Source organism: Blennius ocellaris (genome assembly GCF_963422515.1).
Source record: "Blennius ocellaris genome assembly, chromosome: 19".
Taxonomy (NCBI): domain Eukaryota; kingdom Metazoa; phylum Chordata; class Actinopteri; order Blenniiformes; family Blenniidae; genus Blennius; species Blennius ocellaris.
In genome coordinates this window covers 3391881-3524380 of record NC_137668.1, presented here as the reverse complement: position 1 = coordinate 3524380, position 132500 = coordinate 3391881, and the positions used below count along the sequence as shown (strand labels likewise).

The 132500-nt window shown below is 44.9% G+C and overlaps 4 protein-coding genes across 5 annotated transcripts in view; 2 read left to right on the top strand and 2 right to left on the bottom strand.

Annotated features, from left to right (window-relative positions):
• Window positions 1–16311, bottom strand: part of LOC308144168 (NACHT, LRR and PYD domains-containing protein 12-like) — a 28594-nt gene extending 12283 nt beyond the window's left edge. Inside the window, exons 1-8 of the mRNA XM_080515226.1 lie at window positions 16209–16311; window positions 15936–16027; window positions 15656–15770; window positions 14873–15075; window positions 12988–14776; window positions 8732–8905; window positions 8412–8594; window positions 497–679 (exon numbers count right to left, since the gene is read on the bottom strand). Of these exons, the coding sequence (XP_080371352.1) occupies window positions 497–679; window positions 8412–8594; window positions 8732–8905; window positions 12988–14776; window positions 14873–15075; window positions 15656–15759 (2636 nt within the window). The 5' untranslated portion in view covers window positions 15760–15770; window positions 15936–16027; window positions 16209–16311. The remainder of the gene's footprint in view (window positions 1–496; window positions 680–8411; window positions 8595–8731; window positions 8906–12987; window positions 14777–14872; window positions 15076–15655; window positions 15771–15935; window positions 16028–16208) is intronic.
• A 15377-nt stretch (window positions 16312–31688) lies between these two features.
• Window positions 31689–38215, top strand: LOC308143856 (tubulin beta-5 chain). Its single transcript, XM_080514793.1, has 5 exons — window positions 31689–31791; window positions 33517–33627; window positions 34582–34697; window positions 35749–35877; window positions 35967–38215. The coding sequence occupies exons 2-5, from the start codon at window positions 33567–33569 to the stop codon at window positions 36783–36785; spliced, it is 1125 nt and encodes a 374-aa protein (XP_080370919.1). The 5' UTR covers window positions 31689–31791; window positions 33517–33566; the 3' UTR covers window positions 36786–38215.
• A 23113-nt stretch (window positions 38216–61328) lies between these two features.
• On the bottom strand, window positions 61329–76217 carry trdmt1 (tRNA aspartic acid methyltransferase 1). The gene is made up of 11 exons (XM_080515047.1): window positions 76103–76217; window positions 74064–74173; window positions 73497–73573; window positions 71479–71550; window positions 71078–71143; window positions 69311–69380; window positions 68954–69037; window positions 66739–67028; window positions 63801–63858; window positions 62346–62475; window positions 61329–61533 (listed from the first exon to the last, which is right to left on the bottom strand). Exons 1-11 carry the CDS (start codon window positions 76164–76166, stop codon window positions 61433–61435), a joined length of 1122 nt encoding a protein of 373 aa, XP_080371173.1. The 5' UTR covers window positions 76167–76217; the 3' UTR covers window positions 61329–61432.
• An 842-nt stretch (window positions 76218–77059) lies between these two features.
• On the top strand, window positions 77060–119241 carry rsu1 (Ras suppressor protein 1). 2 transcript variants are annotated; one of them, XM_080514772.1, is made up of 9 exons: window positions 77060–77121; window positions 77684–77855; window positions 78453–78503; window positions 92174–92294; window positions 96185–96303; window positions 96397–96479; window positions 97738–97852; window positions 98596–98728; window positions 117261–119241. In XM_080514772.1, the coding sequence occupies exons 2-9, from the start codon at window positions 77747–77749 to the stop codon at window positions 117361–117363; spliced, it is 834 nt and encodes a 277-aa protein (XP_080370898.1). In that variant the 5' UTR covers window positions 77060–77121; window positions 77684–77746; the 3' UTR covers window positions 117364–119241. The 2 variants fall into 2 exon arrangements, with proteins under 2 accessions (XP_080370898.1, XP_080370897.1); XM_080514771.1 differs by lacking the exon at window positions 77060–77121 and having other exon boundaries at window positions 77613–77855.
• Window positions 119242–132500: the final 13259 nt, after the last annotated feature.

The following is a 132500-nucleotide window of genomic DNA, read 5'->3' as shown; positions in this document are numbered from 1 at the left end:
GGCTCTGGTGTTGTTTACAACGTACCAAAATGGCGGCTCAGTTTCCCTTGGGTTGCTGAGGCGACCGCAGATGCTCTCTAAGGTCACGTGAAGAACGGTCCGTTTCGGACTGGAGTTCGAGCTGGATGTCGGAACATCCAGTTCGAACTCTGGTGCGGAGGTGGTTTAGCGCGGGAGGCCAAGTCAACAGCCAAGGACATCAAGCCAACAAGTCAAGAGTTTGCAGTGTGACAGTTTGGCGCTCCAGCAGGGAGATCAGTGACACCCACAGTCAGAGGTTACCAGAGAATTATCCACGGCAGCACTTTGCTTCTTCTACCAAGCTCTGAAGTGTGGAGCTCCACACGGCTCTGCCACAGTCACAGGACTGAAGACAGAGAAGAAGTCTCAGTTTCTCATGGAGATCCTCAGTGTGGATCATCTCATATCAGCCTGATGTCTGACCTTTAGTGGAACACAACTTTCACCGCACACAAACTCAAACACGGAGTCTCACCCCAGAGTCTCCAGACGGCAGAGTGGACTCTCCAGAAAACCACCCAGCTGCTCAACTCCTGAATCCTGCAGATGGTTCCAACCCAGGTCCAGATGTTTCAGATGTTTCTGGAGGGAGGGGTTGGACTTCAGAGCTGAGGCCACAGCAGAACAGCTGATCTCTGACAAACCGCAGCTCCTCAACCTGAATAAAGAGAGAAAGAAGTGAGATTAGAGGACAAAGTGTGATGTTGAAGTCATTGAGAGTGAAGAAGGTTCAGACTGGACGAGTTTAGAAATGTAAAGTCCAAACAACTGAAGACAACAGGAGGAGAAGAGTGTCATCAACATGCTGATCACTAACATGCTGCAGAGCTCAGTCTATCTCTGTCCATTCTAACATCTGGATCAGATCCCACATGTTGGACTACACACTGTTCACTCTCTCTCTCTCTCTCTCTCACTGTGGTGAGCTGTGTGGAGGAGCCACGCCAACGAAGGTCCTTCACTTTTTGCGCTCGTGGTTCTAAAAACCCTGATCTTCCACAAATAGACGCTGATTAAACACAGATAGACTGCTGAGCTATTCCGGGTGGGTCACAAGCTGACGGGTCGGAACGGAGCTGCTGCCCGTCTCTCTTGCTCTCTCTCTCTCCTTCACTTCATCTCCTGATTTTTGTTTCACCAAAAATATTAAATTGAGTGACATGGTCACAAAAACCTTGTAAGAAGCCATTTAACCAGAGGCCTGTACTACAAAGCAGGAATTAAATTCATGGATTAACCCGGTATAAAACCACCGCTTCCCGACCAATCCCATCTCTTGGAGAATGACCTGCCCAATCTCAGAAAATCACACTTACTTTGGTTGAAGGATGTTTTTGTACTTATTATTATTATTATTACTATTACCGTATTTTCCGCACTATAAGGCGCACCGCACTATAAGGCGCATGGAATAGACCAGGGGTCAGCAACCTTTATAGCTCAAAGCCATTAGGTTATGTTTTCCACTGATTCTAACACCCAGAGAGGTGCACACACTTTATTTTGATAGTCCTACCTGCAGCCCAGGACGACACTACACACAAAACCTTCTTCACTGCTGGTTGACAACTTACAACTACCGGTAATAAACTAAACTACATGAACTAAGCAACAAAAACACAACACAACACAATTATTACCGACACCACAAACCAAATAGAACCCCCAATAATTGCATTTAAAACACCACAAACAGCTGCAATGAATTATGGGAGCGACAAATTCATGTTTTGTGTTGTTGGAGGTTATTGTGGGTTGTTGTTGGGCTTGGTGTTGTGTTGATTGTGTTTATGTGTTTTTGTTCCCCAGTTTAGGGAGTCATTATTTCATCTAGTTTATTTTGGTTTGTTAGAATGTTGGTGTGCAACCATGAGTGATGAATGTGTTGTGTGGAGTGTCGTCCGCTCTGAAGATCCGGTTGTCAAAATAAAAGCTTCTGGTTGTTCAGCTGTCAAATAGCATCTTGAGTAGAGCAATTCTTCCATATATAAGGAGCACCGGGTTATAAGGCGCACTGGCAGCTTTTGAGAAAATTTGAGGTATTAGGTGCCTTATAGTGCGGAAAATACGGTACTATTATATTACTTGCTCCTGACTTGTTTCCAAGTCTGTTTAACTCCACTCGGGTTGCATCTATAATAGGTCAATAATAATGATCACACATGACAGAACGACAAAAACATGAATTTATGGAACGTACTACAACTTGTTCTGTCACAGTGAGGATGTAATATTCCAAAATGCATTGACATGCTGGGCCTCAAAAGAACTCAATGGAAAATATTAAATAAAGGAAGAGCGCTGAGGAAACGCTTGAATGATCAGAGTGCCTTTCGTTTATATAGTCCGATGAATTAATATTGTAATCTAACAATGTTATGCATCAACAGAGGAGGGAATATTCTTGCCGGACTTTTCTGACGCACCAGTGGTGCTTTTGGCCTGGAAAACGGGTTAAATTCTGCATGTTTTCTGGAGAATGACAGTATTATAGGAGTCTGCTCCTCCATTCCATGATCTGCTCCACGGGGTTTCTCCATGTTTGTGATTGTCAGATGATGCGAACTCCACCTCGCACTCATGGAGATTGGAAAAGCCTGGGTTGGATTACCAAGTTCATAACTTTCGGTTACTTGCAAAACCCCGGTTCTCTGATTTGCATGAGTGAGTGTCTCACATGGGGAACGCCTTCAGCGTGACCTCATCAGAAGCTCCAATTGCATTCTGCCAGTCACTATTGGCTGGAATCAAGCGTGTCAGTGTCCAGGGGCAGAGCCCCTCCCCCTATAAGAGTACTTGACGGGACTTCCGGTGGCGCGCTGCATGGTTTGATGGCCTGAGAGCAGAGCTCCGGTACTAGCCTTAAATTTCCCCTAATTCAAGAACTTGTTACCATTCAATTCGACAAAAATTGATGCAATAATGGACGGGGACAAAAACAAGAAAGGAGGATACGGGTTGCGAAATACGGTTGAACGGGAAATCGACAAAGAAGCCGCTGCTGGCGAAGCTTCCACAAGGTGGAGGACACGGAAAAAGCGAAACTTTGGACTCGATTAGTAAAGTGGTGAGTGAAGCCGTGGCCACAGGGATGGCAGCACTCCAGGTTGAACTGAAAAAAGACTTTAGTGATTTCCGCTCGTGTTTTCGGGAGGATATCAAAAAACAGATGGACGAGTTCACGTTGGAAATAAACCGGGAAATACAAGACGTAACAAATCAGATAGAAGGAGCGGTGAAGCGTGTGGGAGAGATGGAGGAAAACATGGCGGACGTTCCTCAAGTTCTCAGTTAAAGAGAAAATTCTCCGCACCGCATGGAAGAAGGAGGTACGTATCCAAAACAAACGGGTGTACTTTGACCATGACTACGCCACACATGTGCAGAACAAGAGGAAGGAATACATTCCCGTTAAGAAGGCGCTTAAGGAGAACGGAATACGGTTCCAGACCCCGTTAACGAGGATGCGCGTCTTCTTTGAAACGGGCACCGTCCTGTACAATAACGCGGCGCAAGCAGCGGAGGATCTGCGGAAACGAGGATTCAACGTGAGTGGGGCAGCTGGCGGGACCAGGAGCAAGGATGTATCGGAGGAAGCGCTGGCCCGACTCCTACCGTGGGAGACGACCGAGACCCGGAGTGGTGCGGACAAGGACCGGTTCCAGCGACAGATCCCAAAGAAGCTACAGGAGTATCGCAGGACGGAGCCGGCAGCTGCCGCAGGGGATCAGTGTCCGTTTTATTCTCAACTTCCCATTTTTGGATTATAATAGACTATTGGTATTGAACCCTATCCAGTCTTTTTTTTATTTAATGAACAATGAAGGCTGCTGCCTATGGACAACAGAGAGCCACAAGACATTTTTTTCTTTTTTCTGCAACCGAGGGGCCCCACCTAATGCATGAATGCATATAACTCACAAAGTGATAAACATCTCATAAGCAAATTATACCTTGGTATAATATCACTGAAGAAGGATAACACAGACCACATAAAGCAGCGATGGGAAAAGGAACTGGACATGTGGCTGAATGCCTGGAAGACACAGTCATCTACCACCAATTCTCTAACCTGGAGAGACTTCTGTTGGAAGAACCTGATTCGTTTCTTTAGAACTCCTAAACAGAAGTCCAAACAAACTGGCTCTCAGTCAACTTGCTGGAGGGAATGTGGAGAAGTGATGGCGGATCGTGCCCATGTTTTCTGGACCTGTCCCTCTATTCAGACCTTCTGGAAGGACGTAGGAACAATAATTACAAATATACTGGGTTTTAGTTTCAGCTCATCCATTACATCTCTTTATTTTGGTCATATTCCTGATGGACTGAATAAAGACGATATTTACCTCTTAAAGATTTTGCTGGCTGCAAGCAAAAAGGCCATTACAAAATGCTGGCTCCAAAAAAACGGTCCTACTGCTGGCCTTTTTGTCAATATTGTTAAACACCTGCGTCTCCTAGAACAGATGACCCACTCTCTACGACTCCAAAAAGAATTGGGAAAAAAACGGTGGGAAAAATGGTGTATTTATTTAGCCAATGAGACAGATATTTAACTTTACTTTGTGACATTACATTGTGAAGATGCTAAATTTGCCTTGATTCACTTTCATCCCATGACCTTATATGTTCGTTTTGTATTGTGTTTATTTCATAAATAAAAAGTAAAAAAAAAAAAAGAGTACTTGACACTGTGCTGTCCGTTACTCAAAAAAGAGCACACCTCTTCTCGCTACGAATGAGCAAGGAGGGTGGTGTGGTCATGTGGTCACGAGGGTTATGCAAGAAACATAAAGTTCTCTTTCATAGCATTGGTTTCATGTCTCACATTGGCAAACCCCGACTCCAGGATTGCTGTGCAGATGTTACCCTGGGGTCAACTGGCTTAAAACAAGCCTCACCGGGACTCAAATAATGTAGGGGCTGTAACATCAAGCCTGTAGAACCTGGCAAAGGTGTGTAAAGACGCCCAGCTTGCTGCAGCACAAATGTCGTCTATGGAGATCCCTCTGGAAAGGGTCCATGAAGTAATGAGACGCCTGGTTGAATGTGCACGTAGCCCCTCTGGTGACCGCAGCCCCTTGGAGCTATAACTAAAGCCACAGCTCCAACAATCCAGTGGGAAAGCAGTTCTTCGCCCAACACAAAAGAAGCTGCTCACTTTTCCTATAGCTTTTTGTTCTGTCCACATAGATGCTGAAGGCCCACACCAGGCACAACATATGTAACTCAGTCTGCTCTTCTAAGGAGAAAGGTGGGGGATTAAGTGAGAAGGTAAATCTGGGAACATGACCTCAACACCTTAGGCATAAATGCTGGATTAGGTTGTAAGGTCACTCTTAGGTTCCCTGAGGAGAACTTCATACATGTCTGGTGTACGGATAAAGCATGACTCTCCCCCGCACGTTGAGCTGGAGCCAGAGACAACAGAAAAGCTGTCTTAATGGTCACCATTTTCAAGTCTACCTGTTCCAGTGGTTCAAAAGGTGGACCAGAGAGGGCATCAAGCACTTTGGGAAAGTCCCAGGATGGTGCTAGCGACTTACGGACTGGGAGCTTTTGGCAAGTACCCCTCATAAACTCACAAAACAGGGGAAGTTAACCCACAGTCTTCCCCTCAAAGCCCATGTGGTAAGCCAAGATTTCTGCCAAATAAACCTTTATGGTAGAGAAAGCTTTTATCTACCATGTCTTGTAGGAAAGACAAGATCCCCGCCACTGAGCACTGGAAGGGAATTTGTCGTAACTCTGAACATCAATTTTCAAAAATTGAAAATTGGCTCTTATACAGGGTACTTGTTGAAGATGCCCGAGCATTCTGGATGGTGTCAGCAACATTCAGAAGAAGATCCACAGTCCACAGGCTGAACCATTCATGGGCCAAGGCCACAGGGCCAGCCTCTCTGGATGGGGATGAAATATTTCTCCCAGGTCCCTGCGTATTGGCAGAGGTAATGTATCCTGGTAAAGGAGCTGGGTTATTTCTGCCAACCAGTGCATTGCTGGCCAGTGAGGGGCTAAGAGGATCACTGTGAGACCCTCCGTCCTCGCCTTGTTGAGGGACGGAGAAATCAAAAGTATTGGGGGGGGGGGGGGGATGCGTACAGGAAGACCACTGGTGAGCCAGTGCATCCACCCCCAGAGGTGCATTCTGGTCTTGGAAGGGGAAAAACTTCACCAGACAGTGAGTGCACTCAGACGTCCACAAAAGGCTGTTGATAATGTTCCCAGATCAGGTTCACTACATCTGGGTGAACAGCCAGCAACTCCAGATAATTTATGTGGGATGAGCGCGTGTGGGGATCCCAGGTCCCACTCACTGCTCTCTGGGGGTGCAACATTCCAGGAATTTTCAAAGTTGGAAACTTTCTATGGGAATTTATGGGAATTAACAAGAATTGATGGGAATAAAACAGGACAGCTGTGGCATTTTATTCAGGTGGCCACGTGCATCGTCAGCTCATGACAATTCAGTTCATTTATAGATACTTTATTTCACTTTGAACATTTTTAAAATTCACCTGCTTAACTTCCCATGGAAAGTTTCTGGAATGTTTCCGGAAATGTACCGCCCCTTTGCAACCCTACTGATCTCTCTTCAATCTTCTGGGAGTTTTGCTACTGCCAGTTGGCTTGTGCAGCGGGAGTATCGCTACTCTAAAATGTGCGTTAGCTGTGAAGCTAGTGTTATTAGCTTCAAGCTAGAGTATTGCTACTGGGGATGAGCCGGATACTCGTTTCAGGTGAGTAGCTGGTACGGATAAAGCATTTTTGACGAGTATGAGCATGATACGAGTAAAAGTCATCAATATCCATGCTCGTGCTGAAGGAAAATCCTCATTTGGCAACAGACTGTCTTCACGCTCTCTGATTGGCCAGTCACACACAGAGCCCGCCCCTTTTTGGTTTGTATGATATTTAAAGTTACTTGGTGAACTTGTTTTGTACCGTACGTGGTGCGTCAGTCACTGCCTCCACTATGGTCAGTTGTTTTTTTTACCGTCTGCTTGCTCTTGGTTTGGCTGGTGGTGTAAAGTCAGTTGGAATATATTATTATTAATAAACATATCATTTCCACTGGATGTTTACATGAACCACCAGGTTCACACACATCATTAAAAAACAAGCAGTCTTACAGACCACTTACATACATATAGTTGAACACACAAAGTACCCTATATTGTTTGTTGTATATGGCTGTTCATAAAATAAATATACAATACATTTTCATAAATTTGTGTTCAAATAAATAGAAATTAAGCTTTATATACTATATGTAGTTTTTTATATATAAAACATTGACTTTCAATTCTGAGGCTGTTCTGTAAATAGTTTTCAAATAAACAATAAATAAAGCAATTTCTGATCAATCCAGATCAATTCCGGACAAAATAATGTGCTGATTTAAGCCCCGCCCAGTTTCACTGGAACCACGCCCACCTCCGGTCAGGCCCCGCCCACTCCAAGTACAGATACGGATACAGATCATTTAGATGGTTGAACAGACACAGATAGTGGTGTACTCACTCATCCCTACTTGCTATCCTGGGGGGAAGTATGGCTACTTCGGTGGTGTATTGCTACCACGGTTTGGCTAGCTGTTGACAATATTGCTATTTTCAGCAGTGCCAAGCCCTCTTACAGGGGGAGGGGCTCAACCCAGAAAACAGAGAGAAGTCCTGGGTACGTTAAGCCCACTTTGTGCAGGAGGGCCTCACTCCCAGGTGACTGGCACGGCGCTGCAGAGCCGTCATGAGATCAGCCAGGCTCACACTCTACTGGACCGTTGTGGGAAAGAGGGAGTTGAGCTGTAAAGCAAAGCTCCATGTTCTCCGGTGGCTCCAACTCCCTACCCTCACTGTGGTTGTGAATTCTGGGTCATCGCCGAAAGAATGAGCTCTCAGGTACAAGGGGCTGAAAGGAGTTTCCTCCGCAGGGTGGCGGTGGTCTCCGCTGCAGAGCTGGAGGAAGCTGCAGGGGACAGAGACGCCTCTGCTCTCTGTACTGCCACTGCAACCCCACACAGTCAGCAGGAAAGGAAATACTGTAGATGGATGGATGGTCTGGAGGCCGAGTTTGACCAACATGTGGTGGGCTCTTGGCTTTGAACTTTAAATGTTGGTTTTAGTCCCTAAAAGGTAGTTGGAAAATCCTCAATTCCACTGAATTGAAATGATATGGTGAAATTGGTTTGTTTGGACTGTGTCTCCAGTAGATAAAGGCAGGATGATGTTTTACTAATCTGTATTACATGTTTTCAACTAACAGAACACTCAACATCTGTAAACTAAATAAATAACACATAAGAGTGGAGCTGCTCAGTGTCCTCTGTTACCATCCCTGCTGGTTCCGTTTCAGCAGCATTGACGCAGAAACACTCAGACACTCACCTCAGAGTCTCCAGACGGCAGAGTGGACTCGCCAGAAAACCACACAGCTCCGCAACGCCAGAATCCTCCAGTCGAACACAAGTCAGGTTCAGGTGCTTGAGATGTTTCTGGAGGGAGAGGTTGGACTTCAGAGCTGAACCCACCAAAGAAGAGCCAAGCCCTGCCATTCTGCAGGAATCCAAGCTGAATGAAGAGAGAAGAAGTGAGATTAGAGGAAATGGGTTGAGCTTTCAATCATTGTGAAGAAAGTTCAGGCTGGAAGAGTTCAGAAATGTAAAGTCCACACAAAGTTTGCCAGGAGCTTCAGACAGTGAACTGACCACAGGGTCTCCAGTTTACAGTTTGGACTCTCCAGTCCAGCTCGGAGAAGGTCCGCTGATGGAGAATTCAAGCAGGTGTGAGTCAGATCCAGATGTTTGACATGTGAGGGGTCAGACTTCAGAGCTGAGGCGATCAGTCCAACATGATAGCAGCCGAGGAGAATCTTTGTAAGTCTGTAGTGAGAGACAGGACAGGACATGATGAGAGACGACTCTTTGTTGGACATCAGGGCCCGTTGGTCAAAACATTTAACCGGCCGTTAACTTTAACAGCACTGCTATCTTGTTGTTCAACACTGGGTTAACTTTAACCAGGTGTTATCTTGTTGTTCCACACTGGGTTAACTTTAACCAGGCGTTATCTTGTTGTTCAACACTGGGTTAACTTTAACAGCACTGCTATCTTGTTGTTCAACACGGGGTTAACTTTAACCAGGTGTTATCTTGTTGTTCCACACTGGGTTAACTTTAACCAGGCGTTATCTTGTTGTTCAACACAGGGTTAACTTTAACCAGGTGTTATCTTGTTGTTCAACACAGGGTTAACTTTAACCAGGCGTTATCTTGTTGTTCAACACAGGGTTAACTTTAACCAGGTGTTATCTTGTTGTTCAACACAGGGTTAACTTTAACCAGGCGTTATCTTGTTGTTCAACACTGGGTTAACTTTAACCAGGTGTTATCTTGTTGTTCAACACTGGGTTAACTTTAACCAGGCGTTATCTTGTTGTTCAACACTGGGTTAACTTTAACCAGGCGTTATCTTGTTGTTCAACACGGGGTTAACTTTAACCAGGTGTTATCTTGTTGTTCAACACAGGGTTAACTTTAACCAGGCGTTATCTTGTTGTTCAACACGGGGTTAACTTTAACCAGGCGTTATCTTGTTGTTCAACACGGGGTTAACTTTAACCAGGTGTTATCTTGTTGTTCAACACGGGGTTAACTTTAACCAGGCGTTCTCTTGTTGTTCAACACGGGGTTAACTTTAACCAGGTGTTATCTTGTTGCTCAACACGGGGTTAACTTTAACCAGGTGTTATCTTGTTGCTCAACACGGGGTTAACTTTAACCAGGTGTTATCTTGTTGTTCAACACTGGGTTAACTTTAACCAGGTGTTATCTTGTTGTTCAACACGGGGTTAACTTAAACCAGGTGTTATCTTGTTGTTCAACACTGGGTTAACTTTAACCAGGTGTTATCTTGTTGTTCAACACGGGGTTAACTTAAACCAGGTGTTCTCTTGTTGTTCAACACGGGGTTAACTTTAACCAGGCGTTATCTTGTTGTTCAACACGGGGTTAACTTTAACCAGGCGTTATCTTGTTGTTCAACACGGGGTTAACTTTAACCAGGCGTTATCTTGTTGTTCAACACGGGGTTAACTTTAACCAGGTGTTATCTTGTTGTTCAACACTGGGTTAACTTTAACCAGGTGTTATCTTGTTGTTCAACACTGGGTTAACTTTAACCAGGTGTTATCTTGTTGTTCAACACGGGGTTAACTTAAACCAGGTGTTCTCTTGTTGTTCAACACGGGGTTAACTTTAACCAGGCGTTATCTTGTTGTTCAACACGGGGTTAACTTTAACCAGGCGTTATCTTGTTGTTCAACACGGGGTTAACTTTAACCAGGTGTTATCTTGTTGTTCAACACGGGGTTAACTTTAACCAGGCGTTGTCTTGTTGTTCAACACTGGGTTAACTTTAACAGCACTGTTATCTTGTTGTTCAACACGGGGTTAACTTTAACCAGGTGTTATCTTGCTGTTCAACACGGGGTTAACTTTAACCAGGCGTTGTCTTGTTGTTCAACACTGGGTTAACTTTAACAGCACCGTTATCTTGTTGTTCAACACGGGGTTAACTTTAACAGCACTGTTATCTTGTTGTTCAACACGGGGTTAACTTTAACCAGGCGTTATCTTGTTGTTCAACACGGGGTTAACTTTAACCAGGTGTTATCTTGTTGTTCAACACGGGGTTAACTTTAACCAGGCGTTATCTTGTTGTTCAACACGGGGTTAACTTTAACCAGGCGTTATCTTGATGTTCAACACGGGGTTAACTTTAACCAGGCGTTATCTTGTTGTTCAACACGGGGTTAACTTTAACCAGGTGTTATCTTGTTGTTCAACACGGGGTTAACTTTAACCAGGCGTTATCTTGTTGTTCAACACGGGGTTAACTTTAACCAGGTGTTATCTTGACATTAAAGTTAAACTTAACGCACCTCCGGACCTTCGCTAACTATTTAATGTGTGGTTAACTCTCACCATGGCTACCTAGTTAACAGTGGTTAACTCTCACCATGGGTCCCAAGTTAACAGTGATTAACTTTCACCATGGCTCCCTAGTTAACAGTGATTAACTCTCACCGTGGCTCCCTAGTTAACAGTGATTAATTCTCACCATGGCTACCTAGTAAACAGTGGTTAACTCTCACCATGGCTACCTAGTAAACAGTGGTTAACTCTCACCATGGCTACCTAGTTAACAGTGATTAATTCTCACCATGGCTACCTAGTAAACAGTGGTTAACTCTCACCATGGCTACCTAGTTAACAGTGGTTAACTCTCACCATGGCTACCTAGTAAACAGTGATTAACTTTCACCATGGCTACCTAGTTAACAGTGATTAATTCTCACCATGGCTACCTAGTAAACAGTGGTTAACTCTCACCATGGCTACCTAGTTAACAGTGGTTAACTCTCACCATGGCTACCTAGTAAACAGTGATTAACTTTCACCATGGGTCCCAAGTTAACAGTGATTAACTTTCACCATGGCTACCTAGTAAACAGTGGTTAACTCTCACCATGGCTACCTAGTTAACAGTGATTAATTCTCACCATGGCTACCTAGTAAACAGTGGTTAACTCTCACCATGGCTACCTAGTTAACAGTGGTTAACTCTCACCATGGCTACCTAGTAAACAGTGATTAACTTTCACCATGGCTACCTAGTTAACAGTGATTAATTCTCACCATGGCTACCTAGTAAACAGTGGTTAACTCTCACCATGGCTACCTAGTTAACAGTGGTTAACTCTCACCATGGCTACCTAGTAAACAGTGATTAACTTTCACCATGGGTCCCAAGTTAACAGTGATTAACTTTCACCATGGCTCCCTAGTTAACAGTGATTAACTCTCACCGTGGCTCCCTAGTTAACAGTGATTAATTCTCACCATGGCTACCTAGTAAACAGTGGTTAACTCTCACCATGGCTACCTAGTAAACAGTGGTTAACTCTCACCATGGCTACCTAGTTAACAGTGATTAATTCTCACCATGGCTACCTAGTAAACAGTGGTTAACTCTCACCATGGCTACCTAGTTAACAGTGGTTAACTCTCACCATGGCTACCTAGTAAACAGTGATTAACTTTCACCATGGCTACCTAGTTAACAGTGATTAATTCTCACCATGGCTACCTAGTAAACAGTGGTTAACTCTCACCATGGCTACCTAGTTAACAGTGGTTAACTCTCACCATGGCGTTCACTAGCAGAGCTGTGTTCATGATGCCAGTTCAACGAAGGAAGGATAAGATCTAACCAGCGGTTAGGGCTTAACCAGTGGTTAAAATAACCCAGTTTAGAACAACCGGGCCCAGAGCTTCAGTTCTTCTCTGGGCTTGACTTTAACTTCATGTGGACATGAAGGAGAGAACATGGAGTTCCACATGTGGTTTTGTTGTGTGTTAAATTATATTTTGAATACAACTCAGAGGTCAAACAAACTCTTGCCTGTACCATGAGCTATGTAAACAAATTCAATAATAATATTCATTAAATCTATTTCAGTGCCTTCTTTGAGTCGTTTGTCCTAATCTGTTCACATCAGTGGGATATCTTGAAGGTTTGTTGACGTTTTTTACTGGAAACACAGACAAATGATCAGTCATAATTATATTTGACCAGAATGAGAAGAAAACTTCACAGAAATCTTTCTTCACCTTATTCAGAGTTTTCTTGATCTGGTTTGAAAAATGCTCAAATCAAGACTTTAATCAAACTGATTAAATGTATTCATTTTCTTGTTTCTTCTAATACTCAGACCTCAGGTCGTGATGTCAACCGTCATTGAGTTGATCTGAATCATTAATACGATCAGTGCATCGCAGCCTGACCCACAACGCTGACGTTCTTCATGACAGGTCACTGAGGAACTTCTCCACCAAGGAAGTACAGGAACTCATTTCTACAAACACCACAGACATTTGCTCCTGATGACATGCAGACTCACCGAGCCGTCCTGCAGTTCCTCACAGCTGCGATCAGCCCCAACGCTTCCTCCCTCGTTATGTTGAACTTGTTCGTGTCCAACTCCTCCAGGACCTGGTCTGACATCTGCATCATGGAGCCCAGAGCTGACCAGTGGGTCACAAAGAGTTCCTTGTCTGGTCTGTCCTGTGAGCCCAGGAACGCTTGGACCTCGTGATGTACCGAGAGGTCCTTCATCTCCATCAGACGGTGGAAGATGTTGCTGCTTGTGTCGGGAGGCAGTTCATCACGGTTCATCTCCTTCAGGTTCTTGAGGACTCTCTGGATGGTTGCTGGACTGAACCTTGTCCGACGCAACAGACTGAATAAGAGTCTCCGGTTGGACTTCAGAAAGAGGCCATGAAGGAAACGGACAAACAAGGACAGATGGCCGTTCTGACTTCTGAGGGGTTTCTGCAGGACTACCTTCAGGAAGTCGTCTAGAGAGGGGAAAACGTGATCCTCTCCAACGGAGGTCTTCAGGGCCTCGGTCTTCTTGTTGGTGAAACACTGGAACAAGTCGACTGCAGCCAGAAACTCCTGAACGCTCAGATGGATGAAGCTGTAGACGTTTTTCTGGAAGATCACAGACTCTCCTTTGGAGATCTGGGTACAGAGTTCATAGTACAGCAAGGCCTCAGTCACATCCAGACCACATTTCTCCAGGTCTTCTTGGTGGAACATGATGTTTCCTTTCTCCAGATACTCAGAGGCCAGTCTGGCCAGCTTCAGAAGAACGTCTCCGTCAGCCTCCGTCAGCTCCTCTGGACCCGTCTCATCTCCTTGGTGGAACTTGAGCTTCTTCCTGTGTGTCTGAACCAGCAGGAAGTGGGAGTACATGCCAGTCAGGGTCTGGGGTAGCTCTCCTCTCGGCTCCGGGGTCAACATGTGCTCCAGAACCGTGGCAGTGATCCAGCAGAAGGCTGGGATTCCACACATGATGTGGAGGCTCCTGGAGGTCTGGATGTGGGAGAGGATTCTGCTGCTCAGCCCCTCATCACTCAGCCTCCTCCTGAAGTACTCCTCCTTCTGGGCGTCAGTGAAGCCTCTCACTTCTGTCAGTCTGTCCACACATGACGGAGGGATCTGATTGGCCGCCGCCGGTCGGGAAGTGATCCAGACCCGAGCCGAGGGCAGCAGATTCCCCCGGATGAGGTTTGTGAGCAGCAGACTGACCGGAGACTGGTGTGAGACGTCGTCCACCGGCCGGGACCGTCTGAAGTCCAGAGGAAGTCTGCTGTCATCCAGACCGTCAAAGACGAAGAGCAGCCTGCAGACCGCCAGCTCCTCTGTCGTCACCTTCTGCAAGGCTGGATGGAAAACCCGGATCAGCGCAAGAAGACTGTACATCTGGTCTCGGATCGGGTTCAGCTCCCTGAAGGAGAACACCACCAGCAACCCCACGTCCTGGTTCTCCAGGCCCTCGGCCCAGTCCAGACTGAACTTGTGCACCGAGAAGGTCTTTCCACTGCCGGCCACGCCTCTGGTCACAACCACTCGGATGTGTCTGTGCTGCTCAGCCGAGGCCCTGAAGAGGTCCTGACACCTGATGGACGTGTCCTGGAGGCTCTGCTTCCTGGACCCCGTCTCCAGCTGGTTCAGCTCCGGTTCCCTCTGGAGCTCCTCACTGTGTCCCTCTGTGATGTGGAGCTCAGTGAAGACACTGTTGAGGAGGGTTCCTCCTCCGGCTTCATCACTTCCTTCAACCACACGTTCACATCTGCTCCTCACACTCTGCTTGTGTTCCTCTAGAACCTTCTGCAGACCAGCACCTGCTCAGAGACCACAACAATCAGATCAGTCAACAAGAACACAACAAGTCCAGCGAGGACAGACGAGTCCCTCAGCGGACACGTGTCCACTCTTACTGTGTGCAGGTACTCTTCTGGATCTTTCTGCACACAGAGAACAGCAGGAGCGTCCTGAGGAACAACCCCGGTTCCAGTGTGAGATGTTGCACCGCCTGCAGACCTGGTGTCCACAGCTCCACCACACTGGGTCCTCCAGGACGTCCCCACACAAGGCGCAGCAGGACGGCAGCTGCTCCTCCTCATCGCTCCTCTTCTTCTTTCTGTGGACACCAAGCAACATGTCCTCTGAGCAAAGCAACACACAGCAAAGACACAAGTCAGGATGGCAACCTTTTACATTTGAACTGATGGCCGTTCTTAACTGTACTTTTGTGTGGTTATGTGGTAATGAATGTTAGTTTCTTTAGTAATAAAATCGCAAACATTTTCAATTTAACATCTGAATTTATCAATATGTAAAATTTTACAAATCTATCAAAACAATATCCAGTTGCTTGTATTGTCACATGGCAGGTGTGTGTGTGTGTGTGTGTGTGGGGGGGGGGGGGGGGGGGTAATGCTGCACAAATTAAAACATACTCCTGTTGAGGATCCATGGAGGGAAAATAATTTTTAAAACAAAGGACAATGTCTTCAGGCTTGAGAAAAACCCTGTGCTTAACCAGGAGCTTCCTCGGATTAGAAGTTTTGCCACCATGGGACTTTTTATCTTCTAACCATTTTAAACAGCCTTTTTAGTTTTCCAATATTTTTTTTTTTTCTTCAGTTTTTGGAGTTTAAAGTGAGCAAAACGTGTCTCGCTCTCATGTTGAGGAAATGGGAGGAAACAGAGCTTCTTACTTTGTGTCTGAAGGTCCAGGTTCAGCACTGGATTGTGGTGGACGCCCTCTGGACAGGTCCCTCTTCGTGGACAGACAGTCTGCCCTGTCCTCCTCATTCCTCATCTTCAGCTAGTCTGGGAGAAAAACCACATGCAGACTGTCAGCTCACGTTCTGTCACATTCTCAAAGCGACTCTTCATTCCAGAAAAATGAGTGTTGATGGATAATGTATCGATGCTAAAATGGAATATTTCCTGTGAAGGATTAAGTCCCAACTTTTCTCTCTGTGTCCACATTACCTGTCAAGGCTTTTCTTCCTGGATCCAGTAACGACAGAGATCAGACTGGAGGTGAGACAACCGATTAGTTGAAGGAGCTCACAGTCTGAGTGCTGCAGGAAAGCAAAGAGAAACGTGCTATTAGGACTCCATCATGGAATCATCTCCCACATCCAGCGGCCATCAACAAACACCAGCCGTGGACCGTTAGCCTCGCAGCGACGACCCAGCCTCAGCGCGCAGCACGACGCAAAAATACACGAAACCTCGTCAACTTCTCCATTCCAACCCGACCTTGTCGTCTTGAGCCAACAGGGACTCCGTCAGCCACGCACCTACTCGCACAGAGGCTCCCGAAAAAAGTTGATCCATGCCCGGTCTGGAAACTCCATTCCCGCCTCCTGATCAATGCCCGGCACCAGGTTTGTGACTCGATACTACGTCATCAGAGTGCGACGCTTTGGTCGCAATGGAAACCACAACACTACAGTCCCCTGAAGGGAGACAAGAGATGTCAGCAAGAGATGTCAGTGGAGAATCCAAGTTGGCCGACAATTTCAAGCGTGTCTGTCAGACAGGAAGTGCTCATTCAAAATAAAATGGAACAAACTGGAATGCCGAAATGCTCGTGGAAAATTCCGAATGCGTTAATTATCAACAACGCAACATTAAAAGTTACTTTCTTGAATGTAGTACAGTGCCTTTGTATCTCTATAGCACGTGCCGCCATACTATTTTTGCCAATAAATGATTGTATATGATACTATTTCTGAATGTACAATATAGGATCATTTATGGCCACAAATGATCAATATAATATACAATTGTTATGACTGTGGTCATATTTTCTGCATGTCGCAATTTTATGTTGCTCAGCAGCTCCTAGGCTGGTCTAACAATCAGTAATAATATCTTCCATGCAGTATTTTTGATATGAGAAAAATGCAGCAGAGCTCGTGACTTGAACAGTTTATTATTACGATGTGAAAAATCATAAGTCTATATTCCAGTATTTTAGAATTTAATCTTTTATAAATTACATTGTTTATTTCAAACTGCACAAAATCAATATTATAAAATCGATATCTCACCAAAGAAAGAAATATAACTTATCAAATCTCACCCCCTCCATAAATACTAGAATGTTGTTTTTATTGTATAAAGGTGGGTGATATGTACACTATCTCACAACAGTGAGTACACTCCTCACACTGTATATATTTAATTAATCTTTTGATGGGACCCTGAAGAGACGACACATTTCTTCAGTGTCACATTGAAAGATATAAATGTTGGTAAAAATGTGAGCGATGTACTGATTTTATTAAGATACCTTATGATATATATGACTCAAGTATGTTTATATTATAAATCAGCTTGAGGCCAGTCAGTTAAAAATGATCTTTTTCTTAAAATGACTTATTTTATAAGCCAACATGTCAAAACTATTGTTGTAAAGTTTTCTACCATGAGATAATATGATGTACTTTCACTGTTATCATTTAAACTGTAAACACTATTACTTTAATGTATATTACTCCATTTTCCATTGTATCTTTTCTTTTGTCTTATTCTGTTCGTGGCCATTATTCATTAATTATTGTGCTGTTTTGGTTCTTGTTCTGCTGGATCAGAGATTTACACCTGGAGGAATGTCAATAAATATACTACCTTCACTCTGAGACGTCCACAGTACAGTTGAAGTGAAATATGAAGTACTCCATAAAGCAGCCAGACAAAGGAGAAAACACACAAAGTCTAAACTATTTTATTGTTCTTTATTCAGTCACGTGTGACATTCGAAAAATCCTTGACAATGTTTTGTCAACGATTTCTTTACAAAATGTTCACTTCTCCAATATTATAGAAAACAAATTTAAATGGTTCAAAAAGTGATTCATTTTCTGACTCGTCCAGGATTAAATCTTTACATGAGACTTTGTACTGCAGACCAGCCTCGGCCTGTTCCTGTTCCTCCATGTCCAGTACTGAAGACCCTGTTCCTCCATGTCCAGTACTGGAGACCCTGTTCCTCCATGTCCAGTACTGAAGACCCTGTTCCTCCATGTCCAGTACTGAAGACCCTGTTCCTCCATGTCCAGTACTGAAGGACCTGTTCCTGTTCCTCCATGTCCAGTACTGAAGACCCTGTTCCTCCATGTCCACTACTGAAGACCCTGTTCCTCCATGTCCAGTACTGAAGACCCTGTTCCTCCATGTCCAGTACTGAAGACCCTGTTCCTCCATGTCCAGTACTGAAGACCCTGTTCCTCCATGTCCAGTACTGAAGGACCTGTTCCTCCATGTCCAGTACTGAAGACTCTGTTCCTCCATGTCCAGTACTGAAGACCCTGTTCCTCCATGTCCAGCACTGAAGGTCCTGTTCCTCCATGTCCAGTACTGAAGGACCTGTTCCTCCATATCCAGTACTGAAGGACCTGTTCCTCCATGTCCAGTACTGAAGGTCCTGTTCCTCCATGTCCAGTACTGAAGGACCTGTTCCTCCATGTCCAGTACTGAAGGACCTGTTCCTCCATGTCCAGTACTGAAGACCCTGTTCCTCCATGTCCAGTACTGAAGGTCCTGCTCCTCCATGTCCAGTACTGAAGACCCTGTTCCTCCATGTCCAGTACTGAAGGACCTGTTCCTCCATGTCCAGTACTGAAGACCCTGTTCCTCCATGTCCAGTACTGAAGACCCTGTTCCTCCATGTCCAGTACTGAAGACCCTGTTCCTCCATGTCCAGTACTGAAGGACCTGTTCCTCCATGTCCAGTACTGAAGGTCCTGTTCCTCCATGTCCAGTACTGAAGGACCTGTTCCTCCATGTCCAGTACTGAAGACCCTATTCATCCATGTCCAGTACTGAAGACCCTGTTCCTCCATGTCCAGTACTGAAGGGTCTGTTCCTGTTCCTCCATGTCCAGTACTGAAGGTCCTGTTCCTCCATGTCCAGTACTGAAGGTCCTTTTCCTCCATGTCCAGTACTAAAGGTCCTGTTCCTCCATGTCCAGTACTGAAGACCCTGTTCCTCCATGTCCAGTACTGAAGACCCTATTCCTCCATGTCCAGTACTGAAGACCCTGTTCCTCCATGTCCAGTACTGAAGGGTCTGTTCCTGTTCCTCCATGTCCAGTACTGAAGGTCCTTTTCCTCCATGTCCAGTACTGAAGGTCCTGTTCCTCCATGTCCAGTACTGAAGGTCCTTTTCCTCCATGTCCAGTACTGAAGACCCTGCTCCTCCATGTCCAGTACTGAAGGACCTGTTCCTGCTCCTCCATGTCCAGTACTGAAGGGTCTGTTCCTCCATGTCCAGTACTGAAGACCCTGTTCCTGCTCCTCCATGTCCAGTACTGAAGACCCTGTTCCTGCTCCTCCATGTCCAGTACTGAAGGGCCTGTTCCTCCATGTCCAGTACTGAAGGACCTGTTCCTCCATGTCCAGTACTGAAGGGCCTGTTCCTCCATGTCCAGTACTGAAGGGCCTGTTCCTCCATGTCCAGTACTGAAGGACCTGTTCCTCCATGTCCAGTACTGAAGACCCTGTTCCTCCATGTCCAGTACTGAAGGACCTGTTCCTCCATGTCCAGTACTGAAGGTCCTGTTCCTCCATGTCCAGTACTGAAGACCCTGTTCCTCCATGTCCAGTACTGAAGACCCTGTTCCTCCATGTCCAGTACTGAAGGACCTGTTCCTCCATGTCCAGTACTGAAGGACCTGTTCCTCCATGTCCAGTACTGAAGACCCTATTCCTCCATGTCCAGTACTGAAGACCCTGTTCCTCCATGTCCAGTACTGAAGGGTCTGTTCCTGTTCCTCCATGTCCAGTACTGAAGGTCCTGTTCCTCCATGTCCAGTACTGAAGGTCCTTTTCCTCCATGTCCAGTACTGAAGGTCCTGTTCCTCCATGTCCAGTACTGAAGACCCTATTCCTCCATGTCCAGTACTGAAGACCCTGTTCCTCCATGTCCAGTACTGAAGGGTCTGTTCCTGTTCCTCCATGTCCAGTACTGAAGGTCCTGTTCCTCCATGTCCAGTACTGAAGGTCCTTTTCCTCCATGTCCAGTACTGAAGGTCCTGTTCCTCCATGTCCAGTACTGAAGGTCCTTTTCCTCCATGTCCAGTACTGAAGACCCTGCTCCTCCATGTCCAGTACTGAAGGACCTGTTCCTGCTCCTCCATGTCCAGTACTGAAGGGTCTGTTCCTCCATGTCCAGTACTGAAGACCCTGTTCCTCCATGTCCAGTACTGAAGACCCTGTTCCTCCATGTCCAGTACTGAAGGGTCTGTTCCTGTTCCTCCATGTCCAGTACTGAAGGTCCTGTTCCTCCATGTCCAGTACTGAAGGTCCTTTTCCTCCATGTCCAGTACTGAAGGTCCTGTTCCTCCATGTCCAGTACTGAAGACCCTGTTCCTCCATGTCCAGCACTGAAGACCCTATTCCTCCATGTCCAGTACTGAAGACCCTGTCCCTCCATGTCCAGTACTGAAGGGTCTGTTCCTGTTCCTCCATGTCCAGTACTGAAGGTCCTGTTCCTCCATGTCCAGTACTGAAGACCCTGTTCCTCCATGTCCAGTACTGAAGGGCCTGTTCCTCCATGTCCAGTACTGTAGGACCTGTTCCTCCATGTCCAGTACTGAAGGACCTGTTCCTGCTCCTCCATGTCCAGTACTGAAGGGCCTGTTCCTGCTCCTCCATGTCCTGTACTGAAGGGCCTGTTCCTCCATGTCCAGTACTGAAGGTCCTGTTCCTCCATGTCCAGTACTGAAGGGCCTGTTCTTCCATGTCCAGTACTGAAGGGCCTGTTCCTCCATGTCCAGTACTGAAGGGCCTGTTCTTCCATGTCCAGTACTGAAGGACCTGTTCCTCCATGTCCAGTACTGAAGGGCCTGTTCCTCCATGTCCAGTACTGAAGGACCTGTTCCTCCATGTCCAGTACTGAAGGACCTGTTCCTCCATGTCCAGTACTGAAGGGCCTGTTCCTCCATGTCCAGTACTGAAGGGCCTGTTCCTCCATGTCCAGTACTGAAGGGCCTGTTCCTCCATGTCCAGTACTGAAGGACCTGTTCCTCCATGTCCAGTACTGAAGACCCTGTTCCTCCATGTCCAGTACTGAAGACCCTGTTCCTCCATGTCCAGTACTGAAGGACCTGTTCCTCCATGTCCAGTACTGAAGGGCCTGTTCTTCCATGTCCAGTACTGAAGGACCTGTTCCTCCATGTCCAGTACTGAAGGGCCTGTTCCTCCATGTCCAGTACTGAAGGACCTGTTCCTCCATGTCCAGTACTGAAGGGCCTGTTCCTCCATGTCCAGTACTGAAGGACCTGTTCCTCCATGTCCAGTACTGAAGGACCTGTTCCTCCATGTCCAGTACTGAAGACCCTGTTCCTCCATGTCCAGTACTGAAGGACCTGTTCCTCCATGTCCAGTACTGAAGACCCTGTTCCTCCATGTCCAGTACTGAAGGGCGTGTTCCTCCATGTCCAGTACTGAAGGGCCTGTTCCTGTTCCTCCATGTCCAGTACTGAAGGGCCTGTTCCTGTTCCTCCATGTCCAGTACTGAAGGACCTGTTCCTCCATGTCCAGTACTGAAGGACCTGTTCCTCCATGTCCAGTACTGAAGACCCTGTTCCTCCATGTCCAGTACTGAAGGACCTGTTCCTCCATGTCCAGTACTGAAGGGCCTGTTCTTCCATGTCCAGTACTGAAGGACCTGTTCCTCCATGTCCAGTACTGAAGGGCCTGTTCCTCCATGTCCAGTACTGAAGGACCTGTTCCTCCATGTCCAGTACTGAAGGACCTGTTCCTCCATGTCCAGTACTGAAGGGCCTGTTCCTCCATGTCCAGTACTGAAGGGCCTGTTCCTCCATGTCCAGTACTGAAGGGCCTGTTCCTCCATGTCCAGTACTGAAGGGTCTGTTCTTCCATGTCCAGTACTGAAGGACCTGTTCCTCCATGTCCAGTACTGAAGGACCTGTTCCTACATGTCCAGTACTGAAGGTCCTGTTCCTCCATGTCCAGTACTGAAGGGCCTGTTCCTCCATGTCCAGTACTGAAGGACCTGTTCCTCCATGTCCAGTACTGAAGGACCTGTTCCTCCATGTCCAGTACTGAAGACCCTGTTCCTCCATGTCCAGTACTGAAGGACCTGTTCCTCCATGTCCAGTACTGAAGGTTCTGTTCCTCCATGTCCAGTACTGTAGGACCTGTTCCTCCATGTCCAGTACTGAAGACCCTGTTCCTCCATGTCCAGTACTGAAGGGCCTGTTCCTCCATGTCCAGTACTGAAGGGCCTGTTCCTGTTCCTCCATGTCCAGTACTGAAGGGCCTGTTCCTGTTCCTCCATGTCCAGTACTGAAGGACCTGTTCCTCCATGTCCAGTACTGAAGGACCTGTTCCTCCATGTCCAGTACTGAAGACCCTGTTCCTCCATGTCCAGTACTGAAGACCCTGTTCCTCCATGTCCAGTACTGAAGGACCTGTTCCTCCATGTCCAGTACTGAAGGACCTGTTCCTCCATGTCCAGTACTGAAGGGCCTGTTCCTCCATGTCCAGTACTGTAGGACCTGTTCCTCCATGTCCAGTACTGAAGGACCTGTTCCTGCTCCTCCATGTCCAGTACTGAAGGGCCTGTTCCTGCTCCTCCATGTCCTGTACTGAAGGGCCTGTTCCTCCATGTCCAGTACTGAAGGTCCTGTTCCTCCATGTCCAGTACTGAAGGGCCTGTTCTTCCATGTCCAGTACTGAAGGGCCTGTTCTTCCATGTCCAGTACTGAAGGACCTGTTCCTCCATGTCCAGTACTGAAGGGCCTGTTCCTCCATGTCCAGTACTGAAGGACCTGTTCCTCCATGTCCAGTACTGAAGGACCTGTTCCTCCATGTCCAGTACTGAAGGGCCTGTTCCTCCATGTCCAGTACTGAAGGGCCTGTTCCTCCATGTCCAGTACTGAAGGGCCTGTTCCTCCATGTCCAGTACTGAAGGACCTGTTCCTCCATGTCCAGTACTGAAGACCCTGTTCCTCCATGTCCAGTACTGAAGACCCTGTTCCTCCATGTCCAGTACTGAAGGACCTGTTCCTCCATGTCCAGTACTGAAGGGCCTGTTCTTCCATGTCCAGTACTGAAGGACCTGTTCCTCCATGTCCAGTACTGAAGGGCCTGTTCCTCCATGTCCAGTACTGAAGGACCTGTTCCTCCATGTCCAGTACTGAAGGGCCTGTTCCTCCATGTCCAGTACTGAAGGACCTGTTCCTCCATGTCCAGTACTGAAGGACCTGTTCCTCCATGTCCAGTACTGAAGACCCTGTTCCTCCATGTCCAGTACTGAAGGACCTGTTCCTCCATGTCCAGTACTGAAGACCCTGTTCCTCCATGTCCAGTACTGAAGGGCGTGTTCCTCCATGTCCAGTACTGAAGGGCCTGTTCCTGTTCCTCCATGTCCAGTACTGAAGGGCCTGTTCCTGTTCCTCCATGTCCAGTACTGAAGGACCTGTTCCTCCATGTCCAGTACTGAAGGACCTGTTCCTCCATGTCCAGTACTGAAGACCCTGTTCCTCCATGTCCAGTACTGAAGGACCTGTTCCTCCATGTCCAGTACTGAAGGGCCTGTTCTTCCATGTCCAGTACTGAAGGACCTGTTCCTCCATGTCCAGTACTGAAGGGCCTGTTCCTCCATGTCCAGTACTGAAGGACCTGTTCCTCCATGTCCAGTACTGAAGGACCTGTTCCTCCATGTCCAGTACTGAAGGGCCTGTTTCTCCATGTCCAGTACTGAAGGGCCTGTTCCTCCATGTCCAGTACTGAAGGGCCTGTTCCTCCATGTCCAGTACTGAAGGGTCTGTTCTTCCATGTCCAGTACTGAAGGACCTGTTCCTCCATGTCCAGTACTGAAGGACCTGTTCCTACATGTCCAGTACTGAAGGTCCTGTTCCTCCATGTCCAGTACTGAAGGGCCTGTTCCTCCATGTCCAGTACTGAAGGACCTGTTCCTCCATGTCCAGTACTGAAGGACCTGTTCCTCCATGTCCAGTACTGAAGACCCTGTTCCTCCATGTCCAGTACTGAAGGACCTGTTCCTCCATGTCCAGTACTGAAGGTTCTGTTCCTCCATGTCCAGTACTGTAGGACCTGTTCCTCCATGTCCAGTACTGAAGACCCTGTTCCTCCATGTCCAGTACTGAAGGGCCTGTTCCTCCATGTCCAGTACTGAAGGGCCTGTTCCTGTTCCTCCATGTCCAGTACTGAAGGGCCTGTTCCTGTTCCTCCATGTCCAGTACTGAAGGACCTGTTCCTCCATGTCCAGTACTGAAGGACCTGTTCCTCCATGTCCAGTACTGAAGACCCTGTTCCTCCATGTCCAGTACTGAAGACCCTGTTCCTCCATGTCCAGTACTGAAGGACCTGTTCCTCCATGTCCAGTACTGAAGGACCTGTTCCTCCATGTCAAGTACTGAAGGGCCTGTTCCTCCATGTCCAGTACTGAAGACCCTGTTCCTCCATGTCCAGTACTGAAGACCCTGTTCCTCCATGTCCAGTACTGAAGGACCTGTTCCTCCATGTCCAGTACTGAAGACCCTGTTCCTCCATGTCTAGTACTGAAGGGCCTGTTCCTCCATGTCCAGTACTGAAGGACCTGTTCCTCCATGTCCAGTACTGAAGGACCTGTTCCTCCATGTCCAGTACTGAAGACCCTGTTCCTCCATGTCTAGTACTGAAGGGCCTGTTCCTCCATGTCCAGTACTGAAGGACCTGTTCCTCCATGTCCAGTACTGAAGGGCCTGTTCCTCCATGTCCAGTACTGAAGGACCTGTTCCTCCATGTCCAGTACTGAAGGACCTGTTCCTCCATGTCTAGTACTGAAGGGCCTGTTCCTCCATGTCTAGTACTGAAGGGCCTGTTCCTCCATGTCAAGTACTGAAGGACCTGTTCCTCCATGTCCAGTACTGAAGACCCTGTTCCTCCATGTCCAGTACTGAAGGACCTGTTCCTCCATGTCCAGTACTGAAGGTCCTGTTCCTCCATGTCCAGTACTGAAGGACCTGTTCCTCCATGTCCAGTACTGAAGGTCCTGTTCCTCCATGTCCAGTACTGAAGGCCCGGTCTGTCTCTGCATCGTGTCAGTGGTTTCAGTTCAAACGCGATGCATCAGCGGTCGGCGTTCTGTTCAGCACTGCTGCATTGGGGGGACAGACCGCGGACACGATGCAACAAGACGCTCGGAACATCCTCTGTGTTCCGGCGCAGAGCTGCAGGAGCGCGATCAGCGCCGGAGTGGCTGCTCCTGCATTTGAGCAGAACGCTAAAGGCTCCCGTGTCCCGGAGCAGCTGGACCACAGCCAGCCTTTGCAACACTGATTTTGCTGCAGACCCGTGTGCCACACACCCGTCATCCAGTCTTGACCTGATCACAGCTGTGTATATATGCTTGAGTGCTGCTGTGTTCACCCCCCCATTTCCCCCCTGTGAGACACCTCATCACATGTAGAACCTTTCTACATTTCCCCACGAGTTGCTGTACACGCTCTCTCCATGTATCTCACCACACTCCTAAACACCTAAATGTATCTACCCTCTCAATATTGTTCCCATATAGTTTCACCTCTTTCCCTACTGTGCCTCTCCCATTTTAAATATCACTTTTTTCCACGGAGAATTTAAATCCCCATTTCATCCCCCGCTCTGCTGTCAGCCCCGACTCCTTGCTGGAGATTAGAGATCACGTTCTATTTTCCACTATATGCCGACTTGATAGTTCAACACCTATTTTAATCTGGACGATTCTGTTCTTCAAGAAATCCTTTACCCAATGAAACATATTCCCTCCCACACCCATCTGATGTAATTTGATCATCAGTCCATCTCTCCACATCACATCGTATGCCTTTTCTACATCTAGACAGTTGTTACCGTCTCCTTATTTACCTGTGCCTTTCTGACGTCATCCTCCAGACACAACACTGGATCCATCACACACCTTCCACAAAAAGGCTTCAGATAAGTTTAACCAACTAATATAAATATTTCACTTGTCGTTTCGTCCTTTTCGTGGTGTGTACTGTCCCTATGTCCTTGATAGTTTCTTTTTATGTGATGTTATCCTTAAGTTTCAATTCAAACTGTCCATATGTAACTTAAAATGACCAGAAAACACTAATTCCCCCCAAAAAACTTGAAAAGGCAAATATATAATTTCTCTCTGAATCAATACAAATGACAAAAACAGGAAGAAGTGCAAAGAATGACATTATAGCAAAAAAGAAAACAAATGGATACAACTAAACATTAAATGACATAAGCCATAATAAGATTCTTTTTTTTTGTACAGCACTTTTCAAGACACTCAAAAACACTTTACATGGTCACTTTATAAACTCATCAAACATAAAAATAAAGAAACATCATAAAACACACATAAAACCAAAATTTAAAATGCAAAATCGAACCAAGAAGCAGCTTAAACTGAAACTGAAATATATAAACAAAGTATCTATAATCGACCAAACGTAAACAGAAAATTATAAACTTGAAGAAATTGAAACTGAAGAAATGCTAAAGCCCTTGATCAGAGAGCGGCAGTGGCTCAATAGAGAAGTCGGGTTGGGGTTGGAAGTTTGCAGGTTTGAATCTCACTGCAGGTCATGACTGTGGGTCCCTGACCATGACCTTTGACCTCCAGCTGCTCCCTGGATGCCCTGCTGTGACTGCCCACTGTTCCTACTATGTGTGCTTCAGGTTAACTATGGATAGGATGGCTTAGATGCAGACAAGTAATTCCCAATGGGATCAATAAAGTATGCTTCCTTCTATACGAAGTCAGCAACTGAGACATGCAAAATAACCAAGAAAAAGACCAAAAACGACCAGAATAAATGAAGAACATTACAAAAAGATGTAGAATAACAACATAACAAAACAAAAAGGTCGCAAAACAAAACAAACTGCCAGAAAAAGATAAAACACGGGGAAGAAATTCCAGAATCCCCCCCCAAAGAAAATGGGATGAAAATTTAGAAGATGAGAGAAATGAGAACAATCTCCATAAAAAGATTACAAATTATGGTGAGACGACCACAAAAAGATGGAAAATAAGTTTTTTTGTTTTTTTTTAAGGGACTCAAACAAATAGAAAGTAAACAAAAACATACAAAAGTACCAAAAGGTCAAAATATCACAGAAAATAGAATGGGCAAGAAATCACCTCAAAAATGACAAAAAGCAACCAGAAAACAATCAAACTGGTTGTACAAACTATACAATTTTGCCAAAAAAGAAATACAACACACAAGTTGATGAAATGGCACAAGGGGGAAAAAAACTACACAAATTAGTCAGTGCGGCCACAAGAAGACCACAAAAGATGATAAACTGACACAGAAAGAACCACAGAGTGACACTTAAAATACACAAATGAGGTACAATTAACACAAACACACCACACAATCTAATGAAATCACAACAATTACACAACACTACAATAAATCTCCACAAAATGACACAAAACAACCAGAAAAACTTCAAATTGGCTCTAGAAGTATACAAAACGATGTACACAAATGTACCACGACAGACATACTGATATCACACAGGTTAATAAATGGTATAATGAGCACAAACAATGCAAAAATGACCCCAATGTGGCAGTAAAAAGTCCACAAAATATGATAAAGTGACAGAGAAAGAGCCACATAATGACATGAACGCTACACAAGTGAGCCACAATCAACACAAGTGCCCCACAAAGAATAATAAAACCATAGCAGAAGAATAAATAATGGACAAGACGTCAACACAGAAGACACAAAACAGCCATAAAAAGATGAAATAGGCTGTAGAAACTTAGAAAATGACAAATAAACTACAGAAATGTAACACAGAAGACAACAAACAGACACAGAATGGCTGTAAACAACACAAAACAACCATAAAATGGTAACAATTATATAAACAAAGAAAAAAACAACAAAAAAATTCTGCAATGTGAGCAAAGGATGATGACAAAATATTATAAATGACATGGAAATAACAATGTAGAGAAAAAAGACTCCTCTTCATCCACAACCTTTAACTGACAAATAAACACAAGAACACAAGAAAAGATCAATAATAATAAATGTGAATAAAAGAGTGAGGTTGTGGGAGCAGCTGCTTGGTTTTGCGCAGGATGAAGCTGCAGTGACAGATTCCTGCTTTTACGGCTCACAGTGTGGTGTAAAGTGACTCCACCACACAGCAGCTGACCCCTGCTTCATCATCATCATCATCATCCTCCTCCTCTTCGTCATCCACTTCATCCTCCTCTTCATCACCAGGCCCCAGGAATGTCCGACACATGAGGGACCCAAAAAAAAAAGTTCCCTGCAAGAGTTCTTCCTCATTCCAGAGAGCAACAAGTGTCACAGACTGACCACAGATATTTATAGACTGACTCAGTCTGAAATACTGAAGATACAACATGAGTACAAACGTACAATAAAATGTACAAAAGCCAGAACATGACAACAAGAATAACAACACAAACACACCAAAGTTACAAAAAACTACACAAAACCTACAACACCAATGAAAATGTCCAACACGACCAGAATACAAAGTAGTACAATACGAAATAGAATAGAATTCAAAGTGAGACACTTTATTTGCTGTCTCATCAAAGTGGACTTCAGGGAGTGGCCACGGGAGCGCGCATGGCAGTAGAAGAGAGCAGTGTGTCGGTGTGCGCGCTCCCGTAACGGACGTCCAGCAGAGCAGCGCAGCGGAAACTCCGAGCCTCCGGACCTCTTCTACAACTACTTCCAAAACCTCTTTAAAACCACTTTAAACCTCTTTAACTGCACAACCCGAGCGGCAGGATGCGGGAGATCGTTCACATCCAGGCGGGACAGTGCGGGAATCAGATTGGAACCAAGGTACAAACTATTTATTCTTCTTTTTCCTGTTATTCACATTTATTTAAATTTGCTTTATCATTATCAATGAAATCTACCTCCATTTTACCTTCTTCTTCTTTTTCTTCTTCTTCTTCTTCTTCTTCTTCTTCTTCTTCTTCTTCTTCTTCTTCTTCTTCTTCTTCTTCTTCTTCTTCTTCTTCTTCTTCTTCTTATTATTATTATTATTATTATTATTGTTATTATTGGCCCGTTTCAATTATTTGTATCCCACTAACAAACTCATAGTGTTTAAAGCTGGAATATTTTCTCAAAAAGATCTTAAGTTGATGCAAATATGTGAATATTCAGGTTAAATGAGCCTCAAACGTCACACAAATGATTCACAATTTGCATTTCTTTTGAGAATTTTTGTGGATTTTAATGCCGATTGTTATTATAAAGATGATTTTGTTAAAGTTCATTTGCAGGGGAGAAGCTGCACTGATGTTTTGTTCTTGAAAATAGGTAAACAAAATGGATCTAATCCTCAGTAAACAAGGTGTGTGTAGATAATGTGGGAGTAAAAGACTCCTTGAGGCCCATGAAGCCACTAGACAACACATATACATTTGATTTCTCTTGGTAATGTGCACAGATTGAATGGATGAGAAGCAGAAGCCCTCCAGGAGGATTCCCAACACATTTTAAATTGTCTGGTTTTAGTCTGAACAATCAGAGACTCAGACAAGCTGTTAAAACACACATCTTTGAGTTTCTTGTTAATTTAGTGGAGTAAAGGATATTTATATGTCAGATATATGCACTCAAAGAGGAAGAAAAAGATAGATTTTTTTAAAAAGTGGACATAGAAACACAGACAAAACAAATACAACTGTAATATAATGTAATGTAATATTATATTATACTAATATAAAACTGCAAAAACACAAAAAGACACTAAATAATCATTAAGAAACACATTGTCAGTCAAAAGAGTGTAATCAAAATGTGAGGAAAAGACAAAACAGCCATGGAAATATCAAAGTTTTAACAATTACATTCTCAATGGAACTACGTGGAAAAAAGAGATTCAAGAGTGACATAAAATCACGACAATTATGTAAAGAAACACAAACAAATTAACTGCAGAAACACAAAGTGATCCTCAGCAGACAAAAACATTCACAAACAAACAGAAAAAACACAGAAATACAAATAAAGTCACTGCAGAGATGTGAAATGACAACAAGCCGTGACAACAGAGAAACTACGGAAAATCCTCACAAAGCGACATGAAACAACCATATTTAACCACGAAACTGAAATAAAACACAAAAGCGACACAAATAGCCACGAAGAAACACAAAACAACAACAAAGAGCTGCGAAATGAGCATAAAGAGACACAAACACATCTGGAAATGACAACAAATCAGCACAAATAGAGAAAAATAACTCACAAAAAAAAAACAGGGGCCACATGAGTCCCACGTATATAGATGCTAAATTAAAACTGTGATATATTATGGCCACTAAATGACCACTAAACTTCATAGGAGATATAAAATGACACAAAGTGATCAGATTTCATAAAAACACAAATGAAATACCAAAAATGATTGAAAAGAAACGGATTTACTGTCAGAATCTTCTGATTTCAGCTCATTAAAATGTCCCAACGTGACACTGAATAAAACTTCGTCTCTGTGAAACAGAAAGTAACTGAGTACCTCAAACTGGGCCTGAGTATAAAAGTACTGGATTACTTCTTCCCACGAGGGGAAGTGAACTTTGTGAGCCACCCGGAGAGCATTCAAAGAATCTCAAGACACACACACACACACACACACACACACACACACACACACACACACACACACACACACACACACACACACACACACACACACACACACACACACACACACACACACACACACACACACACACACACACACAGGAACAATCACACAGCTGTTGGTGAAACATGAGCGCAAAGAGGAGAAACTCTTTAGTGGCTTGACGCTTTCAAAGTAAAAGCAGAAGTAAAACGTGAGATTCACATTGTGACGCAACATTTGTGCAAAAGTTGTGAAGAACACAATGACTATAGCACTTTAATAAGAGGAAACTCATTGATCATCATCACAGATTATTTATTTATTCATTCATTCATTTATTTATTTATTTGTTTGTTTACTCATTTATTTACTTTATTTATTATTTAATATGAAAGCATTCATGTCTTTCTGCAGTGGTTTTTGTTGCTGTTTATTTTTAATCACTGTTTTATGTTTGAAATAAATAAACTAATTCAGTTCACTTCAAAATGCTAAAAGAAAAATTGCACAAAGATACAAAATGAGCAGAATGCAGTCAAATGTGGGAAAAAACACAAAATAGCAGCAAAACATTTTTTAAAAAGATTTAAAAATAGAACACAGAGATGTAAAATTTATTGAGTATTATTATTATTATTATTATTTATTGAGTTATTGAGTAATAGACACAGAAATGAAAACAGGGATGCAAAATGAATTAAAAGAAGAGATGTATGTAAACATAAAGGCATAACGGGATTCAAAATGAGCATCAAAAGATACTAAATATACACAAACTGTTGTAAAAATGAGAAGAAAAAACACAAAACTCTTGAGTTTCTGTTCCAGATTTCAGTCTGTTCATTCAGCAGCTTTGATCCGCCGCGACCAAACACAAACACAAAGTGAAAGTGCGTCACTGAAACACACGACTCAGTAAATCTGCCAGAATCAAACCTGCTAACTTTTCACCCACTTTGCCACAGCGACCGGTTCTTTACAACCACGGGCTGAATCGCTCACAGCTCCCGTTGTGCAGGTCCTTGAACGCACCGCGGCCCTCACGCTCTTCTGCTCTCCTCAGTTCTGGGAGGTGATCAGTGACGAGCACGGCATCGACCCCGCGGGAAGCTACGTGGGCGACTCCAGCCTGCAGCTGGACCGAGTCAACGTCTACTACAATGAAGCTTCCTGTGAGTGTGTGTGTGTGTGTGTGTGTGTGTGTGTCCTCTGAGTCACTGCGTGATGACTGTGGCCTCTATCACAAAATAACCAGAAGATGACACACAAAAAACACAAAAATACATTAAAAACACACAAATGATCCTCAAGTGACCATGAAATGTACGAACCTCACCCGAACCAATTTGACTAAGACGGACCAACGAACCCACATGGAAAGAACCTATATAAACATATATGTTTTAATATAGGTTTTTAATATCTGTGACATATATAAAATTGGCCATTTTCCTATATTATGTGTACATAAATGCACATATATGTACACATATACGTGCATACAGGCACCTATATAGGTACATATATGCACGTATATATGTGTGCATATATGCACGTATATGTTCTTCATCCGTAATTGTTTTTTAGTTAGATTTTAGTTATTGCCTTGATATGACAGCTGCCAAAGTGAGATATGGGCTATATATATGTGGAAATATAGAAGCAGTACAGGAGACCTATATGGCCTGTATATTCACATATATGCACCTCAATTTTGCCTATATGTGGCATATATATGCATAGATGCAGCATATATGTGCATATAAACTGTTTGTAGGTTTCATATATGCGCATATATCCTTGTATAGGTTCTTTCCATGTGGGAATGACCCAAAGATCAAATATACAAAATCTGACCACAAAATGTCAAAATGTAACTCAAATTTACACAGTATGATTAGAAATGTATAGAAAATACACTAAATGACCCAAATCACCACAAATATACACACACTGTCCACAAAATGTCTCAATTGAATTCAAATTTAGAGAATATGATCTGAAATTTACAGAAATAACACACAAATTGGCCTTGATTGGCTCTAAAATGCTCCGAGCTTTTCTCAAATATACACAATCTGACCACATGTTTACACCGAATTACTCCAAACATACACAAAAACACAAAAAACAAAAAGAGCAAAAGGATAAAAATGACCATAAATATATTCAAACTGATTTGAAAGAGACACAGTCAACACAAACATACCATGCCAAGAGGGCCATTGTGCACAGGGGGGCTCCAAATCTGTTAAATGACAAAAAATATCCACAAATACCTCAAAACTGAGACTGAAAAGAGACGCAACATGACCAGGAATATTAAATAAATGACCTAAAAGACTGACAATCCAAAACTGCTCCAAATAAGCAGAAAGACAGACAAAATAATCATAAAAGGACATTTACTCGACAAAAAAAATGTGGATAATAACTACAAATATGTACAAAAAGTAAACAAACAAACAAATTTACCTGAAAAATAATATATTCATAAAGACACAGAATTAGCAAAATAAACACAAAAAGATAGAGAAGAAAGAAATCGACAGAGAACAGTCATAAATTCAACAAAAGACCACAGATATACACAGAAATCACCACAGATTTGTTGATAATAATGAGAAAAGGAACTCAGAACGACACATAAAGGTCAGAAAAGAGATGATTGACACATGGAAGAAAAAAAAGATGAACAGAGATATAAAAAAGGGACCTTGAATGAAACACCACAAAGTACCAACAGATTTGCTCCAAATAAACAGAAAGATGAGAAAATCTACACTTTTCTTTATAAGATGTTGAAATAACTCAAAACTAAAAGAATCATCTGCAAACGGTAGAAGGAAAAAGAAAAGCAAACACCCATGAAGTTCCGTCTGCCCCTGTTGGTGCAGCACATAAATATGTCCCCCGGGCGGTGCTGGTGGACCTGGAACCAGGAACCATGGACAGCGTTCGCTCTGGAGCCTTCGGACAACTCTTCAGACCCGACAACTTCATCTTCGGTAACGTCCGCCTGCTTTTCTTCAACGCTGGAGTGTTTTGTGGGACCGTGGCCAGCGTTCGCTCTCTTGTAGCTCCGTGTTTGTTCCCCACTTCCCCGACCCCAATATGTGCTCCTAGTACCTCGGCAAAGCCTGAGGACGTAGAGAACCTCGCTACCGTCTGATTGTAAATTACAGCTAAAATCAGCTCGGTGTAGCCTCTGGAGGAAACTTTGCTTTCTGATTGTTCGCCGACTGAGCATGTGCAGATCAACGACCTACTACAGTGGGCTGAGATTCCACTGTTACCATAGAGACAGAGTCAGAGCCTGTTTAAAAAATATTGCAGTTTGCTCTGTTTCCATGGAGTTGGGAGTTTTCCAAAAGTTGCGTTTTGCACCGTTACCGTGGCGACAGAGTCAGTGCATTTTCACAAAGTTTCGTTTACCACCATTACCATGGCGATAGAGTCACAGTGTTTTCAAAAAGTTATGTTTTCAGTGGCTGTTATGGAAGCGAATGTGGCTCAAAAATAGAAACACTTTTTCATTTTCACATTAAACTGCATTTATTTTACTCGTAAATTAAAATCAGTGATCAATCATCAAAACTGCTTTTTCATTTTCGTCTTCAACTTCAGCTCAGATGAAGTTTTACCAAAAGCCGTGACAAAAATGTTTCTGAAACAACTGATTTAATAACAAACGAGAATGGAGGTGAAGTTTTCCTGCGAGAGTCTCGGGAGGTTTGGTGACGGAGGACAGACGTGGAGCAGCGCGAGCACTTTCAGTAAACAGAGAAGACTCTGGCATTTGTTTTATAAACTGATGTCTGAGCAGGACGAGAAGCAGCGCACACACACACACACACACACACACACACACACACACACACACACACACACACACACACACACACACACACACACACACACACACACAGCCACTGGTTTACGTGTCCCGGATGGTTTTCCAGGTCAGACAGGTGCCGGGAACAACTGGGCCAAAGGTCACTACACGGAGGGGGCGGAGCTTGTGGACTCGGTCCTGGACGTGGTGAGGAAGGAGTGCGAACACTGCGACTGTCTCCAGGTGAATCACTTCATTTGACTTCTTCACCAACATCGGTCTGTATATTTCATCACGAGCACAAGATTTACTTTAGTAGTAAATCTTGTGCTTTAGTAGTTTGGATTGAATTTCCTCAGCAACGACGAGATGGATTGACTAAAATATATACAAAATAAATGAACAAAATGGAGATAAATATACACCAAAAAATCCGAAACGGACAAAAAACACTTTAAGGTGAAACACATTGCTTTTAGATATTTACAAGAATACAAAGAGACACACAACGGCTTTCAGTTTACACAAATAATAGTAAAGAGACATGAAGCAACTACAAAAATATCTAAAGGAGGAACGAAAAAATTCTAAATATAAACAAATGATAAAAAACCGGCATACATGACTATAAATATACCTAAAAACATTAGAAAAGAGACAAATATAGTTAACGGAGAACTTTAAATATATACAAAAGATTGAAAACTGACAACAAAGATTTTTAAAAATATAGACAAAAAATGAAAACAGACCAAAAGAAATTACTACAAATACTGTTTACACAAAAGATAAAAAAGGGAGACACAGTTATTATTATTATTATACAGAAAACAATCAATACGAATCACAAAATGATGATAGATATAATCAAATAAACCTGAAGAACACATAATCATGACAAATATAAACAAAACGGTTTAAACGAGAAACATAATGATGATAGAAATACTTGAATTAACTTCAAGGAAACTGAAAAAAAGATGAGTAAACGATAGAAAATGACTACAATACACACAAACAGAGAGAAAATGCATTGAAAATACAGAGATAAGCCTCAAACAGACCCAACAAATGACAAAGTGAGGACAGTTTGACCACACTGGGTCTTTGATTGATTAAAAAAAGACAATATGGCAAAATAAATGACCTCAATTTGACTCAACATCTAAAAAAAAAAAAGACCAAAAGAATTATGAAATGACATTATATAACTGGGTCCATTCTAAACGACAACAAAGAAACAAAAACAAATGGATAAGGTACAAAGTAATAAGGAAAGCGTGTGGTACTGCAGGGGTTCCAGCTGACTCACTCTCTGGGAGGAGGAACCGGATCCGGGATGGGAACCCTGCTGATCAGCAAGATCCGGGAAGAGTACCCCGACCGGATCATGAACACCTTCAGCGTCATGCCTTCACCCAAGGTACCGTTCAGAGGGTTGACGGATCAACGGATGGATGGACGTTGTCCTTCCATTCGTGGTCACGCCCGTTTCCTGTGTCCGTCCCCCAGGTGTCGGACACGGTGGTGGAGCCCTACAACGCCACGCTGTCCGTCCACCAGTTGGTGGAGAACACGGACGAGACCTACTGTATCGACAACGAGGCCCTCTACGACATCTGCTTCCGCACCCTCAAGCTGACCACGCCCACCTACGGCGACCTCAACCACCTGGTGTCGGCCACCATGAGCGGCGTCACCACCTCGCTGCGCTTCCCCGGGCAGCTCAACGCAGACTTGCGCAAGCTAGCCGTTAACATGGTGCCTTTCCCGCGGCTGCACTTCTTCATGCCGGGGTTCGCTCCTCTGACGGCGAGGGGCAGCCAGCAGTACCGGGCGCTCACCGTGCCAGAGCTCACGCAGCAGATGTTCGACGCCAGGAACATGATGGCGGCGTGCGACCCTCGCCACGGGCGCTACCTCACCGTCGCCACGGTCTTCCGTGGGCCCATGTCGATGAAGGAGGTGGACGAACAGATGTTGAACGTGCAGAACAAGAACAGCAGCTACTTCGTGGAGTGGATCCCCAACAACGTTAAAGTGGCGGTGTGCGACATCGCCCCGAGGGGGCTCAAGATGGCCGCCACCTTCATCGGCAACAGCACGGCCATCCAGGAGCTGTTCAAGCGAATCTCAGAGCAGTTCTCGGCCATGTTCCGGCGGAAGGCCTTCCTGCACTGGTTCACCGGCGAGGGCATGGACGAGATGGAGTTCACCGAGGCGGAGAGCAACATGAACGACCTGGTGTCCGAGTACCAGCAGTACCAGGAGGCCACCGCCAACGATGGCGACGAGAACTTCGAGGACGAGGAAGATGAGATCAACGATTGAGGAGGCCGACTGGAGTATCTCCAAGAACTGACGAAGGGATCCGCGTAAATCTAACTGATCGGACACATCATGACAAAACCTATAGATGAGAGTAAGTGGAAAGTGGGAAATCGGTGGGAATTGGAAGGTGAAGCAAGTTGTACACTGGAAGATGACAGAATGGTATCAGAAATACTTGGAATATGAGTAGCCACATCACATTAGCGTAGCCTGCCTAATTAGCTAGTTTCCCCCCCTCCAGATTTCCAATAATGCTCCTTTATGCTTCATGAACAAATGAAATCAGATAATCTGCTCTTCAAACGCTACAGTCTTCACTACATTTACACTTCCATACCAGCAGTGCATTGTAAAAACAATTTGTCTTTCAGTCCACTGGGGGGCGGTGTTCTAAATCAATATACCTTCCTGAGAAGACCTGACAAGTTCTTCGTAACGATAACTACGATGGTTGAGGCGGGAGGCAGAATCGATGTTGATACGGAGAAGCTAAACACGTCCAGGCGTCTTGAAAAACTTGAACCATTTGTTTACATTTCTGATTTCAACCCTGCCGCCCCCTGTGGTTACCACAGGTACTGCTCTGTTCACGTGGTTTTGGTTTCCTAGGCCTCTTTTACACAATGTTTCAAGGGAAAAGGCATCATTTTAGCATTTTCATTTCACAGTCCACATTTTGGAAACGATGTTACATGTTTACACGGAATCGGCAGAAATGCCAACAACAATGTGGTTTTACTGTTGGGCCACTCGTGGGTGTTATTTTTATGTAATAAAACCAGAGAGCAGTACCTGTAAACACTGAAGTGCCTTTAAACGGACTTTCTTCGTCGTTCTCGTCAACGGGGAAATATAAGTATACAAGATCAGATATACTAATAATAATAATAATGATATATAATAATAATAACAATATATAATAAAGTGATCCAGACGATGGTGTAGTAAATGCTCAAGGTAATAGTGGAGTAACAGCCCACATTAGTTCTTATGAAGGACTCCCTCTCGCTCATGCACACAACTATTTACTACGATCGTGGTGTGCAGCAGCAGTTTGAGAAAAGTGGTGTTTTTACCTTCATTTCCATAGAGACTGAGTCAGACAGTTTTCAGTTTTCGAAAAGTTCCACTTTGGGGGCAGTTTTCATAAAGTTTCACATTTAGTGTCTCCGGGCATCTTTGTTGTTTAAACAGACCCACAGAACGCAACAGAAGACAGTATTGTATAAATGGGGCCTTAAACAGGTTTTAAATAAGGATTTATCGAAGCTCGAGGCTTCTAATGTTTGGGGATTGGAACGGATTTCTTCTTACAGATTTTTAGAAACTTTGGTTGTAATAATAAAAAGTTGCCTCAAGAAGGATTCATGATTCTGAAAGTCAAGCTTTTATTTTTTTTAATTTTAATTATGGCTTGGTTTTCTTTGTTTTTTTTACACCTTTACTCGTAAATGTTTCTAATTTGACGATAGAAACTTTTATCTGTGTTTTTTTTTTTTTTTTTTTTTTGCTTTCTGCTTTGGTTTTAGTTTTTTACGCATTAATGGAACTAACTCATCACACTGTTGCTTTGAAGCTATGAACGTGTCAGAAAGATGGAAATAAAACCTTTGGTCAAATAAAGAATTGTTTCCTACCTTTATTTTGTCTCATTACTGCGCCTTAATTTGAAATCTGACCAATGAAACACAATATATTTGTGTGGACTTTGCTAATTCGGTTGGCTCTTTCCTCTGTGTCTTTATGAACAAGCACCGGTGCACATTTGTGGTTTTATGTCAAGCAGATTTCTCTGCTTCACAATACCTTGATCATGAACTTTGGTAGATTTCTGATTGATGCAAATCTCAACAAAACTTTATACATATGTTCTCGTTTATTCACATATTTTTCATTAAAATCCATATCTTTGCTATAAATGCTTCCCCCCTGAAATTGATCCTATAACCACAGCTGAACGACTCACAATAAACTAGCACTTAATCATAGTTAGTACTTCCTTCAAAACTAGTTTACTGCTAATTAAAATTAGTTCTAATTCTGCTAATGGAAGTTTATTTAGAAAACTGAGATGTATTCAAGGATATTACAGAACGTGGATTATCTTATTGGTCTTTATTATTATTCTCTTCAAAATGTATTTGTAGAAAACAAAAAACTCAATATAGAAAAATCAAACTAAACTTGAATTTAAATCTTCCAAAAAGTGAAAGATTCCACATGAACTGCAATAATTGAAGTGAGAAACTATTAATGACTAATCTATTGCAAATTGGTGCTAATTACAGTTACTTGTTGCTTTAAAAAATATATTGGAGTTACTTAACTAGCAACGAGTAACTAATTACTTGGTAAAGTTCATTTTGGGTCTGTCTAATGGATGATTCACTCATTGAGATCATCTATAGTTATATCAGTTAGTGGGGGAAGATGCTCTATAATCTGATGTTAGAGGAGGAAGATGCTTTATAATCTGATGTTAGAGGAGGAAGATGCTCTATAATCTGATGTTAGAGGAGGAAGATGCTCTATAATCTGATGTTAGAGGAGGAAGATGCTCTATAATCTGATGTTAGAGGAGGAAGATGCTCTATAATCTGATGTTAGAGGAGGAAGATGCTCTATAATCTGATGTTAGAGGAGGAAGATGCTTTATAATCTGATGTTAGAGGGGGAAGATGCTCTATAATCTGGATGTTAGAGGAGGAACATGCTGTATAATCTGGTGTTAGTAGAGGAAGATGCTCTATAATCTGGATGTTAGAGGAGGAAGATGCTCTATAATCTTATGTTAGAGGGGGAAGATGCTCTATAATCTGGATGTTAGAGGCGGAAGATGCTCTATAATCTGGATGTTAGTGGAGGAAGATGCTCTATAATCTGGCTGTTAGAGGAGGAAGATGCTTTATAATCTGGTGTTAGTAGAGGAAGATGCTCTATAATCTGGATGTTAGAGGAGGAAGATGCTCTGTGATCTGATGTTAGAGGAGGAAGATGCTCTATAATCTGGATGTTAAAGGAGAAATATGCTTTATAATCTGTTGTTAGAGGGGGAAGATGCTCAATAATTTGTTGTTAGAGGGGGAAGAAGCTCTATAATCGGATGTTAGAGGGGGAAGATGCTCTATGATCTGGATGTTAGTGGTGGAAGATGCGCTATGATCTGGATGTTAGTGGAGGAACATGCTTCATAATCTGGTGTTAGTAGAGGAAGATGCTCTATAATCTGGATGTTAGAGGAGGAAGATGCTCTATAATCTGATGTTAGAGGGGGAAGATGCTCTATAATCTGGATGTTAGAGGAGGACGATGCTCTATAATCTGGATGTTAGTGGAGGAAGATGCTCTATAATCTGGCTGTTAGAGGAGGAAGATGCTTTATAATCTGGTGTTAGTAGAGGAAGATGCTCTATAATCTGGATGTTAGAGGAGGAAGATGCTCTGTGATCTGATGTTAGAGGAGGAAGATGCTCTATAATCTGGATGTTAAAGGAGAAATATGCTTTATAATCTGTTGTTAGAGGGGGAAGATGCTCAATAATTTGTTGTTAGAGGGGGAAGAAGCTCTATAATCGGATGTTAGAGGGGGAAGATGCTCTATGATCTGGGTGTTAGTGGTGGAAGATGCTTTATAATCTGATGTTAGAGGGGGAAGATGCTCTATAATCTGGATGTTAGAGGAGGAACATGCTGTATAATCTGGTGTTAGTAGAGGAAGATGCTCTATAATCTGGATGTTAGAGGAGGAAGATGCTCTATAATCTGATGTTAGAGGGGGAAGATGCTCTATAATCTGGATGTTAGAGGCGGAAGATGCTCTATAATCTGGATGTTAGTGGAGGAAGATGCTCTATAATCTGGCTGTTAGAGGAGGAAGATGCTTTATAATCTGGTGTTAGTAGAGGAAGATGCTCTATAATCTGGATGTTAGAGGAGGAAGATGCTCTGTGATCTGATGTTAGAGGAGGAAGATGCTCTATAATCTGGATGTTAAAGGAGAAATATGCTTTATAATCTGTTGTTAGAGGGGGAAGATGCTCAATAATTTGTTGTTAGAGGGGGAAGAAGCTCTATAATCGGATGTTAGAGGGGGAAGATGCTCTATGATCTGGATGTTAGTGGTGGAAGATGCGCTATGATCTGGATGTTAGTGGAGGAACATGCTTCATAATCTGGTGTTAGTAGAGGAAGATGCTCTATAATCTGGATGTTAGAGGAGGAAGATGCTCTATAATCTGATGTTAGAGGGGGAAGATGCTCTATAATCTGGATGTTAGAGGAGGAAGATGCTCTATAATCTGGATGTTAGTGGAGGAAGATGCTCTATAATCTGGCTGTTAGAGGAGGAAGATGCTTTATAATCTGGTGTTAGTAGAGGAAGATGCTCTATAATCTGGATGTTAGAGGAGGAAGATGCTCTGTGATCTGATGTTAGAGGAGGAAGATGCTCTATAATCTGGATGTTAAAGGAGAAATATGCTTTATAATCTGTTGTTAGAGGGGGAAGATGCTCAATAATTTGTTGTTAGAGGGGGAAGAAGCTCTATAATCGGATGTTAGAGGGGGAAGATGCTCTATGATCTGGGTGTTAGTGGTGGAAGATGCTCTATGATCTGGATGTTAGAGGAGGCAGATGCTCTATAATCTGATGTCAATAGAGGAAGATGCTCTATAATCTGATGTTAGAGGAGGAAGATGCTATCGAATCTGGACGTTAGAGGAGGAAGATGCTCTATAATCTGATGTTAGAGGAGGAAGATGCTATCGAATCTGGATGTTAGAGGAGGAAGATGCTCTATAATCTGATGTTAGAGGAGGAAGATGTTCTATAATCTGATGCTAGTGGAGGAAGATGCTCTATAATCTGGACGTTAGAGGAGGAAGATGCTCTATAATCTGATGTTAGAGGAGGAAGATGTTCTATAATCTGATGTTAGAGGAGGAAGATGCTCTATAATCTGATGTTAGTGGAGGAAGATGCTCTATAATCTGGATGTTAGTGGAGGAAGATGCTCTATAATCTGATGTTAGAGGAGGAAGAAGCTCTATAATGTGGATGTTAGAGGAGGAAGATGCTCTATAATCTGATGTTAGAGGGGGAAGATGCTCTATAATCAGATGTTAGCGGAGGAAGATGCTCTATAATCTGATGTTAGTGGAGGAAGATGCTCTATAATCTGGTGTTAGCGGAGGAAGATGCTCTATAATCTGATGTTAGTGGAGGAAGATGCTCTATAATCTGATGTTAGTGGGGGAAGATGCTATCGAATCTGGACGTTAGAGGAGGAAGATGCTCTATAATCTGATGTTAGAGGAGGAAGAAGCTCTATAATGTGGATGTTGGAGGAGGAAGATGCTCTATAATCTGATGTTAGTGGAGGAAGATGCTACCGAATCTGGACGTTAGAGGAGGAAGATGCTCTATAATCTGATGTTCGAGGAGGAAGATGCTCTATAATCTGATGTTAGCGGAGGAAGATGCTCTATAATCTGATGTTCGAGGAGGAAGATGTTCTATAATCTGATGTTAGCGGAGGAAGATGCTCTATAATCTGATGTTAGTGGAGGAAGATGCTCTATAATCTGATGTTAGCGGAGGAAGATGCTCTATAATCTGATGTTCGAGGAGGAAGATGCTCTATAATCTGATGTTAGAGGAGGAAGATGCTCTATAATCTGATGTTAGCGGAGGAAGATGCTCTATAATCTGATGTTAGTGGAGGAAGATGCTATCGAATCTGGACGTTAGAGGAGGAAGATGCTCTATAATCTGATGTTAGAGGAGGAAGATGCTTTATAATCTGATGTTAGTGAAGGAAGATACTCTATAATCTGATGTTAGCGGAGGAAGATGCTCTATGATCTGGATGTTAGTGGAGGAACATGCTTCATAATCTGGTGTTAGTAGAGGAAGATGCTCTATAATCTGGATGTTAGAGGAGGAAGATGCTCTATAATCTGATGTTAGAGGGGGGAGATGCTCTATAATCTGGATGTTAGAGGAGGAAGATGCTCTATAATCTGGATGTTAGTGGAGGAAGATGCTCTATAATCTGGCTGTTAGAGGAGGAAGATGCTTTATAATCTGGTGTTAGTAGAGGAAGATGCTCTATAATCTGGATGTTAGAGGAGGAAGATGCTCTGTGATCTGATGTTAGAGGAGGAAGATGCTCTATAATCTGGATGTTAAAGGAGAAATATGCTTTATAATCTGTTGTTAGAGGGGGAAGATGCTCAATAATTTGTAGTTAGAGGGGGAAGAAGCTCTATAATCGGATGTTAGAGGGGGAAGATGCTCTATGATCTGGGTGTTAGTGGTGGAAGATGCTCTATGATCTGGATGTTAGAGGAGGCAGATGCTCTATAATCTGATGTCAATAGAGGAAGATGCTCTATAATCTGATGTTAGAGGAGGAAGATGCTATCGAATCTGGACGTTAGAGGAGGAAGGTGCTCTATAATCTGATGTTAGTGGAGGAAGATGCTCTATAATCTGGATGTTAGAGGAGGAAGATGCTCTATAATCTGATGTTAGAGGAGGAAGATGTTCTATAATCTGATGCTAGTGGAGGAAGATGCTCTATAATCTGGACGTTAGAGGAGGAAGATGCTCTATAATCTGATGTTAGAGGAGGAAGATGTTCTATAATCTGATGTTAGAGGAGGAAGATGCTCTATAATCTGATGTTAGTGGAGGAAGATGCTCTATAATCTGATGTTAGAGGAGGAAGAAGCTCTATAATGTGGATGTTAGAGGAGGAAGATGCTCTATAATCTGATGTTAGAGGGGGAAGATGCTCTATAATCTGATGTTAGAGGGGGAAGATGCTCTATAATCTGATGTTAGCGGAGGAAGATGCTCTATAATCTGATGTTAGTGGAGGAATATGCTCTATAATCTGGTGTTAGCGGAGGAAGATGCTCTATAATCTGATGTTAGTGGAGGAAGATGCTCTATAATCTGATGTTAGTGGGGGAAGATGCTATCGAATCTGGACGTTAGAGGAGGAAGATGCTCTACAATCTGATGTTAGAGGAGGAAGATGCTTTATAATCTGATGTTAGTGGAGGAAGATACTCTATAATCTGATGTTAGCGGAGGAAGATGCTCTATAATCTGATGTTAGTGGAGGAAGATGCTATCGAATCTGGACGTTAGAGGAGGAAGATGCTCTACAATCTGATGTTCGAGGAGGAAGATGTTCTATAATCTGATGTTAGCGGAGGAAGATGCTCTATAATCTGATGTTAGTGGAGGAAGATGCTATCGAATCTGGACGTTAGAGGAGGAAGATGCTCTACAATCTGATGTTCGAGGAGGAAGATGCTCTATAATCTGATGTTCGAGGAGGAAGATGTTCTATAATCTGATGTTAGCGGAGGAAGATGCTCTATAATCTGATGTTAGTGGAGGAAGATGCTCTATAATCTGATGTTAGCGGAGGAAGATGCTCTATAATCTGATGTTCGAGGAGGAAGATGCTCTATAATCTGATGTTAGAGGAGGAAGATGCTCTATAATCTGATGTTAGCGGAGGAAGATGCTCTATAATCTGATGTTAGTGGAGGAAGATGCTATCGAATCTGGACGTTAGAGGAGGAAGATGCTCTACAATCTGATGTTAGAGGAGGAAGATGCTTTATAATCTGATGTTAGTGGAGGAAGATACTCTATAATCTGATGTTAGCGGAGGAAGATGCTCTATAATCTGATGTTAGTGGAGGAAGATGCGCTATGATCTGGATGTTAGTGGAGGAACATGCTTCATAATCTGGTGTTAGTAGAGGAAGATGCTCTATAATCTGGATGTTAGAGGAGGAAGATGCTCTATAATCTGATGTTAGAGGGGGAAGATGCTCTATAATCTGGATGTTAGTGGAGGAAGATGCTCTATAATCTGGGTGATGGTGATACTGATAACAAATTTGATCAATAGATAATCTGTCTCTGCACAACATGGAAGCTCCTGTCAGACATCACAGCAGCAGATCAACTGGCACATGGCACCAGCACATGAGCAAGGCACAGAAAGGAATTGGTCCCAGAGTTGTCAGCAGTTACTGGTTGAATGAAGAAATGTCCAGAGTGCAACCGGAACAGACCAGCCTGTGTTGTGCCTGGAACGATGAGAAGAAGGCCTGCGACCCCGTGTGGCCCCCCCGGGACACTGGAAGGTCTTCATGTGCACAAGGTCAACGACACCGAGAGTCTTCATCAGGAACTGCATGGGATTGTGGAGGACGACGCCGGACGACGACTCCATGGCTCAATAGACGTGTGTGGCAGATGCCACGGGGGTACCTGAACCCCTCGGTCAGATCCTCCACCACCGAGTCCAAAGTGGGGAAACAGTCGGGATGACGTCAAATCAACGGACTGATCCACCAGGATCTACTGACATTAGCCTCACTCCCACAATGCAGTGCGGTATGGTACGGTACGGCTTTTCATGTGTTTCCACTGATAAAAGTAGTGGCTTGTACTGATGGTAACGTACCCAACCGTTACCGTACTTCGTCAGTCCTCCGTTGACGTACCGAGCACATTGGTACGGTTCCATAAGGAGGAGCTGCCGCGCAGCCGTCTGCTGATTGGTTGTGACGGTCGTCAGTATTTAAATATCTCATCCTATATAAACCCTCCTGTTGTTGTTAGCATGCACCGCTTTGTGCTCACTGGTTGTTTTGTCAACTCGTTTATTGAAATGTGGGTGCGACACTGCCCCCTGGTGTTCACACACGGAGCCACACAAGCATTGGGTGTGGGTATGCTTAGCCTTACTGTACTGTGTCGTACCCTACCGTACCGTAATGCCCAGTGGAAACAAATCAGTAGGGGAGTCATCCATCGCCGTGCGGTTGATGATATTAAAGGAGAGACAGGATGATCAGGAGAGGTTGGTTGAACAATGAGAAGTTCAACCAACTGCCAGTCGTCACAGACCCAGCAGGGATCCTCCGGATGGGAAAACTTGCACACAGAATATTAAAAACTCAAAGGTCAGATTCACCATCTTACTCAGTCAGAAGCACTAATGGAACAAACTAAACCACAGTTCTGTAGCGGAGCCAAGGCTGAAGCTGAACGAGGAGAAAAGGAGAGAGACAAACCTGCTAACCTGCTAAAATTTTTTAAAAAAAAGGTGTTTGGAAAATAGAGCGTCAGCTGAATGCCTGAGAGTTTTGTTCAGGTGGCTTATGTCACTGTCCGGACCGTCGGCCTGCTAATCTCTGTGGCCCGGTGGCCTGCGCCAGAGACAAAGAGCTGATTCCCCTGCAGTTGTGTTTGTGTGGTGGACTAGAGGAGGAGCGGCACAGAGGAAACCGCTGGGCTCATGTCTGCAGAGCCACTCGTCACCTCTTTGTCTCCGCCACGCCAGGCTTTCAGCAGCAACATCAGAGCGGAGCAAGGTCACCCAGAACATGAATACTGAGTGAACGATTACCAACAGGGATGAGGAGAATGCAAACCGATGGTGGCAGGAGATCAAGTTCAGACACACAGTGAAAGCTGGACGAGAGCTCCAATTAGAGATGGTTGTATTATAAATCAGTCAAGATGTCGTCTGAAACTCATCTGTAATAAAAGCCAGTCAGCAGAAACCATAAAAAAACTGTCAGGGATCGCGAAATGTCAGAATGTTTTACATTACATTATTACTATTGCAACAACACATCATCAGTAGGGTAAAACTAACTGGTCCAGTAAAAAAAAAAATTTTTTTTTTTTAAATATGAGGCTGTAATAAACTCATCTCCATAGGAAAGTATGAAATGTAGGAATGTAATCGCTCAAAAGACAAGTTGAGGTTAGGAGAAGGTCAGAAAGGGAAACAGTACAAACTGTTTTTGTTCCATTAGAACAATGTGGGGGTCTGAGTGACGTCATCATCTCATAATAAACTACTTCTATCTTCAAAACCTCAGAATCACTTTATTAATCCCTGGAGGAATTCTTTAGCAACGCAGCACAAACTGTGTTTCCAACTCCAACACATGACAAATGATTGGGACTATATTCAGGGAGTTTAGCGTGGAGGAGGACGCAGCTTCACGGAGGTGTGAATCACCTGCTGACAGCCTGGAGGAGCTGCTGGTCATTGTTTTAATGTCAGAGCTGTTCTCCTGGAGAGCTGAAGTTTAAAACGCTGACATGTGGCGACAGAGCGCCTCGCTTTACAACGGCTTTGATAACTTCCACGTCGATACGTTAGTGTTTTGAGCATAAAATACGTCCAAACTGCAAACATGTTGTCATGAAAAGTATGATAGCTGCAATGCTAACTTCCCTAGCATCCTCGCTGGCTGCAAACTGTGGAACGGATTTCATGACTCGTTACTCTGCGCCTCATTGAGACCCGCCTCCGTTCAGGAAATCCATTCCACATTTTGCAGAGCAGCAGAAATTTGGACATGAGACCGGCTTTAAGAGGATATTAACCAGACCAAGAGCGTTTTTATCAGTAATGACCGTCTGTCTGACGTATTTCACGATCACTGGTATGTGAAAGTATGAAAGACACTCGTCCGAAAAAATTCAAGTTGAAATAAAAAAAAAATAAAACCCTCATAAAACTAGATTGCAAAAAATATCAGTGAAAAAAATATGTCAATATTTAAAACATAGTTAAAAAAAAAATCTAAACTCATCTTAAAACAAGTCCCCCTCCTAAAAATAGGGAAAAAATAATAATAAATAGCCAATTTGAAACCTGAATGAAACCATTTAAGCCACGGTAGTCTAAAATCGAAATCCAAAATCGAGTGAGACTCTCATCAGAAATCAGCTTGAGAATGTTCGAAACAAAAGACACAAAACCAGTTGAAACAGTCCTCAACAATCCAAAACTCAGTTTCCACTGGAGAAATAAACTTCCACAAAAGTTCAGAAGATCAAATTACATACCCTGCCCTTTATTTTGATTAAACATTTCCATTAAAATAAAAAGGGAATATAAAACATCAAACAAACAATATTGTTGATATTGTAGTACTTGTAAATCTTACTTCTAAAAAAAGAAACATACACATAAACAAAAAAAAAACTTGTATCCCCTGGATCATTTCTTTATATTGCACCAATAACTTTGATTGAATTTCTTTTAGAAATCAATGGTTTGCTTTAGAATCTTTTGAGTTCTTGCCTCGACCGCTCCATAACTGGAGGCCGTAAACAAAAATGTGGATAAAAGTGTCTAAACACAAAAAGGTTCAAAACACGTATAAAACACAGTGAACATTAAAGAGTGATGAAGTGATAACATGCAGCTCCTCCTCTGTGTCGACCCTGCAGGGAGTCAGTCCTCACCTCCTCTGGAGGGCTTTTTATATCACTAATGAAAGTGTGTGGTTGGACATGGTGGTCCAGTGGCCTGGTCTCCCCTCCAGCCTGGACCCGGCAGGACTGGTTGTCTCCACCAGAACACTCACTAGTCTGGGTCTCAGGAGGATCACTGTCTGTCCGAACCCAGGACAGCTGGACCACACCTCTCTGTATCTCAGTGTGGGGAGGTGAGGTTCCTGGCTGGTGAGGCTCTGACTCCTCCTGTGAGGTGAGGTTCCTGCCTGGTGGGCTCTGACTCCTCCAGTGAGGTGGTGAGGTTCCTGGCTGGTGAGGCTCTGACTCCTCCAGTGAGGTGGTGAGGTTCCTGGCTGGTGAGGCTCTGACTCCTCCAGTGAGGTGGTGAGGTTCCTGGCTGGTGAGGCTCTGACTCCTCCAGTGAGGTGGTGAGGTTCCTGGCTGGTGAGGATCTGACTCCTCCAGTGAGGTGGTGAGGTTCCTGGCTGGTGAGGCTCTGACTCCCCCAGTGAGGTGAGGTTCCTGGCTGGTGAGGATCTGACTCCTCCAGTGAGGTGGTGAGGTTCCTGGCTGGTGAGGATCTGACTCCTCCAGTGAGGTGGTGAGGTTCCTGGCTGGTGAAGCTCTGACTCCTCCAGTGAGGTGGTGAGGTTCCTGGCTGGTGAGGCTCTGACTCCTCCAGTGAGGTGGTGAGGTTCCTGGCTGGTGAGGCTCTGACTCCCCCAGTGAGGTGAGGTTCCTGGCTGGTGAGGCTCTGACTCCTCCAGTGAGGTGGTGAGGTTCCTGACTGGTGAGGCTCTGACTCCCCCAGTGAGGTGAGGTTCCTGGCTGGTGAGGCTCTGACTCCTCCAGTGAGGTGGTGAGGTTCCTGGCTGGTGAGTCTCTGACTCCTCCAGTGAGGTGAGGTTCCTGGCTGGTGAGGCTCTGACTCCTCCAGTGAGGTGAGGTTCCTGGCTGGTGAGGCTCTAACTCCTCCAGTGAGGTGGTGAGGTTCCTGGCTGGTGAAGCTCTGACTCCTCCAGTGAGGTGGTGAGGTTCCTGGCTGGTGAGTCTCTGACTCCTCCAGTGAGGTGAGGTTCCTGGCTGGTGAGGCTCTGACTCCTCCAGTGAGGTGGTGAGGTTCCTGGCTGGTGAGGCTCTGACTCCTCCAGTGAGGTGGTGAGGTTCCTGGCTGGTGAGGCTCTGACTCCTCCAGTGAGGTGGTGAGGTTCCTGCCTGGTGAGGCTCTGTCTCCTCCTGTGAGGTGAGGTTCCTGGCTGGTGAGGCTCTGACTCCTCCAGTGAGGTGGTGAGGTTCCTGGCTGGTGAGGCTCTGACTCTCCCAGTGAGGTGAGGTTCCTGGCTGGTGAGGCTCTGACTCCTCCAGTGAGGTGAGGTTCCTGGCTGGTGAGGCTCTGACTCTCCCAGTGAGGTGAGGTTCCTGGCTGGTGAGGCTCTGACTCCTCCTGTGAGGTGATGTTCCTGGCTGGTGAGGCTCTGACTCCTCCTGTGAGGTGAGGTTCCTGGCTGGTGAGGCTCTGACTCCTCCTGTGAGGTGAGGTTCCTGGCTGGTGAGGCTCTGACTCCTCCAGTGAGGTGGTGAGGTTCCTGGCTGGTGAGGCTCTGACTCCCCCAGTGAGGTGAGGTTCCTGGCTGGTGAGGCTCTGACTCCTCCAGTGAGGTGGTGAGGTTTCTGGCTGGTGAAGCTCTGACTCCTCCAGTGAGGTGGTGAGGTTCCTGGCTGGTGAGGCTCTGACTCCCCCAGTGAGGTGAGGTTCCTGGCTGGTGAGGCTCTGACTCCTCCAGTGAGGTGAGGTTCCTGGCTGGTGAGGCTCTGACTCCTCCAGTGAGGTGGTGAGGTTCCTGCCTGGTGAGGCTCTGACTCTCCCAATGAGATGAGGTTCCTGGCTGGTGAGGCTCTGACTCCTCCAGTGAGGTGAGGTTCCTGGCTGGTGAGGCTCTGACTCCTCCAGTGAGGTGAGGTTCCTGGCTGGTGAGGCTCTGACTCCTCTAGTGAGGTGAGGTTCCTGGCTGGTGAGGCACTGACTCCTCTGGAGTCAGAGTTACAATGTAAGAAGTGAAAAGAGCTTCTTATTTTACTCTTCATCCAACAACATCAACTGGTAATGCTTCATATCATCAGCATTCCTCTTTCAGTCACACTGACACAAACATCAACATAAACATAAACACAAACACAAACACAAACATAAACATAAACAATAACACAAACACCAACATAAACACAAACACGACACAGGTGTTTAAAGCATGTCTGTTTATCCTACAAAGAAAGTGTCTTTTATAGAGATGATAGAAAAACCGAAGCAATTCACATTTACTGTAAACAAATTAAAGTATAGAGATGTGTGCAGCACTAATTTAATTTTGACCTTCAGTAAACATTTCTGTTATTTTTCAAACTTTAAATTCTGGTGCTTTGATCAATTTTAATAAAGGTGTTCTATCAAAATGATAAGAAGGAAACTATTTTAGGCCAAAAGTTTAGTTGTCACATACTTGAATTTTTTTCTACTAACTCCCAGCTTTAAAAGAAAAAACTTATCTCAATGGAGATCATGACCAAAATTCAGTTCACGCTCGCCCCCTTGAGGTGAGGCAGAGTACTACCTGCCTCACTGCCTTGACTTTTCTCTGCACTTTATTGTTACGGTTGCGGAGAACAACTCTTTCACACATACATTAAAGACATGACACAGGCTGTAGAGAGTCCTGCTCTAACAAATATTAGTGTAAAGTTCATATTGTTGATATGCTGAGGAACAGAAACGGGCAGCATCATGTGACCCAGTTTGTTCTGGATCATTCAGACATGAGGCTCAGCGCTCCACTGCCTCACCCAGGATTTCATCCACTAATACTCAAACTCAGTGATTTTTACTCAATGTCAAAAATGTGTAGTCGTACTGAAAATGCATCTTTAACACAAATCAGTGGAAAATATGAATATTTATTTTATGTACATTTTTCTTTTTTTCATGAAGGCAGGGTTAGGGCTGACCACACGTCACTGCTGTACTTTCATAGGAATGCTGCCTGGCCCTGCTGCCTCGATGTGGATCTGTTTCAGGGTTTTGCAGACATCAGCTCATTCCAGCTGCAGTGTCTGGATGTCCTGCCACCTCCTCCTGGAACCCTGGGTTGTGACTCCGTGGCCTCGCTGGGCTTTCCTTTAAGCACGGTTGGGAAACAAATAACATTCAAGTTCATAAACTGATTGGAAACAGTCCAAAAAACACCAAGAAACCATTTTAAATGATGTGATAAGTTCAGTAGAAATGGGTGAGGAGCAAGAAAAAACGTTGAGCCAAACACCCACAAGAAAAAGGTCCAAAAGAAATCAACAATCAAGGTCTAGATGAGTCAGAAACCAGCCTGAGGTCAGAAAGAAAAGAAAGAAGAAAAGTGTTCCACAACCAGTATTGACATCTAAAAATTTGAAATCAGCATAAACTCAACACAAAGAGCAGTCAAAACAGTTCACAGACAAGTAAAGAAGAAAAACGTCACGTGAAACAAGCAGTCAAGATTAACATTTTTCAAGAACAAGATGAAAAAGTCAGACAAAAACAACGAAATGAAAACAATCAACAACTGCAAAGACCGTCTGGAACCCAGTGAGTCCTCAACAGTTACACTGTTCATTTCAGTGCCTCATGATGCCCTCTAGTGGTCACTACGTAGATCTGCAACCGCTTGATGAAGCGCCTTTTTTAGTTGTTTTGCTCATTAATTTCCACCTAAAACAAAGCTGTGGAAGACGATGAGGACGTTTGGGATTTGGGCCTGAGGTTCTGGTGTAAGCAAATTATTTGAAATTGAAGATCAAACTAAAACACATTTTCTGCCTTTTTTTTGTCCCCAAATGTTTGTTGTGAGATGAGAAACCTCACCTTTCCTTGTTTGATGTTCCATTCATTAAGTTTAATTTACAATTTAGGATGATTAACATTTCAGTACATTTTCACACGTTTTTGTAACTGGTTTTAGAAGTTTCAACTTCCTTCTCTTTACAGCATTTTGATATTTTTAAGCTTTCTTCTTTGAGAAATCCTTGTAGTTTGAGGATTTTTATGAAGCTTATTTCGATTTTATATCAATAGTACATCAATTTTCCCACATTTTGTCCTTTTCTTTTTAAAAACCCTATTTTATCCGAGAGTTAAAAGTCCCTTGTTAAGTTACTAAGTGTATGGGTTGCAGTTCGGGGGACAACAACCTGATTTCAGACTGAGCCACAGAGATTTGGACAGACAAGGTGTGAACATGGAAAGATGGGATGATCACACGCTGGAAGGTTGAGGATAGATCAGTAGAAGTTAAGGCTGCGTATGAAGGAACTCAAGTTCAAGGCTCAAGTGTGAGCTTGTCTTTCCAGTACTATATTCCTCGTCCTGCCTGACGAGGACATCCTCTTGTTCTCCTTTCTTACATCCCAAATAAAGGAACTTTATGTTCACGAAGGTAAAAACATTTGCCGAGCCAGCAACTTTTAAGAGAATGTGTTTTGGTGAATGAAGCAGTGGTGTGCAGGCCGGGGCAGCGGGGCGGAGTTAAAAGAAGCAGTGTTCAGGAACTTTGTTCCACAGGTGAGGAGGTGGGAACTAAAAACTGCTTCACCTTGTTCCTTCTGACTGGAGGAACACTGAGTGAACCTCTTCCTGAGGACCTCGCAGGTCTGGAGGTTTTAGGTTCTACAAGGAAATCTGAGATTATTTAGGCCCCAGACCATTTCAAGGTTTATAGACCAGAAGCAAGATTTTGAAGTCAATCCTTTGACACACAGGCAGCCAGTGCAGGATTGAAGTCCAGAGTCAGAACTCCACCCACATTTCTGCCTGATTTGATGTCCTGAGTGACCTGGAGTCAAGATGAGCACTGACCTTTAACCTTTCTTCTTTGGGGCCAAAAACAATGAGCTCAGTTTTCTCTGGGTTGAGTTTTAAAAAGTTCCTCAGGCAGTATAAGGCAGCGTGGTCCTTCACTGACTGATCTATAGAGCTGTGTGTCGTCTGTAATTATGATCAGTTGTAATGTTCCTGATCTGAGCCAGCGGCAGCATGTAGAGGTTAAATGAAAGGATCCGAGGATGGAGCCTTGAGGAACCCCACAAGGCCTTTTCATTTGCTCACATTCACAATTAGCTATTGACACAGGATAGTCGCCATCTTGCAAGTAGGATTTAAAGCAGCTTATTGCAGTGCCAGAACTTACCACCCATTGTTCCAGTGGGTCCAGCAGGTTGTTGGTCAACCGTGTCCAAAGCAGCACTAAGATCCAGCAACAGTAAGACTGAGACTCTGGAAGCGTCATTCAACATTTTAATACAGGGGTCTCCAACTCCAGTCCTCGTTCAGCACAAAGCCAGAGAACCAGCTGCTCATTACAATCAGTGCAATCCTAGGATATCCATGCAAAGCGTTTTTTTGTCGAATGTCCTAATGAAGGTGGAGCTTAGATCTTCTCCTCCTGCGCTCTGCATGTCTGTGTTTTTTGGGCCCACCATTTTTGTGATCTCTTGTTTTTGTGATAATTAAATTCATTATTGAAGAAATTAACTCTCTTTCTGCCTCTCCCGGATCAAACGAACACACAGGAATTCAGGGGAACGCGGGGACGAATTCCAACACTGGACAGGGTGGGAGTGGACTGGTCCTGCACTGTCAGCCTGGCTACACATGGTGCGCCAGCAATGATTGGGAAAAAAAACAGGTGTCGTGACAAGATTCAGAGAGAAAGTTCAGGCGGCAAATGGAGGACGTGATATTTGGACTTTTCACGGCATTTTGCATCAGGAGGCTTTGTGTTGCAAGTCATTAAAGATGGAAAACGTCATGGAGGTCATTTCATCCGGTCCAGAGGCCTGAATCATCGTCAGTTTGACAGCCTCCTCAGAGAGAAAGACCACAACTATGGGCTGCCATGCACAGTGATGTGCTGAGGAGGTTCTTTAATTTACGAGAGGAAATTGAACAGTTCATGGAAAAAAAGGGCAAACCAGTGTTAGAACGTCAGTCCACGGAATGGATGCAGGACCTTGCATTTATGGTGGATGTTACAGAGCACATGAATAACTTGAACAAAATGCTGCAAGGAAAAACAAAGTTTTCATGCAGTATGATGACAGCATATGTGCGTTCAAGTTTGAGCAAAGCTTTCAGATTTTTTGGGGAACTGGAGAAAGACTTTAAAGGCTTTTGCTCCCCATTCACCGTGAATGCTTCTGATCTGCCCGTCAACGTCGGACTTGAAATAATAGGCTTGCAATGTGACTCAGATTTGAAGGGAAAACTTGCCTCAGCTGGCTTGGACACGTTTCATCAGTATGTCTTGCCAGGTTACCCCAACTTGACAGCCCTCGCTGCAAACGTGTTTTGCATGTTTGGAACCACATATCTTTGTGAGCTCTGTGAGTTTTCTCTGTGATGAGCATCAATAAAACAAAGCTGCATTCAAGGCTCACTCACAAGCACTTGAATGGCATCCTGAAACTGTCTGTCACTCAGGATGACGTCTGACATTGAGGCACTTATACAATTAAATAAACAGTGGGTTGAATGCACCTTCTGCTGCATGAGAAACCTGTGCACCCTGATATAGTTCTGTGAAAAAGAATATAGTCTGTCAAGATTTAAAGAAAGTGAACAGTGTGTGATTTACTGTAAAAATGCATAGTTCGTAAGTTTGTTGAAAAGTAAGTTTGAAGTACGTTGTTTATGCATTGCACAGTTTGCATCAAGAAATAGTTTAGCCTACAAGGCAGAGAGTAAGTCAACCCTCTTGAATAGTTTCAGTGTGTATAATGTGATTTAGCTCTGAATTCAGATGTGGACATGACAAATGAAGTATTTGATACCTCGAAGTTGTTTGTTTTGTAGAAACATGTAGACAAAGTCTTAAGCTCCAGTCACTGAGGCATTGTGTGCTTGAAATTGCACCAATTCTGTCCTCTGACAAAACTCTTCAAATTAGTAAATAATTCACTGTTTTGATTACTTGTGATGTGTACAGTTTGTGTGTACACATTTCATAATAATAATAATACATTGGTTCTATATAGCACTTCTGGGCACTCAAAGATGCTTTACATGGATGGTGGTAAACTACGTCTGTAGCCACAGCTGCCCTGGGGCAGACTGACGGAAGCGAGGGGCCATTTAGCACCATCGGCCCTCCCACCACCACCAACCACTTTCTGACACTGCATTCACACAGGCAGTTCAGGGTTCAGTGTCTTGCCCAGGGACACTTGGGCATGTGGGCAGGCAGAGATGGGATTGAACCTGCAACCTTCCAATTGGGAGACGACCGATGGGGAGATAACCGCTCTACCAACCGAACCATACCACCCCAAGAATGTTCTTGTTCTATTTTGAGCCAAACTAAATCAAACACAACAATCTGAAGTTGTCGTTCTTTTTAAGCTTTTCTGCAGGCCCGCATGGGAATGGATTTTCCTCCATGTGGCCCCTGAGCAAAATGAGTTTGACACCCATGTCTTCTTCCAGCTCTCAGCGAAGGCGGACGCTTTTTCTTCTCCTCTCCTCTCCCACTCGCCCTCCCCGCTTGCTGCTTCGTCCTGTACTGTCTTGTGTCTGATCTATCAAGAGAATCTCTTCAGGCCCGGATCCGAATTTAACCGGAACCATGGAATTGATCAACTGGTCACTCAATGCGATCGACCAAATTTTTACGACACGACGATCAGGCAAAGGAGAGCCCGCATGTCCCAATGGGACGTTTGCAGCCGGATACATGCTGGATTCCTGGGGTTCCTGGAGGCAACTGTGTTTGGCCATTCTTTCCATGGAGGATGTGGAGAACCTCTACATATTGGGATTCATGATAGCAGGTATGCTGCTGATTGGAGCTGGCGGCTTTCTGATCTATCTCAAAGTCGAGAAGACGAGGGCAGCCGCATTGGGAAGGCTGCCTATCGTCACTGAAGGACTGTGCCGAGCTTTGTACCGGTCGATCTTCGTTCCGACCCTCACCTATGGTCATGAGCTTTGGGTCATGACCGAAAGAACAAGATCCCGGATACAAGCGGCTGAAATGAACTTCCTCTGTAGGGTGGCTGGGCGCACCCTTAGAGATAGGGTGAGGAGCTCAGTCACCCTTAGAGATAGGGTGAGGAGCTCAGCCACCCTTAGAGATAGGGTGAGGAGTTCAGCCACCCTTAGAGATAGGGGGAGGAGCTCAGTCACCCTTAGAGATAGGGTGATGAGCTCAGTCAGCCTTAGAGATAGGGTGAGGAGCTCAGTCACCAGGGAGGAGCTCGGAGTAGAGCTCCTCCATCCTATTTCTAAGGGTGACTGAGCTCCTCCACATCCAGAGGAGCCAGCTGAGGTGGCTCGGGCACCTGTTTGGAGTGGATGGCCCAGGCATGTGTTCCAGGCATGTCCCTCCAGTAGGAGGCCTCAGGGCAGACCCAGGACACGCTGGAGGGACTATGTCTCTCTATGGCCTGGGAACTCCTTGGGGTGCCACCAGAAGAGCTGGAGGAAGAGTCTGGGGTGAGGGAAGTCTGGGCAACTCTGCTCGGACTGCTGCCTCCGTGACCTGGCCCTAGATAAACGGCAGAAAATGGATGGATGGATGGATGGAGTTCTATAGATAATGATATTAGGAGCAGTGATCAACCTGTAAACCAACGTTAGCTCTGCCACAGACACAGGGTCTGCATGCTAATCTTTGCTTTACTAACTAGTTAACTCACAATCCTACACATATCACATCAAAGACAACATCACACAGTAACTGAACACCATCTGACGACTCCTGACGTTTTACAAAACAAGTCTCATTCACATCAACTCATTCTAGAAATGGTCCTTTAGCAGAGACACACAGGAAGCAGATGCTAAAGACTAGCTTCCATGTTCCATTGTTCTCCAGCACATGGTGGAGACCCAGGACAGACTTCCTGTTCTCTGATAACCTCCATTGGAATGTAGTTTCTTGTGATCCGCCATCTTGTTTTGTAGTTACATCTCACTTCTCACACACTATTTTAGTGTTGTCTTCTTATTACAATTCCCTTTGATACTTTATTACTCAAATTCTATAGATGTTTGTAGTGCTTTTATATATTCCGTTTCCTTTCTTTACCACTCTAGAGTTGTGAGACATTGGTGTTGATCCCAACCAGATAAGGGTGACAGCAGTGTGCACCCTGGACCAGTCACTGGTCCATCACTGAGCAGAGAGATGGGCAACTAGATACACTCACATTCACACGTAGAGGCAATTTAGGGTCACAATTAACCTGTTGTAATTTGTTAAGCATGTAAATTTGGTGACATGCTATCTTATTATGTGAAGCCAACAGTGAAAACAATGCTATTTAATGTAATTTGTAAGTGTATGTAAAATCGCAGATAGAGGGGGCACCCTATGAAATCTCACCCAGGGTGCCACATTATAGGACCGGCTCTGGGTGGAAACCAGGCTGTGAGCTCCTTGGGGATGTTTTGTGCTCTGCAGAGGCATCGAGAGGTTTAGTAGATCTGAAAAAAATGTATTCCAGATAATTCTTCTTAATTGATCAATGAAAGACTGCCTTCATTTTTCAACATTTTCAGGATGTATTTGGAATTATTGTGCTGAAAGAAGTTGAAATATTGCATCTGCCACGTCAGCGTGGTTTCAAAAAGTTCTAAAACTTTGAAGTGGCTCCAAGCACCATATGAGTCTAGTCAACGCACAAAAATTCCTTCAGCCTTCAGAGTTGCATCTTTTTTCCAGTCTGGTGCCCTTTGGCACCTCCCTGTAGGTGGAAGAGGCGGTGTGCTGGATGGTGTGAGTCCTTCAGGATGCAGCAGGCTATTCTGTGGCAGTGGGACCAGTGCAGCTCCTCGTCCAGATCCATTGTGACGGTTGTTGCACGTGTGGGAAGGTTTTGGTAGGGGATGAAGGGGGCGTGGGCAGGCTAGCTGTCACACTCCTCTCCCCGAGAGAAGCCTGGACATAGGAGGCTTACTCTTTCGGATGCTTTGTCTGCATTACATCCACACCTGAATCAGACCTCCTCACTGTCCTGCTCGAATATCTCCAGAACTTGTCGACTCTGTTCCTGGTCCACAGCTGTAGGGTAGCATGGCTTAATTTGAGCCACATGTGGATCCGCCCCAGTGTCCTCTGAGACCACCTTATAGGTTAGAGGTCCAGCTCTCCGGAGGCCTTTCCAACGAGAGGCAAGTTTGGCTGTAAAAGTCCCATCTGAGGTGCCACCTTTGTGTGACGGTTTGTTGGGGGCATGTGTGGGAAGGTTTTGTTCAGACAGACACAACCCTACAATTAAATGTACACTCTACTAATGTGAAATGTCCAAACAAAGCAAACACAGAACACTGATGTCAAAATAAAATGTTGTATTTTTCTTTTATACTTAAATAGTTCCAATAAAAAAAAATGCAGAAATAATGCAGTTTGGTTCATAAATCAAAAAACTAAATTTACTCCCAACGGCAGAAGGAAAACTCTTCAGGAGCAGAAAGAAATAAGTTAGGAGCAACTCCGAAAGTTCATCAACAACACAAAGAAAGTTTCGACCAGAAGAGAAATGTTTGAGCACCAGGGATTGACTTGAGTCAGTCAGTCTCCTGTGCTTCACAAACTCCGTTCCAAAGAGGGGCGCAGTATTGGAACGCTGGAAGTAGCTGGATGAAGATGTTCAGAAAAGGCTGGAACCCAGAACCGAGTTACTGCTCTTAACGAGCAGTACTCCGTCACGTCTGCTTCTCCCTGTGTTCCCTTTACGCTGCCAAGGTGAGGCGGAGATTTTGAAAGCAAACTGTGTTTGCTCAGTGCACCAGTTGTGATGAAGGGGGCGTGGACACCTCTCCACTCGGAGCCCTCCATTTTGATGCTATGCTCCCAGAAGTATGATGATCAATCGAATGGAGGACATCATAGAAGCAGAGTGGTCAATATTTTGTCTTTGGAAACCATCTACATGCAGCTTGTCAGTGTTTTTCAGATCATCATCAACATCCTGATGGGCTCAGGTCACACAAGGCTGGAGGCCCAGGTCCTCATAGCCAGTGGAGAACCTTCTCACACTCTCACTGGCTAACCAACCGTACATGATGAACAAGAGTCTGAATGCATCTGGTGACGGTGTAGTAATCTGATTACTTCCTGTTTTCACCTGATAGTAGATTGTAGCTGCACTGCTGCTGCTTATTACCGTCTTATCTATTGGAATCTTTACATTTGCACAATGTCTCTAAAATCAAGACTATAGTGACAGAGTGATGCTGAAAAACTAATCCTTGCATTTACTTCAAGAGTAACTATTGTAACTCCCCATTATCAGGGTGTTCAAATAACTGCTTAAAAAGTCTTCTCTCTCAACAACCAGGCGCCATCATATCTTAGAGATCTATTAGTCCCATATCTCCCAAGAAGAACACTTGGTTCTCAGAGTGCTGGTTTACTGGAGGTTCCTCGGTTTTCTAAAAGCAGAATGGAGGAGGAGCTTTCAGGTTCCTCTTATGTGGAACCAGATCTCAGTTTCAGTTATGGGGACTGAAACAGTCTCTATTTTTTAAGGTTAGGATGAAAAGTTTTCCATTTAATAAAGTTTCCAGTGAGAGCTGCTTCAGGACACCCTGGACCATTTTGTAGTAAAGCTGCCAGAGGTGAAGATGCTGGAGGACCTGAACTGAGCTTCTTTACCACTATTACATGTAATAACATTTGCCTCTCTCTCCTGTAGTTTCTCTATAGAAGTGTCCTGTGCTTGTATACAAAAAAACGAACAATGACATCCAGTGCCTTTTAATGCTTTGGTTTTTTTTGGTAATCATTATTTGTAATAGATTTTTATGAACATTTCCTTTAATCAAGGTCGTTTCAGACAGGAAGTAGCTCTTAAAGTGGTAGGGTATCTTAATATTGAGTATTTCCTCACTTGTTTTGCGTACCTCAGGCCAAAACTGCTTTAACCTCGGTCATTCCCAGAATATATGCAAGTGGTGTTCCTCCAGCAGTTTGAGTCCTCTCCTGTAAAGTAAGATTTCATTTTTGGTGTAATAAATGACCTCATTAAACATTTCGAGGCAAATTACATAAGCAGGGATGTCCAGACTTCCCTCACCCCAGACTCTTCCTCCAGCTCTTCTGGTGACACCCCAAGGGGTTCCCAGGCCATAGAGAGACATAGTCCCTCCAGGTGTCCTGGGTCTGTCCCGAGGCCTCCTACCAGAGGGACATGATGGAACACCTCCCTAGGGAGGCGTCTATCCCAAACAGATGCCCGAGCCTCCTCATCTGTCTCCTCTGGATGTGGAGGAGCAGCGGCTCTACTCCGAGCTCCTCCTGGTGACTGAGCTCCTCACCCTATCTCTAAGGGTGACTGAGCTCCTCCCCCTATCTCTCAGGGTGACTGAGCTCCTCCCCCTATCTCTAAGAGTGACTGAGCTCCTCCCCCTATCTCTAAGAGTGACTGAGCTCCTCACCCTATCTCTAAGGGTGACTGAGCTCCTCCCCCTATCTCTCAGGGTGACTGAGCTCCTCCCCCTATCTCTAAGGGTGACTGAGCTCCTCCCCCTATCTCTAAGAGTGACTGAGCTCCTCACCCTATCTCTAAGGGTGACTGAGCTCCTCCCCCTATCTCTCAGGGTGACTGAGCTCCTCCCCCTATCTCTCAGGGTGACTGAGCTCCTCCCCCTATCTCTCAGGGTGACTGAGCTCCTCCCCCTATCTCTAAGGGTGACTGAGCTCCTCACCCTATCTCTAAGGGTGACTGAACTCCTCCCCCTATCTCTAAGGGTGACTGAGCTCCTCACCCTATCTCTAAGGGTGACTGAGCTCCTCCCCCTATCTCTAAGGGTGACTGAGCTCCTCACCCTATCTCTAAGGGTGACTGAGCTCCTCACCCTATCTCTATGGGTGACTGAACTCCTCCCCCTATCTCTAAGGGTGACTGAGCTCCTCACCCTATCTCTAAGGGTGACTGAGCTCCTCACCCTATCTCTAAGGGTGACTGAGCTCCTCACCCTATCTCTAAGGGTGACTGAGCTCCTCACCCTATCTCTAAGGGTGACTGAGCTCCTCACCCTATCTCTAAGGGTGACTGAGCTCCTCACCCTATCTCTAAGGGTGACTGAGCTCCTCACCCTATCTCTAAGGGTGACTGAGCTCCTCCCCCCGACTGTCTTTATTTGAATAAATTGGATTGAGAGGAATGGCATCGTCATTGTCCAGCAATTTTATTTTCTGTGATATTTCAGCCAGGAAAACAGCTTCAAATCGAAAAACTGGAGCAAACAGAACACTTTCAAATTCAAATAAAATGTTATAAACAGGTGAGTTGAAACATCAGTGTGTTGTGAGCATTGACGTTAGGAAACAAGCAGCTGCAGGAGTCTTGAAACAAGGACCACATTCAAGCTGTTTCCCAAAACTCTGTATTGTTGACGAGTGGAAATCTGCTCCGGAAAGGCTGCACACAGAAAACACATTGAAAAACATTCAGATCAAAAGATGCACTCATGCACAGATGCTGCCAGATGTTAAACTGCTATCAGAAACTTGAAACAGAAATCTTCCAATTAAACACTGGGGTTTTGACTTCTCAGCGAGGGCGTTGACTTGGTGGACTGTGCTGGCCCATGTGCGCAAAGGAATCAGTGCAAAAACAGTCAGAACAACAACAATGTTCCTGATGAACGCTGTTGAAACACATCAAAGGTGTGTTTAAAAACCTAACTGCCAACAAATACAAAAGTGAAATACTCATGAACAACCTAAAGACATAAGAATTGCGACTTTCCTCTGAACAGGAAATTCTCTGTAGGCACCGAGGTGTTGGGAGGGCGACGCCTCTAATTCTTATGAGTGATGATGACTGAGGATCCGTCTGCGCAGGCCATAGTAAACAATTGTTCCACACACACTCTTTTCTATTCACACATTTGAAAACCTAATTACAGACAGACAGGTTTTGAGAGGACTTTTGCAGATTCCAGTTGACAGATTTGTTTACACACTGACAAATGTCACTTTGGACAGACGGATGAACTCCACACATCCACACTGACAAATAGCTTTGCCTCAATAATGCCTCCATACTGGGGCCTGACTGGTCTAAGAGGCAGCCTAAGATCCATCCTGAAAGGTTTACAAGAGGACACCAGTTTAGGAAAAGTGATGTGAACAACCCGTGTTTAAACTGTGCTTAGTGTCTCTTGTGAACCCGGGAGAGTTTGTGATTGTGTCTTCATATTGGAGGACATTTAAAAGAAGTGGACTCACAGAAGCTTTGAGGGAAGCCCATGAGGTTGGCCACCTCTCTGGGAGTGAAATATCGGAGCTGGAGGTTCAAGAGTCGCTGGAGTTTCTGCTCTTCAGAGCAAAGCTCCAAACCTGTGAACGCACTCTGGACCTGCAACGTTCAAAACACTGACGTCACCTGACAAGTTCTCAACAATCAAACCCAGTGGAAGCTGCAAATAATGAATCCAGAGGCGTTTTTAATGAGCTCTGCAGCCTGTACTACAATACTCCTACCTCTGTACTATCTCTGTTACCTGGATTAACATACCAGGATCTCTGTTACCTGGATTAACCTACCAGGATCTCTGTTACCTGGATTAACCTACCAGGATCTCTGTTACCTGGATTAACCTACCAGGATCTCTGTTACCTGGATTAACATACCAAGATATGTCTGTTACCTGGATTAACCTACCAGGATCTCTGTTACCTGGATTAACATACCAGGATCTCTGTTACCTGGATTAACATACCAGGATCTCTGTTACCTGGATTAACATACCAGGATCTCTGTTACCTGGATAAACATACCAGGATCTCTGTTACCTGGATTAACATACCAGGATCTCTGTTACCTGGATTAACCTACCAGGATCTCTGTTACCTGGATTAACATACCAGGATCTCTGTTACCTGGATTAACCTACCAGGATCTCTGTTACCTGGATTAACCTACCAGGATCTCTGTTACCTGGATTAACATGCCAGGATATCTCTGTTAACCTGGATTAACATCCCAGGATATCTCTGTTATCTGGATTAACATACCAGGATATCTCTGTTAACCTGGATTAACATACCAGGATATCTCTGTTATCTGGATTAACATACCAGGATATCTCTGTTACCTGGATTAACATGCCAGGGTATATCTGTTACCTGGATTAACATCCCAGGATATCTCTGTTAACCTGGATTAACATCCCAGGATATCTCTGTTATCTGGATTAACATACCAGGATATCTCTGTTACCTGGATTAACATGCCAGGATATCTCTGTTATCTGGATTAACATCCCAGGATATCTCTGTTATCTGGATTGACATACCAGGATATCTCTGTTACCTGGATTAACATACCAGGATATCTCTGTTATCTGGATTAACATACCAGGATATCTCTGTTACCTGGATTAACATGCCAGGGTATCTCTGTTACCTGGATTAACATACCAGGATATCTCTGTTACCTGAATTAACATACCAGGATATCTCTGTTACCTGAATTAACATACCAGGATATCTCTGTTAACCTGGATTAACATACCAGGATATCTCTGTTAACCTGGATTAACATACCAGGATATCTCTGTTAACCTGGATTAACATACTAGGATATCTCTGTTACCTAGATTAACATATCAGGATATCATTTCTAAAGAGATTCTCGACATTTTTGTTTTTGTGAATATCTCTGGTGGAATTAAAACCTACCTTAGTTTCCAAATGACACTGCAGAACTGAGCCGGTTCCCTCCACATACCTCCCATAGCTGTTCAACCAGGAGAAACATAGTCAGCATTCTAACAATCAATATTAATGTGATTAGAGGAGCTGCAGGAGGCCCAGAGGAGACCAGGGGCCTCATTGATAAAGGCTGCTGAAGCACTAAAGGTCCTGAAAGATGCGTACGGACCAAACCACTGTTACAGTCCGTCTCCTGGTTCCTGGACCAAACCACTGTTACAGTCTGTCTCCTGGTTCCTGGACCAGACCACTGTTACAGTCCGTCTCCTGGTTCCTGGACCAGACCACTGCTACAGTCCGTCTCCTGGTTCCTGGACCAGACCACTGTTACAGTCCGTCTCCTGGTTCCTGGACCAGACCACTGTTACAGTCCGTCTCCTGGTTCCTGGACCAGACCACTGTTACAGTCCGTCTCCTGGTTCCTGGACCAGACCACTGCTACAGTCCGTCTCCTGGTTCCTGGACCAGACCACTGTTACAGTCCGTCTCCTGGTTCCTGGACCAGACCACTGTTACAGTCCGTCTCCTGGTTCCTGGACCAGACCACTGTTACAGTCCGTCTCCTGGTTCCTGGACCAGACCACTGTTACAGTCCGTCTCCTGGTTCCTGGACCAGACCACTGTTACAGTCCGTCTCCTGGTTCCTGGACCAGACCACTGTTACAGTCCGTCTCCTGGTTCCTGGACCAGACCAGTGTTACAGTCCGTCTCCTGGTTCCTGGACCAAACCACTGTTACAGTCTGTCTCCTGGTTCCTGGACCAAACCACTGTTACAGTCCGTCTCCTGGTTCCTGGACCAGACCACTGTTACAGTCCGTCTCCTGGTTCCTGGACCAAACCACTGTTACAGTCCGTCTCCTGGTTCCTGGACCAGACCACTGTTACAGTCCGTCTCCTGGTTCCTGGACCAGACCACTGTTACAGTCCGTCTCCTGGTTCCTGGACCAGACCAGTGTTACAGTCCGTCTCCTGGTTCCTGGACCAAACCACTGTTACAGTCCGTCTCCTGGTTCCTGGACCAGACCAGTGTTACAGTCCGTCTCCTGGTTCCTGGACCAAACCACTGTTACAGTCTGTCTCCTGGTTCCTGGACCAAACCACTGTTACAGTCTGTCTCCTGGTTCCTGGACCAAACCACTGTTACAGTCCGTCTCCTGGTTCCTGGACCAAACCACTGTTACAGTCCATCTCCTGGTTCCTGGACCAAACCACTGTTACAGTCTGTCTCCTGGTTCCTGGACCAGACCAGTGTTACAGTCTGTCTCCTGGTTCCTGGACCAGACCAGTGTTACAGTCTGTCTCCTGGTTCCTGGACCAGACCAGTGTTACAGTCTGTCTCCTGGTTCCTGGACCAAATCACTGTTACAGTCCGTCTCCTGGTTCCTGGACCAAACCACTGTTACAGTCTGTTTCCTGGTTTCTGGACCAGACCACTGTTACAGTCCGTCTCCTGGTTCCTGGACCAAACCACTGTTACAGTCTGTCTCCTGGTTCCTGGACCAGACCACTGTTACAGTCCGTCTCCTGGTTCCTGGACCAAACCACTGTTACAGTCCGTCTCCTGGTTCCTGGACCAAACCACTGTTACAGTCCGTCTCCTGGTTCCTGGACCAAACCACTGTTACAGTCTGTCTCCTGGTTCCTGGACCAAACCACTGTTACAGTCCGTCTCCTGGTTCCTGGACCAAACCACTGTTACAGTCCGTCTCCTGGTTCCTGGACCAAACCACTGTTACAGTCTGTCTCCTGGTTCCTGGACCAAACCACTGTTACAGTCCGTCTCCTGGTTCCTGGACCAAACCACTGTTACAGTCCGTCTCCTGGTTCCTGGACCAAACCACTGTTACAGTCTGTCTCCTGGTTCCTGGACCAAACCACTGTTACAGTCCGTCTCCTGGTTCCTGGACCAAACCACTGTTACAGTCTGTCTCCTGGTTCCTGGACCAAACCACTGTTACAGTCCGTCTCCTGGTTCCTGGACCAAACCACTGTTACAGTCCGTCTCCTGGTTCCTGGACCAAACCACTGTTACAGTCTGTCTCCTGGTTCCTGGACCAAACCACTGTTACAGTCCGTCTCCTGGTTCCTGGACCAAACCACTGTTACAGTCCGTCTCCTGGTTCCTGGACCAAACCACTGTTACAGTCTGTCTCCTGGTTCCTGGACCAAACCACTGTTACAGTCCGTCTCCTGGTTCCTGGACCAAACCACTGTTACAGTCGTTCAGTGTTCCTGGTGATACTACTCGGGTTATTTAGCCGACCAGTGAACTGATGTTGGATGTGTTTAACAACGACACAGGATTCTACATGCTCATCTTCACTTTCCTCCATCCAACACACATCACAGCAGAGACAACGTTATACATGTAGATAAACTTCTGCCCAACGACACAGACGTTTGGCAGCACAAGTCGCTCTCATGTGGATTCATCTAGAAACGGGCTTGAGGAAGTTGAGCAGGTCCAATGAAGGCTGTTTGTGACGTGGGTTTGCATCGCGGCGCTGTCAGAGACCCAAAGCTTTAATCAATCAAATGTCAAGGTTTTTACTTTTATTTCATCGTGTGAAGGATGCCATTTATTTATTTTATTTCAGTGGCGCACTGAGAACATCAGCGTCACACAGTATGGGCCACACATTTGAGAGAAACTGGAAGAAATAGAAGGCCTGTCAGGAACGTGACAACGAGATTAAATGGGCTGAGAAAGAAAAAGGTGCATACTGGAGATGCCCCTCTGTAGTTTTGTTTAGCACGGTTTCTGATTATTATTGCTATAAAAAATTTAAATGAAAAAGTAAAAAAAAAAAAAAGAATTTGAGATGCAGAAAACTCCAGAAGTGAAGATAAAGATGATGATTCGTCCAACACATGCAGGTGAGTGAGTGCGGGAGCTGAACTCACCCTTTGGTGAAGCACACCGACCGTCTGCAGGACGGCTGGACAATGTCCAGCAGGAGGCAGTAGCGCAGCAGAGTTCTGGGAGGAATCAGGTACTGCTGGACGTTCAAGTCCGTCTGCGGTTCCAGGAAGTCCCGAATCTGTCGGACGGACTCGTTGCTGTCCTGAGCGCTCTTCCTTTGGACGTCCACCAGCGTCTCCAGTTTGTACAGGACAGGATGCTCCTGAGACGAGGCTTCAGGCTGACCGCTGGACTGTCCAGAGGAGCCCGGCTGAGGGACAACATCTGGAACCTGACAACATTCAGCCATCACTCACAAAACACAACACTACATTAATCACGTCAATATTACCACATTGCCCAGTATGATGACACTGTTTTTATTGTTTAAAAAGTGGAATAAAATATTCATTTATCATCGATACACAAATAAAAAGTTTTCTGCAGGACTTTGTAATAACTGCAACCAAAGCTTCAAATCTTATTGTGGAAACAGAACGTATCTATCTTGTACACAGTGTATTGAGCATCACGGTGCAATGGGTGTTTTTGACAACAGAAGTGTGAACAGGTAAACAAAAAAATGCCACAGTCATGGATGAGTATGGAAAGGAATATGTCATCCCCTCTACCACTCAATTCATACCTATACTCAGCTAAATGAAAAGAATTAAAAGCGTTAACACTTAACCCCTTTGTTAAAAACACAATTCTAGTATGGTATGAGGTTCATAAACATAAAGGTGAGAGACCTGTATTATCCCGATTTACACCAATCTGGGGCAATAGAGATTTTAAACCTGGCCAAAAAGATATGGGCTTCAAAATTTGGGCAAACAAAGGTCTTAGTATAATTGCAGATTTATTTGACAACAACACTCTTTTGTCGTTTGTCGACTTGAAACAAAAATATGACATTCAACAAAACCACTTCTTCAAATACCTGCAGATAAGAAGCTATATATTTAAGCTACAGAAGTCTTTATCTCTACCTACACTCAGCCCTATAGAAGAAATAGCAACAAATCAACATCCTGGGAAGGGTTTGACTTCAAGCTTCTATGCATCAATCATGGAAGGTTGAAAGGTTTCCTCAGATAGGAAAAGATTGGCATGGTGTGAGGATCTAAATTCAGTAATCTCCACCGAGGACTGGCAAAAGATTTGCTTAAAATCTCAAACGCAAACAATAAATTCTCATTTTCAACTACTTCAGTACAAGTGGATAATGAGAATATATGTAACACCAACTCAACTAAATCAATTCAACCCCAATTACCCTGACACGTGCTACAAGTGTGGTAGAGTGGGCACACTATACCATTGCCTATGGGACTGCCCATTGATTCAGGCCTTTTGGACTGAGGTGATGGATATGATTTTGCAGGTTACAGGTATAAAACTAATATTAGACCCCAAACTTTGTATTCTTGGTATTTGTCCGATAAACCTTAGCCTTAACAAGGCAAATAAATCTATGATTATTTTTTGCCTGTTACAAGCCAAATACACTATAGCAAAGTCATGGAAATCCACTACTAAACCAAGTACCAGTGTCTGGCTTGCAGGACTATCAGACTCCCTGGCACTTGAAAAAGTCACCTTCACGTTAAAGGGTAAATATCTAATCTTTGACAGTATGTGGAGATCTTTTATGGTGTTCTTGGAGGGGAGGAAAGCATTGGAGGCCTGTTCCCCCTGTATGTAAGCCATCAACAAATGTAATTACCATGTATTTATTATACGTCTGCTTGTTTTTGTTTTTTTTGTTTTTTGTTTTCCGCTCCTTTTATTTATATTTGAAATGCTTTTCGTCAAGTGAGATGATGGATTTTGTATATTTTGGAATTTGTAAATAACACATGCTGCTGCCCTGTGATGTTTGTACCATTTAAGATGAGCCTTATTGTGACAGTTTTGTTTTGCACCTGTGTTGTTTTTTTTTTGTATTGTGAATAATTATTTTGAAAAAATTAATAAACACACTTGTTTAAGAAGTGTGAACAGGTGTGGATGTTTAGGAATGAGCGTGAGTTTAAGGTGATTAATTGTAAAATAGCCTTGGCTTGACTTCCACACTTTTTTTTAATTCATGCTACTTTAAATCTTTGTGTGACTCTTTCAATGACATGCATTCAGATTATTTCAGATGACATCTATATACATCCAAAGACACAGATACTACTTGAAGAACTCAATACAAAAGATATTTGTCACCTGTGCAGAAAATCCACTGGTCCTGGTGTCTGTGGAAAGTTTAGCCAGCAGGAAATAACGCATTCTTGAATTTGGGATTCCAACCTGAAGAGTGAAAATAAAAAGTGACAGGCTCAGTCTGATGTGATCCAGGCTAGCCTTTCCTCTGGGGACCAGGGAGCTGCCAGGGGTTCTGATGTGTTTAGTGAGAGGCAACGAGAGAACGAGAAGGACCGTCTGTGCTTGATTGGTCAAAAAAAAAAACCCTCAATGTTAAACAGCACAGTTTAAAACTACTGCAAACTATAAGCTAAAAAAGCTCTTTGAAACAGATATTTTAATGTTGTGAAGGCCGGCTGTGCGTAAACCGTCTCTTACACTGGTGGGTGACAGCATGACCTCCTGAAACACATATCCACACTCCTTCAGGGTTTCCACCAAACACGCCCTGATCAACACAAGAAATGAGCACAAGAGGAGAAAAACTCAGGACAACTGTGGTACAAACGGAACAAACTGCACATAGATTCATCTGAGCAGCGGCTCCACTTAATAATCCGTGGTGCAAACCTGCATGTGAAGAAAAACCACCGTTTCATTGAGATAATCAGACAGAAAGTCAGAACAACTAACTATTTAAGAGTTTTTCCAGTTTGCTTTTAAATCCCACAACATCTTTTTCTCTGGTTTTCTCCTTTTTTCGGACACCCTGGTGGCAGCACCTTCATGTTTGGGTCCTCTCTGGCAGACTGAATCATATTTGTGAGCCTCGCTGGCTCTGGATCCTCCTCCTCTCTTTCATCAGGAGTTCCACAGGGCTCAATTTGATTCCCTCTCCTTCCTGCCACTGGATTGTGTTCCGAGAAGGTACAGGTTCAGCAACATGAACGATAGCAAGTAAATGTCCCATTAAAGAAGAACGATGTCTTCTTGCTGCCACCTGTGTTGTTCCGTCATTACAGCCTGGAGCGCTTTCAATTGAAAGAAAAACACAAACAGTGGTGGTGGTGTTTGGTTGCAGTGGCTCATGTAAACCCCCCTATAAATCACATTTAGTGGAGTTAATAGAAAAGTGTCTTGAGGGAAGTTTCAATTATATTCAATTTTATTTGTACATCACCAAATACAATACAGTGTTGGATTTATGGTTAGTTATTAGCATTAGATTACTGCAATATCACTGGAATAATTTATGAAAAATTTAAATTGTTAATGGAGGTAAACTGTCATTTACTCATTAACAACTCCTAAAGTAATTGTGTAAACACATAAAGTTAATAAATGATCAAAAATCATTTGGAGACAGAACCCTGTGGAACCCCATGATATTCCCCCCCAGGAAGCATGTACAAAGTAAAAAGTATAGGACCGAAGACAGAACCCTGTGGAACTCCATGATATCCCCCCCAGGAAGCATGTACAAAGTAAAAAGTATAGGACCGAAGACAGAACCCTGTGGAACCCCATGATATCCCCCCCAGGAAGCATGTACAAAGTAAAAAGTATAGGACCGAAGACAGAACCCTGTGGAACTCCATGATATCCCCCCCAGGAAGCATGTACAAAGTAAAAAGTATAGGACCTAAGACAGAACCCTGTGGAACCCCATGATATTCCCCCCAGGAAGCATGTACAAAGTAAAAAGTATAGGACCTAAGACAGAACCCTGTGGAACCCCATGATATTCCCCCCAGGAAGCATGTACAAAGTAAAAAGTATAGGACCTAAGACAGAACCCTGTGGAACCCCATGATATTCCCCCCAGGAAGCATGTACAAAGTAAAAAGTATAGGACCTAAGACAGAACCCTGTGGAACTCCATGTTTAACCTCAGTCTGGACTGAGGAATTATCGTGAACATGAACAAAATGGAACCTGTCTGATAAATATGATCAGAACCGGTTTAGTGCCGTACCCTTAAGCCACACACACACACACACACACACACACACACACACACACACACACACACACACACACACACACACACACACACACACACACACACACACACACACACACACACACACACACACGCACGCACGCACGCACGCACGCACACACGCACACATATATATATATATATATATATGTACACACACATATACACAGTGTTGGATGGAACTGAGCAATCTGTGTGGTTACCTGGCAGAAGATGTTTCAAAGCCTTTTACGTTCTCCAGCAGGATGAAGCGAGGCCGCTTACGCAACCTGCACACACACACACACACACACACACACACACACACACACACACACACACACACACACACACACACACACACACACACACACACACACACACACACACACACACACACACACACACACACACACACACACACACACACACACACAGTAAGAAGGTTATCTAATATAGAAGACATATACAATACAAACACATGTTGACCGACAGTAATTCATTATATTGAAAATAATATCTTATAATATACATATATATTATAATATCTGCCCTAGTTTTCTATTATGGCATCTGCATTTCCAGAACTTTTCCTAACCTACTGAGGCGAGTGAGGAATGCAGACCTGGGCAGAAGGTGGAGGATGTAGAGGAAGCTCTTGGTTCTGGCGTCTGTTACGTCCCCCTGAAGTCCAAGCCTGCATAGAACACAAAACATCCACCACGGACTTCAATCCAACTTTATCTATAAAGCACCAAATACAACACATCAAGTCAAGCAGCTTTTAACAGAGAAAAACCCAACGGATCTACACGAGCACCAGAGTGACGGTGGAGAGGAAGAAGTCTCTCACAGGAAGAAACTGCAGAACCAGACTGGAAAAACAAAACACTTGGACCAACTTAACCAATTGTTTCATTTGGTAAAACCTAAATGAATCAAGTTCTTAGAACTTCAAATAATTGATTTCCTTAAATTTGATCTTAATCTAATTACATTAACTTAAGTATAAAGAACTTCTTTTAGGTTTTACCAAATGAAGTAATTAGTTAAGTTGGTCCAAGTGTTTTCTTTTTTCAGTCTGGTTCTGCAGTTTCTTCCTCCTTCTCTGGTTCTGCAGGTTCCTCCTCCTCCTCTGGTTCTGCAGGTTCCTCCTCTGGTTCTGCAGTTTCTTCCTCCTTCTCTGGTTCTGCAGGTTCCTCCTCCTCCTCTGGTTCTGCAGGTTCCTCCTCTGGTTCTGGAGGTTCCTCCTCCTCCTCTGGTTCTGCAGGTTCCTCCTTCTCTGGTTCTGCAGTTTCTTCCTCCTTCTCTGGTTCTGCAGTTTCTTCCTCCTTCTCTGGTTCTGCAGGTTCCTCCTCTGGTTCTGCAGTTTCTTCCTCCTCCTCTGGTTCTGCAGGTTCGTCCTCCTCTGGTTCTGGTTCTGCAGGTTCCTCCTCTGGTTCTGCAGGTTCCCCCTCCGCCACACGGGAGGCGTTGGACCGTAGGCTGGAGTCACTAAGGCCTTGGCTGCAGAGTTCTGAGTGTGGACTCCGCCACACCGCCACACCGCCAGCTGAACACTTCGGCTTCCGTAGTACTCTGCTAAGGTACGCTGTATGACGTTGCTCTGAAGAGGATGGGATGTACCGTACAGCACCATACCGTACTGTACTGTACCGTACCATACTGTACTGTACCATACTATACCATACTGTATTGTACCATACTGCACTGTACTGTACCATACTGTACCGTACTTCACTGTACTGCACCGTACCATACTGTACTGTACCATCCTGTACCATACTATACCATACTGTATCGTACCGTACTTCACTGTACTGTACCAGACCATACTGTACTGCACCGTACCATACTGTACTGCACCGTACCGTACTGTACTGCACCGTACCGTACTGTACTGTATCGTACCATACTGCACTGTACTGTACCATACTGTACCGTACTTCACTGTACTGTACCAGACCATACTGTACTGCACCGTACCATACTGTACTGCACCGTACCGTACTGTACTGTATCGTACCATACTGCACTGTACTGTACCATACTGTACTGTACTTCACTGTACTGTACCAGACCATACTGTACTGCACCGTACCGTACTGTACTGCACCGTACCATACTGCACTGTACTGTACCATACTGTACCGTACTTCACTGTACTGTACCAGACCATACTGTACTGCACCGTACCGTACTGTACTGCACCGTACCATACTGTACTGCACCGTACCATACTGTACTGCACTGTACCGTACTGTACTGCATCGCACCATACTGTAGGAGTGCTCGTTTTGTCTCTGAGCTGCTGTCTGCAGCCATCAATTTAATACCTGCGGCTAAAAGCTACAGTTCAATACACAAATATTCACAATATGGTTATTGTGTATATCACACAGAGAACAAACCGCGTTACATGGAGTACATCCAATATGTCGCGCAGCCCTACTTAGTCATGTTGGGTTTTTCTCTGTAAAAGTGCCGTGAATTGACTGGGTTGTATTTGGTGAAATTACAAATTGAATTGAATATGATTCAACATTGTTGTGTGAAGTTTTACAACATTTGTATAAAAACTTGCCAGCATGCACCAAACCAAAGTTCCCTCTGTGAACATGAGCAGTACTTCAGCAGACGTACCTGGTGAACGGCTGGCAGGGGGGGCTCATCAGGAGCATGTCAAAACACAGCTTGTCAAACACTTCTACAGATATTCCCTGAAATACACACCACACCAGGATTAGAGAGAGGGGGGGGGGGGAGAGCGAGAGTGAGAGAGAGAGCGAGCGAGAGCGAGAGACAGAGAGAGCGAGAGAGAGAGACAGAGACAGAGAGAGCGAGAGCGAGAGAGACAGAGAGAGCGAGAGCGAGTGAGAGACAGAGAGAGCGAGAGAGAGAGACAGAGAGACAGAGAGAGCCAGAGAGAGCGAGAGAGAGCGAGAGAGAGAGAGAAAGAGAGAGAGAGAGAGAGAGCGAGACAGAGAGAGCGAGACAGAGAGAGCGAGAGAGAGCGAGAGCGAGAGACAGAGAGAGCGAGAGAGAGAGACAGAGAGAGTGAGAGCGAGAGAGAGAGAGCAAGAGCGAGAGCGAGAGAGAGCGAGAGAGAGCAAGAGAGAGCGAGAGCGAGAGCGAGAGAGTGAGAGAGAGAGCGAGAGAGAGAGAGAGAGAGAGAGCGAGAGAGAGAGCGAGAGAGAGAGAGAGAGCTACCTCAATAGTCTTGTTCCAGAGGACAGTCTGGGGGAAGTTGTGCTGGTAGACCAGGTTGGCTGTGGGGTTGATGTCCACTGCAGCGACCACCTGAGCAGAAACTCCACTGTCTGGAGGAAGAGCAGGGAGCAGAGTAGGAGAGCAGGGAGCAGAGCAGGAGAGCAGGGAGCAGAGCAGAAGAGCAGAGTAGGACAGCAGGGAGCAGAGCAGGGAGCAGAGCAGGAGAGCAGGGAGCAGAGCAGGGAGCAGGAGATTAGAGCAGGAGAGCAGGAGAGCAGGAGAGCAGGGAGCAGAGCAGGAGCTCAGTGAGGCTGCATGGAAACCAACAACTCAAACTGCTGCACAGTCAGTACACACTGAGAAAACGTCACATTGTGAACTTTCAAACAAAATTACATCCATCTATCAGAGTCCTGCAAGTAGTGAGCACTCATTAATTATTATTATAATAACACACACACACACACACACACACACACACACACACACACACACACACACACACACACACACACACACACACACACACACACACACACACACACACACACACACACACACGATTGCTGTCAAAAACAATGCATTAATTTAATTAAATGATTTGAAATGTCAAAAAAATTCACATAATGAACGCAGTTTTGTTTACTACCGTTTATTTTTTAACTCCCTTACCGGAGCAACGTCTCTGGGTGCATCACCATGACAGAGCAGCAGTGACTCTAGAGCAGCTTTGACTCCAGAGCAGCACAGTGACTCTGGAGCAGCACTGTGACTCGAGAGCAGCACTGACCCCAGAGCAGTACTGTGACTCTAGAGCAGCACTGTGACTCCAGAGCAGCAGTGTGACTCTAAACCAGCACAGTGACTCCAGAGCAGCAGTGACTCAGAGCACCAGTGACTCCAGAGCAGCACTGTGACTCCAGAGCACCAGTGACTCCAGAGCAGCACTGTGACTCCAGAGCACCAGTGACTCCAGAGCAGCACTGTGACTCCAGAGCACCAGTGACTCCAGAGCAGCACAGTGACTCAGAGCAGTATTGACTCCAGATCAGTATTGACTCCAGAGCAGCACAGTGGCTCCAGAGCAGCAGCAACTCCAGAGCAGCACATTGACTCCAGAGCAGCCCAGTGACTCAGAGCAGTATTGACTCCAGAGCAGCACAGTGACTCCAGAGCAGCAGCAACTCCAGAGCAGCACTGTGACTCTAGAGCAGCACTGTGACTCTAGAGCAGCACTGTGACTCCAGAGCACCAGTGACTCCAGAGCAGCACAGTGACAACAGAGCAGCTTTGACTCCAGAGCAGCACAGTGACTCCAGAGCAGCACAGTGACTCAGAGCAGCACAGTGACTCCAGAGCAGCACAGTGACTCAGAGCAGTATTGACTCCAGAGCAGCACAGTGACTCCAGAGAAGCAGCAACTCCAGAGCAGCACAGTGACTCAGAGCAGTATTGACTCCAGAGCAGCACAGTGACTCAGAGCAGTATTGACTCCAGAGCAGCAGCAACTCCAGAGCAGCACAGTGACTCAGAGCAGTATTGACTCCAGAGCAGCTCAGTGACTCCTCTCCAGCACAATACAGAGGGGAATAATATTAAGGCAGAAAGTTTCACTATAAAAAGTTACCTGAAGGCTGATTGAGAAAGTAAAAGTCCTTTGTTTTACTTTGTAAAGATGAATTTAACGACCACAGAAGTAATTCAGCAGGTTGCCATGGTGGCTGACCAGGAGCCACCAAACAGGTAAAACTGGAGGAAATGAGTTCATTTTATTTAATCGTTTGATAACACTTATTTAAAGCAGTTAGTAACACGATTCAGATTTTGCTGAAAGTGAATAATCAGGTGTTCCTCTTTGGTGTTCATGTATTCATGGCGAGGTCTTCCTCTGCCACAGGTTCATGCTCCTGATGGTCAACAGGTAAACGACTGGGAGTGACTAGAGAAGTCTCGTGTGTCCGGGAACCCGCTGGACTATCGACCACATCAGAAGAAAGATGACTGTCAAGCTGTAATTCACCTGGATGAAGATCACCTACCCTTTAAAGCATAATGCATCCCTCCTATCCCACTGTACAGCTCCACGACCCGCAGAGCCTCCATGGAGCCGCGCTGTCCCTCACACGATGCCAGGTCCGACAGTTTCCAGCAAAAACCCACAATAAGTCCACTACGTTTCCCTCACACGATGCCAGGTCCGACAGTTTCCAGCAAAAACCCACAATAAGTCCACTACGTTTCCCTCACACGATGCCAGGTCCGACAGTTTCCAGCAAAAACCCACAATAAGTCCACTACGTTTCCCTCACACGATGCCAGGTCCGACAGTTTCCAGCAAAAACCCACAATAAGTCCACAACGTTTCTCTCACAAGATGCCAGGTCCGACAGTTTCCAGCAAAAACCCACAATAAGTCCACTACGTTTCCCTCACACGATGCCAGGTCCGACAGTTTCCAGCAAAAACCCACAATAAGTCCACTACGTTTCCCTCACACGATGCCAGGTCCGACAGTTTCCAGCAAAAACCCACAATAAGTCCACTACGTTTCCCTCACACGATGCCAGGTCCGACAGTTTCCAGCAAAAACCCACAATAAGTCCACTACGTTTCCCTCACACGATGCCAGGTCCGACAGTTTCCAGCAAAAACCCACAATAAGTCCACAACGTTTCCCTCACACGATGCCAGGTCCGACAGTTTCCAGCAAAAACCCACAATAAGTCCACAACGTTTCTCTCACAAGATGCCAGGTCCGACAGTTTACAGCAAAAACCCACAATAAGTTCACGCGTTTAGCTCACAGGATGCCAGGTCCGACAGTTTACAGCAAAAACCCACAATAAGTTCACGCGTTTAGCTCACAGGATGCCAGGTCCGACAGTTTACAGCAAAAACCCACAATAAGTTCACGCGTTTAGCTCACAGGATGCCAGGTCCGACAGTTTACAGCAAAAACCGACGGTCAGTCCATCGACATAAACGCTAGGTTTGAACTTGGTGTGTTTGTGTTCGGCGGGACGGTTTTACCCCATGGGACTGCAGATGGAAATGACCTGTGAGCTAAATCTGGTGTATTTACAGCACTAGATGTCTGTTCATTAATATGCACTGTACCATTCAAATAAATTAATAAAGTAAAAATTGTTTCTACATGTAATTGTCAATGTGACGTCCCTATAGTTGTATGTCTATGTTTTTGGCTCTCAAATTATATATCTATGTGTCTGTCTCTATGTTAAATGTCGATCTCACTGTATTTATAGTTATATGTCTTTGTGTTTGTCTCCATGGCTATGTGTCTATGTTTCTGTCATTATGGGTATATCTCTCTATAATTGTCTCTATAATTATGTGTCTATGTGATTCATCTATAGTTATATGTCTATGTCTGTGTCTCTGTAGTTATGTCTCTTAGTTGCATCTATAGTTATATTTCTATGTATGTTCTAATAGTCATACGTCACGTGTCTCTATAACTATAGCTCTATGTGTGGCGCCATGCAGGAACCGGAAGTGTCCATGTATGGCTGGCGTCAGAGAGCGGACACTTCCGGTTGGGTGTGAGCTTTCTGAGAGTTTTACAACCAAACTGAGTGTTTCTTGTCTCCGCCGCTGAGTTTGTCGTCTCTGTGTGGCGGCTGCTGTTCCACGCGGAGTTTTCCACGCCGAGTCAGTAGAAAATGTCCAAGTCTCTGAAGAAGATCGTGGAGGAGAGTCGAGAGAAGAACGTCCCGGAGGTGGAGATGTGTGACCGAGGCATCTCCAACATGCTGGACGTCCCGGGACTGTGTAAGCTGCTGCTGCCGCCGCTCTCTCTTCACCCGGACCGGGGGCCGCGGGAGCTCCAGGGTCCGGTCCGGTAGAGACTCCCGTCTGTTCCAGCGGCTTTTACCAAGATTTACAGCCAGAACACACACACACACACACACACGTCTCTGGGAAAGTCTCATGTTTCTTTTATACAAAAGCAAAATAAATAGTAAATGTCAGTAATTAATGTTTATGTTTTAGTTGTCTGTTTTCCTTGTTCGCTCTTGTAAACTAGATGATTTCCCAATGGATTACATATAAAATAAAGAAATCATAGAAGTCGTATCTCTTCCATTAACAATATACATGCACGGTACAGTTGAGTCTATTTTTACTTTATGGCTGTAATTCCTGATAAAAGCTGCTCCCGGGACGGGAGTCACTTTTGGGCACAACACCAAGTCTGAGGAGCGGGAGTCCAGATGTTTCTCATTATAAATATTCACTTTGAGAGAATTTTGATTAAAAGGTGTGATGACGATTGAGCAGTTTTCTTCTGTGGGCGAGTTTCTCCTGATTCCAGCTGTGCAGAGAGTGTGCTTCATTGTGCTGACCATGTTGTGTTGTGTGTTCCAGTCACTCTGTCCTCCATCACCCAGCTGGTCCTCAGCCACAACAAGCTCACAGGTCAGTGACCTCCAGGCTCCTTCAGGCTGTCCAGCCTCGTTCGTCTGCAGCATCGCACAGTTTTCAGCTCCGGCACTCCTTGAAGGCCACGTTTACGTCCCCGGGGTTTTACTAAAACTTATTTGACACGACCCGCAGATCCACCTGGAGTGTGTCGGCTCCAGCAGGTCGAACCAGACCAACGTGACGGCTCAAACACAAACTTTCTCAGTTATTACTGAAACGGTTCAGAAAAATGTATTTCTGAAAACTTTTGAAGCAAGAAACAAGTTGTGCAGTTGAAAAGTTAAAATGCCGCGTCACACATTCTCTCTGGGTACGTCCAAAATGTCCCTCCTAACTCCTGATCTGTTGACTGTCACTGAACCCACAAGTGTTTTGTGTAGCGGCCATGATGAGGACTGACTGAGTTCTCAAGAAGCAAAGAAACGGAGGCTCGTTGTTTCAGTTAGAGCCTCCTTTAGCCTAGGAAACACTGATGCTTCCTTTAGCCTAGGAAACACTGATGCTTCCTTTAGAGCCTCATTTAGCCTAGGAAACACTGATGTTTCCTTTAGAGCCTCCTTTAGCCTAGGAAACACTGATGCTTCCTTTAGAGCCTCCTTTAGCCTAGGAAACACTGATGTTTCCTTTAGAGCCTCCTTTAGCCTAGGAAACACTGATGCTTCCTTTAGAGCCTCCTTTAGCCTAGGAAACACTGATGTTTCCTTTAGCCTAGGAAACACTGATGCTTCCTTTAGAGCCTCCTTTAGCCTAGGAAACACTGATGTTTCCTTTAGAGCCTCCTTTAGCCTAGGAAACACTGATACTTCCTTTAGAGCCTCCTTTAGCCTAGGAAACACTGATGCTTCCTTTAGAGCCTCATTTAGCCTAGGAAACACTGATGCTTCCTTTAGCCTAGGAAACACTGATGCTTCCTTCAGAGCCTCATTTAGCCTAGGGAACACTGATGCTTCCTTTAGCCTAGGAAACACTGATGCTTCCTTCAGAGCCTCCTTTAGCCGAGGAAACACTGATGCTTCCTTCAGAGCCTCCTTTAGCCTAGGAAACACTCATGCTTCCTTTAGCCTAGGAAACACTGATGCTTCCTTCAGAGCCTCCTTTAGCCGAGGAAACACTGATTCTTCCTTCAGAGCCTCCTTTAGCCTAGGAAACACTGATGCTTCCTTTAGAGCCTCCTTTAGCCTAGGAAACACTGATGCTTCCTTTAGCCTAGGAAACACTGATGCTTCCTTTAGAGCCTCATTTAGCCTAGGAAACACTGATGTTTCCTTTAGAGCCTCCTTTAGCCTAGGAAACACTGATGTTTCCTTTAGAGCCCCCTTTAGCCTAGGAAACACTGATGTTTCCTTTAGAGCCTCCTTTAGCCTAGGAAACACTGATGTTTCCTTTAGAGCCTCCTTTAACCTAGGAAACACTGATGCTTCCTTTAGAGCCTCCTTTAGCCTAGGAAACACTGATGCTTCCTTTAGAGCCTCATTTAGCCTAGGAAACACTGATGTTTCCTTTAGAGCCTCCTTTAGCCTAGGAAACACTGATGCTTCCTTTAGAGCCTCCTTTAGCCTAGGAAACACTGATGCTTCCTTTAGAGCCTCATTTAGCCTAGGAAACACTGATGCTTCCTTCAGAGCCTCATTTAGCCTAGGAAACACTGATGCTTCCTTCAGAGCCTCCTTTAGCCGAGGAAACACTGATGCTTCCTTTAGCCTAGGAAACACTGATGCTTCCTTCAGAGCCTCCTTTAGCCGAGGAAACACTGATGCTTCCTTCAGAGCCTCCTTTAGCCTAGGAAACACTCATGCTTCCTTTAGCCTAGGAAACACTGATGCTTCCTTCAGAGCCTCCTTTAGCCGAGGAAACACTGATTCTTCCTTCAGAGCCTCCTTTAGCCTAGGAAACACTGATGCTTCCTTTAGAGCCTCCTTTAGCCTAGGAAACACTGATGCTTCCTTTAGCCTAGGAAACACTGATGCTTCCTTTAGAGCCTCATTTAGCCTAGGAAACACTGATGTTTCCTTTAGAGCCTCCTTTAGCCTAGGAAACACTGATGTTTCCTTTAGAGCCTCCTTTAGCCTAGGAAACACTGATGTTTCCTTTAGAGCCTCCTTTAGCCTAGGAAACACTGATGTTTCCTTTAGAGCCTCCTTTAGCCTAGGAAACACTGATGTTTCCTTTAGAGCCTCCTTTAGCCTAGGAAACACTGATGCTTCCTTTAGAGCCTCATTTAGCCTAGGAAACACTGATGTTTCCTTTAGAGCCTCCTTTAGCCTAGGAAACACTGATGCTTCCTTTAGAGCCTCCTTTAGCCTAGGAAACACTGATGCTTCCTTTAGAGCCTCATTTAGCCTAGGAAACACTGATGCTTCCTTTAGAGCCTCCTTTAGCCTAGGAAACACTGATGCTTCCTTCAGAGCCTCCTTTAGCCTAGGAAACACTGATGCTTCCTTCAGAGCCTCATTTAGCCTAGGAAACACTGATGCTTCCTTCAGAGCCTCCTTTAGCCGAGGAAACACTGATGCTTCCTTTAGCCTAGGAAACACTGATGCTTCCTTCAGAGCCTCCTTTAGCCGAGGAAACACTGATGCTTCCTTCAGAGCCTCCTTTAGCCTAGGAAACACTGATTCTTCCTTCAGAGCCTCCTTTAGCCTAGGAAACACTGATGCTTCCTTTAGAGCCTCCTTTAGCCTAGGAAACACTGATGCTTCCTTTAGCCTAGGAAACACTGATGCTTCCTTTAGAGCCTCGTTTAGCCGAGGAAACACTGATGCTTCCTTTAGCCTAGGAAACGCTGAGGCTTCCTTTAGAGCCTCCTTTAGCCTAGGAAACACTGATGCTTCCTTCAGAGCCTCATTTAGCCTAGGAAACACTGATGCTTCCTTCAGAGCCTCATTTAGCCTAGGAAACACTGATGCTTCCTTTAGAGCCTCCTTTAGCCTAGGAAACACTGATGCTTCCTTTAGCCTAGGAAACACTGATGCTTCCTTTAGCAAAGGAGAACAGCTCATGCTGCCCCACAATTCCTTGCGGCGAAAACATTAAAGGGCCGGCTCATCAGAGCGTTCATGGAAACTCAGGATGAGTGAAAAGGACACAGATCATGTCAGTTATCAAAGCAATAATCTATATTGAACAACTTGAAATCATCTAAAACCCAAATGTGCTTTTTAGCGTCCATTTTCACAAACTTGTATTTCTTTCCCCGCCACGGCTGACGTCACTAACGTGTACCGCCGTCACTTTATTATGATGTCACTAAGTGAAAGTGTGGTCTGACTGCAACACTAACGTGATCACCTTTCCTAACTCCTTTAGGAATCCTTCTAACACCTTTCTTTAACTCCTTTAGGAAGTCTCCTAACACCTTTCTTTAACTCCTTTAGGAAGTCTCCTAACACCTTTCCTTAACTCCTTTAAGAAGTCTCCTAACACCTTTCCTCAACTCCTTTAGGAAGCCTCCTAACACCTTTCCTTAACTCCTTTAGGAAGTCTCCTAACACCTTTCCTTAACTCCTTTAGGAAGTCTCCTAACACCTTTCCTTAACTCCTTTAAGAAGTCTCCTAACACCTTTCCTCAACTCCTTTAGGAAGCCTCCTAACACCTTTCCTTAACTCCTTTATGAAGCCTCCTAACATATTTGACTAACTCCTTTAGGAAGCCTCCTAACATATTTTACTAACTCCTTTAGGAAGCCTCCTAACACCTTTCCTTAACTCCTTTATGAAGCCTCCTAACATCTTTTACTAACTCCTTTAGGAAGCCTCCCAACACTTTTCACTAACTGCGGTGGTGGCGTGGCCTATGGTAAGGGGGCGTGGCCTGTTGTAGGGGGCGTGGTCTGTGGTAAGGGGGCCTGATCTGTAAGTTCCCTTGGCTTCTTGTCAAAGTCTATGTCATGACAAAACATTTTTTGTGCTGCTGGCTGGCAACAGGAATCAAACTGCTTCTTCCTTTTGGTAGATGGATAGATGGATGGATAGATGAATGGATAGATAGATGGATGGATGGATGGATGGATGGATAGGTAGATAGATGGATGGATAGGTAGATGGATAGATGGATGGATATATAGATGGATGGGTAGATAGATGGATGGGTAGGTAGATGGATGATATATAGATGGATGGATATATAGATGGATGGATATATAGATGGATAGATGGATGGATATATAGATGGATGGATAGATATATAGATGGATGGATAGATAGATAGATGGATAGGTAGATAGAGAGATGGATAGGTAGATGGATAGATGGATAGGTAGGTAGATGGATGGGTAGGTAGAGGGATATATAGATGGATGGATATATAGATGGATGGATAGGTAGATGGATAGGTAGATAGATGGATAGGTAGATAGATGGATGGATAGGTAGATAGATGGATGGATAGGTAGATAGATGGATAGGTAGATAGATGGATGGATAGGTAGATAGATGGATGGATAGGTAGATGGATGATAGGTAGATGGATGATAGGTAGATGGATGATAGGTAGATGGATAGATAGGTAGATGGATAGATAGATGGATGGATAGGTAGATAGATGGATGGATAGGTAGATAGATGGATGGATAGATGGATGGATGGATAGATGGATGGATAGGTAGATAGATGGATGGATAGGTAAATGGATGGATAGGTAGATGGGTGGATAGGTAGATGGGTGGATAGGTAGATGGATAGATAGATGGGTGGATAGGTAGGTAGATGGGTGGAATCGGTAGATGGGTGGATAGGTAGATGGGTGGATAGGTAGATGGGTGGATAGGTAGATGGGTGGATAGGTAGATGGGTGGATAGGTAGATGGGTGGATAGATAGATGGGTGGAATTGGTAGATGGGTGGAATTGGTAGATGGGTGGATAGGTAGATGGGTGGATAGATAGATGGATAGATAGATAGGTAGATGGGTGGATAGGTAGATGGGTGGATAGGTAGATGGATGGATAGATAGATGGGTGGATAGGTAGATGGGTGGATAGATAGATGGATAGATAGATAGGTAGATGGGTGGATAGGTAGATGGATAGATAGATAGGTAGATGGGTGGATAGATAGATGGATAGATAGATAGGTAGATGGGTGGATAGATAGATGGATAGATAGATAGGTAGATGGGTGGATAGGTAGATGGGTGGATAGATAGATGGATAGATAGATAGGTAGATGGGTGGATAGATAGATGGATAGATAGATAGGTAGATGGGTGGATAGATAGATGGATAGATAGATAGGTAGATGGGTGGATAGGTAGATGGATAGATAGATAGGCAGATGGGTGGATAGGTAGATGGGTGGATAGATAGATGGATAGATAGATAGGTAGATGGGTGGATAGGTAGATGGATAGATAGATAGGCAGATGGGTGGATAGGTAGATGGGTGGATAGATAGGCAGATGGGTGGATAGGTAGATGGGTGGATAGATAGATGGATAGATAGATAGGTAGATGGGTGGATAGATAGATGGATAGATAGATAGGTAGATGGGTGGATAGATAGATGGATAGATAGATAGGTAGATGGGTGGATAGATAGATGGATAGATAGATAGGTAGATGGGTGGATAGGTAGATGGGTGGATAGGTAGATGGATGGATAGATAGATAGGTAGATGGGTGGATAGGTAGATGGGTGGATAGGTAGATGGATGGATAGATAGATGGGTGGATAGGTAGATGGGTGGATAGGTAGATGGATGGATAGATAGATGGGTGGATAGGTAGATGGATGGATAGATAGATGGGTGGATAGGTAGATGGATGGATAGATAGATGGGTGGATAGGTAGATGGGTGGATAGGTAGATGGGTGGATAGGTAGATGGGTGGATAGATAGATGGGTGGATAGGTAGATGGATCCTTTCATTTGTCATTTCGAATTGATTGAAAAGGAAATTTGGTTGCAATGGCTCAGAAATAATTGGAGAGTAGAAACATGAAAAGATTTACCTCAAGACATTTTTGTAGAAGAGGCATAAAAAATAAATCAAGTCAATCATTGTATTTGTATTGCACAGTGCTTTCCAGAATAATATTTCCCGGCACGACAGCACTTTAAACACTAAACGGTGTGAACAGCTGACTGAAATGTTCCTGCACACTGAACAGCTCCTTTATACATGAATGTTTAGAACACTTAAACATGACGAGTGCCTCATCTAATCACATTGTGTCTAATGAAGGACTTTTAATTGAAGGAAAACCTGGAAGGTGAGCTCATGGGTCTGCACAGTGCAGTGGATTTCAGTGTGGAGATTAATTCTGGCTGGATTAAAATAAACCTGTTTAGAATTGTTTTAAAGTGTGAGTTTCATGAATGCCAGCGTACAGAATTTCAGAGGAAACTAGTCTCTGAAAATGCTTTTATCTGTTGCACCTTGATTCTGTTCCCACTGTGATCCGGCATCTCCAAACTCGACTATTTGCTTGAGAGGCTAACTTACTGGATTAAGATGGATTATCATCCATCAGTTTGACTGAGAATAACTTCCCCACAGTCAGTGACGGGGGTACAAACATCTGCTTTCAACACGTTAGTGCTGTAAAAGATGTAATGATGTGGTTCCGCCAGCAGAGGGCCTCACAGACTCACTAACAACCACCAGCACGATGACCTGAGGTTTGATGGCAGGAAGTGGCTCTTCTAACCATGAGCAGCTTCACAGGAGGCCGTTGACCATCGTCAATAACACACTTCTCTCAAGGAGCAAATGGAAACCCACATGGAACATTCTGCACTCCTGTGTGTGTGTGTGTGTGTGTGTGTGTGTGTGTGTGTGTGTGTGTGTGTGTGTGTGTGTGTGTGTGTGTGTGTGTGTGTGTGTGTGTGTGTGTGTGTGTGTGTGTGTGTGTGTGTGTGTGTGTGTGTGTGTGTGTGTGTGAGAGAACAGGATTCAAACCAGTGACCCTCTGGTCACAAACCCCATGGTCCTCTGTTTTACAAATAATAAAATTAATCTCAAGCCCTTTCCATCTGTACAACTTTTTAAGATGAAGAGAAACAGCTTAGTCTAGATTTATTTTTGTTATATTACGGAAACTCAATCTTATGTTGAGTTTGTGTCATAACCAATTCAGATAATCTATTACATTCTATTACATTCGCACATTAAGTTGTTTTTTTTAAACTTCATTGTAGTTGAAACTTTCTGTGATTTTCCAGTTTTAGTCATTTTCTCAGTGACCCTTTTCACGCCTCATTGCCAACTTCCAAATATTAAAATAAACCTGATCAACTAACTACACGAACTCAGCAACAAAAATATCACAATCATTACCAACAAACCTAATATAACCCCAAATAAAGACATTTAAAGGAGTCATATCAGGTAACACCTGGTTCCTGTTGGTCCACAAACAGTGTCTTCAAAGCTTTTCACCCCAAATCCAGCTTGTCCTTGATTTCCAGCCAGTTCAATATTTGATCATTGAGCCTCGTTCAGAATCTGCTGGTTTCAGGAGCTGGACTGGCTCCGCCCACATGGCCATCTTGGGAAGAGGAGGAGGGGCTTCCTCTCCCCATGCCATGTGCCATTGTTTACATTCTATCTGTCACTAAGTTAAGGAGAAATGCAGTTCAACCAAACCAATGAGAACCAGAATGTGATCCTGAAGAAGTTGTGCCTCTGCTGCTGCTGCAGGACGTTTCACAGTTGGAGTTAGTAAAACACATTGTGTGTCTCAATATGTTCATCAGCTGCTCTGAATATTTTATTTACAAAGAATTGTGTGTTTTAACAGTAAATAAATGACTATTCAGACCAGTCAGAGTGACTGACCTTATCTCACGGTGTGCATGCCACATTGAGAGCTGTTAATTTAAAGTCCCAGTGAAATGTAAAACACTACTTTACAAAAAACGATAGTTGGGTTCTACTTCTAAGGTTCCTTCGACTCTGCCCCACCACTGTTGTCGCATTACAAAGTTATTTGAATTTTGAATCTCCAGCTGACGAAATCAGAGGAATCCTTCTTCGTGGGCGTGACGTCACGAGTTGTGCAGATCTCCATCTGTTGTGTTTATATTGGCTTGTTTCCTCTTAAATATCAAAGTTTTTACAGTGTTTTGAAGTTATAGTTGGCGTTTTATGAGCCTTGATGAAAGATTGAGCCTGGAAGAGACCGAGAGAGGAGGAAAGGAGCACAGGCGGCGGGAGCGGCTAGCTCACATGGCTAGCGGGAGAAGCTAGCTCGGGTGGCTAGTAGAGGATCAAGTAATACCTGGACTCATCTTCGGTGATTCAGTCGGAAAAGCTCTTGGACATGTTGGATCCAGGAAGCCGGTCGTTCTGCCAAAAGTCAGGAGCCTCAAAGCCTCAAAGGTGAAAACTGCTGAGGCGAGGAGACGAGGACGAATGGAGGACGAAGCGTCTTCTGCTTCCTCAAACATGTTCCAGACGGGGTCACCGATGGCAGAACCACCTTCTGTGTCTTCTACATCAATCACTGGGTTTGAAATGACCATGATGATGAAATATGGTTAAATTCAGCCTCTTCGTCATCAAAACTCTGATCCTCCATAATGTAAACACAACTTGGGCGTGTGCACAACTTGTGACATCACTATTATTGTCAGAAGCTCCGCCCAGCAGAGGAAATAGCGCAGTTTATTGGCTATTTTCTTGCAGATTGCCGCATTTTAACATTTTACCCTTCAGCCAGTTAGCATAAAAATGTCCCTAGAAGCGACAGCCAGAGTGTTTTGGAGGTGGAGTTTTCTTTTCGCTAGGACTTTAATCATCCTCTACTAATGATCATGATTAGGGATGTCCGATAATATCGGATATCGGTAGAAAAGCCAATATCGAGCATCCCTAATCATGATTAGTAGCAGACAGGAGAAGATCCTGAACTCCCATTTAATCATAGTAATATATAACAAAATTACCTCACAAGCCTACATTTGATCTACAGTCTCTCTCAGCACAACTTTGCAGACATGAACAATACCTCACAATAAACAGAAAGAAAAAACGTGGGATCAGGTGTTGCAAACTAACCAGCCAGCATATAAACCAGAGTATTTTACTTACGGTTCCCACATTTGCTTTATTAGAAGTTTAGCAGCCAATCCAGCGTCGCTCTGGACACGTTGTGAAAAAAAAGTCCTCCGTGAAGTGGTGGGAGCGACCTACAGCCGAACGCCTGCAGCTGTCGCCAGGTGAAAAAGTGCGGAGTGTGCTGCTTGTGGGCGGTTTAAAGGGAGGGTCTATCTGGATTGGGGTTGACTAAAAACTTTGGTGACGATTAGGAAAAATGAAAGAAGCCAGAGAACAAGACGACAGACTTTATTTGCTTCTGGAGTGACATTCCAGGTACAGGGACAATTATTACTGTAGGAAGACCATTAGAAAGTGAATTTTACATGATATGTCCCCTTTCAACACAGCCAAAACAACTCCCATAATGCATTGCAGTGATCAGCTCCATGACACTACAATATGTTTCAGATGGCAAGTGTTAATCTAACAAAATGGTCAAACTACGTTAAAGAAACTTCAACAACTATTCAATATCAGTCTCCAGACTCTCCCAACAAGATCAATCTCATGACATGGCAGCACATCTGAGGTTTATGTTGGAAACACAGAAACACGGAGAAGATTGCCGAAACCAAAGATTGCTGAAAAGCCATCTTTTCAAAAAACCACTCCTGCAGAGTGTCTGTGGTGTTGAAACCACTCCTGTAGAGTGTCTGTGGTGTTGAAACCACTCCTGCAGAGTGTCTGTGGTGCTGAAACCACTCCTGCAGAGTGTCTGTGGTGTTGAAACCACTCCTGTAGAGTGTCTGTGGTGTTGAAACCACTCCTGCAGAGTGTCTGTGGTGTTGAAACCACTCCTGCAGAGTGTCTGTGGTGCTGAAACCACTCCTGTAGAGTGTCTGTGGTGCTGAAACCACTCCTGTAGAGTGTCTGTGGTGCTGAAACCACTCCTGCAGAGTGTCTGTGGTGTTGAAACCACTCCTGCAGAGGGTCTGTGGTGCTGAAACCACTCCTGCAGAGTGTCTGTGGTGTTGAAACCACTCCTGCAGAGTGTCTGTGGTGCTGAAACCACTCCTGCAGAGTGTCTGTGGTGTTGAAACCACTCCTGCAGAGTGTCTGCTCCCCTGATTGAAAGTAGGAGCAGTTTTCTGAGCTTCCCCTCCCTTGTAGCTCAGGTTTTGGTCTCCCATCTTTTAAAATCTGCCGTTTTTCCTCAAAAGAAAGTTGTGAAATTGCCTTTATCGTCTCTACCACTGCAGTTGGTGTGGCCTTCAGAAAGGGGTGTGGCCTTCAGAAGGGGGTGTGGCTTTCAGGAGTGGGTGTAGTCTTCAGGAGAGAGCGTGGCCTTCAGGAGGGGGTGTGGCCTTCAGGAGAGAGCATGGCCTTCAGGAGGGGGTGTGGCCTTCAGGAGGGGGTGTGGCCTTCAGGAGAGAGCATGGCCTTCAGGAGGGGGTGTGGCCTTCAGGAGGGGGTGTGGCCTTCAGGAGGGGGTGTGGCCTTCAGGAGAGAGCGTGGCCTTCAGGAGGGGGTGTGGCCTTCAGGAGGGGGTGTGGCCTCCAAGAGAGCTCATTGTCCAGACACAGCCTGTTACAGTGGAGTGACTTGAGAGACTTTTAAGCCTCATTTCCAGCACACACAAAGTGTGGGGATAGACCAGTATTGTCCGTTACGGTTTGTATTTCCACCACAGGAATTTGTGATTTTCCGGAAACAACCACTCCAAAGGTGGTCGTTTTTCCACTACCCCTTCTGTCGGGGTACCAGGACCATGGAACGGGTCTGAGTTTGAGGATCCGTCTGCTGATTGGTCAGTGATTTACTACACGTCGGCTGGATGAATCCTCTGCCGTCAGCTTTACACTGGTTGTTTTTTTTCCCTTTTCTTTACTTTGCTGCTCAACTTTGGTGTTGGTTGTGAAAGAGCAGATTTGAGGCAGGGGGAGACCGGGGCTCGGGACTTTGCATCAGTTCGGAGCTTTCTGTTTGCAGCTTAGCGTCAGCACGCCGCACGCCGGGTCTGCCCACATGGAAAGAACCTATATAAACATATATGTTTTAATATAGGTTTTGATATAGGTTTGGCATATATGTGACATATATAAAATTGGCCGTTTTCCTATATGTTATGTACATATATGTACATATATGTGTGCATACATGCGCGCATATATATTTATATATATATATATATATATATATATATATATATATATATATATATAAATAAAATATGTACCTATCTGTGCATATAGGAAAATGGCAAATTTAATATATGTCACATATATTCAAAACCTATATTAAAACTTATATGTTTATATAGGTTCTGTCCATGTGGGACTTTCCATATATGCAGCATATATATTGTCATATATATTGTCATATATGTGCATATATGCAGCATATATATTGTCATATATGTGGATATATGCAGCATATATTTGCATATATGCAGCATATATTGTCATATATGTGCATATATGCAGCCCATATATTGTCATATATGTGGATATATGCAGCATATATTGTCATATATGTGCATATATTGTCATTTATGTGCATATATGCAGCACTTATGTGCATATATGTGCATATATGCACATATATGCACATATATGCTGCATATAGGTTTCATATATGTGCATATATCCTCATATAGGTTATTTCCATGTGGGATTGGCTATATATATATGTGGAAATAAAGAAGCAGTACAGGAGACCTATATGGCCTGTCTATTCACATATATGCACCTCAATTTTGCCTATATGTGGCATATATATGCATAGATGTAGCATATATGTGCATAGATGTAGCATATATGTGCATAGATGTAGCATATATGTGCATATATATGGTCATATATGTGCATATATGCAGCCCATATATTGTCATATATGTGCATATATGCAGCATTTATGTGCATATATGCAGCATTTATGTGCATATATGCAGCATATATGTGCATATATGCTGCATATATGTGCATGTATCCTCATATAGGTTCTTGGCATCGCGTCTGTGGTTTCTGTTCAAACGTGATGCAGAGGCGCGGTACAGGAACGGGCTGCGGACGCGATGCAAAGAGACACTCAGAACATCCTCCGTGTTCAGGCGGGGAGCTGCAGGAGCGCGATCAGCGCCGGAGTGGCTGCTCCTGCGTTTGAGCAGGAAGCTAAAGGCTCCCGTGTCCCGGAGCGGCGCACCGGAGCGGCTCTGTGCCGCGGCCAGCCGGGGCCATTTCAGCTGTTTTCAGTCCGGAGATAAGAGCCATTTTGGAAAATACGTCACGCAGGATTTAGAACAGTCATTTGTGATTGCTCTATTTCACCACATGAATAGCTCCATGAACTAGTAATTGTCTTTTATTTTCGTTTATAGTATCGTGAAAGAGAAATGTAAAGTAATTTCTCTAATGTCGGTGTGGAGTGCACCGTTAACAGGTCAGGTCACCGTGATCCGGTTCTGCAGAGGAACATTTTATTTGTGCTTCAGGTTTTGGGGATAAAAACTCTTGATGTGCTCTTTTTGTCAGGACTGGCTGATAAATGATGTCTCTGTGGTTTTTGATCTCCTGCTACAGATGTAAAGATTACCTGAGTTTCTCTGGGGGCTATTAATAGCTGTTCGCAGCGGGGGGTGGGGGGTGGGGGGGGGGGTTCACCTCCTCTGATGCACACAAGTGCCTCATGCAGCTCCACATGTCATATCAGTGATCCTATAAAAGCTGAAGCACCGTATCAGCAGGAAGCTGCTCTCAGGGGCCACACAGCTTCTGGGGCCACACAGCTTCTAGGGCCACACAGCATCAGGGGCCACACAGGATCAGGGGCCACACAGGATCAGGGGCCACACTCATCTTCAGGGGAACGCAAACGGCTGAGACTCGGCAGAGAGAAGCTGTTAGAAGCTTCATAATACGCTGAAAATGACAGATTTCCCTCTTACTGTAGTGCGAAGATGGTAAAATGTCTAGATTTTTACACAACCATAAAAACTTTTGAAATTCTATATAAAGCTGTTGCTTGCTGCTATATCTAACATACAGTCACACTGCCATCTTCTGGTGCTCAACCTTCAACCCCGTCAGAGCCCGTTGGCACGACAACCGTGCTCCAAGTCATTGAAAACACATTTTGAAAAATGGCTCCTGAGGTGGAACTTTTTGAAATAACTCTGGCTGTGTTTCTGTATCGACATCGGAGACGCTGGTCCAGGTGAACTCGTGAGTTGAGAACCTGCTTCCTGTTAATGCTGACCAAGATCCAGAGGGTCTTTATATTGACCAGGGTTCAGATTAGGACCCGGTTCACATCCCTTTGGTCCAGGGACCTTGTTCCTTGTGGCTGCTGCTCTCTGCCCCCCCTCATTGAAGGCCACACCTCCTCCTGCGTCAGTCTGTACGGTGTGGAATTTTTCACGTGCTGCTTCGTCACCTCTACACTCTGCTGTGTAGGAAACCAGAGAAGTCAGAGTGTTGGAGCCTCTCAGGTTGTTTCTCTTCCTCACAGTATTCAGCTCAGAGTCCTGCTGCTTCCTCTCTCCTCCTGAAGCTTGACCTCTGAGAGTCTCCTCAGCTTGAACCAGCGTTCCAGGAGGTTCTGAGGACTGACGCTCTCTGATGAGTGAGGCTGAAGAGCTTCAGCTCCCTGTTGATAGAGTGTGTGTGTGTGTGTGTGTGTCCTCCAGCTGTTCCTCCTAACGTCTCTGAACTGAAGAACTTGGAGGTTCTGAATCTGTTCAACAACCAGATTGAGGAGCTGCCGACTCAGATCAGCAGCCTTCAGAAGCTGAAACACCTCAATATCGGGTAACACACACACACACACACACACACACACACACACACACACACACACACACACACACACACACACACACACACACACACACACACACACACACACACACACACACACACACACACACACACACACACACACACACACACACACACACACACACACACACATAAGCTTTGATGATACATTCCATTCAAACAGCTCCATATTCCCTTTGTAGCTGTGGTACAGTTTTATGGTTGATTCAACCATTTTAGTAAATGACCTGTTCCACCTTATTCAGCATTTCTTTCTTTTTCAGAATTAATATATTTTGGGGGAACCTTTGGAAGACTTCTGTGCTGGTGTGTGATTAAAACTGAGGGAAGTTGTGGATCACTACAGAGTCACTACAGGGGGCAGTAGAGCCACTACAGAGTCACTACAGGGGGCAGTAGAGCCACTACAGAGTCACTACAGGGGGCAGTAGAGCCACTACAGAGTCACTACAGGGGGCAGTAGAGCCACTACAGAGTCACTACAGGGGGCAGTAGAGCCACTACAGAGTCACTACAGGGGGCAGTAGAGCCACTACAGGGGGGCAGTAGAGCCACTACAGGGGAAAGTAGAGCCACTACAGGGGGGCAGTAGAGCCACTACAGGGGGGCAGTAGAGCCACTACAGGGGGAAGTAGAGCCACTACAGGGGAAAGTAGAGCCACTACAGGGGGGAAGTAGAGCCACTACAGGGGAAAGTAGAGCCACTACAGGGGGGCAGTAGAGCCACTACAGGGGGCAGTAGAGCCACTACAGGGGGCAGTAGAGCCACTACAGAGTCACTACAGGGGGGCAGTAGAGCCACTACAGGGGGGCAGTAGAGCCACTACAGGGGAAAGTAGAGCCACTACAGGGGGGCAGTAGAGCCACTACAGGGGGCAGTAGAGCCACTACAGGGGGCAGTAGAGCCACTACAGAGTCACTACAGGGGGGCAGTAGAGCCACTACAGGGGGGCAGTAGAGCCACTACAGGGGGCAGTAGAGCCACTACAGAGTCACTGCAGGGGGCAGTAGAGCCACTACAGAGCAACTGCAGGGGGGCAGTAGAGCCACTACAGAGTCACTACAGGGGGCAGTAGAGCCACTACAGGGGGGCAGTAGAGCCACTACGGGGGGCAGTAGAGCCACTACAGGGGGCAGTAGAGCCACTACAGAGTCACTGCAGGGGGCAGTAGAGCCACTACAGGGGGCAGTAGAGCCACTACAGAGTCACTACAGGGGGCAGTAGAGCCACTACAGGGGGGCAGTAGAGCCACTACAGGGGGCAGTAGAGCCACTACAGAGTCACTGCAGGGGGCAGTAGAGCCACTACAGGGGGCAGTAGAGCCACTACAGGGGAAAGTAGAGCCACTACAGAGTCACTACAGGGGAAAGTAGAGCCACTACAGAGTCACTACAGGGGGCAGTAGAGCCACTACAGGGGGCAGTAGAGCCACTACAGGGGAAAGTAGAGCCACTACAGAGTCACTGCAGGGGGCAGTAGAGCCACTACAGAGTCACTACAGGGGGGCAGTAGAGCCACTACAGGGGAAAGTAGAGCCACTACAGGGGGCAGTAGAGCCACTACAGGGGGCAGTAGAGCCACTACAGGGGGGCAGTAGAGCCACTACAGGGGAAAGTAGAGCCACTACAGGGGGCAGTAGAGCCACTACAGAGTCACTACAGGGGGGCAGTAGAGCCACTACAGGGGAAAGTAGAGCCACTACAGGGGGCAGTAGAGCCACTACAGGGGGCAGTAGAGCCACTACAGGGGGGCAGTAGAGCCACTACAGGGGAAAGTAGAGCCACTACAGGGGGCAGTAGAGCCACTACAGAGTCACTACAGGGGGGCAGTAGAGCCACTACAGGGGAAAGTAGAGCCACTACAGGGGGCAGTAGAGCCACTACAGGGGGCAGTAGAGCCACTACAGGGGGGCAGTAGAGCCACTACAGGGGAAAGTAGAGCCACTACAGGGGGCAGTAGAGCCACTACAGAGTCATGCAGGGGGCAGTAGAGCCACTACAGAGTCACTGCAGGGGGCAGTAGAGGAACTATAGAGGAGATAGAGAGGGGCTGTAGAGGAAGTATAGAGGAGATAGAGAGGGGCTGTAGAGGAAGTATAGAGGAGATAGAGAGGGGCAGTAGAGGAACTATAGAGGAGATAGAGAGGGGCTGTAGAGGAAGTATAGAGGAGATAGAGAGGGGCAGTAGAGGAACTATAGAGGAGATAGAGAGGGGCTGTAGAGGAAGTATAGAGGAGATAGAGAGGGGCTGTAGAGGAAGTATAGAGGAGATAGAGAGGGGCAGTAGAGGAACTATAGAGGAGATAGAGAGGGGCAGTAGAGGAAGTATAGAGGAGATAGAGAGGGGCAGTAGAGGAACTATAGAGGAGATAGAGAGGGGCTGTAGAGGAAGTATAGAGGAGATAGAGAGGGGCTGTAGAGGAAGTATAGAGGAGATAGAGAGGGGCAGTAGAGGAAGTATAGAGGAGATAGAGAGGGGCTGTAGAGGAAGTATAGAGGAGATAGAGAGGGGCTGTAGAGGAACTATAGAGGATATAGAGAGGGGCTGTAGAGGAAGTATAGAGGAGATAGAGAGGGGCAGTAGAGGAACTATAGAGGAGATAGAGAGGGGCTGTAGAGGAACTATAGAGGATATAGAGAGGGGCTGTAGAGGAAGTATAGAGGAGATAGAGAGGGGCAGTAGAGGAACTATAGAGGAGATAGAGAGGGGCAGTAGAGGAACTATAGAGGAGATAGAGAGGGGCAGTAGAGGAACTATAGAGGAGATAGAGAGGGGCAGTAGAGGAAGTATAGAGGAGATAGAGAGGGGCAGTAGAGGAACTATAGAGGAGATAGAGAGGGGCTGTAGAGGAAGTATAGAGGAGATAGAGAGGGGCAGTAGAGGAACTATAGAGGAGATAGAGAGGGGCTGTAGAGGAACTATAGAGGAGATAGAGAGGGGCTGTAGAGGAACTATAGAGGATATAGAGAGGGGCTGTAGAGGAAGTATAGAGGAGATAGAGAGGGGCTGTAGAGGAAGTATAGAGGAGATAGAGAGGGGCTGTAGAGGAACTATAGAGGAGATAGAGAGGGGCTGTAGAGGAGGTATAGAGGAGATAGAGAGGGGCAGTAGAGGAACTATAGAGGAGATAGAGAGGGGCTGTAGAGGAAGTATAGAGGAGATAGAGAGGGGCAGTAGAGGAAGTATAGAGGAGATAGAGAGGGGCTGTAGAGGAAGTATAGAGGAGATAGAGAGGGGCAGTAGAGGAAGTATAGAGGAGATAGAGAGGGGCTGTAGAGGAAGTATAGAGGAGATAGAGAGGGGCAGTAGAGGAAGTATAGAGGAGATAGAGAGGGGCTGTAGAGGAGGTATAGAGGAGATAGAGAGGGGCTGTAGAGGAAGTATAGAGGAGATAGAGAGGGGCAGTAGAGGAAGTATAGAGGAGATAGAGAGGGGCAGTAGAGGAGGTATAGAGGAGATAGAGAGGGGCAGTAGAGGAAGTATAGAGGAGATAGAGAGGGGCTGTAGAGGAAGTATAGAGGAGATAGAGAGGGGCAGTAGAGGAGGTATAGAGGAGATAGAGAGGGGCAGTAGAGGAAGTATAGAGGAGATAGAGAGGGGCTGTAGAGGAGGTATAGAGGAGATAGAGAGGGGCAGTAGATCTTCAGTGACCTCTGTGCTACTTCTGGTTTCTTTCAATGCAGGAAGCAGGAGGATCAAAATAATATAAAACAATTCAGCTTTTGAAGCCCTACTGGATTTTAAAGTTTACAAGAAACGACGTGTGTGTGTGTGTGTGTGCGTGTGCGCGTGTGTGCGCGTGTGTGCGCGTGTGTGTGTGTGTGTGTGTGTGTGTGTGTGTGTGTGTGTGTGTGTGTAGGATGAACCGTCTGAACAGCCTCCCCAGAGGGTTCGGCTCTCTACCTGCTCTGGAGGTTCTGGATCTCACCTATAACAACCTGACCCAGAACTCCCTGCCTGGGAACTTCTTCTACCTCAGTGAGTATTACCCCCCCCCCCCCCACACACACACACACACACACACACACACACACACACACACACACACACTAAACTGTCTTCCTGTCACAGCGACTCTACGGGCTCTCTATCTGAGTGATAACGACTTTGAGTCACTTCCTGCCGACATCGGAAAGCTGGTCAAACTCCAAATAGTAAGTGATGTGTAGTTTGTGCTCTCCAGCTGTCACTTTAACTTTGCTTTTACGTTCATATCTCACTATGTAAAGTGTTTATCTTGAATATTTGGTTTCAGCACAACCTCCCTTACATGATTCTACAATAATTTTTTAATTTTGACCCACTGGATGAAAACACTGGACCAAAAGTCTCTCATTGCTGGAGACCAGAGCATGTTTATCAAACTAATTCCATAACTGAGAGGACATTCAATGAGTTCTTTACACACAAATGCACTAATAAATATCTATAAAAACATTTTAATGGAATTGTATAAAGTCACAGTTTTGACTGTACTTTGGATTTGACCTCATATTTCACTATTGAAGCTGCTAAAACCTCATGTTAGATCTAGTTTTATCTCTATTCTCTAGAACTGTGACTGGCTATGGAAACACCAGATATGAGATAGTTATGAACTAACACCAGTATTTATTAAACAGACATTGTGAGCACATGGTGGTCTGTACAGGACGGCGGCGCTCTCCCATCAGCTTCAGGCCAAGCAAAGAGGAAAGTCTCGAGGAGGAGACACGGCGTTCATCGGGGAGCAGAGCATACCCGTGAATTAGTCTGTACTGGACCTGAAAACATATGAACAAAAGGCCTATCCAACCTAATTCTTGCGAAAGAAGTTACATATTTCGTGTGTAATTGACTTTTCACGTCAAGTTCCGATGGTTAGCAGGTTGTTCAGCTGAGCCGCTGACGGAGACACGGACTGCCGCAGCCGGCGTACCTCTGCCCGCTGATTACAAATACCAATGAATTGGCCATCAAAGAGGAGTTGCTTCGATCGCTTCTAAAGCTGTTATCTACTTCATAATGGTTATCGTCTGAAACACTCAGACTTTCCCAAAATGCCTGCCATTTTCCCTTTTCGACTGGCCGGTTGTGGACGCCATGTGATTCTGCAAGGGAAGGAGGAACATGGAGCTATAGAGGAGAGATAGATCTACGTCTAATGAATGCATTGAAACTGGTCATAGATCATGCACAAATTAATAAAAAAAAACAGTTATCAACGGCTACAACCGGCTGACAACATCACGTTTAGTTTTCATCATGAAGCTGGTTTTACTTGGTCTATGGACACCATTCAAAGACTGGTCGGAAGCTTCAAGTGTGCTCTCAATCCATTTGGTCAAATGGAGTCTCAGCGCACATGAGAAACGTATGAGAAACATGTGAGAAACGTGTGAGAAACATGTTCCGTTTGCTTCTCGTCTTCAGTTGAGCCTCAGAGATAACGACCTGGTCTCCCTGCCCAAGGAAATCGGAGAGTTGACTCAACTCAAAGAGCTCCACATCCAGGGCAACAGGCTGACTGTCCTGCCCCCGGAGCTCGGTACTGAACACACACACACACACACACACACACACTCACACTCACACACACACACACACTCTCACTCACTCACTCACTCACTCACTCACTCACTCACTCACTCACTCACTCACTCACTCACTCACTCACTCACTCACTCACTCACTCACTCACTCACTCACACTCACTCACACTCACTCACTCACACTCACTCACTCACTCACTCACTCACTCACTCACTCACTCACTCACTCACTCACTCACTCACTCACTCACTCACTCACTCACTCACTCACTCACTCACTCACTCACTCACACACACACACACTCACACACACTCTCACTCACTCACTCACTCACACACACTCACACTCACTCACTCACTCACTCACTCACACACACACACACACACACACACACACACACACACACACACACACACACACACACACACACACACTCACACTCACACTCACACTCACACTCACACTCACTCTCACTCTCACTCTCACTCTCACTCTCACTCTCACTCTCACTCTCACTCTCACACTCACACTCACACTCACACTCACACTCACACTCACTCTCACTCTCACTCTCACTCTCACTCTCACTCTCACTCTCACTCTCACTCTCACTCTCACTCTCACTCTCACTCTCACTCTCACTCTCACACTCACACTCACACTCACACTCACACTCACACTCACACTCACAAATAAAATGAGCTCTGTGTGTGTGTGTGTGTGTGTGTGTGTGTGTAGGTAACCTGGACCTGACTGGGCCGAAGCAGGTGTTTAAAGCGGAGAACAATCCCTGGGTCACTCCCATCGCAGACCAGTTCCAGCTGGGAGTCTCTCACGTGTTTGAATACGTCCGCTCGGAGACGTACAAGTAGTAAGTACTGACACGTTATTACAAGCTCCCCCAGACCTTCATGCTTCCTTTCTTTCCCGCAATTTCTCTCTCATGGAACTAATAAAGGTTTTGTCTTGCTGTGGTCAAACACCTGCAGTTTCACCTGATTCGGGTGTTTTTGTATTTCATGGTGTGAATCAACAAAACTGCACATGGGACACAGTCAGAATTAGTATACTGCAGTCAGGGGCAAGTGGTCATCAAGGGTTGGTGGGGCTGAGCGCCACCTGGTGTCATCAGAAAGGACTGCATGCAAAGTATGCTATTAATTCTCTTACATAGTAAATACTTTTGACACCCGCTTATTAGCAGCTAAAGCTAAGATACGGTTAAGAATAAAAATGAATTAGGTCGATTGTTTACGAGTACGAGTTTCAAACTTATTCTATCTGAGAAACTGAAGGTTGAATTGACTGAAGCAGTGATTTTTAAGATTCTCATTAATTAGCAGTTTTACCAGTGGTATAACCTTTGTCTTTGGAACTGCACGACCTGCTTCCAGTCATGTTTATGACTTTTTTTTCAAATACATTTTTTGGGGATCATCTATCTCCAAGACTCAATATTTTTACTGGATAAGTGCCTAAAGAGTTGCTATAATGTTGTGGCTTTACTGTGGAATTCAGTGCTGTCACTAAACCTGAAATCAAATCCTGCCCCACCAAGTGTTTACATCAAGAAACACCACTGACTGCACTTCTTAAAACTCTTCTGTGTCACTGGAAGCAAAATGCTAAATATTTCAGGTGATTTTAATTAGAGTTTTAGCACCATTTATTCTTTAATTTCTTAAAGAAATTGTGATTCTCCACGTTTCCTTGAAATGCAGCCGTTGTTTGACACAATGCTGCCACTTGTGACACAGTTTGCTCCTGAAGTGGAGGAGGAAAGAATTTGGAGAGGTGTTGAAGCCTGCTGCTATTAATTCTTTGCTACAGACAGCTGCAAATGCTGCAAATCCTTTGTGTGAATGCTGTAAAGTGCTGCTCTGAAGCATGCTGTGGAACTGATCCGAGCACTGTCAGTGTGAGGACGATCCACCCCGCTCCGTGCCCGCACACTGTGAGAAGCTTCTATCTTTGCATGTGTTGCTCCTGAAGGACCACAGCACCAGCATCTGGCTTTCATCTTTTCAAGCAAGTATGTTTTTAGAACATTGTTAAAGCATGTGAATGTTGAAATGTTTAGAGGGTGTGCCTCCATCTTCATGGAAACCTCATCTGGTGGTGTTGCATGGTGTGTCTTCTGTCAACAAACACCAAACGTGTCAAACTCACCTGAAAAGACAGAAGCAACGAACCAAAAGCATCAGGAATTTTATCGAAGGATAACAGCGCTAATCAAGGCTGAATCCTGGCTTCGACTGAACTAATCCAAACCAAAATAGTCTTTCTCTGAAAGTTATATTTTGTTGGAGCCAGTGTTCATCAAATATAGCGTGGAATGAAAACAGGAGGAGAGGAGGAGTGCAGACACTCAGCCTGATTACACAGCAATCATTTTAAGTGAAAGTTCTAGGGCTGGGGGTAAACGATTATTTTTAAAACGATCATTGGGGCGATTAGTTTATGGAATAGTGGACGATTCTAACGGACGTTGCCTTGGTGAGCTAACTTTGGTGTAGTGAACCATGATGCTAAGCTAGCAAACGTCGGTCTAATAATGTGTTTCACTGGGAAACGACCACAGCGTGACTGAGCTCAAGCAAATCATGAATTGGTAAACATAATATTGAACAGATGCATCTAATGTTACTACAGTCTGCTTGCTACCGTAGCTAGCAGCTCTACACTTTGTGCTGGTGTGCTATGCTTGTGGCTCGATAGCCATGTTCTGCTAGCTGTAATAGCCACGTCACCATTCAGGCCAGCATTATATGCTATTTCTAGCTAACGTTAGCTAAACACAGCTGTTTAGCCACGAGCTACTAACAGTAACCAAACACAAACACAGTTAGCTAGCGCCACAGAAGTGCGCAGAGCTCAAGCTCACGTTGCACAATTGAAAGGAAATTATTATCCCCCGCCGTGGCTGATAGGCCCTGAAGGGGGATCTTGAAACAGTCTCCGTACGTCCGTACGTTCGAACGTTTCTACCTATATCTCGGCAACCCCTGGGCCCACAGTGACCAAACTTCACATGGGGATACATCTCAGAGGGGGAAGGGATACTATGGTGACCTTGACCTAATTTGCATATTAAGTAGGTCACAGGGTCACGAAGTGCTTAGAAACACATTTTGGGCTCTGGAGGCCTAGGTTTTTGAGCTCGGGCTCTGAAATTTTATACACACATGATACACACTCCAGGGATAACCTCCAGTACACCAAGTGACCTGACCTTGACCTTGAAGATTGGTAGGGTCTGAAGTTTGCTCGTCATGGTTGCACAATACATGTATTTTCATATAAACATTTCTCCTCATTTCTCAGCAGTTCCTGGGCCCACAGTCACCAAACTTCACACATGGACACTCCACCTGGGGAGAAGGGGCACCATGGTGACCATGACCTAATTTGCATATCAGGTCACAGGGTCACTAAGGGCATAAAAAACACCTTTTGGGCTCTGGAGACGTATTTTGACATAGCTTATGAAGAAGACCTTTCAGATTCTACATAATTATCTACTAGGACCCATGGAACACCCTCTAGTGTACCAAGTGTGCTGCCTTAGAGCTGCTTTGTGAGAAAATATAAAGCCCTCCGGCGGGGGATTAGCCCAGCAACGGCCTTCTTGTTTTAGTAAACGTTGGCGATAGTAACGGTACTTCCTTTTGTTGTCCGGCGTCACGAGCAACAACGGGACGCCTCCGCTTCAAACGCTCCACATGGAAGTTGTGCTGGTGTGCTATGCTAGCTCCATCGTGCAAAGACTGCAAATAACTCTACCTTGACACGTATGGCTGCGTTTAAAGTGTCCCCACTCCTTCCATGTGGGGATGCAGGCTGCTGCTGAGCCTGAGAGCTGGTTGGAGACCAGTTTCGTTTTCTATGCTGGTTTGTTTTGGTCGCTCACATGCATGTGGCGAGTGGGCGTGGCGACGCGTTGACTTGCGGGTTTGACCTCAACGGTTTTTTAGAACCGTAGTAGTCGATGTCATCAGTTTAGTTCAGCCCTCGTCCTGAATTAAACTGCTGACCAAGAGTCTCGCTGCACCATCACGTCCAGAAAGTGCGAGATGAACACAGAAAACTGTTGTCGGTGGAGCTTCTGCAGTTTTTCCAGTCTCTTCCAGTATGACTTCACAACATCTCCAACGATCTTTTGTTTAAAGGTTGTTTATCAGCAAATGGTGGTCTGAGTGTCCTGGGATCAGCAGAGCTGAAACTTCAAAGAGACTGAGTTGAAAGAGGTTCCCAGTTCTGTTCAACATCTTTTCCCTGTGAACTGATACTGCGACCAGTCTCAACCTCCATCAAGGAGAGCTTTGAAATGTCAGTACAGCCTGTGACTGCATCAGATGTCACGCTGTGGTCCCACTGCGCCTTCCGTGCCGGCCTGGGCTGGTACGGTACCGCGAAGCACACCCAGACCAACTCTGTTACACCGTCTCACCACGGAGTACGGGTAACATGTAGGCGGGTTTGTAACGTCATTAGGCAGTGAGCTCAGGACCGAAGCCGAAGTTGCAGCTGCAGCTCCACAGCCGTGCAGGTAAAGCCGAGAGTCTCCGTCCTCTGTGACACAGCTTCAACTTTCTCAGTCCCAACAGGAGCGTCCAGCTCCCGCTGAATCTCCTCCTCCTGTTACTGAGAGGAGCGTCTGCTATTGAAACAACAGGAGGGTTTAAAGCCAGTGAGTGCTTGTCCAGAGTGACGAGCCTCACTGACCAATCAGCAGACGCTGCACTGGAGCTCCACCTGTTTCATAGTGCGAGCTGCCTCAACGGAGGGGGGCCGAAAAATCGTAACCATTGGCTACAGTTCTTGCGGTAACATCCACAACTTTTGTCAGTTGGGAGGTGAAAAAAAAAGCCGCCACTCTGTCCCGGCACATACTGTGCAGACTATGGTGATCTGTGGCGCAAGTCAGAGGAGAAGAGTCATCAAACGGGGAAAGTCATGGATTCAGTTCAATTCAACTTTGTTGACATCGCGGCAAATACAACACAGTGAGTTCAAGACACCAGAGAGAGACGGACCAAAACAGTCTTTTGTTTCTCCATCAATCTGAAAGTTTCCCCTCCACATGGTATCGGTGCAGGAAACATGTGCATCCACATGATACCATGAAAACGACTCCCAATGATGTAGTACATATGCCAGACCTATACGTGGGCAAGGCACAGTTCTTTATCGACCACCATTCAAACATCTCACCTCACCTCTGATGACATACTTTAAAATCACACCACAAGAGCAACTGACACAAGGCCTCAAAATAACCTCACCTCACCCGAGTGGTTCTCCTCATTCGACATACCTTAATACTCTGATCTCTCCTCACATCACTTCCTGTCTGTCCTGCTGGTCTCAAACACTCAGATCTCTGGAATCAGACTCTTAAGGTCCTGGACAGAAAAACCTTCATCTCTTCACTGTAACTTTCTTAGCAGATACAAAATACTCAGTTTTGACTGAAACTTAATCATATATACTAATTTAAGAGCCGTCGTTGGGCTCCACGGCTCACAAGAACTGTTTCTTCACCAAAACGTCCTCCACCTTTACACAAACTGCCTTTTCATTTAAAACCTCCAAACTGTGGAATCAGCTTCTGGGCAGTCTGAATCTGGAGACTGGAACACGTTTTTCTAAAAACCTAAAGAATCACATTATGGGAAAGCAGCTGTGTCCCAATCAGTTCATTTAAGTTTAAATTGTCCATTGCGTGTTTTGTATAATGTACTAGCACCAAGATTTGTAGTATTCTGTCTGAATTTTTGCAAACCCGGTGGTGAATTGGAATGATTATTACTAAATTTAAAAATGCATTAATAGTCTTACTTCTACTACTGTAGGCGATATTTATAAAGTGTATTTGAATGCGGCGTTCCTGCCTGGGGAGTACAGCTGGAAAGCAGCAACAGCTCGGTCTGGTACAAAGCATCTTTTCTTTAAGATGAACATGGTCCCTGGCAAATAAATCAACTACAATAAGTCAACTCCGTGCATCCAGCTCCATTAATCCAGATTAAAAGTGGATGATCAACTACCGACTAATGAAAGCTCGGCACCAAAGCAACAATTTATTCACAAAATGTTTGCTAAATACGGAATTTTCAGCTCAGCTTCATCTTCCAGCTGCTTTAATTTGTCTTCTTTTCCTTTGCTGGTTCAACATGAGAGAGAGAGTGAAGCTCAGTCTCCAGCTGAAGGTGAGCTAAACACACCTGAAGCTCAGGAGATCTACCCTGAAGTGGTGGATGCTCCTCAGCAGAGCAGCTCTTCAACAACTGGTCTTCATTCGCAACGAGTGAAAAACCCTGGATGAACCACAAACGTTCAACATCATTGTATAAATAAGAGACAAACCTTTGTCTGCAGTTTTCTGCCAGTATTCATACTAGAACTGATATTTAAGTTATATACATGCACATTTCTGATGTGCATCAGGCATTGTGACACCGGTTATGAATATTAAGATGCAGTGACAACGTTCTTCTTCAATATGCTTCAGAAGTGTTCATGGTCCCATGCTTCCAGCACTGGTGGAGAGTTTTCTTCACATACTGATGACGTCTGAAGCTCAAACCCACCGGGCTGCTGGGACATTCTCAGCCTGTCCTCCCTGCTGGACAAGACTGTTTCTGAATATTCTCCCTCTGTGTGTCACTGGCACCATATGGACACACACACACACACACACACACACACACACACACACACACACACACACACAGTGGACAGTTGTTAATGTCTTCACAGCTTCATTCACACCTGACTACACGTCCTTCACCTCCTCACTGTGTCTGTCTTCACACCTGCTTCCTGTCTAATGAAAGAACAAATGAAATGGTGATGATGATGATGATGATGATGATGATACTGTGGCTTCTTCTCATGTCGTCTTCAAAGAAATGGTGTTTTAACGATGGTGGAGAAAGGGATGAATGTATAAACAAATAATCAACTGAACCACCTAAACCAGCAGAAAGGCCGTTTGCTCGTTAACTGGAAGTATTTATTGCAGAAGATGTGGAATTGAGTGGAACTAGTTGCGTGTCATACATCTGTCATCAGCAGAACGTCCAGGAAAGGTGGCTTCACCAGCACACCAGCACACTGACCACACAGGACATGACGCCAAGTCTTATAAAGAGCATTATACCAATAATGTACCTCTCTTCTGCTTCCTCTGCTTTGCCACTGGTGGTGTGATGAGGTATTGTAATTAGTTTTGTCCAGATGCCGTATTGTTTAATTGAGTTGTTTCTGCTGGTTCCTGTTCTGAGGTTGTTTGAGGTCACTGGTTCCTCCAAACCCCCCGTTTGGGCTGCAGTGCAGGGAAACACCCTTTCGTTTGGGCGATGAGAACATAAGTGAGCAACATCTCTCTCTCTCCCTTGAACACCTCGGTTTCGCTTCCTTTACACACGATCTTTCTCGCAGGCCGGGTGAGAGGACGTGATGTAGAGCGCAATGCATTCTGGGTAGTAAACGAGCAACGTTTCAGGGCCTCTGGTGTGGCTCTATATGCACTCTTCACAAAATGTTATTAAAACACCTTTTTCTTCCTTGAATTGTGTTGCAAATCAAACCGTTTTTAAAAGGTTTCTTATCTCACGATTCTAACTTGACAGATGTGTGATTTAAAGTAAAGGAAGATTCAATAGTCCACTGAGTAAGAAGTGTGCCTGCTGCATGCTGCCTTTAACTTCAGCTAAGAACTGTTGAGGTTCTCAAGTCTCCTCTTGGTGAGGTAACATTGGTGAAGCCTCCAGGTGGAAGTTACTTGGTGCAACATGATGGAAGGTCACTATTCATAATTTCACATCAGTAATAATTGTCATTTCAAACGTGTTGTTTCTGGATACAGAATTGAGTATGTAGTTTGTATTGTGTGACACCTGAGAGTGGTTTGAATGTAGAAACATAAACATGCCAGCCAATGCGGCCGATGTTTTCTTGATTCATGTTGGATGTGATTTTCCTGCTGTATACACACAGTGACATGGTGATACTGCTGACACAGCACAACGGGTTCTAAAGAATGATCACGGAAGAGCTTTTCTGCCTTTGGCTGTGCTGGATCACAGCAAGGATCCTTCCTCAGTCCTTCCTCTTCCTCCTGCTCACCGTTTCCTCTCTAATGTCTTGGCCTGGACAGGAAACCACTAAATTGGTTGGCAGTGCAGCTGGAGATGAGGTGGCTGCAGGAGGAAGCCCCGTCAGATCAATGGCCTTTGGCCTCCTGCACATTTATCACACACACTTTCACATATTTTTTTAAAAAACTTTGTTCACACACATCCACACATATGGGCAAAGGAGAGCAAACGTGAACTTTTCTTGTCTTAGCGCACCAAAGCGTAGGAGCATGGCCGTACACACAGAACTTTTCTGTGATTAATTAAACCGTATGGAATAGCAGAACTCCATAAAGACATCATCAGGAATCTGAATCTATTCGCCTCTCCTCGGCATTTAATTGGCTTTAACAGTTCATCACCAGAGCCACACACACACACACACACACACACACACACACACACACACACACACACACACACACACACACACACACACACACACACACACACACACACACACACACACACACACACACACACACACACACACACACACACACACACACACACACACACACACACACACACACACACACACACACACACACACACACACACACACACACACACACACACACACACACACACACACACCTTCCTTGTAAATGGGAAATCTTTATTTTGATTCCGAGCAAGAACTGTTAACGGTTGGTTTTACTTGTAGAAATGCGTAATGAAATGGTTTTCTCAGTGTGTGTGTGTGCGCGTGTGTGTGTGTGTGTTGGGGTTGTGGCCTCTCAGCTCCTGCAGCAGGAGTAATGAGAGTATTCAGCAGCCTCTGGGACCACATGTCTGCTGCTGCTCTGTACGGTGTCATGGCTTCCTGCTCACACTCAGGCTGCAGGAAGCTTTCAGGAGCTTCACATTTTACACTGTGATGTGGATGCTGAAGTGATGAAAAGCAGGCTGACGCTGCATTGATGAATACAATGTGCATGTATGAATGTCCACACAAAGTAAAAGAAGAGTTGTTGTGGGGCCTAACGAGAGCAATGGTGGAGGGCTGCTGGGTTCACTACCAAGCAGAATAAACATGGTGACATTCTGTTGTCACTTATCTTTATTAGCCAACGCAGTACAGTGCAATGATGCAGTTTCTCTCTACACAACCATTTTTGAGTTTGTAAACTTCAAGTGAAGAGAAAAAAAGCAAAGCAGACCAAAGTAAAGTAGCAACATAGTATAGCAATAAATAAAACAACAACCCGGCAAGCACCCGAGAGGTTAGACTAGACAATATATCAAAATAATAAAATGTTGCCGTAGACAATATTGTAGTCAGTCTTTAAGACACATCCACTTACGTATATCTCCCCTGTATATTGATAACATATATACATTCCTTATCGATTCATGTATAAAAATACAAGGGTAAACAATAATCCTAAGTACCAGTGACAAACAACAAAAACAGTTGAAACAGAAAGAAGTAACTCCACAAATCCTCTCCATCCAAAACTCAGATACATGGTACAGTCAGTTTCCAGGATTACAGGTACAGTACATGGGACGTTTACCGGCGCGCGCTTGATGACGTTTAACAACAACAAATACAACACGCTGGACTCGTGGCTAAGAAGGAGAAGCCCGGTGAATGAAATGTCCGTGGAGGACTGGAGGCTCCACCAGGCCCTCTTCCCTGCTGGACCAGTACCTGACTGCACCCTGCACCAGTGTTGACAGTGAACCAGTGTTCAGCACTGGTACCAGTACCTGACTGCACCCTGCACCAGTGTTGACGGTGAACCAGTGTTCAGCACTGGTACCAGTACCTGACTGCACCCCGCACCAGTGTTGACGGTGAACCAGTGTTCAGCACTGGTACCAGTACCTGACTGCACCCTGCACCAGTGTTGACGGTGAACCAGTGTTCAGCACTGGTACCAGTACCTGACTGCACCCTGCACCAGTGTTGACGGTGAACCAGTGTTCAGCACTGGTACCAGTACCTGACTGCACCCTGCACCAGTGTTGACAGTGAACCAGTGTTCAGCACTGGTACCAGTACCTGACTGCACCCTGCACCAGTGTTGACGGTGAACCAGTGTTCAGCACTGGTACCAGTACCTGACTGCACCCTGCACCAGTGTTGACGGTGAACCAGTGTTCAGCACTGGTACCAGTACCTGACTGCACCCTGCACCAGTGTTGACGGTGAACCAGTGTTCAGCACTGGTACCAGTACCTGACTGCACCCTGCACCAGTGTTGACCGTGAACCAGTGTTCAGCACTGGTACCAGTACCTGACTGCACCCTGCACCAGTGTTGACGGTGAACCAGTGTTCAGCACTGGTACCAGTACCTGACTACACCCTGCACCAGTGTTGACAGTGAACCAGTGTTCAGCACTGGTACCAGTACCTGACTGCACCCTGCACAAGTGTTGACAGTGAACCAGTGTTCAGCACTGGTACCAGTACCTGACTGCACCCTGCACCAGTGTTGACAGTGAACCAGTGTTCAGCACTGGTACCAGTACCTGACTGCACCCTGCACCAGTGTTGACGGTGAACCAGTGTTCAGCACTGGTACCAGTACCTGACTGCACCCTGCACCAGTGTTGACAGTGAACCAGTGTTCAGCACTGGTGCCAGTACCTGACTGCACCCCGCACCAGTGTTGACAGTGAACCAGTGTTCAGCACTGGTACCAGTACCTGACTGCACCCTGCACCAGTGTTGACGGTGAACCAGTGTTCAGCACTGGTACCAGTACCTGACTGCACCCCGCACCAGTGTTGACAGTGAACCAGTGTTCAGCACTGGTACCAGTACCTGACTGCACCCCGCACCAGTGTTGACAGTGAACCAGTGTTCAGCACTGGTACCAGTACCTGACTGCACCCTGCACCAGTGTTGACAGTGAACCAGTGTTCAGCACTGGTACCAGTACCTGACTACACCCTGCACCAGTGTTGACAGTGAACCAGTGTTCAGCACTGGTACCAGTACCTGACTGCACCCTGCACCAGTGTTGACAGTGAACCAGTGTTCAGCACTGGTACCAGTACCTGACTGCACCCTGCACCAGTGTTGACAGTGAACCAGTGTTCAGCACTGGTACCAGTACCTGACTGCACCCTGCACCAGTGTTGACAGTGAACCACTGTTCAGCACTGGTACCAGTACCTGACTGCACCCTGCACCAGTGTTGACAGTGAACCAGTGTTCAGCACTGGTGCCCACATCATTGATGAGAAGAGAAATCTCATACATTGCTGAGATGCTGAGATGCTTGTATTCATACAGAACAATCTCCCTCTTACACATGAGGACATGGGAAAAGAAATAGACCAGTTATATGGACGAGTCAACTTCAGTCTTTGTTTTTGTTGCACTTTACAGGAGGGCTGTTTTAATTTTGTGAGCATTTCTGTGCCTTTCTTGTTTATATTTGCACTATTTTGTTACTCTTAAAAGAGATTGAGCCAGTTTGAGTCTATTATTTGACAAGTTATGTCCAGTTATTCATTCATTGACTGTTTACAACTAATGGACTGAAGATATGCCTCTTCCTTTTTTTATATTGTCTGTGGTGTTGTTGAGTTTGTTGTTGAGGTTTCTCTCTAACACTAAATAAATATGGTACTTTTTTCCAGAATTTAAGTTGTTCTCTTATTTTTCTCAGTGTGTACATTTGGAAAGCCATGTTTGATTCACATATGCATCCAGTGGGGCATCACAATAAAATGAGGCATAATGTGTTAATTCCACAGTAGGAGATGTTTTATGTTGTTGTTACCTAACAGTTTTGATGTAAAAAGCCAGCATATATCGGTATCGGTGATATCGGTATCGGTGATATCGGTATCGGTGATATCGGTATCGGAAATTAAGAGTTGGACAATATCGGAATATCGGATATCGATAGAAAAGCCAATATTGAGCATCCCTACATGGTACAGTCAGTTTCCAGGATTACAGGTACAGTACAGGGTGCAGTCAGTTTCCAGGATTACAGGTACAGTACATGGTACAGTCAGTTTCCAGGATTACAGGTACAGTACATGGTACAGTCAGTTTCCAGGATTACAGGTACAGTACAGGGTGCAGTCAGTTTCCAGGATTACAGGTACAGTACAGGGTGCAGTCAGTTTCCAGGATTACAGGTACAGTACAGGGTGCAGTCAGTTTCCAGGATTACAGGTACAGTACATGGTGCAGTCAGTTTCCAGGATTACAGGTACAGTACAGGGTACAGTCAGTTTCCAGGATTACAGGTACAGTACAGGGTGCAGTCAGTTTCCAGGATTACAGGTACAGTACATGGTACAGTCAGTTTCCAGGATTACAGGTACAGTACAGGGTACAGTCAGTTTCCAGGATTACAGGTACAGTACAGGGTGCAGTCAGTTTCCAGGATTACAGGTACAGTACATGGTACAGTCAGTTTCCAGGATTACAGGTACAGTACAGGGTGCAGTCAGTTTCCAGGATTACAGGTACAGTACAGGGTACAGTCAGTTTCCAGGATTACAGGTACAGTACAGGGTGCAGTCAGTTTCCAGGATTACAGGTACAGTACAGGGTGCAGTCAGTTTCCAGGATTACAGGTACAGTACAGGGTGCAGTCAGTTTCCAGGATTACAGGTACAGTACAGGGTGCAGTCAGTTTCCAGGATTACAGGTACAGTACAGGGTGCAGTCAGTTTCCAGGATTACAGGTACAGTACATGGTACAGTCAGTTGTACAGGAGTACAGGAGAGTTCCACACTAGAGGGCTGCTGAGCAGTGTATTGTACAGATATTTCCGGCCTCTATCATTAATGCCGTTGGGTGTTACACCAAGAAGCACCACTGGAGGGTCGTGTGAAATAGTCTGTTGGAAAACCACTTCCAATGCCTCAAATACTTTTCTCCAGAATACAGTGAACTTGGGACAGGTCCAAAGTATGTGAGTGAGGTTAGCCATATACAGTACATCCCACACTTCCTCCAACAGGACCCAGGAGGAGCTTGTCCCATTGTCAACATTATAAACAAACGAATGATCATCTTCCATTTGAATTCTCTCCATGTATTTGGGTTTGTGACCGAGTGAGCGTCTGTACAAAATATCCTAAAAGTTTGCACCCAGTTGTTTGGTGTAAAGGAAAACATTGGAAAGACAAATAAAAAAATAAAATAAATACTTTAAAATTAAAAAAAAAAAATCATTACCTGGACAGAGTCTGCTGATTGTTATCAGACAGCATATTCAGGATTCAGGCTCCGGAGATGGGACGATAAAGTTCTGGACGTGGTCCATGGCCTTTTTAGGATCAGAAAATTCCTTTTCTTCATGCTTGTGTGAGATCCTGAGCCTCGTGGAGTCCAGAAGTCCGTAGCGGACTGGTCCTCCTCCTCGTAGCCCCTCCTAATGTCCATCAACGCAGCTCTGGCTCTGGCGCTGCGGGATGTGTAATCAGGAAAGATGGCAATCCGTTTTCCGTTGTATGTCAGAGACTCTCTCACGGCCTCTCTGGATCTCCGCAGCGTCACCATCACCTTGGTGATGATCACCTGGGGTTTTTCACCGTCTCCTGGCTTTCTGGGGCGAACGTACGGTCGATGTCTTGATCCATCTGTAGCACGGCCTTAATCACTTTAGAGCCGCTTCAGGTGAGCTGGAGCCGGGTTCTCATCAACGCCGGTTATCTGGATATTACCGTGTCTCATTCTGCCTTCAATGTTCTCAAAGCGGTGGGTCCGAGTTGTCGCCTGGCTCTAGTGATCACATACTGTAGTTTGTAGTGTCGCCACCTCGTCTGACCACGTAGACTAGGGGTGTCCAAACCTGGTCCTCCAGGGCCCCTGTCCTGCAGGGTTTAGCTCCTCCCACTTCCAACACACCTGATTGCAATGACGGGCTCGTTATTGGGCTTTTTCACTGCCTTGGTGATGACATCATCATTAGATTGAGGTATGCTGAAGCAGGGTGATGACATCATCATTAGATTGAGGTATGCTGAAGCAGGGTGATGACATCATCATTAGATTGAGGTATGCTGAAGCAGGGTGATGACATCATCATTAGATTGAGGTATGCTATACCTCAGCGAACTGGCACAAGACGGGATGCGGCATAGTCACACACACACACACACACACACACACACACACACACACACACACACACACACACACACACACACAAAGGGTCGGTACTTAAGGGAAGTAAACTTTACGGCATTTAAAAGTTTTTAAGAGTCGGTTCTTTGCAGAAGGTTGAGAGTTCAGGATTGCGAGGTGAAGATTCTGACGGCTGAAAACTCCACAGTGAGAAATAATCTGACGGGAGGTTGAGGCTCCTGGGGGTTGATGGGAAATGACCTCTGCTCCCGGATGGCGAAGCTCGGTCTGAGCAGACTATAGGCCTTGCTGCCTTTCAGCTCAACTTCTATTTTTGAAACTTTTCCGTCATTTCGGTCAGTGGGACTCACATGTGAGGGCGAGGTTCTATGAGCTCTTTAAGGTGGGTGTCCAGTGTAGAACAGCTGTTTTTTTTAACAAATCACATTGTGTAACAAATCACATTCGCCCTGTAGGAGCTCTGAGAGAGACGTCTTACCCCAGGTTGTGCTCTCTGGCGCCCCCCAATCACAGCATTTTAAAAGTATTCCAACACAATTTAGGAAACTAACACAAATTGTAAGCTAATTTGAGACATCGAGAGCACTGTGAACTCACTCCATGAGCAGCATGAATGTCGGTTTCGGTTGGTCATGAATGTGATGATTAACGTGAATAAAAACCATCAGTAAATATTGGCTCTCATCATCTGTTAGGCTGCATTATTTGTCCCTCTTCACTTTGATAGAATTTCCCCTTAATGACACAGTGACTGATCGTTCCCTGTGTACCTGTCTTCTTCCCTATAGATCTTTCTTACCTTCTCTCATCAATCAAAGCTGTCCACCCTCAATTATGCAAACAGTAGCTGGTTATGACGGCACTGAGTGTGCTGCTCTGGCCACTTATTGACTCAAACTTTTCTGAGAATGTGCGCATCTCCTCCAGCGGCCTCAGTTTGTCTGCTCCCAATTCACCGACGGCTACAAATATCTTTGAAATAGACTTTCGAATGAAAATTATTTTAAATACTAGAAGTGGTATTTTTATGGAAGTATATTGAGGACATTTAAATCAGTAACAATAGGGAGAGACCATAATTACGTTCCTGAATGAAATGTGCGACACATGGTCTACAAGTTCAGTCAGTCTTTTTTAACAATCTTGAAACTTTTTTCATCACTGCTGGTTTGTTTCTTCCCTGTGTGTGAGATTTACTCTGCTCTGTCCACCATGCAGTTTGTTTTTTTTTGACACACTTGATAGTAAATGAAGTACCGGCTGGTTGTTTACACTGATCAATTGATCGCTTCTTTTTAAATAGTTTTTACTCTCCGACCCTTTACTATCCACAACACTAAACACAATACGAGCATTATTACTGTGTTTGGTGATGATCTCAGAGAAGAAAGATTGTCTGGCCCTTTTCAATCCTAGGATATCCATGCAAAGCGTTTTTTGTCGACGTCCTAATGAAGGTGGAGCTTAGATCTTCTCCTCCTGCGCTCTGCATGTCTGTGTTTTTTGGGCCTTAACCAGTCTATTGTTCCTCCATGGGGCTTTCCTCCTATCACACACTACTTTAGCTTTGACTGGCGCTATGCTATCAATACTGTTTCTAAGTTTAGAGCTGCAGTTCTCTACAAGCTGCTTGATAGAAGCTGCATAAGAGTGAACATCTGGCTGAAGACTCGCCGTGTGTTTTCATCAATGTGACGTTTTCTGATCAACTCTGTTTTACTTGTACTGCTGTGAGCTGAGAACGAGACGTTAAATGAAACAAGGTCATGGTCAGTTACAGACACATTCCACTGAGATAGAGACTATAAAGGGGCCATATCATGTAAAATTTATCTTTTAAAGGTTTTCCTATAGTCATAATCGTCCCCATACCTGGAATGTCACTCCAGAAGTGAAGAACGTCTGTCGTCTCGTTGTCTGGCTTGTTTCATTTTTTCTCAAGTGTGTGCTCCAACGAGCAAATGGGAAAGCAAACCCTTGGTATCGTCACCAGGGTTTTTAGCCAAACCACTGTTACAGTCCGTCTCCTGGTTCTTGGACCAAACCATTGTTACAGTCCATCTCCTGGTTCTTGGACCAAACCATTGTTACAGTCCATCTCCTGGTTCCTGGACCAAACCACTGTTACAGTCCGTCTCCTGGTTCTTGGACCAAACCATTGTTACAGTCCATCTCCTGGTTCTTGGACCAAACCATTGTTACAGTCCGTCTCCTGGTTCCTGGACCAAACCACTGTTACAGTCCGTCTCCTGGTTCTTGGACCAAACCATTGTTACAGTCCGTCTCCTGGTTCTTGGACCAAACCATTGTTACAGTCCATCTCCTGGTTCTTGGACCAAACCACTGTTACAGTCCGTCTCCTGGTTCTTGGACCAAACCATTGTTACAGTCCATCTCCTGGTTCTTGGACCAAACCATTGTTACAGTCCGTCTCCTGGTTCCTGGACCAAACCACTGTTACAGTCCGTCTCCTGGTTCTTGGACCAAACCATTGTTACAGTCCGTCTCCTGGTTCTTGGACCAAACCATTGTTACAGTCCATCTCCTGGTTCTTGGACCAAACCATTGTTACAGTCCATCTCCTGGTTCCTGGACCAAACCACTGTTTCAGACCGTCTCCTGGTTCCTGGACCAAACCACTGTTACAGTCTGTCTCCTGGTTCCTGGACCAAACCACTGTTTCAGACCGTCTCCTGGTTCCTGGACCAGACCACTGTTACAGTCCATCTCCTGGTTCCTGGACCAAACCACTGTTATAGTCCGTCTCCTGGTTCCTGGACCAAACCACTGTTACAGTCCATCTCCTGGTTCCTGGACCAAACCACTGTTACAGTCCGTCTCCTGGTTCTTGGACCAAACCATTGTTACAGTCCATCTCCTGGTTCTTGGACCAAACCATTGTTACAGTCCATCTCCTGGTTCCTGGACCAAACCACTGTTATAGTCCGTCTCCTGGTTCCTGGACCAAACCACTGTTACAGTCCATCTCCTGGTTCCTGGACCAAACCACTGTTACAGTCTGTCTCCTGGTTCCTGGACCAAACCACTGTTTCAGACCGTCTCCTGGTTCCTGGACCAAACCACTGTTTCAGTCCGTCTCCTTGTTCCTGGATCCTACATTGGCGCTACATTGGTGGAACCAGTGACAAAATGACGTGGCTCCTTTAGCTCTCTGACAATGGAAACACTACCGGTTCTCTGGCGGTGCTCATTTAAGAACCGGCCCTGAACTAGAATCTGGTTCTATCAAGTGGAAAAGCCTTAAAAGCGAGTTTTGTGAGAATTGTGTTGCCCAGTGTCTGAAGGCAAGGTTTGGAGCCGAGGACTTCAGACATTCAAAACACTGATGAGGCACAGAGGAAAAGTTCTATCCATCTTTCTACTGCTTAAATCCTGTTGATGGTGCACCCAGTCCCATCGGACGCCTCGACACATCGCCACAACAAAGGACAAGTTCATTTCAACTATTGTTGCTATATAATGAAAATGTGTTAGACTATTACAAATGTGTGTAACTTAGACGAGAGGTGGATAATAGCAGATATTTTGACCAGACTATAGCCCTTGATGAAAACTGAAGGAATCCTTATGGGATGACAGATTTCACATGATTTGCTCCCTCAAGTAGATGTTAAGATATTTCAGTTGACAGACATCAACAACGAAGCTAGCATGGCTAAAACCTGTCAACTGTCTGGATCCTGGCTGCTCCGGCCAACTCCCAGTAGATTGGCATCATTGAATTCCCAGTTCAGAGTGATGACAGGGGGAGAAGGAAGAATGGAGAAATCAAGACACTTGAAGACACTTTCCCTCTGTGGAGTTGAGTTGAGCTTTGCTCGAAGGACAGACGAATACACTGCCCATGACTTCCTGAGTGTCCACTGTCACACGGCCAGGGGAATACCTGAGCTAGTGTAGATGTCTGGCTGGACCTGGGACGGTCCAGCCCAGGCCTCCAGGTCAGAGGGGCGCTGAGGTTCTTCAACTTACATTTCCTCCAGAACCTTTGTGAATGGACACTTTTTAGCAGAGGACAGACCCGGGAGACTGCTCCACTCGGTTTCCTTTGTATTGCTGTGTTTACAGGTCTGCCTGTGTTACTCAGTGTAATGCTTTGTGTAACTCCCTCGAGGCACGGACAACACAAGTGGCTTCCTTGGTACTGGTTTATTTGAAGAGCCCTCCAAATCCACCGTGAAAACTATCACATACACACATACAGCCACACAGTATTAATGATTACATCAACAAAGTAAACATAAACATGAAACACTCGGAAAAGTAGAATACAGAAAATACATTAAGTACCTCGTTGGCTGCGTGCCGTGTAAAGGGGGGTTATCTTTAGCCTCCGGATGTTCCTTGAACGCTTCACACTTTGTGACCACTTAAATTGGTCCTTAATTTCGCTGGTTTTCTTAATACAGCAACATGTGCGTCTTCACCTTCTCCTGGTTTCCTTCACTCTCTGGAACGGCGCAGCAGTACCCCGCATATCAAAGTAAAAGTGGTCTTTTCAAAATAAAAGTTGACAGCACTCTTAAGGCCCACAAATACACAAAACACCTGAAACATGTGCCAAAAGACAATAATAGTATAAACTGAGATCAATTATGACTATCAGCTACACTTTGTTTTTATGTTTGTACTGTAGTGAGTTCACTGCAGCTTGTCCAAGAGATGTTTCCTCTCATCCATTTCAATATGCATCACACTGTGTGTGTGTGTGTGTGTGTGTGTGTGTGTGTGTGTGTGTGTGTGTGTGTGTGTGTGTGCGTGTGTGCGTGTGTGCGTGTGCGTGTGTACCTCCCCTCTGGATATTACAATATATTATTGCAACTTTATTTATGATAAAAAGTTTGAACTTTGTTTCTAGAAATATTGAAATCATCACATGCCATCAATCATGAACACATTTGGACCCGCTCTCTCATGACTTTGGTTTCACCACAAAAACAACCAACAGCACCCACAAGTGGCCCGACATGAGGATTGCACCATTTTCAAAATGTTCTCATGTGAACACAAGACCTTTCTGAAAGGAAGCGTCAGGAATGTGGCGCCTGTAGGAACTGGCTGAACGCTGTGAGAAAGGTTTGAACCTGTGTCCTCTTCCCTCTGCGGGCCTGACGCTGCTCCACGTGTGACCATCAGCTTTGTCTTGTGTCTTCTTTCTGCAGTTTGTATGGCAGACACATGCAGGCAAACCCAGAACCTCCCAAGAAGAGCAACGACAAGAGTAAGAAGATCAGCCGTAAACCTCTGGCTGCCAAGAACAAGTGAGGGCAAACAACCACGACTGCCTGCGCCGCTTTCACCCGCTTTCTTTATATTTCTTTTACACTGAGATGTATTAAGTGTTTTGTTGCATATTCATTTGATGGAGTCATTCGCTCTGTGATCATCACTCCTATGAATTGAACAGGAAGGTGTTGGTAATGTGATGATGATGAGGTAAATTGATTGCTCTGTATGTCGTTTGGTCTGAAACAGCAAATACAGGTCCAGTTTATTTATGAACTCAAGTCTGAGAAAGGACACAGAATAATAAAGCTTTACTGTAGCCTCAATCCATTTCAAATATTTACACTTTATTCCACATGTTGCTGCTTTCCTCCTGTCTGCTGAGTCAGCAGCATCCTGATCATCATCACACATCACTGTCCACTTTATGAGGAACACCTGACTTTTACCTTTTAATGTGTCACAGATTAAAGAAATTAAGACCAGTGACTCCTGTAACGTGTTAATTAGCAACGTGTTACTCTCATATGAACACTCTCATATGAAGTGTTGCTCTTATATGAACACTTTTCAGTAACTCGTAATCTTTTTCCAAACCAGTAATCAGATTAAAGTTACTTCTCTGAGTCACTGTGTTGCTATTGCAGCGTCCCACAGGTCGAGTTTCTTATCTGCAAAGCTGCTTTATTGTTAAACACAACCTGCTGCGCCTCCATTCTCCTCCAAACTGAGACACACTGCAGCTCACCTGACCCGCCCCCTTCTACACTCTCAGCCAATCACAGGCCAACCTGCTCTGATGGTGCGTTCAGGTAACGCTGAAGGATCGGAACCAGCCATTGACATCAATAAACCTTAACATTGGAATAATCAATCAATCAATCAATCAAAGACTTTATTTGTCTGAAGTGGCCAATGAAAGTCTCATAGAGCAGGCAGTGCAAATAAATAAATAAATAGTGCAACGACAGACTACAACTACATCTAATAGCAGTAATTGTAAAAATGTGACGATAAAAGCATGAGTCAGATATAAACACAACAAAGAATGACGGTTAAAGGTTAAATATGTATAAACATGGAGCAGGAGGCAGGGATCAGCAGTTTTTATGTTCAGACGATGGGGGGGGGTCGGCAGCTGCTGAAAGTAACTTGTAATCTAACTTTGTTTCTTTTAAAAACAAGTAATCGGTGAAGTAACTAAGTTGTTTTAAATGAGCACGTAGTAATCAGTAATTCATTAGTTTGAAGGTAACTATTGGTGGTGAGGACTCCTTCCTCAGCTCATGTGGACAGAAGCACCTTCACTTCACTGTTCGTTCCTCATAAAGTGGACGCTGGATGCTTTTCTACAAAAATGTAACTATGAGACTGATCAACAAGATATTCTTCTTCTGTATGTTGCCAGGAAGGTTCATGGTGTTTCAATACAAAGACTTTGATGGACCTTTCATGTTTTCTCTGTTGTGCTCAGTGTAATGTGAAGCACCTCAGTGTGTGTTGGTGCTTTACTTCACTCTGCAGGGTGTTGGTACAGGAGCGCCGGGGCTCCGCCTCTTCCATCACATCTTCAGCTTTTGGAAAACATCATTGTACTTTTTCTGTTTTTTTTTTAACTAACTATAAACCAGTGCCTTGCTGTTCTATATGACCACTTATTGAAGCTTTAGGGATGTGTACTCATCTTTTTGAACAAATACACATCAAATACATTATATTGACTTGAGTTAGTTCACTGCAGGTTGTTCAAGAGATGTTTCCTCGTGCACACACTCCTGATGAGACCCATTGATCTTTCCTCTCATCCATTTCAATATGTATCACAATATATTGGCTTTTATTCTTTTATGCTGCCGGGGTGAAGGTCATCCTGAATACACAATAAAGAATGTTGAATTTGTTCACCTTCAATGAAAACGCTTTCTTCAAGACGTTCACACTGTGTGTGTGTGTGTGTGTGTGTGTGTGTGTGTGTGTGTGTGTGTGTGTGTGTGTGTGTGTGTGTGTAATTCCTGAATTTTCCTCCAGTTCTAATCTTATGAGCAAACAAAACAATATTGAAAAATGGATTATCTTGTGTTTTGCCGCCTGACACACACACACACACACACACACACACAGTTATCCTAAACTGGGAGTAAAATAATGAACACTATTTCGTTTGAAGCACATTACAGGCTGAAATAGGATTTGAATTATTGTCCACCACTGGTGCTTTGGCCAAACACCACCACTACTCCCCCACCACCACTAAGCCAGGTGAGCTGGTGCTGCTGTTACTCTTCCTTCATGGAGAGTGCCGGCTCTCCCTCCTCTAGTACTCTGGCTTTGCCCGGAATGGCACCTCTTTCATAAAAATAGCGCAACATAGGCTCTAATGTGTAAAACGACCGCGGGTCTGTACATGCTGGCTATTGTCGTCATGCCACTGTATGGGAACCGGTCCGCCGCTCACCGAGGACACACGGCTCGTGTGCAGGAACGTCTGGCTCTGCCTAATTTGTTGGAGCAGCGTGCTGTGGTGGAGGGCCTGCTACACGCCGCGCCGCTGGGTCTTTGGAGCCAATTTACAATATTCAGCCATTTGTTGGATAAAGAGAAAGCGAACCCTGCTTTGCATTGTTCTCCTCTTGTGTCGGGACGTCCAGTTAAACCCTGGACCCATGGTCCTGCCCGTGGCTTTACTGCAGCAAGAGGTAAAGGCGACACCCAGTCTCAGTGTTCCGGTGGTTCACTCTGGCGCTGCTCTCGCACGAGATCATTTCACAAAAAACTGTCTGCCTGGGATACAGACTGTGTTCTCCTTCCCAAGCATAAGCGCACACCGAACTATCGTGACTCTAAAACAACAAAGAATAAAACTTTTTATAATTGTCAATCACACGCACGTGCTGTGGAACTCGGACTCAAAACCTCAGGGTGTCTTTGGAGCAGTGGTGTGCAGGCAGGGGCAGCAGGGCTAGCACTGCTAGCCCTGTCAATAATTTGTTTACATTTTTTTTTAAGAATTAAAAAGTGATTCTGAAAACTGTGTCTGGAATCAATTAGTGACTTTAGCAACTTTATCCACAAGACAACTGGTTATATTTTGTGGAGCTCAAATTTCCTATGTCCTCTAAACACATCACAGCTCCTTTCCTCTGCTGGGGCTAGCAGTAGCTTCATTGCTTCCCTCTGATGGAAGCTGGACGCTGCTATTGGGTTAAAACGTTGAGTGACAGGATCATCAGCCAATCAGATGTTGATGTGTTATTGACGGACCTCCTCAGGGCCAGCAGAGTTTCTAGTGCTGGTCTTGCTGTCGTCATTGAAATGAGCTTGTCTGATTGGCCCATGGGCAGGTGGTGATGACTCTGTTATTATCTGCTGCTCTGGAGTGATGGCGGCTAATTTAACAGCAACATCGATGATACGATAGCAGACCTGCTTCAGGGCCTTTTTCAATTGTGAGTAGAAGAAGACCGACACCAGAACTGGATGAGCTAACCATCAAAGACTTTGTGCAGCATTTTACAGCAGGAATGATTCAATCTACAAGTGACGGTGAGTGCTAGTTGGGGTTTTTTTTTGTTTACCTTCTCTGGATTAGATTAGCACTGATGTTGGCATTTGGTGCTGTTTTTTTTATTGTAAAGTGGTGTTTCTCTTACAATCGTGCACATAGGATTTTGTTCCTGCTGGTCCTGACTGAAACACCACCATACACTACTGCTTTGGTGAGGACTTAAATATACGGAGTATTATCTCAAAGATTGGAGGATAAATTAGCAGGTAGGGGAAAAAAAAAAGAATAAAAAAGACAGCAACAACAATGATAACAAAAGCAAAAACAAAACGACACAAAACAAAACATGAATTTGATAAGAACAGTAGCAGAAAACAAGAAGAATTAGGAGCAAATCTCATCAATGAGGAGTGGAAGTGTGTGTGCATGTGTGTGTGTGCGTGTGCGTGTGTGTGTGTGTGTGTGCGTGCGTGCGTGCGTGCGTGCGTGTGTGTGTGTGTGTGTGTGTGCGTGCGTGCGTGCGTGCGTATGTGTGTGTGTGTGTCCACTGGGTGTGGTTGGAACTGTTGTGGGGGGGGCCCGCAGTACCACTCCGGCACCCAGCGGCCCCCCGGACCTGGGGAGGCCCCGACAATCCGCCCCGGAGAGCCACGGCCCAACCTGGAAGGCACCCGATGGAGAGTGCAGGGAGGACCCCCCCGCAGGCCGCCAAGCCGGGACCGGCCAGAGCAGGGCCCCCAGGCCACACGGGCAGGGAGCCCCCCCAATCCCGGCAGCGAAGCCCACCGCATGCCCGGGGGCCGGCCCTCACACCACCACCCCCCCAACCCGGCGGGACAGAGAGGGCCCCAGCCGCGGAGCCCCAGACCAGCCCCCCCCCCCCCCCCCCAAGACCAGGAAGAGCGAAGGCCCAGTCGTGCCCGGCCGGAGGACAGCCTCCCTCCAACCTCCAGGAGCCCCAATGCCCCCCCCCCCCCCCCCCCCCCCCGATTATCATTAACCTGAAAGGATTATAAAAACCTATAATGTGATTACTTAAAACTAGAGACAAGTACCAAGAAGTGAATAATATATCGTTCATACCTTAAAAAGACCTTTCCTTCTTAGATAATGATATAAAGCAAACTACTTGGAATGACATCATTGGGGATATAGCAAAGATAGAGCAACCTAACACTGACTTTACAAGATCTCATATTGAAATGTACAAAAAAGAAACAAAGGAAACATCCTGAAAAAAGGATTCTTCCCTGGTTTAATGATGAACTCTGGAATTTAATGAAAAAAATCAAAGTGATGCGGCAACAAAATTAACTGACCAAATGTAAAAAATATCTGACAGGCTGTGTCAGAAATGTCTGACATTAAAATACTGACAAAACAGCCGCAATGTACTTTACTGTGTGCAAATGCATAAATTATCCAAATATTTTTATTGATGCCAAAGAAATTCCAGATGTTAATGAATTCACTAACTTCGGTGTAACCCTGGACCCAACTTTGACTTTCAAAAATCATGGAAAAAAAACTTTGAAATACTTTAATTGATCTTGTCCAACTCTAGATACAGACGGAGTGTCTTCCTACTGAGACGTCCCATTTGTACCTAAACTCTATGATCTGATCAAGTTTATTTATGTATCGTAATGTAGAATGTTGCTCACACTGCATATACACTGCATATATAAATATACAGACATTTACTGTTATTACTTTTATACCCTGAGGTTGAATTTGTGTAAATACGTGGGATAAAGACAGATTCTTGAAAGCGCTGCTTTGGTCAGTATTTATAAGGTTTTATGAGATGATTTTACAGCTGCAGCCCAGTTAGAGTTCTACTGCTTGCCCAAAAAAAAAAAAAGCCATTCCTTTCGCAGTAATCAAAGTGTTCCTGTAAACAGTAAATAAAACAATGGATCCCAGAATTCACCGGCAGATATATTTTCACCCGAGGTGCTAACGATGCATGTGAACTGAGAGTTCACGTAGTTTTAGTTTGAGTCCTGTCTTCAAAGTTGAAGTTGAGGAGCGAAAAGAGAGATTATTTTTAGTGACGAGCTGCGAGCACACGTGGAACCCGAAGCAGTCCACACTCTGCTCCTGATCCTTCCTTTTGGTGGATGTTGTTCTGTTTTGTTCTCACTTCATCTCAATTCATCTCACACTTTTCCAAGGACACAATGAGTCCCAGGCTAACTAAAGCCCATTGATTTTCACATGGTGATTTATAGGTGGCGTGTGTGTTGGGCCGGGCTTGATTGTCTCAGGGAGGCTGCAGAGTGCCACTTTAATGAGGGGAGTGACGGAGCAGAGAGCCCAGCATCCTGCCCACCACTGCACCAGCTCCAATTACACCACGGCTGTTTTATGTAATGACCAGAGCCAGAGAGCGTGGACTAAGAAGACATGGGAGCCACTTATTGACCTCATGTCAGGAAACGTCTCTAAGTGTGACACCAACAACACAAACCATATGTGAATGCTGGAATAGGATTTTAATCATTGTCCACCATTGATGTTTTGCCATAATGGATTGTGAACAGTGAGATCAACAACATGCTCACATTCCTAATGTTCCTTTCTATCTAACCGGACCGTCAGTGGATGAGAATTCTTTGACTCAGTTACTAAATCACACGAGGAATCCAAATTCAGGTCGCACAACAGAATTAAGGCTGCAGGACCTGATTAACTAGCATCCTCCACAAAGCATGCTCAAGGGCACCGTCATGCAAATAGATCATACTTCCATGTTGCACATGTTTTGTGGGTGATTTACTAAGAATGACATTGCATAACAGTTATGGCTGATATGGGACAAGGAGCATTTAAATGACAATGTGCCTCAGGCCCTGTGAGGCCCTGTTCACACTGAAGCATCAAACACATCAGACCTTTACAGCAAATAAATAAAACACAGACTGCGATATGACGCTGCTCCAGATTTGCAGTAGAACACAGTATTGAAGTGAAAGTGGTGATGAGAGGCAGAGGAACTGGCTCTCGATGCTTCTTTTTCCTTTCCCCTTGTCCTGTTTGGCAGCTTGGGCAGACAATGTGATGTGATTGAGAGAGAGAGAGAGAGAGAGAGAGAGAGAGAGAGAGAGAGAAGAGAGAGAGAGAGAGAGAGAGAGAGAGAGAGAGAGAGAGAGAGAGAGAGAGAGAGAGAGAGAGAGAGAGAGAGAGAGAGAGAGAGATGATACAGGGGATGGGTGGGGGACAACATGCAATGCGCTTGTTGGTTCTACATATATTATTTACAGTTATCACACTGATCCAAATATTTTCCAACTGTTATGATATTAAACCAATGTGTGTGTGTGTGTGTGTGGTTTGTCCACTGGGTGTGGTTGGAACCGTTGTGGGGGGGGGGGGGGGGGGGGGGTCTGCAGCACCACCCCGGGGCCAGAGGCCCCCAGGCCCAGACACCCCCAAGGCCCCCTGCTTGTCTGGTCCAGGGAGGGTTTGGGATACATCTTGTGCCAACAAGATGTCAGTTTGAATTCTTTAACTTTGAATCTGAACTGTCTGAAACTGGACTCCAGTCAATTGAAAACTCAGCTCTGTAATTCATTCTCACTCTTCAGTTTCACGTCTTTCTATTCAGATTTAGTGTTTTGATTCACTGTTTTGTCCGGAACCTGCGTCAATCAAAAGTAGTCGAAAGCAGAAGGAAGACATTTTCTAACAGCAACATGCTCCACGTTCTTTACCTGGCGTAAACACCTCCAATACTAATTGTATTGATTGGAAATAGGATGTGTCCAGGGGAGTAGTGGCCGGCTGGCACACCGGGACGAACCTTGCTATTTCAGATTTACTGGATTTCCTGTTCGCTGTCTTCCTTTAGCATCCATTGTTGCTGTTAGTAACAGCAGATGTTAAAACAAGACTCACAAACGTTACAGCACTTCAAACCGTCATTGTTAACTGTGGGTGCTGTGACCCAGGATTATTATTATAATAATTATTACTATTATCATTATTATTGACTTATGTTTTCGTAAGGTAAATGGCAGTGGGCTAAAACGGTTAAAAATGAAAGTAAACATTTGCTGTGGTTTTCCATGTTAATTCAGCTGATGTTTTATGTTATCCAGGTTCGGGTGGGAGTTCAAGATGTGATGTCATCAACCAGCGGGGGGGGTTGTTCTGTCTGTGGTTAGCAGTGTTGCCCTGAGCTCATGTATGTTCTGCGTTGAGCCTCATTAAAGCTACATAAATAAGGCATGTCATGTCATTGGGACATCTATGGATTTCTAACATGTGCTCTTGTCTTAATGGACAAGGAAGTTCGGTCACTAGTTAACATGGAAACCAGTTGATCCGAAACACCGGTGTCCAGTACTGAAGACGTTCTGATACTGGCAATAACTGGACTCAGTGGGTCCAGAGGAAGCAGTAATACTTATCAATACATTTAAGAGGTGTCTCACTGACCAGACAACCTCTGAATAGTCTTGTTGGGATTTATTGTTGGTTATTAGCGTTAAAATTACTGCAAGTAATAGATTATGGAAAGTAATAGATTACTGGAAGTAATTTATGAAAAATTTAAATTATTAATGGAAGTAAATGGTAATTTACTCATTGACAACTCCTAGAGTAATTGAGTAATTACTCAAAAGTTAATAAATTATCAAAACTTATTTATTAATGAAAAATTATACATTTGAATAAATTGATTATTTATCAATTTATAATGAAATTGGAGCTAAACTGGAAATAGCTGATACCAAACATCTGTGTTGTTTGTAAAAAGGGTTATTTAAGCTAGTTAATATTCCTCTGCAAAAATATAACAATGTTAAATAACAAGGAAGGTGTGAGATCCGAGCACAGACTGTTACAAACCAGTGAATTGTCAACAATAAATACACAATAGTTACCAGGAATCGATCAATTCAGCTAAAAGGCGTTTATTAACAAAAGTGGATGTATGACCACGAGAGTCCACCAGATGGCGGCAGACCTTGGAGGGTCACTGCGAGTGGGTGTAATGATCTCAAACAGACGCCAGAGGGAGGCATGCTGATTCGGGGCGTGGTGACCATGACGACCACTAGGGGCACGTGGCGGAGCGCGGATGGAGAGTGCAATGACTCATTGCGACCAGCAGGTGGGCGTAAGGAAAGATTGCAATGACCCACGCAGCCACTAGAGGGCGTTTGACTCGCTCTTCCTGGGGAGGCGGCGGTTGTTCAGCGACCAGATAAACAAGACAGCTGTTGCACACATGCGCCGGGGACGCTCAGAGCAAGAGGTCTCTCCGCGCCGAATCATTACTGTAACGCCGGAGTTTAACTTCATGTTGAGACATGCAGTCAAACTCTGGTGGCGATACGGATGTATCACGGCGACACAAGTTAGAGATTCGGATGCTAAATGTGGCTCTGAGGAGAACTTATCTCCACCAGCTAACACACGCGGCGGCGGTGGGACTGGACGTCTGTAGAGCCTGGTTTTGTCCCCAGGATCCACAAAAGAAAAAGAAAAAGGATAGTCCAAACAGTGTGTTCTGCTTGCCAGCGGGCAGAAACATGGTTTGGATTCTTGTGGTCCACTGTGCACTCTCTTTATCTGGTTGTTGAAGCAGAGACGTCCTCTCTGCTTGGGGACCAGGATGAGAAGCCGGGGGCATTTGGCTGCGACCTGGGTTTGACCAAGTTGCATTTCGGACACCCACTGTGTCCAGGTCGGGTTCGACCAATTTCTCCATTGTGCTTGCAGCCTGTTGTCTTGGGGAACAACTGCCAGGGAGAGAAAATGGATTCACAGTGACCAACAGTATCCTTGTCAAATATACAAATTGAGCAATATGTTATAACACTAACAGTATCGCTCCTCTAATTAATGATTACTGATTAATGTTCCATTCCATAATTAATGGGCCAGAGTCTGGGGTGGGGAGAGACGTGTTGAGATTTGTCCCGTTGTGCTGGATGGCTTGTACACCACTGGGCATGTCGTAACTCCAGTGTTTCTTTGTATCAGAGGTGTTTCACACCAGGCAAAGAACGTAAAGTGTGCTGCTGAGTTAAAATCAACTTCTTCTATCAGTGTTCCACTAATTTTACCTGACAACCAGGTCCCAGATGTGTGGCACAGAACATTTAATAAAAACACTGAATCTGAATGAAGAGAAGTAACTCGGAAATTCTGAATGAATTGAGGAGCTGAACTTTTCAATTACTGTATTTTCCACTACTATAAGGCGCACCCATTGATTGACATAATTTATAACTTTGTTCATATATAAGGCACACCACATTATAAGGCACATGGAATAGACCAGTGGTCAGCAACCTTTATAGCTCAAAGCCATTCAGTTATATTTTCCACTGATTCTGACACCTAGAGAGGTGCACACACTTTATTTTGATAGTCCTACCTGCAGCCTATGCCAGGAGGACACTACACACAAAACCTTCTTCACTGCTGGTTGACAACTTACAACTACCGGTAATAAACTAAACTACATGAACTAAGCAACAAAAACACAACACAACACAATTATTACCGACACCACAAACCAAATAGAACCCCCAATAATTGCATTTAAAAACACCACAAACAGAAACTCCCATAATGCATTGCAGCTATCGGCTACACTGAGGAGCTCAGGATGCAAGGCATGATGGGAATTCATGTTTTGTGTTGTTGGAGGTTATTGTGGGTTGTTGTTGGGCTTGGTGTTGTGTTGATTGTGTTTATGTGTTTTTGTTCCCCAGTTTAGGGAGTCATTATTTCATCTAGTTTATTTTGGTTTGTTAGAATGTTGGTGTGCAACCATGAGTGATGAAGGTGTTGTGTGGAGTGTCCGTCCGCTCTGAAGATCCGGTTGCGAAGTTAGAGTTGTCAAAATAAAAGCTTCTGGTTGTTCAGCTGTCAAATAGCATCTCGAGTAGAGCAATTCTTCCATATATAAGGCGCACCGGCAGCTTTTGAGAAAATTTGAGGTATTTAGGTGCCTTATAGTGCGGAAAATACGTTAGATGAAATACATTCACATTCAAACGAATGTATTCCATTTCAAAAGAGCTTGGCTCTGGCTGTGCAGCGCCGCCACCTCATTGGGCAAGAGGCACGTCTAGAAGTGGCTCTCAGAGATCCAAGGTGTGATTTGGTGCCGCGCTACGCCATCACAGCCTTGGAGAACCATGGAGAGCGAGTCACTGCCCATAAAGCAACTAGTTCCGCCCCTGCTCCCAGAGCCTCCACTGCCCTGCTGACCCTGCAGCCCCAGAGCACTGCAGCCCTATCGGCCCTGGAGCCCTGGAACCTTGGAGCCCTGCAGCCCTGCAGCCCTGGAGCACTGCAGCCCTACTGGCCCAGCAGCCCTGGAGCACTGCATCCCTGCACCACTGGAGCACTGGAGCACTGCAACCCCAGAGTACTGCAGCCCTGGAGCACTGCAGACCTACCTTCCTCTGAAAAAAACTGATGGAAATAAAACTTTAAAAAAAATCAAAATCCCTCTCTCCTCTCCTGTGCTCTCCCTCTCTCTATTTCTCTCCCTCTCTGTCTCAGTCTCGCTCTCTCTCCCCCAGCCCTGTCTCTCTCTTTCCTTTCCATTGTTGTGTCCATTGTTGCTCTGTGGTGAAGTGGGTATACTCTCATTGTTTACCTTTTTCTTACGTTGTCCAGAAAAACACCCTGTTTTAGAAACAATGATGTAGGGATTTCTTACCTCATCTGTAATGATTGATAATTATCAAAGATAGTTATTAATAATGTTATTGAAAATATAATCTGATCTGTATCAGAACCTCGGAGCTCCACCTGTCTTAACAGGAAATGATAGTCAATTCAGTTCTATCAGTCTCATAAGATATACTAAACACTTAATCAGGAATTTGAATTAATAGTCAAATTAATTACAATTACCAGAATTAACAGTAAAGCTTGAAGGTTTTTGGAGTTCTTGACACAGAAGAGGTCGACATTTCATTCACCTTTGTGCTCGTTGAGTCCAAAAATTATATTTATTTACCATGAAAACCAATAAACACATATTCTAACTACCTATATAGAGCTTGGTGTGTGTAGGTGTGTGTGTGTGTGTGTGTGTGTGTGTGTGTGTGTGTGTGTGTGTGTGTGTGTGTGTAAGTGTGTGGAGAGAGAGAAAGAAAGAGAGAGAGAGAGAGAGATGTGGAAGAAGTGTGTGTGTGAGACGTGTGATGGAACTACAAAACAAGATGGCTGATCACAAGAAACTCCATTCCAGATGGAGGTTATCAGAGAGCAGGAAGTCTGTCCTGGGTCTCCACCATGTGCTGGAGAACAATGGAACATGGAAGCTAGTCTTTAGCGTCTGCTTCCTGTGTGTCTCTGCTAAAGGACCATTTCTAGAATGACTTGATGTGAATGAGACTTGTTTTGTAAAACGTCAGGAGTCGTCAGATGGTGTTCAGTTACGGTGTGATGTTGTCTTTGATGTGATATGTGTAGGATTGTGAGTTAACTAGTTAGTAAAGCAGATTAGCATACAGACCCGGTGTCTGTGGCAGAGCTAACGTTGATTTACAGGTTGATAACTGCTCCTAATATCATTTTCTATAGAACTCAATCACTGTAACAGAATCAACACATCTTCATAAAGTTAAACAGTTCTATCATAGCATCAGGTTTAACTAATCTCAGGTAAAGCCCAGTTGTTCCCACTTCCTTGAAGGATCAGGGGAAGGTCTGACCCTCGTGGTGGGTCAGCAGAGGAGTTGAGTAGTGGAGGCCCCTGGTTGCAGGCCTCTGGTGTTAGCTGGATGCTAACGCTGGGTGAGTTGAGCTGCTGGGATGCAGCTCCTTTCTCCCCGGTGTTCACAGGAGAAGACTCGCTGCAAGACTGCTTTGAGGAGTCTCTTCAAAAGGCTTTTGGTTGAAGGTTTGTGGATTTGAAGGTGTCAAATTCCCCCCCACTGGGTGTGATGGTCAATCACTTTCCTGAGTCCAAATTCATATGTCATGACTGTGTATCATGACAAATGAATGAAAACTGCCTTTCCCTAGAAATGAACAAACTTTCTGTGGTCTTGTGAGATCCCAACAATGTGTAAGACGACTGTATATAATTTACTCAAAAATTCATCAGTGGTATTTGCTCACTATTATAAATTGATCATGACTTGATCAGCAGCAGGTTGTGTCTTTGGTCACACAAACAGTTTGCATGAACGTAGAATGTATTCAACATGAAGTGTTTCACATACTTTTGGAACAAAATACTTTAAATCTGAAGTTGACAATGAACCTTTGTTTATTTTTCACCTTCAATAAAACAAGCAAAACATTCTCTTTCACACAACATGAACATGAAAACCAATCTGATCAATTCAATTGTGCAGTTGTAAAACTGAAAGCACTTATTTGGTTTTCAATATCTCAACACTATTTTAGCAGACTCATTAGATAATACCACAACACATATTGTATGTTATTGGTCTTTGAATGAATACATTGTTTTGAGCATGTTCATTTCAATCAACCAAACAATGTGACAAACCAACATTTAGTTACTGATGAACAAAAGTGTTTGCATTTACAACACATCAGCAGTGATGTACTCCTTCAACCCGGCGCTGAGGTTCTGTCCTTTGCTCCAGTATGTGCACTTTTCACACAGACGGTCTTGATCACATAAAAGAGGCAGCAAAATGGTTTAAAAATAATGAACCCACCTTAAAACTTACCTCAGAATTCAATGGATTCCATACAAATAGGTTCTCTAAATTAGTGCTGTTTATTCAAACTTTCTTGTTCACATTTCCAACAATCACAAGTCTTTCAACGAGATATGCGGTCAACCTGTCAATCAAATGGAGTGCTGGCATCTGAGGCATCCAATCAGGTTCCAGTGGTGGCATGACCTGCTCTACCTGCTCTGATTGGCTGATCAGACATAGAAGAGGATAAATGCATGCCTACAGTTAACCAATGTAAATCAGTGAATGCAGTCAGTACCAGCCAATCAGAGGCAGAGGACAGGTCCTGACTTCCTCAGCCTGGGGAAGAGATTGGGCAATGAGGCTCACAGGTACTACTGAATAATGGCAGAGGGAGGATATAGACCAGGGTATACACAATGCGTACTCAAAATAAGTGGACTCTGGGTGTCACAGTGGTTAGCGCTCCTGCCTCACAGCCAGAAGGCCCTGGTCCAGTACTGGCTGGGGTGGACATTGTATGTTCTCCCTGTGTGTGGGTTTCCTCCGTATACTACAGTTTCCTCCTACAGTCCTGGAAAACATGCAACACCCTCGGCCCCCATCAGTGCAGGGCTGTGTGGCTGCTTCCAGCGGGTCCATGCAGTATAGGAAGGTCACCGAGGGATTCATGAAGAACGACTGTCTCTTCTCTGTAAACGTGTGTTGTCTTTGGTGCTGAAATGAACAATTTGACTACCTGTTTACCTGGATAGGAGAGGACAAGTACACCTGGACAGGAGAGGACAAGTACACCTGGACAGGAGAGGACAAGTACACCTGGACAGGAGAGGACAAGTACACCTGGACAGGAGAGGACAAGTACACCTGGACAGGAGAGGACAAGTACACCTGGACAGGAGAGGACAAGTACACCTGGATAGGAGAGGACAAGTACACCTGGATAGGAGAGGACAAGTACACCTGGATAGGAGAGGACAAGTACACCTGGACAGGAGAGGACAAGAACACCTGAACAGGAGAGGACAAGTACACCTGGACAGGAGAGGACACTTGTCCTTGTGTACTTACACAGGGACAGGAGAGGACAAGTACACGGGGACAGGAGAGGACAAGTAAACCTGGACAGGAGAGGACAAGCACACAGGGAGAGGAGAGGACAAGTACACCTGGACATAAGAGGACACGTACACCTGGACAGGAGAGGACAAGTACACCTGGACATAAGAGGACACGTACACCTGGAAAGGAGAGGACAAGAACACCTGAACAGGAGAGGACAAGTACACCTGGACAGGAGAGGACACTTGTCCTTGTGTACTTACACAGGGACAGGAGAGGACAAGTACACGGGGACAGGAGAGGACAAGTAAACCTGGACAGGAGAGGACAAGTACACAGGGACAGGAGAGGACAAGTACACCTGGACAGGAGAGGACAAGTACACCTGGACAGAAGAGGACACGTACACCTGGACAGGAGAGGACAAGTGCACAGGGACAGGAGAGGACAAGAACACCTGGACAGAAGAGGACAAGTACACCTGGACAGGAGAGGACAAGTGCACAGGGACAGGAGAGGACAAGTACACCTGGAAAGAAGAGGACACGTACACCTGGACAGGAGAGGACAAGTGCACAGGGACAGGAGAGGACAAGAACACCTGGACAGAAGAGGACACGTACACCTGGACAGGAGAGGACAAGTGCACAGGGACAGGAGAGGACAAGTACACCTGGACAGAAGAGGACAAGTACACCTGGACAGGAGAGGACAAGTACACCTGGACAGGAGAGGACAAGTGCACAGGGACAGAAGAGGACAAGTACACCTGGACAGGAGAGGACAAGTACACAGGGACAGGAGAGGACAAGTACACCTGGACAGAAGAGGACAGCTGTGAGACTGACAGACACAGCTAATGTGGACCCCAGGTGTATTGTGGGAGGAGACGAGCAGAGAGAGCGACCCACTGCTCCACCATGGTGGTGGAGGTGTCGATGTGACGT

Excerpts from the sequence above, each read along its gene's own strand:
- LOC308143856 (XM_080514793.1), top strand. The coding sequence starts at position 33,567 with ATGGACAGCGTTCGCTCTGGAGCCTTCGGACAACTCTTCAGACCCGAC. Across the intron at positions 34,698-35,748 it reads AACACTGCGACTGTCTCCAG|GGGTTCCAGCTGACTCACTC; the intron begins GTGAATCACTTC and ends GTGGTACTGCAG. Across the intron at positions 35,878-35,966 it reads GCGTCATGCCTTCACCCAAG|GTGTCGGACACGGTGGTGGA; the intron begins GTACCGTTCAGA and ends TCCGTCCCCCAG.
- trdmt1 (XM_080515047.1), bottom strand. The coding sequence starts at position 76,166 with ATGGAGGCTCTGCGGGTCGTGGAGCTGTACAGTGGGATAGGAGGGATG. Across the intron at positions 69,381-71,077 it reads TTTGAAACATCTTCTGCCAG|GGCGTGTTTGGTGGAAACCC; the intron begins GTAACCACACAG and ends TGTGTTGATCAG. Across the intron at positions 67,029-68,953 it reads CCAGTGGATTTTCTGCACAG|GTTCCAGATGTTGTCCCTCA; the intron begins GTGACAAATATC and ends GAATGTTGTCAG.
- rsu1 (XM_080514772.1), top strand. The coding sequence starts at position 77,747 with ATGTCCAAGTCTCTGAAGAAGATCGTGGAGGAGAGTCGAGAGAAGAAC. Across the intron at positions 78,504-92,173 it reads CAGCCACAACAAGCTCACAG|CTGTTCCTCCTAACGTCTCT; the intron begins GTCAGTGACCTC and ends TGTGTCCTCCAG. Across the intron at positions 96,480-97,737 it reads AGCTGGTCAAACTCCAAATA|TTGAGCCTCAGAGATAACGA; the intron begins GTAAGTGATGTG and ends TCTCGTCTTCAG.